The sequence below is a fragment of the Cricetulus griseus genome, assembly GCF_003668045.3.
Source record: "Cricetulus griseus strain 17A/GY chromosome 1 unlocalized genomic scaffold, alternate assembly CriGri-PICRH-1.0 chr1_1, whole genome shotgun sequence".
NCBI lineage: Eukaryota > Metazoa > Chordata > Mammalia > Rodentia > Cricetidae > Cricetulus > Cricetulus griseus.
In genome coordinates, this window is record NW_023276807.1 from 186,807,132 (window position 1) to 186,951,310 (window position 144,179).

Consider the following 144,179-nt stretch of genomic DNA (forward strand, 5'->3'; position numbering starts at 1 on the left):
ACTCTTTGCACACGGCTTTCCTTTCCAAGCGATCGTACAAAAGGAAAGTTTGATTTTGTTCTCAGCAAGGGGTCCCTGAATTTATGTTCGCTTCTCCCTGCAAATGATATGCAGTGGGACCCTTCGCAATTACTTTTAAAATGCATCCGAGGCAGACACTCAGCGGAGAGAGACCGCCCTTCTCTCTGCCTGGGTGAAAATTAAACTCTAAAGTACCGGGTTGAAATTTTCAAGTCAGGGGCGCGGGATTGGATCAAATCACATAAACTGCAAAAAAAGCAAGTCTAATGGCGCATAATTGGTTCTGTAATAGCATTACACCAGGATAATAGCCCGTTACGGCCCCCTGCACTATTAAGTGCTTCCCTGGCGGAAAGCCTTTATGATATTAAAGGGGGAATATAATGATATTTTGGTTATTAAATGCGTGTAATTAATTTATGCACCACTGAAAATAAAGTTGGTATTATGACCCACTCAAGATGCATCAGAAAATGAGAGTCAGACAACTGTTGATAAGTTCTGGTGTCTGTGTTCCGTCTAGACTGCCGATTTTATTTTGGGACGATGGCTTCTTGGACAGACTGCATAAATTGAATATTTTATAAACATTCTAATGCTGCGTTTGAGAGCCTTGGCGAAGCGGTGGGTCGGGTCCCTGCCTGGCCTGGGATCCAGCCTTGATCTTAAAGACACAGAGCTTTGGAAACAAAAGACCTGGCGGGCCCACTCGTGAACAAGCGCCTGGGGCGAGTAGCGCAGAGCTGGAGAACTGAGTGCTGAGGCCCTGGCCGAGCGGTGGACACCCGAGGGAAAAGAGCCTAGAAGAAACGCGGCATTGCTCTGGCCGACGCAAGTAGAACCTATTTCACTGAAGCCGCCCTTTCTCGACTCAGCCGCCCCTGGCCGGAATCGGCCCTGCTGGGAGCAAGGAAAGGCTGGAAATTCCGTCTCGGCTTGGAACGGACAAACCCCGCTGCTCCAGCTCTTCTCCAGGGCCACAGATTCCAAGAGTCCAGGCACCGGGCCCGGTGGAGAGCGCGTGCGAGACGGGTGGGCCCCCGCGGTTGATGGCGCGGTCAGCGGGGCAGTGCACAGCTTCGAGGCTGGGAGCAGACCCTTTCTCCGTCCCAGGCCACTGCTGGCTCGCGGGCGCCGGCTTCCCTCCAGGTCCGGCTCAGAGAGCATCCCTGCTCTGTGCAACCAGTTCCAGGAGCCGAAGGCTCCCTGAGCTCCGGAGTCTGCCGAGAACCCCCTCGGATGTCCTTCTGTCCTGGGCTGCAGCTCCCCGCGGGCGCCTTATGCGCTCTGGGAATCGAGAGCCGGGGAAGCGAGGTGAGGAAGGGTTCCCTGCTAGCTCGGCTCAGCGTGCACTTGCGTTATCCGCGGGAGCCTCGGCCCCAGCAACCTAGCTCCGACTGCTGCGTTGGCCCCCAAAAAACAGTGGCTTCCAAGCTTCGGATTAGCTCCCTGTCGCTGACCCTGAGCCGCGGAAGTTCCGGGAAAGCCCTGACCTGTGCCGGGTCTGAGTAAACTCAGTGTCTGAGTCTACCGAGTGTCTGAGCCTCCCTACGAATCAGCCGACTGATCAGAACCATGGACAGCGGCAAGCTTCTTTTCCTACCTGGCGTTTTTGCCAGTCCCCAACTGGCAAAGAAGACACCAGTCCCTAGGGCCCCTGTGAGGTCCCGTACTGCACCGCATCAAGGCCCACGCAAACAGTTCCAGGAGATCTTAATATTCTCCCGGTCCAAACCTTAGAAAGTTATTTGGGATGCGCACTTAGCGCCGGGAGCAGGAAGAGAACTCCCGACTCTGCAGTCTCAAACGCACCGCTCCTACCGGTGGCTGAGAAACACCCCAAGACCCCTTTGCCTCCTGGCCGGATCCTCCCAGGGCTCCTTGACGCGAGCCTGGCCAAGTCCTTGGCTGGACAACCAACTCAGCTCCAGGAAAGCACCCACCTTGCTAGGGGCTCCAAGCCAGCTCGGGACTCTCAGTCTCAATTCACCCGATGTCCCTTTTCCATAGCTGGGCTCTTTCCTATGGAAAACAGAATAAACAACTAATCAAACAACTGCGGAAACGAAAAAGCTACAGTAAACTTTGATGACGTGAACCCCTTTTCCCCAAATTGCCTCCGATACTCGGGTCCTGGAGAAGGTGACTAATATCCGTTATGGTCTCCCCTCCCCAAAACAGAGGAGGTGGGGCGTTAGCTAGGAAACTCTTATTTTTCCTTAATTCTTGTGCAGCAAAATGTATTTCCCAATTAACCAAATTTGCCGATCTGTCCCGCTTGGACACTTTGATAATTTACAACCTAAAAGTGTACTTTCTTTATCTAAAGACCAAGGTGACTGCTTTTAATTTTCTCTAACCTCTTTACACTTGATGTTCACCAGACTCATAATGTTAATTGGCTTCATATACGGATCATCAGTTTAATGAAGAAATAAATCCTGTGTTGCTTTATGTTTTAACAGTGATTGCTTTAATGAGGAATGTGACGTGTTCCAAAATCAAAGCTGCAGGAGATATTAGATGGGACTTCTATTAGGACAGAAATGCTTATTTAAAGTTGAAACACGGGGTCATATTTCAACAATTTTCTATTAGGGCCCTCCCCCACCCCCACCTACCTGGGTTGCTTCCAGCCTCTACAAGGAGACACTTCTGTGGTCCTGGAAGCTCCTTCTGGTAATATTTAACTTCATCAGCTTCAAGCTTCATTCCCTATAAGAATCATATTCTGGTTATTGCATAGGGCATGCTAGCTTACCTCTTGTCCAGCAGGGCATAGAGAAGCCAGAATAGAGTAGGGAGTTCAACTTTCAAGGTTGTTCACGTTCTTAAATAAAGGAGGAAGAGAGTAACCCACGTGCACGCATGCACACACACACACACACACACACACACACACACACACACACACAATTTGTGCAGATTGTTGCAAAGGCAGCTTCCCCAGTACAAATGTATTCATAGCACTGGAAACCCAATTCTGGGTTCCAAAAGGCAGACAGCTCCCAAATTAGAGGAGTGGGCTCCTGATGACCAGGGCTCCACAGGGGGAGTGCTAGCCCCCCACCCAGATGGTGGGAGCTTTACATCCCCTATCAATTAATAGAAGAGTAAATCTGCTTTCTCTAATGTGTATTTGATTTTTCTAATTTTAAACTGGTTCTACTGAAGGGAAAACTGTCATTTCAAAAACACTGAGAGCAGCAATAACATGCTGGAAATGGGAGCATCCTACATGCAAGCTCTCGATTGTTTGCAGTTATGTTGTGAGTCATTTTAAATTGATTCCTGGAAAGAATCCTATATCCCTAGAAAATGGAGGAGTTTGAGTTTCTGGCTTGAGATCTCTAACATCATACACAACTGTGTTTCTTCACATTTGTCCTGTTGGAGAAAATTTAGGGAAACATTTGGAAGCACTTCTGTGCACATCTTGTGGCCCCTAACCCATGAGTATAGACTGGACATGATAAGTCAACTGTGTTCATGAGGGATATCCCAGCTTCCCTTTTAAATTTTATCTTGAGCAAAACCAATTCCAATAAATACCACTTAGATCCCAACAACAAGGGTAAATAAAATATGTCAATTAACCAGGAGAAGAAGGGAAAATACACTGAACTCCTAACTGCTTATTTTGGGAGAGTCCAAGATATTTGTGTTGCTGTTTGAATGATAATTTAGGAACTGTATTTCAGTGCTATTCTGAGTGAGCATACAGAGCTCCAGAAAGGGAAGGGAAGCTCAGGGTGTGCTTAGTTATGTGTTTAGAGAGAATGTGGCATTCTTTCTACTTACAGGCAAAGGTGGGGTGGATCATTTTGTAGTTTTGAAAATGGCCAATAAAGCTTGGGTTAGCTACCTGTGGTAGCTTTCTAAAAATAGTAGCTAAATGAAATTCTAAATGAACAGTTAGCTTATGAACAGGATGTGTGTATGTAAAGGAAAGGGTTAGTTATACTTTTTATTATCTTAACAATTCTCTTTAACCCACAAGTTTATCTGTCATGTGAAAGTAATAAAAAGCTGTTCACATGCAAACCACTTTCTAATAACCTCCCTTACTGTGGTCCAGGACCACAGGGCCTCAGAGATGTTACATGGATCCCAGGAATCTTGACACTCAGCTTCAGCTCTTGGCCTTGGCCTTGCTGCTGAGCTTAGAGGATAGAGCAAGGACTCCAGTCCTCAAATGGAGGAAAGCAGGTCCACTGCTAGTTCCACTTGCTCTGGTCTTCAGAAGATGGAGGGACTCATTTCCTGCCCTTCGTGTCACATTCTGTGAGCAGGACAGCAGTGCCTACCTCAAGTTCTGATGAGAAGACCAAAAGACTACGCTGGGACATTTTCAGAACCTTCAAATTATTGTGTGTAATTCTGTAGGGCGGAAAAATGTCATTTGACATTTATACAAACCCATAGAATGTCTAGCACTGAGTGTGAACTGTGTTGTAAACACAGTTTACATCCTGCACCTGGATGATAGTGATGTGTCACCATAGGGGCAAATAGATCCTTCTAGTGCTAGGTATCAAGTATAGGAGAAAATATGTATTTGTTAAGGCAGGGGAGCATAAGGGCACTCTCCTTAGCTTCTGTTTAAATTTTCCATCTGTAGAAAATAGCTCTAAAAAATAAAGACTACTTTTTAAAGTTTTGAAAATACAAATTATATGGAACACCCAGCACCCAGCAATCACTCAGTGAACTACATCATCATCATTGTCATTGTCATTTGTCATTGTTATCATCCAACTCCAGTGATGGTGTCTAACTTTCCAGGTTACTAGAGACCATATTTCTAGAAAGAGCTGCATGGCTTTGTGTGGTCATAAAAAATAATTTTAAAAAAAAGATGGCTCCTGAATTTTCTATGGTCTCCAAGAAGATTTTCCGTGGGCCAAGGCAACAGTCTTCCGGAGAGAGTGCCACTGTGGCTTCTCAACCTTTTGCTTGTCTGTCATGCTGGTTCCTACTTTTCACACTTTATTACATTTGTTCAGTTTTACTTGGCACATTTATTTGGCTATAAAATCTGAACAAGGGCCTTTGTGTTAGAGTAAAGGTATCCTATTTGTCAATAGAAGTGTTCTAGAAGTATAGCTCAATGCCTTTGACCCAAGTATGACACCTCTGCTTGGATGCACACTTCACTATTTTGTATGTCTTTGGGATTCTCATGATTTACACATTGGTAGTGACCTCTTGTCAAGTTTTAGGATAGGATTAGATTGTGCTGAGGGAGACCAAGTCTACAGCTTCTGGTGTTTTTAAGATCTATCTGGGAACAGGGGACATCCACCTGAACTCATGGCAGCCTCAGGTTCCAGGCCCTGGAGGATCTGGCTATGAGAAGAGATAAAGAATCAGGAAGAAGGAATCTGCATCTCCAGAAAAGCACCACATCTCCTCATTTTTATCCACTGCATGGGCTGGCCCTCCAGAAGGGCAGCATCAGAAGGCAGCCCACCTCTTCTTCGAGGTCCTCTCATCCTCACATAAGCTTCTGTTGATCTGAATAGAGATCACCCAGTCTTTCTGGGAAGTAATGAGAACTTATCAGAATATCTGCCAGTCTCCTGCCTTCTAGGGACAGTGAAGTTTTTGAGGTTGGGCCTGCATCCTTTTGGGGTATGTCCTAGGACTTCACCTACACCCAAAAGGTCAGTGTTCATGTCCAAACATCTAGGACTTCACTCATTGATCTGCTGGAGTCACTGAATTAGAACAATATCTTTGCATACGCATTTGGTTGACCTGTATCCACTGTTATTAAGACACAGTCAGAAATGCTAGTAAGAAATGAAGTCAATCCAGGGAAATCCCAAATCCAATCCAGCCAAGCATAGGAAACAGCTTACCTTCAGAAACTGGTAACTTGAAGTCAGCTCCTGGAAACAAAGCAGGAACAACCTTGTGAAATGTGGGACTGGAATGGCTTTCAGAGCTGGTGAGGAAAATTAAACCGAGGCTGGAGCTGGCTTTCCCAAGCCAAGGCTCACACTCCCCACCACACCTCTTAAATAAGACATGTTTCTCCTAAAATGTAAGCACAGTCAATTGCCCATGCTAAGTGCTCAATAAACGTGCAGCATTTAATTGAAATGACTATTGAGCAAACGAAGTAAGTTTACTACATGAATGATTAGTAAACACAATGAAGCTTTCCCATTTCTAAGAGACTTGAATTATGTAAGCTGTGGTGGTGGGAGGGGCAGGTTTCTAATCAGGCAGACTTGGGGTCAAATCTGGCTTCTTAAACCTCCTTTATTGGAAATGCTTGCTGTTCAGTGTCTGACTCAGCATTTCCCTCACCACCACCCCCCCAACCTATCTCTCTCTCTTACACTCAGACACACACACAACACACACACACACACACACACACACACACACACCTACCTCTCTAACACATACCTCCTGTCAAACTCCTTTCTCTCCCATACACACACACTCTTTTCTCACTCATGCTTTCTTTCTTCCTTGTCTCTCCTCACATACACATACCTCATCCTTCTCCTGTCACAGGCAGACAGGTAGACAGACAGACACACTCGAACACACACACACACACACACACACACACACACACACACACACACACACGGGTTCTTCATGGCTCCAACTTTTTTGTGGTGCTCAAGAAAACCTAGACTTATAGACCCTCCTTGGTACCTCACTGCACTGCTCCCATCTGTAGTTAGGCAAATCATGAAGATGTAGCCCACTACCCATGCTCCACTGTTCTGCTTCCGCTGAGGATCTCTCTTGACATGACAGAACACATGCTCTTGCCTACCATAGCCATACCACGACAGAACCTCTCAGTGTACTCCAGAGGTGGTTGCCACCTCCCTCCCAACCCAGTGGTCTCATGTGACAGCAGCCTCTGTGGAACACATGTGGATCCAGTAAAAGTACTGAGTGAGACAGGCTAGTATCTGGGCCAGGCTGGGTCAGTCATCTGCCACTCTCGGCCTTCAGCAGTTATCTCACAGTCCCAACAGACCAGGATGGAGAGAAATTAGGAACAACATGGCCATGACCTATAGGGAGCATTCCTTTATATTCATCTTGCTGATTTCAAAGAGCTAGATACCAGCCTGTGGAGCTGCATAGCATCCCAGAGACACTCTGGTGATCTCGTGGGATCCAGGGAGGCTAGAGTACCAGAACATTTTATGATGAAACCCAGATGTCAAGTTGTAGTTGTGGGTTCTGGCGTATGCCCCTGGAGACTGTGACCACACCACCCTCATTCCCCAGCTAACCTGAATGGGGAAGATGAGGTTCATTCTAGAACCCACACATTCTTGCTTACCTTCCCCTTTCTCTTTTCTTCAGCAGATGCATGCCAACAGCCATGTTCATGCCAGCTGCAGTGGCTTAACTGAGAATGGCCTCCATAGGTCCATATGTTTGAATACTTGGTCCCCAGGTAGAACTGTTTAGGAAGGAATAAGAGGTGTGGCCTTGTTAGAGGACATATGTCACTGGGGTTGGGCTTTGAGGTTTCAAAAGACCATTCCCAATGTGCTTTCTCTACTTCCTGCTTGTGGTTCAGGACGTGAGCTCTCAGCTGTTTCTCCAGCCCCCTATCACCATGCTTTCACTCTGCCATCATAGATACTAGCCCTCTGGAACCATACTCCCAATCAAACTCTTTCTTTTATGAGTTGCATTGGCCAAGGTGTCTTATCACAGCAACAGAAAAGGAACTGTTATGGAAGTTGGTGCCAGGGAGTGGGCTATTGCTGTGGCAGGCCTAACCATACTAGTTTTTGATGGACTGCGGAAGACTTTGGGGCCTTCGACTTGAGAAGCAGTTGGACCCTGTAAGAAGAACTCAATGGACCATCCTAGTGGGATCTCAGAAGACAATAGCACTGATAGCTGTGCAGACTGTAGAGGCCTAGCTTAAGAAGCTTGGGAAAAACAGAAGAAGCAACTGGGCTGGAAAACATTCTTGTGATATTTTGGCTAACCATGTAGCTGCCTTCTGCCCAGCTCATAAGAATTTTCCTGAGGTTAAATTGAAAAGTAATGGACTACTTTCTTTAGTGGAGAAGATTTTAAGACAGCCCAACTTTGTCTCTATCACATTGTTATTAGTAATCAGTACTATTCAGGTCTACAATGAAAAAGAGCAAGTGGGGCAAAAGGAAACACAAAATGTACAGTTCAAAGATAAAGAGAGCACCAGGAAATTTAATGTTGGACCCAAGGCATGTGCTGGAAGAGATAAAAAGATTAAGGAGACAGCTGACAGGAAATGGAATAAAGGGAGGGGTGCCCCTTAAGGCAAGACCCTCCCAGCAAAGCTTCCAAATTGTTAAAGGAACAGGCCTAAGAGAGCTTCCACAGCAAAAACAAAGGCTGCTACAAATGCTACTCAAGGGGGCTCCTCTCCATGCCAGGTTGGTAACCAAACTTAGCAGTGTTTTTCATGTGGTTATGGTTTTAGAATGATGAAGGATACGTGCGTAGAGAGGTTATGTAATCTTCCTCTGGGGTCAAGGAGATCTGCTGAAGCCAGGCATGTGGAGGGGAGTTCTTGCAGGGAAACCCTGAAAGGCCATTGCATCAGGCTGTGACAGTGGAACTCAGATTGTGGAGCGCCACAAAATTTTGGAGGTGCAGAGTCATGGGATATCTGCCAAGAAGAACTGCACATAGGGATTGGAAAAACCCAAGAGAGAGTTTGTTGCCTGTTGCTGTCAGCAAAACTGGAAGGGAAGAGCCATCCAAGCCCTTTGACATGGAGCATGGAGTTACAGAATTTGGAGTTTGCCCTGGTGGATTTTGGTCTAGCTTTGGTTTGTTATTTCCTTACTATGCTCCAATTCCTTTTGGAATGGTAATGTATAGTCTGTGCCATTTTATGTTGGAAATATGTTATCTGCTTTTTTTTACTTTATAGGCGCTTACAATTAAGAGATTGCCTTGACTCTCAGAAAAGACTTTGGACTTTCAACTTTTAAACAGTACTGAGACTGAAAAACTGTGGGTACTTTTGAATTTGAACTAAATACATTTTATACTATGATAAGGCCACCAACCTGAGGGTGGGGCAGGAAGGATAATGTTGTTTGAATGAGAATAGACAGCCCCTAAAGGCCCACGTGTTTACATATCAGGTCCTTATTGGTAGTACTGTTCAGGAAGGAGGGGGTGTGTCACAGGTTCAAAGGATTTACATCATTCCCAGTGTACTCTCTGCCTCCTGCTTGTGGATCAAGACGTGACCTTTGGGTTGCTGCTCCAGCCACCAGCTGCTGTGCCTCCCATCTACCATCAACGATGCTAACCCTATGGAACCATAGGTCAAATGAACCCCTATCATTTATAAATTTCCTTGGTTATGGTGTCTTGTCACAGCAACAGAAACTAATACACTAGGTGAACTATGCCAGGTGCAACAGAAATACCCATCCATTTTTTCCCACAATGCTTTTCTACAACACTGTGTGCATGTATGTGCATGTAACATGTACCACATGTGTGTCAATATGTGTATGCAGGTGTGTTCATCCATACACCCATGTGTGGTGGCCGGAAGCCAGGTGTCCTCTTCTATATCACTGTCCACTTAATTTTTGAAGCAGAGTCTCTCAATGTACCTGGAGTTCATCAATTTGACTAGATTAGCTAGCTGGCCAATGAACTTCAGCCATCTGCCTGTCTTCCCGCCCCCCCTAGTGCTAGGGTGAAGCACACCCACACAGAACCGTGTCTGGCTTTTTGTGGGGGTGGGAGACTCAGGCTCTCCAACTTGTGCAGTTGACTGACACCTCACTAACTGAGCCCACTCCCTAGTCTCCTTACAACAATTTTGTGTGGTTTTTCCTTACTATTAGATTTTAAAGGCTGTGAAGGTGGGGAGCATTGCAGCCTGAGCTCATCAGTGCCCACTGTAGCTACTCAGTAGCCAGTAGCTACTCAGTAAAGATATGTAGATAACTCATCTGTGCAAAGATACATAGATTAAGCAGAGAGACTCTATGGCTTCAGGTCACAGCGAATGGGGACATGAACAAAGCATATGGCTGCAAGTGCCTCCCTGCAGTACTGCCTGCGCCCTCCGCTGCTGCTTAGGCCATGGCAGGGCTTTAATATGTTTATGTAATAAAGAAAGACCGTCAGTCAATCATCTCTTTCCTGTACCTGTTGCTAATTGATGCTGAAGGCTTTGGAATAATCACAAGGTGCTGCCTCAAGGTGGCCTAAAGGACACTGAGTTCACAAACAAACAGACACCCTGTGTGGTCCTGCCAGAAAGACAGGGAGTCCTTCCCTCCTCCCATTCCCCCAGCTTTCCCACAAGCCACTCTAGGCGCTCCTTCCCCACCCCACAGCCTTCTGTGGGAAGATGGATCTGGTACCTCAGGGTCAACACCCCCATGGCTGTTTTCCAGCTCTGGGCTCATCTTAACTTCCTGAGAGCCCATCCTTCTCCTCCCCCACTTCCTTTCATGCTCTTCCTATCATTTCCCACCAACTCAGCACAGCTTCCGTCTGGCAGTGCCCGTGCTAAGCCCAGCCATATCTGAGTGACCCATGTCCTCTTCGCTCTGCTGTCCCAGGAACACCTGCCTTGGCCCTCCTGTCTGCACTCTTTTAGTCAGGATATTGCTGCCCCCTCTTCTGTGTAGCAGAGAAGATGGCCCTCTTGTTTGGCTGGATTCAGCTTTGTCTTTGTCTTATACCTGTGTTAGGTCCATGTCTACCGTATGAAACAATTGCACAGCGCACAGCAGGCCACGTCTCACACGCTGCCCCTCTGCATCTTCCCCACCCCCCTCACAGAGCTGATTGCTCTCCGATGTCTGAAAACAACTGAACTTACAATCCTTGAATAGATTTTAAGTGCCAGGTTCATGGTTGACTTTCCTTTTATTGTTCTCCTTTGGAAAGAGTTTCTAAAGTGAAATGAGTCAATCAACGAATTAGCTCATTCACACCTTACTACCCAAAGATAAACATCACTAACATGTTCTGGGGTAACCTGCCAATGTTTCATATGAATTTATCATATGCATCATTTTAAAAGAAGAAATGAGAAGGCGGCAGCATCACGTGTTACTATTGAGCACTTCTACATTTAAGGCCATATTGCAAATATCTTTCCGTGTTATTAACTATCCTTGCACGTGTTCTGAGGGCTTCCACGAATGTGTAGTATATCTATCCAATGGCTGTAACAGAGGCCATAACAATGGCTTAAACACTGCCGTTTATGACTCTCTGAAGTGGATGTCAGAGCAGCATAGCTCTGCTCTGCTCTGCCCTGAGAGAATGTCTGCCTACTCATAACCTTTTCTCTACCCTCCCTGAGGCAGACCCACTATCCATGTGGTCTAAGAACCCACCCCCAATTTGTACTGTAACCTCCACAGAGATGGGAAAAGGGCCCCAAAGGACATGGCCATCCTTTAAGAACACAATCTTTCCAAGCTCTGAAGCTGTTATCTCTGTCTTCATCCCATTAGCCACACCCCATTGGTAGGGAAGCTTAGCAACCGTGTCTTGGCATGCACATGCCCTGATTCAGATAGGCAGACAGACAGATCAGCAGAGGCCAGCAACCTGGATGGGAGCTGCTGAGCCCCCAGATATCCAGAAGGTGACTAGGGAGGGCCAGGGTCAGCAGTTGGCAGTTCAAGGCCAAAGGACTCCTAGTTAGAGCATTAGAAGGCTATGGAGGTAAACAAGGTCAAATGCCACAAGATTTAGGAACCCAAGCCACTTCTCCTCCAGGCAAAGTCAAGATAGCACAAGTTCAGCAAACGGTACACAGCAGACCTCTGAACCCCTCAGTGCCTTTCCTAGGTCCAAGGGGGCTGTTGCCAGCAGATGGGGCTGGCTGCCTACAGTCCTGAAGAAAGCTTCCTCAGTGGTCAGAGTTCCTGGGTAGCTACAAAATGTTAATTTAGAACAGCAACTAGTGCCAAAGTTGCAGCGCACGAGGGGAGTCATCTAGCCAACCCTATGTTGGGAAGCACAGCGGTGGCAGCAGACAGTGATTTCTGCATCCCCAGCATTTTCCAAGCTCCATGTCTCCAGATGGGACAGAGACAAAGGCACGAATCAACCATGCAAAACTCTGGAACAGACGGTGCTGCAGCCCTGAAGTCAAGGAGTCACCCAGCTCAGAATCACGCCCATCTGTTTCATCTGTAAACAACAGCTGCCACTAGATGGCACCAAACTGCAAAAGGGAGCAAGTCCTTTTTCTTGCAGTGGCTACTTCAGGACAAGACAGGAGCTGCTTTATTCAGGTGTTCCTGGCTCCTGTCTTGGTCCTGGCACAGGGTGAGCTCAGACAATGTGCAAATGTCTGTGATCAGAGGTAGGGTCTGGGGTGGGGTGGGGTGAGGTGGGTGGGTGGGTGATTGGATGGATGAATGGATGGATGGATGGGTAAATAGAGTTGATTTTTCTCACTGAGGAAGTTGGACACTACTTCTCCTTTATAGTAGAGACTATAATGAAGCTGTATATGTGCCTAGGCCTTCCTGGATGTCTTATCCCCTCACTTCACATGGGTTCTGAGCTCTGGAAGAGGATCATGGTTGCACAAACTGATGGGACCAGGTCTTCTACCCTTTGTGCCAGCAGATAAAGAACAAGAGAGCACTAGGAATGTCCTCAGACTGCATCCATGTCTCCTGGAGAAACCAGAGTAAAGGCTTCCCTGCAGCCACCCAGCTGGGCATCCCTGTTAAGCACCCTCCCCTCCCCACCCTGTCATTACTCTACTGGAAGATCACCTGTGACTGTCCTTCAAGGCTCTGGCCCTCACTTCATCTCCTTAAGACTTGCTGGACCCCTACATCTCACCCTTCTGTGACCTTCTCCTGCTTTGAGTTCCTTCCTGGGAAGTTTTTTGCATGTTTTGTGGGTACATACTGAGAGCCCTTCTCTAGTAGCGTGCTAGCTGCATGGTGTCCCCTAACATCGACAACAGAACCCTGCATACTGAAATTTGTAATCTAAATGAACCCCCAGCCCCTCTCTGAGAGGGCCATCATTGAGAAGCCTCTGGTCCTCTCAACCATCCTTAACCAAAACTCCGTACCACCAGGTGAGCATTTTGGTTTTTGTTTGTTTGCTTTGAAGAAAGAATTTCTAACTTTATTGAAGCCTGATTGACAAATAAAAAAAATGGCTTATATTGAAGGTGCACAGTGTGTTGCTGCCTGTATATACATTTTGAACTGGTATTTAATTAACATAACTGTCATTTTGCAAGTTCCTTTTTTAAATAAATAAATGGTTAGCATACTTACAATACCCTCACTCCTCAAATAGCAAATGATGTTTTGACCTACGGTCACCATGCTGTGCATTATAGCCCCAGAGCTTGGTGGTTCTGCATATAGAAATGTGCCCCTAGGCTGACCAGCCCCATTTCTCCCAAACCCCAGATGCTGCCAAACCTACAGTGCTATCTGTATTTGAGTGTGTTTTTTGAAATACCAGGAGAAGCAAGCAAGCCTTCACAGCACACAAACACATTCCTGGTGACCCTGACAACCTTGAGTCCTGTAGTCTTCAATCTCATTTGCTTACAGCAGCTAGAATAAACAGGCCAAATATAGTTGTAGTTTCATTTTCCCCACTCAATGAGCCATTATGAAAATAGACAAAAAAGATGTCCTTCAGCAACACCTCCAGGGCCAAGGCCAATGGTGAGGGACCAGGCAGGGTCCCTGGTGATAGGAACCTGAAGATTCAGGTTTCATTAACTGTAATTCTGGCTAACTCTGCCCAGAAATCCCATCATTTATTCATTCTTTTGCCTTTGGCCCTAAGCCTGCCACACTGGCCAGATAGATGCCCTTCTAGAGAGCCACCAGGAGCCCAGGGACAGGGACAATGGAAATTCCCCAAGGGCCAGGTGCCTGGAGCTGTTGGTCATATTCACAGAGTCTATAGACAACTTTTACAGTAAACTCAGAAAGCCCACAAGTCACATAAAGGGCATCCCCCCCCTCTCGTCTTTTTTTTTTTTCTCATTTTTCTAAGTTGAGTCAGTTTATTGTATCTGTAGTCTATAATGTATTTTTTTTTTTGCTTCTTTTTCAGAATAGGGAGTCTTCTCACCTCATTTTCTATGGGAGTTTTCACAATGTGAAAACTCTGTGTAGAGTTTTCTCTACACAGCTCCTCATGTAAACACTACACCATTTATGTAAAGGACTTGAACATCAATAGATTTTTGGCATTTGTGAACTTCTGGAAACCCAACAGGTCCTGAGGGATAAATTCAGGCAAATAAACTACACAGACTGCCCCTGCATGATGGCTTGCCTCACTTGCAGCTTTTTTTTTTTTTTTGAGGCTTCTGCACACTATGGTGGCCTGTTGTTTAGTGAGGGGAGGGTTGGAGGTGGTAGCTCCTTCAGGCATCTGCCATTCACTGAGATTGGTGGAGGCTGTACCAGCTGCAGAAAAGGTGGGTGGACCCTGGAGAAGTGTAGGCTATAGGTGACATTGGGCTCTGAAACATCACTCACAGCTGATCCTAGAGAGCCCAAGTCCCAGAAGAGTCAGCCTCTCTGTATGAGTTTTCTGGCTCAGCCAAAAGCTAGTCTTAAGTTCATGGAAACTTGGAGGAGGCTTCAGCAAGCAGGGAACTACCTGACTCCTAACAACAGTCAAGGGCCTACTGCCCATGCTCCTAGCTATTGAATCAGCAAGCTGTAATCATATGCAGATATGGCAAAGTATCTGCCAGGGCACTTTTGCAGTGGCTGGCAGGGGTCTATGTAGGGCTGCCAAAGAAGCCATCTCCTTTGCGTGCTTGGACATTTACTGTGGAATAGAGAAGTTTCTCTCTGGTTACACTGGTGACTGGGAGCCTAGGGATCTGTAGGCCAAAGCCATTGACTGTCACTAAGCTCCACAGACCTCCAGGCCTCAAAGAGGGGAGGGGAGGGAGGTAAACCATAGAGCAATGAAGGGACACTGCTGGGGAGGGGACCAGACATGCCACCCTACCCCCAACCACCACCACCAACTCCTGGGTATATGCATGGAAATTACTGAGCTGGGGCTGTCAGCTCAGGAATTATACCTTTGGTGGAGCCCTGCAGGACACTGCTGGGGAACTGTGACCGAGAGAGATGGGGGAGCCTAGGGACAAGTGGGAAGACTATGAGCCAAGTTCCTTCTCTATCAGGGTCAATACCAGCACTGCTGCACTTTGGTCTTCCTGCACATGTGACCTGCCCCACCCCACCCTCATCCCACCTGGAAGAACTCTACTCTTCCTAGATCAGCAACTCTCAGTTGCGGTAATTTGGTTGGCCAGCGGACACTTAGCACAGAGTTTGTGATGATTTTGTGTCACACGTGCAGTAGGGAGGCAGAGACTGATACTGGCATCTAGTAGACAGGGACAAGGATGCTGTTAAACAATGCAGAGAGAAACTCCCTCTTCCCAACAGAGTCATCACCCAGCTCCCAGGGCCAATGGGAAACCTGGCTCCAGGGCCAGCATGTCCATTCACTTACTCATCCGTTCACACACATTGCCTGGGTGCCAGGTCTCAGGTTCCCCTCCCTTACCTGCTTCTCCTGCCCCAGATGAACACACGGGATACTTCCTCTCCCTTCTGATAGCCCTATTGTCCCTCCTCGACTTCATTGAGTAGAAGCCCTATCCCAAATGCCAGATCTCTGCCAGGCCTGTCTACAGAGCTTCTGGCCCAGCCCACACCTTCTTCCTTACCACCTCTCCTGGGAGCTGCTGACTCCTTCACTGGAGCTGAGGGTCAATTTCCCTGTGACCACTCAACAGCACCTTGCTCGTCTGGAACCACAGAGAGATGCGCTATCCCACACTCTATATGGGCAATGTGCCTGTCACTCAGAGAGGCAAAGGGATTTCCGAAGATCACACGGCTGGTTGAAAGGGGTACAGTGAGGCTCAAACACAAGACTTTGACCTTGTCCTCAGTGTAAGAGGTCTGAGACATTATTGCCTTCATTTATGGTTTGGGAAGACCTGGGATACAGCCTTCAAATGGCATCTTAGGTTGGTTTGGGTACTAGAAAATTAAGTGGCCTCAAGCGACCTTGAGGAAGAACCTCCATCACTTTTTTTTAAAGGTTTTTCAAGACAAGGTTACTCTGTGTAGCCCTGGCTGTCCTGCAATTCGCTCTGTAAGTCAGACTCCCAGATGTCAACTCCTCCTGTTCCACCATGGCAGTGTTTATCGCATCCACGATCCATTACTGACCTCAGGTTTTTTCTTCCAATTCCTTCCACTGGTCATCAAACACTCATTTTAAATGGCAGATGCTCTATAACAAGATGATAAACTCAGTACCCATTAGTTCATGAGGATAGATACAAAATAAACACAGAGGTGATGTTCCAATGGCAGGGGACACACAGGGCAGTTTCTGAACACCATTTTCCACTGCATCAGGAGCCAGTCCTGCAAAAGCTATACAAATTCAAAATTACCCCAGAAAAAACAACTTAAAACAAGGGTAAAGGGAAGAGGTAAAGGGAAGAGGAGGAGACACAACTCCTTAGAGAGATGAGAGATGACTGATTCCAGCAAAGACAGATAAGTAACAAGGAGCCAATGCCAGGAGGGAAGGTGGCAGCCCAAACCATGGGGGCACATCAAAGGCTGCAAGAGCCAGCTCGGAGAAGCCATAGCCACAATTGGGTCTATCTGAACCTCAAAATAAAAGACAGCACCAATGAATAATCTACCAAAGAACATAGCATACTATGCGTCCATTCTGATGTAAGGACATAAATAATAGAGCCAGCTCCTCCTTCCAGTAAATGCCAATAAATGTGAATGATAGCATCAAAGGGTGCTTTGGCAGGCACACAGTCATAATGGATTTAGGGAAAAGCATCAATGAAGGTTAAAGCAGCGGGTAGAAGTCCACTGAGGGACAAAATACTCATTTATTTTCAAAGAAAATTTCCCCACATGTCACCTACTAAACCCAAAGGGGACAAGAACTGCTGATGGTAAAGGAGCCCACCATACACAGAACTCAACAGGAGCATCAGCAGTCCAGGGACAGATGGGTCCTACACTGAAGGCATCATGTCGGGTCAGTTCACCCTGATGACAAACACTGCCCAGCCTCCTCTGTGATGAGCACAGGGATGAGGACAGTGGGTGCTGTCTTTGCCACAGGTGGCTGCAGATGGGTGACCAAACACAGTGCTGGGCTCTGGGCAGACAGCAGAGCAGCTGCAGAGGATGGAGTCCACATGGCTGGGGAAAGCTGACTGTGGTCCATGTCTCAAATGCTAGGACTGCCTCAGTGTCCTGTGTGCTCACCGGCTAACTGCTGTGGCTGCAGACGTTGTCTTGTTCTTCAGGAAACATCAAGGGTCAAGGAAAACAGTCTGGTATGGAATCTATGACTTATCTCCAAGACTCAGAGGAGCGGGCTGTGGAGAGAGGAAGCAAGGAAAGGAGAAAAACAGCAAAGGGAAAGCAGGAAAGTAGGGGAGAGACCTCTAGAAGCTGAAACATCTGGCTCTTACAAAAAAAAGATTTAGAGGGATATCTTTTATTTTTTTTTTTTTACAATTTCACCCATGTGTGCAATATATCTTGACCGCCTCTGCCTCCATTTTTGCTTCCCCACTTCCCCACGCCCACAAACAGGCCCCCTGCCTTCAAATCTGCTCTCTCCCTTTGCTCCTTGTAGCCTCTTCTTTGTTTTTTTTTTTTTTTTGGATTGAGTAATATTTTCTAATACAATATTTTAATTTCTTTAATGGCTTTTCCACTGTATCTCTGTCATTATTTTCTTAGTGATTGTTCCAGGGCTTAGGACACACAAACACCAGGATCTACTACAAACTTACACTATTTTAACAGCAACAGTGTACAAAAACTTCACTTCCATAAAGACCAACCTCTTCTCCCACTTTATATAATATTATTGGTGTCTATATTATATCTACTAATGTTAAAAGCAACACATTTTGATAATTATTACTTCATCAGTCATCATTTAATCAAACCATTTAATCAGCTTTGCCCGCCCACCTTCTTTGTGAGGTTTTAGCAAACATAATTAAACATGTATTACACTTCTGTGTATCAGAGAACAGCAATGCATTTGATAAACACTAGTTTGAGTAGCTCCCTTTTAGAACAGTTTAGAGAGGAAAAGAGAAATACACAATGTATAGATAGCATTCCCTATCATTTTGTATATTCATTTACAAGAATTCTCTGTATGGCCTTGAATTCATCCTTGCCTTCATCCTGAACAGCTGAATTTAGTTTTTCTTGCTTGATCTATTAAAAAGTCCTGCTTCATTTTGTTTAAGAAGACTGTTTCAATTTTACAGTGGAATACGATCTTCATGGATAAATGCTGGTTTGGTTGTTGTTATTCCTTTGTCTATTGTCATCTGGCCTCCACTGCTGCTTTTCCTGAGAAACAATATACCGTTCCTGTCCTCTTTTCAACTCTGTGTGTAGACATCACTGAGAATTGTTTTATCCAAGACTATACTAGAGTTTCCTTGATCTAAACTTGACTTGTCTCTCTCCCCCAATTCAAAACTAAAGACAGACACACCATTTTCCATGACCACAAACATCAGACCAGGAGAGAAAAGAGGTAACAATCAAGTTCCTGGAGGGTCTCAACCTATTTCTCATTATTCCTCATTTATTATCTCCCCTCTATTCTTCGTTTCTGCTGTGTGTCTGTAACCCCTCCAATCCCTGAGAAAAACTCCCACTTTACCCTCTGGTCACTGAATACTCTTTCTTTCTTACCACTAGCGGTCTCTTGGACTTTGGTTTTCATGTGAAACAAACTTTGTGTGCAGACATGACCCTGATAACACCCTGGTATTCTGTCATCTGTTGTGGGATATTTGTACACTGTATGAAGATATATGGCTATGATTGGTGTAATAAAAAGCTGAACAGCCAATAGCTAGGCAGGAGGTATAGGCAGGATTTCTGGAGAAAGGAAGAGGAGATGAATCTAGGTGGGAGAGAGACGAAGAACAAATTGGACACACAGAATGGGAAAGAAAGGTAAAAAGCCACAGGCAAAGTGTAGATTAATATAAATGGATTGATTTAAGTTATAGAAGCTAGTGGAACAAGTCTAAGCTAAGACTGAGCTTTTGTGTGGTTATTTGGGAGTTGGCAGCCCAATAAAAACACTGAATACAGTCATCCCACCGAGGAGGGTAGAGACAGAAGGGCTGTGCATCAGACTCACTGTTCTTCCTGAGGCTTTGTACATTTGCTTGCATGATACACATATGCTCTAAGGACAATTTCCAAAGACATTATGTGGTTTTGCTTGGGAGGGAGTTATTCTTCCAGTTTCCCCAGTGATGGTTGAATTTGTCTAGTGTATCTGTACATCACCCCACCCCACTTCCAGTTTTAAGAGAAGTTTTAAGAGAAGTTGAAAGATTTGACTTGTGTACTTCATGAAACTAGGAGAGGCTGTCTAGAAGAAAACTGTTGATACAAGCTGAAGAAACAGTGAAGTCCAGCACTGGTTTCAAAATGGGGAAGAATATTCCCCTATCCCAATGTAACCACCTATTAGAAAACATCAGCAACTGTAGGTTTTAAAGCTTCTCTTCGATGGCAGGAAAAAGAGATGTCTAACCAGGATGCCAACTGTGAGTATTTATATTCCTTATCAGAGAGTATATGGATCAGAACAGGTGAAACACAATCATCATTATTATAGCTGATCCGAGTGTTACAGAACAATTTACAGATCATCAGAGAACAAGTTCAGCAAAGCTGCTAGATACATATAACACTAGTTAGCAAAGCCAGCTCACAGAGAACAAGGAGACATGTCTTTGTAAAGGTGAACAGGTGGGTTTCAGGTGTCCTTTACTACGGGGACAAAATCAGGGCTGGGACTAAGTCTAAGTTGTACATGACTCTTAGAAAATATAATATATAATGCAATTATTTCTTTGTAAACAAGTAGTAAAAATAAGTAGTTGTGACTTATTCAGAGAAGCATGGAACTCAGCATCATAAACAATCCTCAACCAGTCTGCACATTCATTGTAATCATGAAATACAAATGTGACAAGATGATCCATATACACAAAACAAAGATCTAAGAGTTGTTCTACAATCTCCGACAGCCAATCAGAAACCCACATGATTAGAAGTGGCTTATTGGTAAAAATGAATGGACACATTCCCATAATTATATGGACATGGGACATAATGGTAGTGGTGGCTTTATAAATTATAAACCAGGAGGGAAGGGATGACCTGTTTTTCAAGTGTTGAGAAAATAACTACCTCTATATAACTGTATTTAATCACTTTCCTCATTGCTGACAAAATATACATATAAAAGAACCTAAGGAGAGAAGGGTTCATTTGGCTCACAGTTGTAGATGACATAGTCCCTCCTGGCAGCCTTCTGGAGGTCCACCGGTGCATTGCATTGGCAGTGAGAAAGGAGCAGAGAGGCAACAGGAAGTGGGGCTGGACTATGATCCCCAAGGCCCACACCCAGACTTTACCTCCAACAAGACTTTACCTTCAGTTTTTTCACAACCTTCCATGAGTGCCACCAGCTGTTCAAATACATGAGACTATGGAGGGGAACTTCATATTCAAACCACATAGGTAACTACAAGGGTACTTATGATATTGTATTTATGACCTTGTTTTCCAAGACACGGTTTCTTTGTGTAGCCCTGGCTGTCATGGAACTCACTCTGTAGACCAGACTGACCTTGAACTCAAGAGATCCACTCACCTGCCTCTACCTCCAGAGTGATGGTATTAAAGGCGTGTGCCACCAGTGCACAGCTAAGTAGCAGCTTCTTAATGAGACAAAACAGAAAAAAACTAAATGTAGACGATTCTAGGAGAAAAGCAACACAAAGTTGATACAACAATGTCCCAATTATCTGGATTTTTATGTGAAAGTAAATGATCCTTAACTTAAACTAAAAGTCTTTAAAACTAACATAAAATGTGCAAAATCCTTATGAGGAATGTTATCCGAGCATACAAAGGACTTAGATAAAATGAGGCCTATCATAATACTAATGGGAAAATTATATTAATTATGAGGAAGTCTATTATCCTCCAATTAATGGATAAACTAATGCAATCCTGGCCAAACAAGCAAAAACGACTTTAGTGGACTTAATAAGCTAATTTTATCATTTGCTTGGAACAGAAAATGCACAAAATGACATAGAAGAGAGAAATAGGAAGACTTTTCCACAGGCAGCAAAACAAAAGGGCAGTGTGTGGAGTGAAGAAAAAAACAGACTTCAGCTCTCTACGAAGCACGATGTGATGAGTCAAAAGGTGTTTTGAACGGGTAGGGAATGGACTATTCCATAAGGACTTTTCATTTTTGCCTATTTCATTTCTGTTTAGAAAACTGTTATGATCTACCTGTCTATATTTTTGTGCCAATACCAAGCTGTTTCAGGACTATAGCTCTGTAATAGAGCTTGAAGTCAGGGATGGTGATGCCTCCAGAAGTTCCTCTATTGTACAGGGTTGTTTTGGCTATCCTAGGTCTTTTGTTTCTCCATATAAAGTTGAGTATTGTTCTTTCAAGGTCAGTGAAGAATTGTTGGGATTTTGATGGGGATTGCATTGAATCTGTAGATTGCTTTTGGCAAGATTGCCATTTTTACTATGTTGATCCTGCCTATCCAAGAGCATGGGAGATCTTTCCATTTTCTGGTATCTTCTTTAATTTCTTTCTTTAGAGACTCAAAATTCTTACGGTACAGGTCTTTAACTTTTTTGGTTAGTGTTACACCAAGGTATTTTATGTTGTTTGTGGCAATTGTAAAGGGTGATGTTTTTCTGATTTCTTTCTCCACCAGTCAATGAAATAGAGTTGAAAACCCTGATATTAACCCACATACCTACGAACACCTGATTTTTGACAAACAATCCAAATATATATGCTGGAACAAAGAGAACATCTTCAACAAATGGTGCTGGCATAACTGGATGCAGACATGTAGAGACTACAGATAAACCCAAGCCTTTCATCCTGCACAAAACTTAAGTCAAAATGGATCAAAGATCTCAACATAAACCCAGCCACACTGAACCTATTAGAAGATAAAGTGGGAAATACCCTTGAATTAATTGGTACAGGAGACCACTTCCTGAACATAACACCAGTAGCACAGACACTGAGATCAACAATTGATAAATGGGACCTCTTGAAACTGAGAAGCTTCTGTAAGGCAAAGAACACAGTCAGCAAGACAAAACGGCAGCCCACAGATTGGGAAAAGATATTCACCAACCCCACATCTGACAGAGGGCTGATCTCCAAAATATACAAAGAATTCAAGAGGCTAGTCTCCAAAACACCAAACAATCCAATTAAAAAGTGGGGTACAGCCCAGCGTTGGTGGAGCACGCCTTCAATCCCAGCACTGGGGAGGCAGATGCAGGCGGATCTCTGTGAGTTAGAGGCCAGCCTGGTCTCCAGAGTGAGTGCCAGGATAGGCTCCAAAGCTACACGAGAAACCCTGTCTCGAAAAACAAAAACAAAAACAAAAAAGTGGGGTACAGAACTAAATAGACAATTCTCAATAGAGGAACCTAAAATGGCTGAAAGACACATAAGAAAGTGTTCAACATTCTTAGCCATCAGGGAAATGCAAATCAAAACAACTCTGAGATACCATCTTACTCCTGTCAAAATGATTAAAATCAAAAACACCAATGACAATTTATGCTGGAGAGGATGCAGAGAAAGAGGAACACTCCTCCACTGCTGGTGGGAGTGCCAACTTGTACAGCCACTTTGGAAATCAGTATGGTGACTCCTCAAGAAAATGGGAGTCTACCACAAGATCCAGCAATTCCACTCCTAGGCATACACCCAAAAGAAGCACATTCATATAACAATGACATCTGTTCAACCATGTGCATAGCAGCATTATTTGCAATAGCCAGAAACTGGAAGCAGCCTAGATGCCCCTCTAACGAAGAATGGATAGAGAAAATATGGTACATTTACACAATGGAGTACTAATCAGCAGAAAAAAAAACAAAAACAAACATAAAAAACAATGAAATCTTGAAATTTGCAGGAAAATGGATGGAACTAGAAGAAACCATTCTGAATGAGGTAACCCAATCACAAAAAGACAAACATGATATGTACTCACTCATATGTGGATTTTAGACATAGAGTAAAGGATTACCAGCCTACAATCCACACTGCCAGAGAAACTAGTAAACAAGGAGGACCCTAAAAGAGACAAACATTGTCCCCTGGAGAAGGGGAAAAGGTCAAGATCCCCTGAGCAAATTGAGAGCATGGGAAGAGGGGTGAGGGAGCCACGAGAATGAGAAGGGAAGAAGAGGAAGGATGCAGAGGTCATGAGGGAGCAGAAAGTTTGAGTCTTTGAGTCAGGTGTAGATTAGAAGAAAGGATATGTGATACATAGGGTTTTAGTTGGGGGGGGCAGGGGGGAGGATGGGAGGGAGAAGGGAACTGGGATTGTCATGTAATTCAATCTTGTTTCTAATTCAAATAAAAATGATTAAAAAAAAGAAAACTTGTATGATCAAGTAAGATAAAGCAAACATCTGCACATAACCAACAAACATGGAAATGTCTAGTGTTAAATAAGTCAGGGAAATTCAGGTTAAAATAAGGTCATTTTTAGTCACAAGAGTGACTTTAAAACATTCTACCAAGATGGAAACTACCTGCCATGGGCAAAGAGCCTGTAATGGGTTTAGAGTTCAGTGAAAGTAGAGTTGTATCATTGGAGTGAAAACGCCTCTATACTGTGAAAGTTAGATGTAACATGAAAATTTTATTCAATGAATATGTGAAGAAAACAAATTAGGTGTTAAAACTATCTCTAAAACAGTGTTAAACAAGTATTCACTTATTTCACTCAAAGACCAACTACTCAAACCTCAACACACACACACTAGGAGCCCCACTGAGGCTCTCAAACATCCCAGCCAGCAAAACAGGGAACTGTGAGGCAAGTGCACAGCACGACTCTTTGTTTAAGCTTCAAGCTGGAAGGCTTCCGTCTCACTGCCTAGAACTGTCATGTAGTCACAATTACCTGCCTGGGAAGCTGAGAAGCAATTAGCTGAGCAGTCATGTGTCCAGGTAAAACTCAGAGAGGAGCAGCCCACACCAGCAACCATGTAAAAGCCTGGACAACTGCATGGGACTCTGGCACAGCAGCAAGACTGTGGGAAGGTGGAGACTTCTTGAAGGCTTTCAACAGTGACAAGACAGTAAAAAGGTGGTATCTTTAAAAATCCTTTATTTATAATTATATAACACGTTTAATACATTTAATCTATTTACACTGTACAAAGTATTTAATGTTCAAAAACTCAGATTGCAGCTTAATTTATAAAGGTGCTTTGTATTATTAAAAACTATTCTAACTTAGAGATGGTCTCTAAGCTTCTCCCAGGTTGGCTGGATGGCCATGTTAACAGAGCACTGCCCTGAGACTCAACCTACCCAACAGGTTGGGCAGGGTAGGGCAGGGCAGGGGCAGAGCTGGAACATGGACTTACCCACAGTTAATTAAAGGCATGTCTATACCTTCTCTAGCTCACTATAACTTAGATCCCAGACATTACAGGCATAATGCATTAATGCTTCACACTAACAAGTCAGGTTAGCACTTCAGCTCAAGAACAAGGGCATTATCACTTCCTGCAGGCTAATGGCCAGAAGGAAAAATAAACAAAGAGCCCTCCCAAAACAAACAAGTGTTGGGACTTCCTTCTGAGCCAGGTATGAATGTTTAGAACTTATTGACCTATTTAACAAGCCTCTTCTACAATCTTTAGATAATGACAAAGAACAGAAAATAAGACCCTTCCTTCCTTCTTGAAGGTAGGTGTGTGTGTGTGTGTGTGTGTGTGTGTGTGTGTGTGTGTGTGTGTGTGTGTGTGTGTGTGTGTGTGTGTGTGTGTGTGTGTGTGTACACAGAACCCAGGTGGAAATTGGTGGTAAAGCACAGGCTTAGCATACACAAGGTACCATTTAAAACAAATGGACAACAAAACCCAAGCCTGCTAATTGAACAGTGCTGCGAAGAATTACTAATAGGTAGTTGATGATTTGACAGATAACAAATCTCTTTCTGATGTGGCCAGCAGGACAGAAACTAAATTTATAGTTCTGAATCAAGGTACTGAGGTGACCAGATATTGATGAGCTGACTTATGGGCAAGGGTGGAATAAACAGAAGACATGTTCCCAGCATCTGTAAGAACCGAGGTTTCTATTCTTAAGTAGTATGTGCTCCCTGACAGTATCTTTTGGGTTAAGAAATATATTTGCTCCAATAAGCAACTATTAGGTCCCTGGTTTTAGGACATAATCCATAGTGCCACCAAAATAAAAAACAAACCAAAAAATTCTCCAAGCAGTTTCTTCTTCAAGTTTTAGTCTTNACACACACACACACACACACACACACACACACACCACACACACACACACACACACACACACACACACACAATCACTAATCACAGGATTGGTGAGTCAAGATTGCCATTTGATGACCACACACACACACACACACACACACACACACAATCACTAATCACAGGATTGGTGAGTCAAGATTGCCATTTGAAAAAGTCCAGGAAGCATCGCTGTTCAGCAGTACTCTGGCTTCAGTTTCCAAATCCCTTCACCACCAGGAGTTCTATGAAAATTGCACAGATTTCTCAGTAGTTCTCGGAAGACGCACGATTGTGCCACCGATAGCTTGGATTCAAATTCCTGTAGAATCTCCTGAGTGCTGGCCTGACCATCCACCTGGGCCTGGAAAGCAATGAAGTTCCTCATCTCCACCAGAAGGTCGTCATGTTCTGTGCTGCAGGGAGGCAAGGCAGCAGCCTCAGCAAGGTGCCCGCTGTCAGTCTCTAAGCGCTCCGGCAGGATGAGGTGGTTTCTTGCTCGCATTCTGGCCAAGAGTGAGGAGGAACTGGGGGCTCCAGACAACGACACTCCATCTTCTTTGCCACTGAAGTGCTCAGGGGCAGGAGCTTTCCCCTCCTTTTTCACATTGTTCTAGAGGAAGAAGACCACACATTAGCAAACTGAACTTCCAGCTTACTCCCCCACCTAGTTCCCCAAAGGCTATGAGGACCCACAGTATAACCCAAATGCCATGTGGTGAGATGTGAGCAAAAGACTGGGACCCCATCTAATGCCAAGGTAAAGGATGCGGACATAAAACTACCCATTTGTGACAGGCGCTTCCTAAAGACATAAGCAGGAAGGAATGAAATGAAGCCATCTCCCAGATGCCAGAATGTGAGAGCAGAGGAGCTGAGGGAGACCCTGCCCTGCAGGCCCGGTGCCTGAGAAGGTCTTCTGAGAGGCCTAGGCCAGCGCCCTATGGCCACCAACTTGTCCAGCTCTTTCTCCCACAGGCACCCTGGCCCCCACCATGGGACAATGAGCAGCTGTCACTCTCTCCACTTTTCAGCGTTCTTCCTCTTTCCCATCCTGCCTCTCCAGTGTTTCATTAAAACACAGATCTGACCTGGGAAGTGCCTCAAGTGCCTGCTGCTAACCCCCGGGAGACTGGAACAAGTCTCTGTTCCTAAGTGTGTTCACAGGGATCTAGAACTAGTTGTAGCCTGGGAGTTTTCAAGTCTGAGAAAGACAGAGAGGTGTTCTCCCACTTTTACCATTGCTGCAGTGTGGTGAAGGATGGGTACTTTGCCAACATTCAAGAAGGTTCTCTGGCCATTCGACTTAGACAGTGGTGCCTCTAGAGCTGACACGTCCCCACCTGGTAGGTGCAGACTAAGTCCAAGCTTTAGCAGAGAATCTGCGAGAGTGGTTTCTAGGAAGCTAGCTGGCCCTTAGACTCAAATGAAAGTACATCACAACCCAGAGCCTACAGTATCAGCTACCACCACATCAGTTACAACCATTTCCTTCACATCTAAATGACCTTCTCTTGGGCATCCAAGCAAATCTCAAACACGAGAGGCAGTCAGGCTCCCCTGTTACCTGATGCTTTTCTGTGAGTGATGAAGAAGAACGCTGCACAGGGAGATTGGAGTTCCTCTTCTTACCGAACCTATTCCTAAATAAGGAAGAGAGTCAGGTCGATAGAGGGTTAGCAGCTGTGACACAGAGAGCAGAGTACTTTCAACAACTGAACTCTTCCTGGGAAAACCACTGCCTTCAGATGCCCACACTCCTGCTCTACCCACTTTGACTGCTATACTCTTGTGAGGTGTGAGGGCTTCCTCTCAGAGTGAGAGCTACTCAGTATCCTCAATACTAGACATGAGAAAGCATCCTGGGTAATTACTACAAAATAATATGCTAATATTATAATTAGCATGATTATTACTGATGGCTATAAACTGGCTAATTGTCTTATTAACATTTAGTCATTATTTGTATTTCTCACTATTTTAAACATCATCTCTCAAGCAAAGCTGATCGCTTCTTCCCCTGAAAAGTTGTCTCAAGAAAGCCAGAAATGAAAGACAAGAAAGACAACGGTACTTTCCCAACTCACTCAAGCCTGACCCACACGAACCTCTCTAAGGGAACTTCTAGTCCTGCAGACAAGCCTGTGCAGCTAGTCTCAACCATCGGGGCTCCTTGCGAGCATGCCAGGGGTGATCTCTTACTTTATTCCTGCTGGTGCACCAGAAATGCCCCTGTGGCCAGTCCAGGTGGGAACGCCAGATGCCGCCCCCAGGCATTGCTGACGAGAGAACTTGAGCGCTTTCAAGGCATCCTGAGCCACTCGGGTGGCTTCAGCCTCCACCAGCACATAATCCGGGTTGGTCCCATCCATGATGGCATCATGCTTCACGACACTGTGCACTCCCACTAACCAGAGTCAGGAAGAAATGACAGTAATAACTTAGTCCACACAGTGTAAAACTAGTCATGGGAGAAAAAAAAATCCATAACACTTTTAGCTGCTATCTTCTGGGTGGCAGTTATAACTTGGGAACGTCACAAATGCTTTCTGTTCACACTCACCACTACCCTTCGAGGGACAGTTATGAATTATCCTTGTTTTAAAATACCTGAAGCAAAATGCTTTTAATCATAATTTTAACATTTCATCGCTTCCTATACTGTGAGAAAACTGAAATATTAATAAACACTTTGGTAGAAAGAAAATATAAACCAGAAATACAGAATTTCAAACAAATTAACATTCAGTGAGAATGCTACATCTCAGAACCACCAAATACACTTAATAGAATAATCAGTAGGGAAGTTCATAATCCTGGGTGTTTGCATCAGTTAAAATGAAACAGCAATGCAAGGTAATGCAGCCTACAATCCCAGCACCTAAGAGGCTACAGCAGAAGGTTCAGAAATCCAAGGCTGAAATTGGATATACCAAGACACTCTCTCAAAAATAAACAATAAAATTAATTTTAAATTAAGTGAGGATAAAAATGAAGTAAATTTCTAAGTAGACATAAATAAAGGAAATAATTATGCTCAAAACTCTCAAGAAAATATAAAACAAAAACACTAAAAAAAAATATAAAATGATGAAGTGGAGAATAGATCAACTATGGATTTATTTATCTGTTAATACATAATAATCCTGGATTATTACAAAAAAATAGCAAAATGGAAATCTAACTTAAAGTTAAAAAAAGAAAAAATTATGTAATGAAATTCAAAGAGAAGTTATCTTTGTAAAAAGGCAAATCTTAAAACTCATTATAGGCATTATTATGTGTACCTGCATGCCAATTTGAAAACCACACAAAATAATCTTCCAGGAAAATAGACAAGTACTGTATATAGAAAAAATAAAGTTACTGACAATAAAGCTACAGACAAATATTATTATGAACATCAGTGAGAAAATACTAGGTACAACATTAAAACACAGGAACTACCAGCTAAAAAGCTGCAGCTTTCTCAGGTGAGAGTCATGGTAGCTCAAGGTGGGTTAAAGTTAAGAAATCCACTATCTAATAAGCTTTCCAATGCTCTTTCCAATGCCACCCATCAATGTTTCTATAGTGAAAATACCTGTGACAAATTTCATTACCTATGCCTGTAAAGCAATCCCCCAAATCAAGAATTTCCTTAATAAAACACATGCCTTACCCTAACTACAGAATCTTACTTAATGAATAAACACTATTTGTTATTTCTACCATAGTGATGTCTAGCACCTCCAACACTTACATAACATTCTGCTAGCATTATTGGCTACTAAACTAATAATAGAAAATCAAAGATGTAACAGTAAGTGAAAAAAGCACAATTTTCCTTTTTAGAGTTAGTTCTTTCCCCACCCCTCCTTCATTTTCTTCTGCCCTCTTTCCCTCCCTCCTCATTTCTTTCTAGGCTAGAGATGGGCCCCAGGACTTCGTGCATGCTAGGCAAGTGTTCTGCCATTGATCAATACACAACTCCAATTCCTCTCTTGTTTGAAGTTTTAATGGATACAAATCTAGAGGACTTTGGATCATCAATAATAAAATCAAAACAGTAAAACCATTCAGGAAAGAAGGAGATATAAAATAAACCTATAACCTTCCAATTAAAAAGCAGGTAAAGGACATAAAGGTGGGGAAACTCCAAATACAATAACAATGGCCATAAAACAATTCACGTAAGAATAAAAAGATATGAATGGATGTATTACTTTTATTCAATTTCACTAATAAATTCAAATTAAACTGAGATGCCACTTAGAGTCAGGACAGAAGGGAAGGGAACTTATGGGAACACAGAAGAGAAGGGGGCCTCCCCACTCCAGATTGACTGTGCTCTCTCCGGCTGAGATGCAAGAGCCCCCAGACAATCCACACTTGCCTTAAAAGCTGCTGACACAATGATTTTTCCTTTGTGGACATCTAATTTATGATACATAACAGATACCCCGGCTTGAGACCTAATGTGCAGGAACTCTCGGTTGGGGTCTTATTCCTATTTCCAAACATCCTGAGCATCTGAGCATCTCAAACAAAATCGTTACCTTTGTTTACAGGAAGACATCTTAACCTTCCTTGTCAGCAACTGTAATCTGACGGCTGCCCTCAGGAACCACCTGGTGGTCTCATCAGGTTTCTTAACAACTCTCTGAAAATAGTAAATTCAAACCCTATCTGAACCTTACGAATCACTATTATTTAAGGAGACAGACAGCTGTGACCACTCAAAGCTCAGCACTCTCATTACCTTGCTGTCTTCTGAGCAACTCCCTTTCTCATAGAACTCCTGCTTAAGCCTCGATTAAAATAGCTTTATTAAACCCTAACCCTCCTTTATATTGGCTAGAACTCAAACTCTTTTGCATTAAAGCCACCAATCTCAGGCTAATCTGTGCCAAGGTCCCTAAAAGATTAGGGGAATTCCTCAGGCTGCTGTAGCTGCCATCTATTTATCGTGATCTGAGACAATCTCTCTGCAGCTCTGGCTGGCCTGGAACTCACAGGGTCCACTAGTCTCTGCCTCTCAAGCGTTGGGATTAACAGCATGTGCCACAGCTCCTGGCTTCATATATTTACACTGTCAAAAAATAAGGATGTATGCCAGGCGTTGGTGGCGCACGCCTTTAATCCCAGCATTCAGGAGGCAGAGGCAGGCGGATCTCCGTGAGTTCAAGACCAGCCTGGTCTACAAGAGCTAGTTCCAGGACAGCCTCCAAAGCCACAGAGAAACCGTGTCTCGAAAAACAAAAAAAAAAAAAAAAAAGGATGCAACACACAGTCCTGACATGGCTATGGAGACTGACTGCTGAGAACAAATTCTAATATAAATCTCCCCACTTTTGGGGTGTATGGGGGGGAGTAGCATCATTTCAAAACCTGTGTATCTTCTGATGTAGTGAGCCTAACAGCAGAACAACACATGGACATAAGGTTATTCATCACAACCCTATGACTGAAAAAAGCTTAGTTAGCCGTCTAAGTGTGAAGAAACTCCGGTATGTCCATGCAACAGCCACAGAAAGGGAGAAGGGTCTTTACAAATTAATATGAAGGGACTATCAGGATATGCAAGGTTTTTGTTTTTTTCCCGAGACAGGGTTTCTCTGTGTAGCTTTGGAGTCTGTCCTGGCACTGACTCTGTAGATCAGGCCTCAAACTCACATAGATCTACCTGCCTCTTCCACCCAAGTGCTGGGATTAAAGGTGTGCCACCACTGTCCCGCATGTAAAAGTTAAAAAGAGAATACACAGTGGATAGCCTTTTGTGTCATAGTAAGAAAATATAAAGTTATACATGTGCCTACGCTGACAAAAAGAAACACAGGAAGGAAACACCAACCATATTTGGGGGGATAAACAAGGGAGGGATGGGAGTAGCTGGTAAGTCTTGACTTTTGTAAATGTATAGTGCTACTGAAGGGACCAGCTTCCTTTTTGGCAGCCATAACGGCCGAACACGTGCTTCTATGACCTTGTCCTAGACACTAGAAAGTCAAATACCTGCCTCGTGACAAGGAACCAATCAGAAGTTAGCTGGTGGCGCTATGCTTTATGACCCTGGGTGTGCTTTACAGACAAGCGCACAGCAATGACGCACAAAGCATAGCAACCACCCTGGGAGGGCCTATGGGCCATAACAACCAGTTGGCCAATCAACACAGGGCAAGCCCTCCAAGCCTGGAGGCACACCAATCGTGAGCCTGTGTGTACCCCTAGACATGCCCCTTATGCCCCTAGGGAGCCCCTAGGAGCTGTCTTTTGCTAGCCATCCGCCATGGCGGGTGGGTGAAAGACCCGAGCTAACATGGGGTTAGCTCGTTAAATTACAATAAAGCCTCATGCAGTTTGCATCAAGCTCTTGAATCCGCCTGGTGATTGGGGTGACAGTGAACGTGGCCTGGGACCCTGGATACCTGAGTTTTCTGGGGGGTCTAACACTACAAACTCAAAAAGTAAAGTACAATAACATCAAGAGGCATAAGAGAAATTCTGAAACAGACACAAATAAATTAATCTAACTGTTCTATGAAAGGGAGAAAAAAATTAAGAAACTTTTGAATAGTGTTTTGACTAAAACTTCAGATTGGAAACAAAATATAAATAAATATTAAACTTTTGTTAGTTTGGCTTTTTTGTTGTGGTGGTGGTATGGGCTATATAGTCTAACACAGTGCATGTATGATGGTACAAATACTTTATCATGAGAAGAATGATGGTCAAGAATTCTCTCCTTCTGCAACCCAATCACAAAAAAGCAAACATTTTATGTACTCATTCATATGTGGATTTTGGACATAGAGTAAGGGACTACCAGCCTACAATCCACACTGCCAGAGAAACTAGTAAACAAGGAGGACCCTAAAAGAGACAAACTTTGTCCCCTGGAGAAGGGGAAAGGGTTACCATCCCCTGAGCAAATTGAGAGCCTGGGAAGAGGGGGTGAGGGAGCCACGAGAATGAGAAGGGAAGAAGAGGAAGGATGCAGAGGTCATGAGGGAGCAGGAAGGTTGAGTCAGGGGAAGAATAGAAGAAAGGATATGTGACAGGTAGGGTTTTAGCTGGGGGGGGTGGTAGTGGAGGAAGGGAGGGAGAAGGAACTGGGATTGTCATGCAATTCAATCTTGTTTGTAATTCAAATAAAAAAAAAAAGAAAATGCAAAAAAAAAAAAATTCTCTCCCTCTGGAAGAAGGCAGTCTAACACATGGACAGGGCTCTACAATGTTGATGAAAACAAGACAAAACAGTATCAGTTCCTTTGTTTAGCTTCATGAGATTTACTGAAGTATATGATATAACATGAAGCACACCTACTTAAAACATACAATATGACAAGTTCTGACATGGATATACCATGGAGCTACTACCAGTCAAGGCAATGATATCATGACTTGCAATGTCCTCTTCATGGCCCATGGGCACATGGGACCTCACTCTCCTACATCCTACCCCACTGTAGATAAGATCATGTGGCTTCTGTCCTTTATTCTACTGAGGTGACTTATTGTCATCTTTGTTTTCAAGGCTCACAACTATGTTTCTTCTAAACTCTTCCCTGCTTCTGGCATTTCACATTTCATTGTTTCTATTTACCATCTGCCTTGGCCACTTTATTATTATTATATATGGTATGTTTTTTCTTTCATTTCCAGGCTTGGGTTTTATTAAGCTTCTTGAGTGTGTGGATATACAGCTTACATCTAATTTGGAATGTTCTTTACCAGCATTTCTTCATATTGACATATTCTCCTCCTCTTTCTTCTTGGTCAGGATCTCAATTATCATTAGAATAGGCTATTGACATCTCCTGGCCTTTTTGTGTTTCTGTGACTTTACTGTGCACCTCTTCATAGCTTCTCTATTCTGTATTCAAGTTCACTACTCTCTTCTGCTGTGTCTAATATGCCTTCATCTCCTACCAGGTATTATTCACATCAGATATTGTATTTTCATATTTTCATTCATTTCCAGTATGTGTGTGCATCTTTCATGCCTCTTTCTGAATATATGGAAGTTATAATTATCTAATGTCTGTGCTAATTTCGCCACCTATGTCAATTCCAAGTTACTTCCTCAATGTGAATCACATTTTCCTGCACCCAATCATTTTTGTATTTGATGCAAACCATCATAAATTTTATCTTGTCCAGTGTTTACTATCTATATAGTCCTATAAGAATTCAAGTGAGATGCCAGGTGGTGGTGGCATACGTCTTTAGTCCCAGCACTAGGGAGGCAGGGGCAGGCTGATCTCTACCAGTTATAGGCCAGCCTGAGCTACAGATCAAGTTCCAGGACAGCCAGGACTGTTACAGAGAGAAACCCTGTCTTGGAAAATCAAAGAAAAACAAAAACAAAATTTATTTGAACAGTGCAATACTATACTTTGTTCTGTAATACAACAGGCTACCTGGTAGGCACAGGCATTGTCCTCTGCTATGGGTGTGCACAGAACTGTTTCCTCTAATCCTTTTGAGGGTCCTTTCTGCAGCCTCAAATAGCTTCCTTGCAGGATGTGATTATGAGCACCCAGCTGAGTTCTAAAGGAGCCCTCTGCAGATGAGAGCAGAATCCTTTCTCTATGAAGCTCTCGCTTATCACTCCTTTACATCAACTCCAGCACTTGGGTCTGTCCAGGATTCCATCTCCTCTCAAATCTCTCAAGGCAACAAGTACATGTTTAGTTCACCTGTTTCCCATCTTGGAGAGATCACCACCCTTCGGTGCCCTTTTGGTACCACTGCTTCACACACAGTGTCAATAATTTAGTGCATCATGGGAGGTAAACATCACTCCATCTTGACTGGAATCTAAGTCCATGGTTCTTATCCACAGAGATAAAGGTAAAAAATGTATGCATATTTATATGTATACATACATACATACATACATACATACATGTATATTTGTTGGCATTGTTTACATACACATGTGAAAAGCAAATGCTGGAAAATGTTAATAGTGGCATAAAGGCTACAGTAGACTCTGTATGCTCTTCATGGTAATTTCTTTGAAAGACTTTCTGAAGCAGTACATAAACCTGCCTTCTCAGACAGCGTGCCTTGACTAGGTCTTTGGTAACTATGGAAATCACACTAAACACAATGCGGCAAAGGATGAAGATTACAACACTTGGGAGATACCAAAGCTGAGCAGGGCCTGTTGATGTCCACTGTTGATTTCTCTAATGCTTCTCTTTCTGCCTGACCCTAGCCACAGCCCTGCCTCTCTCCCATGATCTGTTTCTCTACCCTTCTGTAGTTGGAAAAGCATATAATAAACACAGCATGTAAGGAAACTGCCTATTGACACTCAGGCAGCACATGTCTATTTGTGGTACCTGATCTCATATAAATGGTCATCTGTTAAGCATTATTGTTTCCTAAAGTTTCAAATTCTTTCAAGTCTGCAGAAAGGGAGATAAATACAATTTTCAAATTGTCAGTACCATTAGTAAAAACTACTGTGCTAGGAATGAGTCCCATATCCACTGTTCCTAGCACCCAGGTGAGAGATTCATCAAAAGCATTACCTGATTTTTTGAAGAGCTTTTCCAAAACATAGTCATCACTGCTTCGTTCCTTGGCCTTGCTCTCCTGCTCAGAGTTTTGCTGGTGGTATCGCCTTTTCTTCACCAGGTATGGAACTCGAGTTCCCTCAAACTTGGCATCTCTGCAATGCTTGGAGGTCTTGGCCTTTTGTTTGGGCTGAGGATGTTTCTCTGGGGTCTCTTCCTTTGTCACACCATGTTTCCTTTTTGATTTGTGCTTACAAAAATGACCGTCTGTTTGTTCACTCACGCAAACAGGTTCTGTCTGAACCTGACAGCATTCCCCTTTGTAGGAAGGACCCTGCTTCTCACTGGTGCTTGCCTCACAAGATGGCCCGGATGTTTGGTCGACTGTTGGAACATCTGAATACTTCCCATCTCCACTTATCACTGAGACCTGCTCCAGCTTGGACCCTGTACCTGTCTCTTCTCCAAATGCAACACTGTTAGCTCTGCTCCCACTCGGGTGACAGTCGTCCTTCAAAGGGCCACCTTCTCTAGAAGTTGCACTTCCTGCAGCCCCTGTCGCCTTAGATTCTTCTTCAGTTAGGATGGCACCATTTGCAGATGTGTCAGAAAAGGGGAACTTCTTGCATTTGGGATCTGTTCCGAGGGCTGGTGGAGTCTTTTTTTTAAAATGGCATTTGGGTGTCTGAACATCGGAGCCAGTTCCTGTAACAGGGAAAACATGGCTAATATCACACTGCAGAATTGTTATACTATTGACTAAATTAAATGACTTAGTGTCATACCTGCAAAAATGGCACTTGTTTCAGTGCTCTGGGACGCATCAGGACTACTCAGGGTAAACAGCTCATAAAGGTCATTGGATTTGAAGAAGCGCCTTTGTTTTGGGTCTTTTAGCACTCTGTTTGTCAAAAATTGCTTGAAGATTTGGCTAAAAAGATAAAATTACAAACTGGTATGAAACAATGTTTAGCTGTAATTCAAAATTCCAGTTATAAAACATGAGAGATTGGGCTAGAGAAATGGCTCAGCATCTAGGTTCGATTCCCAGGACACAGGGCAATTCACAACCGCCTATAACTCCTGTCCCAGGGAATGTAATGCCCTCTTCTGGCCTCTGTAGGAACTTCATGAACATTGTGGACAGACATAAATGCATGCAGAAAACCTATACACAAAAATAAAGGTTTTGTTTGTTTGTTTGATTGTTTTGAGATTGGGTTATTCTGTGTGACAGTCCTGGCTGACCTGGAACTCACTTTGTAGAACAGACTGGCCTCAAACTCACTGAGATCTACCTGCCTTTGACTCCCAAGAGCAGGAATTACAGGTGTGTGCTGCCACCACCACCTGGCAGATTTTTTTTTTTTATTATGTGAGAGAGATGCTAACAGCAGACCAATGAATGATTAAAAAGCCCCCAAACTTTCAGCCATGGAAAATTACAACTCAACATATATAATACATAAGGTGGTCTCACAAGTTTCATAAATTTTGAAGTAGAAATGATACCTTATTACTTATGCCTAATGAGTTTTTTGTTTTTAACCTCCAAGACCTACCACATTTCAAACCCACCTTTCACATGTATGTGCCCAACCTCTACAAGCAGGAAGGAGCCAGTCAGCCTCCCTGATTCATGGGCTAGGGCCTGCCTTGCCCTGCCCTGCTTGGTGCCCTCTTGGGCTTTGTATAACCCTCACCTCCCTGCTCCTCAGCCCCCAGCCCCTAGCCCCCAGCCCCCAGCTACTGGTTGTGCTTAAGGTCATACACTGTAGTCCTTCTCCACATAGGCATTACCACACAGCAACACCATTAACGAAAGAGCCTAGTAACCTGTGAGATTAAGATATCCTTTATTAGATAAACGCCAGCCCAACGCAAGCCAAAGGGTGACAAGGGCAGCAAGCCGGGGAGGCCAGAGAGAAGGGGCTCCCATGTGCCTTATCTGTCCCTTTAAACCCTATCTCAAGTCAACCTGACCTCACCTTGACCACGCCCACTAGGGCGTGGTTAGGCATACCTGTAGCCAGCTTCTAGCAGGCTTGACTTACACTGTCCCCTACACACCATTCCCTCCTATCCAATTGTGTTTCAGGCTAAAGCTTTTTTCCCCCAAGACTCATATCACCTCCAGGGCCTACAATAAGCCCCTAACAACACAAAATGTTTTGGGAAGAACCCAGTGTTGGTGCTGGCTCTGGGATATGGGACAAGAATGAAGTCTGAGGGGCACAGGAGAAGCTGACCATCTCTGGACTCTCCCTGTAGTTACCACTGCCTCAAGCTGTCTAGTTACAAGAGAAGAGGAAGGGACGATGCTGCCAACCTCTCCAAAGGTTATCTGAATGTGTCAGCTTCACTTTTGTCATTTCTCAGTTTTTCTAAAAGTGGCACACTATAAGAAGTTGGAATGTCTCCATCAGAAAACAATATCAAATTTACATATAACAAGTCCCTGATTTAGATCAAGGTACAATAATTTTAAAAAACAGTAAGGTTGTCTGGCTGTGGTAGCCCATGTCTTTAATCCCAGCACCCAGAAAACAAAGGCAAATGGATCTCGGAGTTTGAGGCCAGCTTAGTCTACATTGTGAGTTATAGGCCAGCCAGGGGGGACATACTAAGATCCTGTTTCAAAAAAAACGAAACAAAAAAAAAAAAACAAATAAAAAAAGAGTAAAGGATTAATTATATTTTAATGGCAAAGAAAAAATAAAAACACAAAACAGTCGTGATACACCTTAAGTTATAGTGATCATTCCTTTAAGATGAAAGAATCTTTTAAACCAACACTTGGAAATAATAACAACCCTTCTTGGTTAGGGGGTTGAGGCTCTTCAGCCGTCTGTACTGACCGGTGGTAGATCTTTTCCTCAATGGTGCCAGCTGTCAGAAGCCTGTAGACAGTTACCTGCTTCTTCTGACCTATCCTCCATGCTCGTTCCCGGGCCTGAGGCAAAGAGAAGTGCATTAACAAGGGCTCTTCCAGAGCCAGGGCCAGTCAGAGAAAACCGGAACTGATCACTGCCTAGTCAGAATTCTGTGAGAGAAGAATGTACACTTGAGGCCTATGCAAGTGGATGAACAGTCAGGAGACAGAAAGAAAACCAAGACAGCTTGACTGAAAAAACTATCTGACTTTTTGTGAGCACTTTTTACACCACGGCTTGCAATGGATGCTGTGGATAAACAGCTGAGGACTCTCCCAGTCTGTACAACTGACTACGTTCCTTCGTGCAAGAGTTCAGGATGTGACCATGCAGACTGTACTTGAAGGCAGGAATAACATTAGAGATACTGATGAAAACTACTAACAACAAGCTGTCTTTCTGCAGGAAATGACAGACCTGTGTGTCAGTGCTTGGGTTCCAGTCAGGGTCGTAGATGATGACTCTATTGGCCCCGGTCAGGTTCACTCCTATGCCACCCACTCGTGTGGTCAGAAGAAAGACAAAGATGGACGTGTCCTGCAGGAAAGACCCAGGACAAGTTGGGCACAGCTAAGAGCACTCCCCAACACAGGTCCTCCCACAGGCTCTGCTGGTCACCAACACACCCAAACCTCATGTCCCAGAGTGCTCTGTGAAGCAAGTTCACATCTCAGAGCTGCTACTTGACAGCTTTTAATGACTGTGTCAAGTACAGACACTCTCACTGGCCATGCTTCACTAGACTCTTAGTTTTCTCCTCAAATCTCAGCATTTCCTTTCTAAATCTTGTAATGCCCACTTCTCAAACCCTAATGTGCACAGTCAAAGGCAAATTCACCAGGTGTGGTGGCACATACCTTCAATCCCAACACTTGGAAGGCAGAGGCAGGTGGATCTCTGTGAGTTTGAGGCCAGCCTGCTCTACATAGTAAGTTCCACACCAGCCAGGGTTACACAGTGAGATCCTGTCTCAAAGAAAACTAACAAACAAAACAAAACCCCCAAAAGGATAATGTCCCTCTTCACCTGCTAGCCAGACATAAAGACCTTTCAGGGGGCTGTGAGAGCAGGCATGCACACGCCTCTCTCTCCACACACTGTCACCCCTTCTGCTTCCTTGTCACAGCCCTTGTTACCTCATTATATTTTGTAATCAGTGGCTGTCTTGATGCTATGGTAGTGGTCCCATCCATTTTGAGGTAGGAATACTTGTGGGCTCTCAGGAACACTTCTAGTATGTGCAGCATCTGTTGAGGGATGAGGGGAAACAGTCTGTAAACCAAAGCACTTCAAGCAAGTGCTTCTCCTAGGTAAGTGTACCTTCCCCAGGGGGCCTACATTGAAAGCGTTTCTTGCTTTGAGGAAGAGAAATAATACTGCTACAAAAGAATTTTTGCTAATTCCTCATGAAGTTAGTATTCCAGGATACCAGAACCCCACTGTGAGGTTTGTTAAAAAAAAAAAAAAAAGCTGACTCCTATGGCCAAACTCACACACAGTCCTGGAAGTAACCCCTGGGCTGCCACCTCAGCAGTGTGACAGATCTCACTTCAGGTGACATCACGAGTCCTAAGAAACAACTTGTTTGAGTTTGAGCACACACCTGCCTCGACTGGGAGAACAGCAGCACTCGCTGACCCTGCTTATGCCATATTTTCAGCAAAGACTCAACAACGATCATTTTCCCGGAACGTTTCCAGTAACCAAACTGATCTTCTTCTAGTTCGTCTTCTGGAAGACCACTGAGATTCTTGGGACCACCAGAAAAGAGATCAGGGTGGTTGCAAATCTTCCTCAGAGCTACAAGTCCAGAGAAAATCTGTGAGTAAAACAACAATGACACATATGAGCTCAGATTACCCTATGTAAACAAAAGGAAAGGAGGGAGACATGTTCCGTGGATTACAGACATTTTTACTAGCTTGATTTCTTCTCTAATGTCAACACACTCAGATGTACCTTCAATGGTGCAGAGTGAAGACCATGGTTGCAACACTCAGCATGCATATAAGGGCATGCAAGAATGCACCTGCTAGGGAGAAGGCACAATAACCAAATGCACAAAACTGCTAAGGCTTGTTTTGAAAGCCCCCAGAGAAACATCTCTACTTGGATAAATAGCAAGAAGAACTTGTCTACTTGACCCTAGGAAAGTTCCATGTCAAGTCAGAGAACTATAAAGGTATAAGTGTATTTGCAACTTTAATCTATAATAAACCTACCATAAACACTCATGGAATAGGCGCATACTCATGCAGAATGCTGACAATGCCACTACAGAGATGTGTGAAAACATCCTCTTCAGTATGCCCCATACTACAGTGATCTGGGTTTCCCCTACGCTCTGTATGGGATTCCTAGTTGTGTATGTTACATCACTGCAGGGCCCATTCCCAGTATTCTTTTCCTATCTAGACCACAATGCTGGATTCAAGTGCACCAGGCCTACAGTCCAGTAGAGGTGAGCAATGTCCCTCTGGTGTAAGGAGCTAGCTCTCTCACTTCTGGAAGGGCTGCAGATTCAGTTAAAGTTCTCCCAAAATGGCTTCACAAAGGTCACAGAATACACCTGACCCAGTGGCAGCATGTTCCAGCTAAGTAGAATTCAGACACCTAGCTTCCGGCACTCATGACTCAACTGGTCCATGATGTTCCCACCACTGTGAAGTCCCAGCATTACATTCTCATGCCAAGTGCTTGGGGACACACCACAATGACAAGGTTCTAGAAAGCCAAACTCCGTATCTGTGTGAGTTACACAATGGAATTTTCTGAGAAGACACTGTCTAGTAGCTTCTGAATTCTGGATGCTATTAGGAAGTGCTTTCACAGTACTGAAGGGTAAAATGAATAAATGAATTCCTTTCATGCACTGGAGACAGTAAGAGTTAGAGCCTGAGAAATCCATGCGGAATTCTGTCTGGTTTCTAAGATGACAGTGCTCTGCAGCGTTTATTGACCACAGACTCCCTGTGAAGCTGTACAATTTACAAATCTTTGTAACCATGCCCTGGAAATGTCATTTTGGTCAGCGAAGTGCTGCACACCACCCCCTGCCAGGCTAAGAGCCTTAGGTGGCAGGACTCATGGTCACATCCCCACCTTGGGTCCAGCTTCCTAGATCAGGGCTCCACCCTCATACTAGTGATCTTGCTCTCACACCACACATGTCCCCAGCTGTGGCTATGACTCTGTAGCCACCACAGATGGCAGGTGAGTGAACAAAGATGGCATGACAGAGAGAACAAAGGTGGCATGATACAAGAAGCCTGGCACATGCTACACACCAGCTTCCTTTCCTGCCCCACCCTTCTTGGTAACAGCTTATTTCTCTGTCATCTGCTCAGTGGCTGACCTGATTCTCTCCATTGAGAATCCTGTAAACTTCTTTGGAATCAATGAAATTCTGGTAGACTTTATGCTGCTCATCAGTTAGACGGCAAAATAAGACCTTCAAGGGAAAAGAAAATAGTTTTAAAAATACATTAATAATCGGTAAGATTCCCTAAAAAACTAGTACAATGTATACAATTTTAACTACAATAATACATCTCTCAGCTAAAGAGATCTCTCCCTTTTTCATATCCATCTACCTCCTAGTTCTAGCCTATCACCCAGCAGTCCCTCCAGACTGGCTTCCTGCTCATAGGCAGCCTCAGGACCCAAGTGCACAGCCATGTTTCATTTCAGCTCAATGTGATGAGAGACTCTCCCCCAGGCCTCTCACCTATACTCTGTTTGGCTAACTTTGCAGGAAAATTTACCTCACCTGGAACCAAGGTTACCAGACCCTCACAGCACCCCATACCCTCCCAGCCCACTGGGTTTAATTATTCTATCACATTGCCCACTTCCTGTGAAAGACCCCTTGGAGGCTCAGGCCCCCAGGATTTCAGCCCAGGACCACGGCCACCCCAATCACCAAGCAGAGTCGAAAACTTGATGCAAACAGCAGGAGGTTTTGTTGTAGTTGTTTAACAAGCTAACCCCATGTTAGCTCGGGCCTTTCATCCATCCACGATGGCAGATGGCTGGGAAAGATGCTGGGAAGCCATGGCATAGAGCGTAAGGGGCGTGTCTAGGGGTACGCACAGGCTCAGGATTGGTGTGCCTCCAGGCTTGGAGGGTTTGCCCTGTGTTGATTTGTCAACTGGTTGTTATGGCCCAGAGGCCCTCCCAGGGTGATTGCTATGCTCTGTGCGTCATTGCTGTGCACTTGTCCATAAAGCACACTCAGAGCTGTAAAGCATAGCACCACCAGCTAACTTCTGATTGGTTCCTTGCCATGAGGCAGGCATCTGACCTCCTAGTGACCAAGGCAACGTCAGGCAAGCATGTGTTACTGTCATGGCTGCTGAAATGGGGAGCTGGTCCCTTCACCTGCCTTTCAGTCCCTTCTCTCTAAGTCTACCCCCTCCACCTCAAGGCTTGACTTTCTTCATAGCCCATCAGATTCTCATGGGATGCTTTTAAACTACCATTGTTCCACCCATGTATACCATCATTCCCACCTGCCCCACAAGCTTCCAGAGCCAATCAAGTCACCCACCCACCCTGACTGCCATATAGCCAGTGCCTAGCAGCACCCCAATCCTGCAGCAGCCTACCACTGTCTGCCCCAAGAAGCACCTCCCCACACACCCTATCTAGCACCATTTAAAAGCCCAAATAGCTTTATGCCCTGGGGCTTCCTAAGTCACTCATCTACCAGCCATCTTTGTCTCAACATCTACACACACACACACACACACACACACAATCAGACAAATAAAAAACAAAACCAAATTTGGAGCTACCAGGATCTGTATCCCTAGGGGTTTGGTTCCCATCCCTAAAATGGCTCTATCTTTGTATCAATCTCATCAAAGTGAATAAGACAGTCCAGTGCATGACCAATCCTTCAACCTCAGCACTGGATCTGAACACCCACCTGTCTTTCTCAGAACCTCTACCCATAAGGCTCTCTACAGGAAAAGGGAACATCCTGAGAAACCATGGGACAGCCTCACCTGTCAGCTGCTGCCCACATTAGCACCTGGTCCAAGTCACCGATGCCACTGAAAATGTTCCAAAGCATCAGAATTGACTTCAGAACTGCCATGTGCATCAGGCTCTTGCCAGTTCAGCTGCTTGCCCTCCACTCCGCCAGCTCCAGCCCTGCCTCCTCCCAGCTCACTTCAGCCTGTCTACCTGGCCTCTCCAATCTTCTCAACTAGTTCCTCTTTTTCTGCCCTCTCCTCTGATGCTGCTGAGGAGAGCAGCTACTTCTCCTCTGGGTCGGTCTCTACATGCTCTTTGGGCAAACCAACCCCTGCTCAGCACTGTAATACCTTAACAGCTCACTGTTAGCTGTGACCAGCCTAGAACCCTCTCCCATCTCTCAACTTCTTAGGTGTGTAGATGTTGTCAAAGTACTTCAGCATATCCTAAATTAAACTCATCAACTGGTTGGCCTCTGGAAGTCTCTATCACAGAAGACCCATCCCAGTATCTAAGGGCTTTGAGAGGACAACTAGATACAATAAGATGGGATGTGGAGGAAAAAAAGAAGCAGGGATATAAAGGTGGCCTTGGTGACAGATGTCTGAGATCCTTCAACATAAAAATCTACAATATGTTTAACTTGAAGGCCCTGAGAAGATGCAATCATCTGTTAAGATTATAGAACACCAGGATGGATTCAGCGGCATCCTAGTAACACCAACTCAAATGCCATCAACCCCTCCCACAGTGTATTCTCAGGGATATAGTCACAAAGAGTAAAACTGGTCCTTCTTATGATCAGCAGAACCCCAAATCTGACCTCTAGGTGGTCACCTCCCAGACTGACAGACCTGTTCATTTTTATCTGGCAAAGAAAGGCTCATCTTGACATCTGATTTCATTCTCCGCAGCAGGTATGGGTTAATGGTGTCTCTTAAGACACATGCACACTTATAGGCAGTTTTAACCTTTAGTAAAAGAAAAAACGAGACGTTAGCTTAAGGAATACATTTGTTTTTCTAGATTGATTTCAAGTCTTCAAAATTAAAGAATGATTAACCGGTATATAAATTAAACTTAGAAAAAGTCAAGTTACATTCTACATGCTCCAGGGATGACATCTCTGAAAATATCAGAAAAAAAAAATTTACCCTACTAACCAAAACAACATGAAAGAAAACCTGTTTAACCATGCTTTATCTCCTCTTTTATACTTGTTTTAATTATTACTGTACTATTTAGTTAGGCCCAAAAATAGAGATTTATTTGGTTACTGACCACCCTCTAGGGGAAAAACTAGTTTCAAGCAAATCCCTATTATAATCTTGTATTCTCCAAAAGCTACAAAGGAACTGGCCTCGAAGGGCAGAGATCAAAAGCTAAGTGTGGGGAGAGCTGGAGCAGTGGGAGCCACCAGCTAATAAGGGGAGATTAGGCTTCAGGGAATAAGTTCAAGAGGAGTCCTATGATCCCAGAAATGAAAGGTCACTCTGGCCTAAAATGGAGCATATGGCTCCATAATGGACATGGCCACATGAGAGAGTATTAACTGTACATAGAAAAACAAAGACCCACAGCCCAGGAAGCCACACCCTCTGCAATTCACTTACGGACAAGCAAAGGCTTCAATTAATTATTGATACTTTAAAACATTCTAAATAGGTTTAACAATTTAGTAAATTAACATTTCATAGAACAAAAAAAATGTAAAATTTAAAGGTAAGAAATTTAGCTTTAAGAGAAACTTGAGCATAATAAACACAGAGAAGTTCAAATTAAACACATTAACATGTTAAAAAGAAAATATTTGGAAAGAACCCAGCACTCCGCACTCATGTCTGCATCATGTGTGCACACCTATCTTCATGCAGGTGCTGTGTGAAAGGACATGAAGAAAACCCAGGCAGTACCTGAAAGACAAACAGGCTAACTGATAACTTCTAGTCTCAGGGCTGGAAGTAACCTCTCCTGTAGTTCCAGCCCTCATTGTCTTGTTCTAGATGTCCTTACTACAGTCCCCTTGCTTTTTGCCACTGGATTTCTGGGGAGGCTTCTACTCTCCAGCCACCTCCCATCATATCTGGCACATAACTACCTGTGGGCAGACTATCCTCACAGGATGCAACCGCATATGGAGAACATGGCCTTAAGCAAAACGAACAAATAAAAGCAATGCCCCTTTCATAAGACCTTGCTGAGCAAATTCCTCTTAATCCAGTTTTGCTTTCTGTGAAACTAAATGCTACCCAAAAAATATTCCAACGGACAATTACAGAAGGAAACAGTTCATTAGTTTTAAATTGTGTGCTGTTTATATAGTTTAATAAAATCTTGTGCAGCCCTGCTCTCGTCCATCCAAGACACAAATCACTCTTCTGCCCAGTGTATCCCACTGTGTATGACACCCATTAGTCACCAGAAAGGGGTATAGTTATCAGACAGCCTATCCTGTAGCATGGGGCTTGCAGAGAGCGAGTGACAGTCTCCATAATTCCAGGCATTCCAGGAGATACATTTGAAGGCATGTAGCTCCTATATTCAAGGAAGTACTACTGCACACAAACCCCTCAGACAAGGATTTCAAGAAACACACTATATATATTAAACTCAGTATATCTTCCCACAAATGACCTGTTAATTCCCAAGCAGAAATAATAAATCCAGAGTTTAGAAATCTGGTCCAGACAGCTTTACCAAGCTGTCCTCAGTAACAGGACAAAGCAACAGATTGTACATACTGAGAAAAAGATGCTCCTGCCACAAATGTGTAGCTTAAACACAACATGGAAGCCATGGTAGACAAACCCAAGAGGAAGAAATAGTTCACAAGTAACAGGCCTATAGTCTCCAAAACTATCAAGGTCACAACAGGCAAGGATGTTTAGAACTGTTCCTCAATAAGAGAGGATAAAGAGGCAGAGATACTGGACACCACTGGCAGAATGTGAAGAACAAGGTAGAAAGGCTAGAAACAGAACACTGACCTGCCTCCTGATGGGTGTTGTTATTGTGGGCAAGTAAGTGGCCGCCATTGCTTTTAAAAGGCTTGCTGAAGGGCTGGAGAGATGGCTTCACACCTAATAGAGCACTGGCTGCCCTTCCACAGGATCCAGGTTTAAATCCCAGCACCCACACCATGGCTCCCAACTGCCTATAGCTCTGGTCCCAGGGGATTCAATGCCCTCTTCCAGCCCCTTTTAGCACTGCACACATATGAAACAAAGACATTCATGCAGGCAAACACTCATAAAATTAAAATCTCAAAAAAAAAAAAAAACAAAAACGAACCCCAAAACCAAAAAACAGATCCACCCCAAAACCCACACTGAAGGAGTTGGAGAATAGGTATCATGCTTGAACTTATTCTTAAATGATCCAATTCTAAAAAGAAATTCTTTGTACACTATTGTGTGTGTGTGATGAGTGGGTAGATATGAGAGGGGTGGTAAGAGAAATGCCCTGAAATATTAGTGAAATGCTACATCTGGGTGAAGTGCATGGAGAAACTCTATATTACAGTTCTTTTAACTTTATCTTCAGTTTGAAATGATTCTAAAATGGAAAGTTAAAATTATAACAACAACATAAACAAAGGACACAGCAAAGATTCAGAGAAGGGGAGTACTTATAAGTTCATTAATAACCATTAGTGACAAAAGATAAAGTGATTATTGGTTTAGACAAGCCTCTTGTTTTAAAGGTATGAAATTGCTTTTGTAATTAAATATTCTAAAACACAAGTTCACGTATCTTTGGAGGAGAACGTTATTCTTGGCCCAACCAGGACCCATAAAGTGCATTTGAACAGGCATGCACAGATACCCTACTTCACTCCAAGGCTGGAGCCTGCTCCCATAGGTCACAGACTGCCCTCAGGAGAGTGTCACCCCCTGAAAGTCTATAATAACCCCAAACTATCTGTGACCTAGGCATAAAGCCTCAGTCAGGTACAGCAAGCCCAATCCTATTTCCTTTATTCCATCAGCATCTACGTCTTGCTTACCCTGCCTGAAATGTCACCAGGTTCTCCTATCCCTTACTGTGTTATTCTCAGACCACCACCTAACTCCTCACTTCCCCCTCCAAAGTTCCAAGTCCTCTAATGCCAGCCTCCTCAAGACTACTTGCAGCCCAAGCAACTCCAAGAACTCCCATCTTCTATCTGCCAGCCCAAATATCTTCCTGCTGTCCCTTAGCAACCGCCAATTCCCTTCCCAGGCCCCAAGTTCCAGCTTTCCCATACCCACTCTAAGGAGACGAAGAAAAAAAAATTTCTAGCACAGTCCAGCAGGCTCTTCAGCTGGCCTAGCCATAGAGCATCGCTGTGCTCACACACAGTCCTGACCCAGAATGCTGGCGTTCTCTCCTAGCTTTCAGTCCACCCCTCCTCACTGTGAAAGGCACATTATTATCTGGTTGGTACTACAATGTACACTGTCCAGATCTGCTCAATCTTTTACATGACTTCACATTGCTCTTATGCTCACTTCCAAAACTATTTTTAAATGTCTCATCTGAGAGATACTTCCCAGGAAAAGCCAAGAGGAAAACATTTCATTCCTACTGTGAAAAGAGAAGTTTTAGTCTAGAGCTTTCCTTAAGTAAATGGTATACGTCATTTTTTTTAAACTTTATCTGCAAAAATACAATAACTGAGTAAAGATATTTCTGATTTTTATTAGACACCAATTTATAAGCCTGGCCATTTCCCTTACATTGTCAATAACTTAGCTACAAAGTATAATATTTGGGGAAATGCCAAAGAGTTGTCATTGGCTGCCACATTACCTGTACTGGGGAAGCATTAGAGTAGCCCCCCATAGTGATGGGGACAGAGAACTGCTCCATAAACACAGGCAATGTGCCTAGTTTTCCTGGGAAGATGAAGTCGAAGAGCGACCATAGCTCTCGGAGATTATTCTGCATCGGTGAGCCAGACAAGATGATCCGATGAGGTGTGCGGAACTAGTTGGAAAATGAGACATCTTTTTATGAAATTGACTTTGTAACAGATGAATACCATCCAACCCCAAATACTCCCAATAATAGTTACTTAACACATTTAGTCATCACTTTTGTCCATTATTTTGGTCCTCCCAAAGTGTGGATATTTTGTCCAATTTTCTAACTGCATATGGATGAAAACACTGGAAGAATTCTGCCTTAATTGTTCAAGATGAACACCACCTATTAGAGGTGGGTGTGGTTACATTCTAACAGCTGGGCTTTATAAAAGACCTGAACAATGAAAATCTAAAAGACAGGCATAAAGAATTTTCTACATTAAGACAGAATTCAGTAAATGTATTCATAAAGCAAATAGCCTATTCTAAAATTAAATACCACTGCCCATCAGAAATTTCCCTCACTGAAAGCAGCCATACCTGTTTGCAAGCAAGGGTGACTGCAGCATTTGGATTTCGAATTTTGTGTCCTTCATCTAAGATCACATAGTGCCAGTCATGTCTGCTAATGTCATCTTGCATAAGTCGGATGTAGGAATAAGAAGTTATCAAAACTCCATGACAATGAACAATATCTCTGACCAACCTCTCCTATAATGACACAGAAGGGCAGATATAAGTAAGAAGCAAAGAAAAACAAACAAAAAAAACAAGCATGACCTAAAATGACAATCTGAAGATTAGATTATTGTGAGACCACCTAAAGCACACTATGAGAATATATAAACACATACAATCTAATAACACACACCATTGCTTTGCATTTGGTTAACCTACAAAATAGTAAGCACATTTAAGTGGCGCCCTCAAAGAAAGTAGTTTATAATAATGTAATTTATCATTTACTCAATTGTTACTCTTCTAAATCACCCTTTGTGTCTGTCCCTGTTACATTTTAAAAACAAGGTTGACAAAGAATGATTATCTTACAAGAAAAGCATGAAAATGAAAGAAAACGCCAAAGACATTAAGACACAATGTTGTATGAGGGTGAGGGCAAAAAAGATGTAAAGGCAATGACTTAAAGAATAATAGAAAAAAAAATCTCACACAACCAGGAAAACTGAGTGTGTAGAGAAAAACATCTCCAAATGTCAAAGCAAAAACATGAAAAGGTCTTATTCCAGATACATCCACCTTGATGACCGGATCCTAAAAGTAAAGAACAACGGAGAAAATGTCTAGGCATGAGAACATAAAGAAAAGGTTTCCTTCTGAGGAAATGGTCCACATCAAGCATCTTTTCTGAGATCCAATAATATCAGAAAGTGAAAGGAAATACATAATTCTTAACAGGGAAAGGTCAAAACCTGGGAACCTGCTTGATCCAGGCTTCAGTCAGGCAAGGGTAAAAAAAAAAAATAAGCCACCCAGAAGCTGGCTAGGTATACTGGTAAGTGAGGTAGGCTCTCAGAAAGCTACTGGGGAAGCCCAGGGTAGGGCTCCCTACAGAGAGTATGCACATACCAACTCCTAGAGCAAGGACAGAGTGACCCCCATGAACCCCCCTTCTACAAATGGAAACTATGGCTTGGATCTGGTCCTGCAGCTGGTGTGTGGTGGAAAGACATCCCACTCCATAGCTACAATCACCCAGAATCAGATGGCACTGCTTTTCACCAATTTAGAAAGAAATCTTAAGAGTAAAAATTCTGTACTACGTGCATACTATTTCTTAAAAAACAAAAAAACAGAAAACAGGAATACATGAAGAATAGTATGGAAAACTTTTAAATAATGAAAAGGGATGTATTTTAAGTATTACTGTAATTCCACTTTAATTAATAAAACCTGGGAATAAATACAAAAGTGGAGCCAACCCTCCACCCTCTCCAGACACACATTTTTACATGCACGCGGAGGCCAGAAGACAACCTCCAGTGCTGTTCTTCAGTCACTGTCCACCTTTTCTTTAAAAACAAGGTCTTGGGCTAAGGAGGCAACTCTGTGAGTAAAGGTGCTTGCCAACAGCCCTGGTGACTTGAGTGTGACCTGTACCCACCACCCTACCCTGCACCAGAGCTGATCCTGACATGTTATTCTCTGACCTCCATGTGCCTCTCACCATGAGCATGAGGAAGGACAACAAAAACATAGCCTTGAGTTTAAAGGACATCTAAACCAGATAACATGGGACATTGACCTGGGAATTAGTGAAGATATACCAAGAAATGAAAATAAGAGGACAGAACTTGCAATAAAATAATATCATATTTACTTTATCTCTTAAAAGGGAATGATATATATATAAAGAAAACCACAAAACTTTACCTACATAAAACACTGTAACATGAACAAAGCCCCCAAAGCAACCAGGACAGCTCCTGGCAGACCTGGTGCAGGCCCTTCTCACAGATAAGGAATAGGCCAAGCAACACAAGCATCAAACTGAGGACATGGAACCTGAGCGTGCTGTCAAGCTCCTTATCATATCTAGCGCTAGGCTCAGACATACACATGCACACTCTCAGAAAGCACAAACCCAGATGCACAGGCAACTCAATGGGCAAGGGTGGAAGAATGACAGAAGAAGAGACAAAACCAGTGAATCTTAGAGAAAGTACCTGCAAGAACAGACAGAGCAAGGCTAGATGTGATGGCACACACCTCTATCCCAATGCTCAGAATGCAGAGGGTTTACATAGGAAGTCCCAGGCCAGGCAGGGCTACAGAATCAGACCCTGTCTCAACAAAAGCCAAAGTAAGAGTGGACAGCACAAACAAATAAGTAACTCTTTGATAAGAACAGACTCAGTGTGGATGGAGTCTTAAAAAATGTCACTTGTGGAGAAAATGGAATACCACTAGCACAGCATACCAGAAAACCTCAAAATGAGTCACAAAAATTAATTATTCAAAAGAGAATGGGCACAAGAAAAATTAGACTAAGTGGGGGAGCAGAAGGACTGGAGAAGGGTGTCATTTTCTTCCCACTCAAGTTAGCTGGCACAGGTGTTCTGAGTGCCAAGGGAACAGCTCTTCAAACTGCTCCAACTAGTGCTATAGGCTAGCACAACCCAGCTCTCCAAACTGACAACTGCACATATACCCCAAGCTACTTTATAGATGAAAGGTAAGCAATATGCCAACTTCATATGGTTTCTCACAGGGATGCAAAAAAGCTAAATATGAGAAAATCTAGTTAATACTCATACCTTGCTTATAATTCAAAAATCTTCAAAAAGAGGTAATTTTATTAATGTCATCTTAAGGAACTGGGGGTTTAAAATTTCTTAGGCCAGACATGGTGGTACACATCTGTAACCTCAATTCTTAGAAAGTTGAAGCAGGATGCTTACAGGTTCAAGTCCAGCCTGCACTATATAGCAAAACCCTAGCTCAAAGAAAGGGAGAATGGCTCAGTGGGTAAAGGCACTTGCTGCTAAGACTGACAACCTGAGTTCAATCCCCCAAATCCCACAAGTTGTTCTCACCGCCACACACAGTACCATGGCACACACACAAGCTCACTCTCTCACACACACATACAAACAAAAAAAATTACATCAGGTGGGCAAGTAGCTCAGCAGGTGGGTGCTTGCCTAACATACACAAAGCCCTGGGTTCAATTCCCAGAACCAAATAAACTGGCCTTGGTTGGTGCACACCAGTAATCCCAGCAGTAGGGGATGGAGGCTGGAGAACCAGTTCAAGTCTGTCCTCAGCTGTACAGTGAGACCCGGTCTCAAACAAGGTATGTAGACAATACATGTAATACATGTATGTGTATTCTCTCTCTCTCTCTCTCTCTCTCTCTCTCTCTCTCTCTCTCTCTCTCTCTCTCTCTGTGTGTGTGTGTGTGTGTGTGTGTGTTCAGTACAGTGTAAAGAGAAACTGAAGTGGGAAATTATCTGCTCATGTGCATAACACACAAGGCATTCAAGGAGCTAAGAAAAATTGCTGTTTAACTACAAACCAAAGACAGAGGAAAGGCCCAAGAGTGTGACCTTTAGTATTATCGTGACTACTCTTTTGCCACATTGAAAAGTTCAATGTCTAACGCTACATAATACCACACCAAAGGCTGCATCTACTTTATTGAACCAGTTCCTTAGTTTGATATTCAGATGAATGAGTCAATTATTGTGGTAGACAGCCTTGTAAACATGGGCAGAGAACTCACCCCGATCCCCCCTCCTTGACAAGAGTGCCACTCCTTCAGCTGCTAGTGGACAGTGCAGAAAAGAGCCGCAGAAGGAGCAGACGCCACTCCCCAGCCTCACCTTGAACCCCGTGTAACTCTGAGATGTTAGAGCTAATTCCCTCAGTTCCTCCACATCCACATTTCCTACCAAGACCCTGGGCAGGCAGCACTCCCGATTTATCCGTTCTCCCTCTAGGAGAACAGGGCAACCCAAAGCCATGAGAGTAGGAAGAGCATGAAGTGACAGCAATGGAATACTCCATGACTGACTGCTGTCCAGGTGTCAGCCATATGCACATGGGGGTGGGGGGGGGACGACACAACAATTACAGTTGCCTGGGGCTTTAAATAAGAGAAGTTAAACCACCACTCACATTTATAAAACATTCATTGACTGTGTTTAACTAGATCCTACAAATGCAGGCTCACTTGTTCACGGACCCTGGGGCTTCCAACTGTTGCACAGGCTCACCATATAGTCACCCCATTCACCCCAAAGTGTGCCTAACCCCAAAATGAGTCTTGGAATCATTTGATGTAGCTAGAAGTTTTATCACAGGTAAGCTAACGAGACATTGAGCCTGCTAAATGTATGCCACTGGAGCAATGTGCAGCTTCTTGTGATTGCTTAAGAACTTACGGGGGGCACTCTACATGTTAGCTAGAACCACAGAATTCCTATCTCTACAGTGTTCACAAAGATGTATAATAATTATAAAGAATTAAGAAGATGCTTTACAGAAAGAACAAGAAGTTGTACAAAATGTTCACAATGAAAACACAATCTCCACTGGGTAACATCCATGACTATGGATGTTCACCTGATTCAATTTCAGAATTCTGCAACTGCCTGGACTGGAGTTTCAGTAATGGTGAATTGTTGAATATTATGGACGTCTCAATCCAAACACTTAAGACAAATCATCTCGGGCGGTTTCAAATTAAAAGCTTGTAAAATATGTAACCTCTCCTACTTTTTGCAATTAATAGGGTACATCTGCAATTAGCCTGACTTACTGAATGTAGTGCTGTTGTCATTAAAAGATGTCTGAGGAAGTGCTGCTGTTATTATAGAGGCTCAGGAGACCAATCCCTCCTAGAGGGCAAACAGTGGACTGGTAGAAAACAACAGCCATAAATCACACTGTCAGGCAGCGGGGAGAACAGTGAAGCACAGGCACATGAAGGCCATTCACAGTAAACACGGCGAGGCAGCTTCCCAGGCAGGATTTACTGCACCTGTAATTAATTAAAATTTCCTTCAAGCTAAATCTTTAATAAACAAGGATTTGTGCTGACAATGGAGAAAAAAGGCCCCAGCAACGTAATTTTACAGTATACCTCACACAACAAACGGAGCATCTCTGGCTTCCTCTATCAGGTGCATATAGGAACTCTAAGTTAATAGGAAACACACTGTGCTGTACAGTCCTGTGCTTGGAAGGGGTCTGAAATGTTCAGGATGCTTGACGGGGCACGTGGTCACCCTTTTCATTCTCGTTTTTTTTTTTTTTTTTTTTTTTTTTTCCCTCTCCCTTTGCACGGTTAGTATTTTTGAGTGTGTGCTTCTCTGTCTGTCGATTTTCTCCTGCCACCTTGTGAGATCCAGGGACAGAACGCTAATCATTAATCCTATGTGGGAGGACTTCTACCCACTGAACTCTCAGCAGCCCTCCCATTCTACTTTTTAAAAAGTCAAGAGCCTGGCTCCTGTTGCAGAACGCAGGTCTTTTTAAAGAACACAAGTCGGCAGTTTCATCTGATGGCCAAGCACTGTTGAGATTTACTTTTGAACCATTCCTGACCTTGTACTTTCCAAAAATAACTAACATTCTAATTTACTCTTTCCCCTTAGGACATGAGAAAAACATGTAGACAATGGCCATGCACATTTCTGACAAGGAAGGTATTAATTTTTCTATCTAGAATGTGTACTGAATGGTTGGCAAGGCCACCTTTCTCAACTACTTAAGATCAAAGCCTGTGATACGCTGTTACTATCAAGAAGTAACTGAGTAACTTATCAGAGAACACACAATGTTCTTCATGCATGGACATCAATCCAATAAACCTTCATAAGATTATCAAAACTCCCACTCAACAGACCGTCACCAGGCTCAGTGATGCTTCCATGATGGCAGGTGTGCAGTTCAAACCCTGCAGTAGTAAACAGAAACTTTAGGAGATGGTTGTTTGTTTTTTGTTTTGTTTTGTTTTACTCTAGTAACTTGAGTTGATCAAAATGAGACAAAACTGGATTATCTAAAATGTCCACAAAATGACTAGACCCTACCTGTCAGAAAAAGGTGGGAGACAGTGACAGTTGTTTCAGAATACAAGCAATCTCTCATTACACTTCTTCTAGCAAACTGAAAAGAGGCTCCTTAATTGTTAACTAAGCTTTTCAGCACAGTGCTAATGAAGCCACCACCCACTGTGAGTTGTGGGATAAGTACCACAGACTGCCTTCTTTCCTTATCTTTCATGGATGTACTTTCCCCAAGAAAAGAGTTAGCTTTTCAAGGTTAATTAAAAACATCATATCCTCTTTTTCTCTGAGCCCTAACAATATGAAACACCTGGAAAACAACATTTATAGTTGTTCCACAAATAAATATTTATCAACTCATACACTATTTTTTTTTCTGTTAGAAAAAAAGAACCATAAACTGTAATGAAAAGCAATGAAAAAAAAGGAAAAAAACAGTCATGGGCATTCCCAGGAGGGTAGGTAGAACTTCCTTATCAGGGAAAACCTCAGCATGAAGGAAGGAAGGCAGGAAGGTCACAAGTTCAAGGACACCCAAGACTCTAGCTCAAAAAACAACACACCGCCACAAATGAAAGCAGCAAAGAAGCTGCAACTACCATACCCCAAAGGGAATATTATCCCTTAGGTTTTGCCCACCAGACAGGTAATGGTCCCAAGTTTTTCCAATAGGCTCACTATCAATTATGTTTCCCAATTATGGGCAAAGACAGTTGGCTGTTATAAGCGAGACTCCAACTCACCTTATCTGAGAAACTACATCATAGTTATATCTTCTATCAAAAATTCTGCTTAGCCAAAATCATGAATGCATGAGAATTGGCAGGAAAAAGAAGAACACAGCAAAATTACACAGGCACAGTGATTCGGTGGCTGCAGAATGCCTCTCAGTGAGGAGAAAACTCCTTGGCCCTCACAGTCAGCACTGCATGGTAGTGCAGGGGAGCTCACTCAGGAAATAATGAACCCGAGACACCGTGGAACACACTGCCACCTGACAGTGCTACAGTCTGTAAGCACACAGGAAGACTGAGGCTATTATTTATTCTATTTCTCAAGCAAATATTTGTTGTGCTTAAGATAAGCAGTATCTACTCCACAGTCTAGACATTAAGACAGATGGGGAGAAAAAAGCAGCCTAGCACAACACATCTACAGAATTTAGAAGCAAAGGTAAGCCTGCTTTCTGAAAAATCTACCTGTAGCCAGGTGTGGGGGCACACAACTTTAACCCTAGCACTCAGGAAGCAGAGGCAGATGATCTCTGTGAGTTTGAGGCCACCCTGCTCTACAGAGCAAGTTCCAAGACAGCCAGAACTATGTAGAGACCCTGTCTCAAAAGAAAATAAAAACAGAAAGAAAAAAGATAGTCAAAAAAAGAAAGAAAGAAAGAAAGAAAGAAAGAAAGAAAGAAAGAAAGAAAGAAAGAAAGAAAGGTATATGTTACCAAATCTGCAAGCAAGGGAGGAACTACAATGTCCAACATACATACTGTGATCCAGGAGGACAAAACAAGAAAACTAAACTATCTGTATCTGGGAAATTCTCAAAGTTGCAACTTGCCTCTCCTGCATCAGAAACATATTTGAAAAATATAATTACAGATGCATTTATCAATCAACGTTAAATATTTCTTATTCAGGATGCATTGAAACCAGTGGTATGTCAGATTTTGGAGTATTTGCATGTATGTGCTAAGGTGCCTTGGAGACAGAACCTAGCCTAAACATAAACTCATCACGTCTCATACAGATCTTCTACAGGTTGCCTGCTGGCCGTTTGTAATAATACAATACTTTTGGTGTACCTTTATTTTCAAAGTGGCCTGTCACAAGTCAGGTATGGACTTTTTCAGTAGTATCATTGCCCAAAGTTTCCAGTTTTGGAGCATTGCAGATTTCTGATTAGAGATGCTCAATCTGTATGTTACTTTTCAAACCCACTTTTCTAAAATTATTTATGACTTCTAATGACAAAGTCCCCCCAGTCAATTGCCATGTCACAGACCACCTGATCTGTGAGCCAATGCAAACAGTCTTGTGGTTCCTGCCTGTGCCCAGCTATATTTTGTTGGACATCAAAATACCACACCACTACTAGACTACTCGAACATAAAAGCCTTTGTTCATATCTGTGTGCTGATATGGAGCTTCAAGTCAATAACTAAATAAATTAAGATGAAAAAAAATATACATAGACATATTTAAGAAATGCATGGTTAAAAAAAAAAAAAAACAAGTCTGTAGAGTAGGAGCCAAACAAAAGCAGTCAAGTACTGTAATATTACCTTTTTGTGGGCATAGGAGCCTGTTTCATGCAGAATTGCCACTCTGAATGGAGGCCACCACATGTGGAATTCTTTTACCCACTGATGCATCACTGTCGTTGGGCAGACAATTATAGTGGGGCCCAGTCCCTCGAACCTGCACCCAAAAGTCCAAGAAAACACAACCATGAGAGACAGTGGAGAAAGTGACCAACAGTCAAAACCAAAAACCCTGTGTGGTTCAAAAGAGAAAATAATCTATGGAGATTTACTGATTCTTTCTATGAGGAGAAAGCTGCTGAGGCTCAGGGTCACCGGAGCCTGAATGAACCCACTCATCACTTAGTGGGTGCAGGGATTAACAACAGCAAATGGCACATTCAGAAGTCAATATTTACAGTAAATATTTACAGTAAAAGGAAAAACAATACACAGCAAAACATTTTCTCCCTCTGTTAGATATTAAGACAACTAACATCTGTGAAACACTTACAACAGTGTCATTTAGTAAATACTAAAAGGGTTTATTAAATAAGACAAGAGTATCAGATAACCATTAAAATAGTTTTTGAAAATTATTTAATAGCCTTAGAAAATGCGTATAATAAAGTTTCAAAAAAAAAACCTTACAGATCACTGCAATTTCCTAATACTCAGGCAGTGGGAGGCGGGAGGAGGTGCTGGTCACCATGGTCTTCTTGTCTCCTGCCTTGCTTCCGTTAGCACCACCAGAAGCAGAAAGATGTAACTCTGACTCGCAAGAAAGATTTTATGGGGTCCTAAGCATTGGTATGCCTTGAAGTGGGGATCCCATATATCCACAGCCCAACAGCACAGCATGACCTGAAAAGCCTGCAGGAGAACTGCCTGACTCAGGAAGAAAGATAGCACACTTGAGGTTAAAGAAGTCATTTTTCTTGTTCTATCCTATGTGTGTATGGATGTTATTTGGTGCTTAAGATGAAGCACACATCAAAAATCAATAGTGACATCTCCATGTGCCACCCTTTCCTCACAGCTCTCCAATAGAAAGAACAGAACTGTCATCCATTCTTCAGGGTACCAAACTAGGTGTCCCTTTTGTTCTTTGATCAATCCTCTTGCTTCCCACCATAAGATACCTATACAAATTCACAACCCTTTTACCTCCTAAGCCTCTCCACAAGTCACCATCTCCTCCCCTGTACAGTGTCAGCATTCCAGTTACAGCAACTATGATCTCATCTATGTTCTGGCATCTTCTGGCACTTTCTGAAAGTAAAATCTCGATGTCCCAGGCCCTCCCCTCAAGGCCTCCAATGGCTGCACCCTGCTCTTGGGATGGCATCTACAACCTTGGCCTGGCCATGAGGCCATGCAGATCTGGCTCCTGCCTGGCCTCTCTTACTGCTAACACTGTTAGCACCTGACCCTGAACCCTGACAGCTTGCACTGCCCTCTGCCCTATGTAGCACACACTGTCTTCTAGACCTTGCCCTCTTCTTCCTCTTCCTACATTATCCTTGCTAGAGCTGCCTTTCTCTCCAGACAGATACATGAGCCTTCCTTGACACACCCACACTAACACCGCTATAACGTACAGCAATCCTCTCCAGCTCTTTACAAGTCTGGACGATCTCTTTATGGAATAACCTCAGGGCCTAGACCACAGCATATAAAGGATGAACATGACAACATGTATTTAAAGGCTGGAAAGAAATGTAAAAGTGTGAAAGAGATTATTTTTAAGTTAGAAAGACATGCATAATTTTTACTTTCTTGTTACAGCTTAGGAAATAATTCCTAAACTTAAAATGTTTAAAATTTCAATGTGAGCCACACAGAATTTGAAATTTTAAAAATCATCTACATAGCTAAAAAATTAATTGTTCTAACAGAAAAGTAAGATACTGAGCCAACTCTAACTACAAGCTTTTTTTTTTTCTTCATGGTTTTTCTAGATAGGGTTTCTCTGTGAAACAGTCCTAGCTGTCCTGGAACTCACTCTGTAGACAAGGCAGGCCTTGAACTCACAGAGATCAGCCCACCTCTGTCTGCCTCCTGAGCGCTGGGATTAAACATATACACCACCACCACCACCCGGCTCTAACTTCCGGCTTTATCCCAGCACTCCATCCAATATGATGCAATGCTTAGGAACCATAATGAATGCTTATGTCCACTCATGAACCCTTCACTTCCTGTTGTATGTGGTCATTGTCCCCTGGCCCTCAAGGTTGGAACAGAGAATCCAGAGGTCATAACAAACTCAACCCTTCCCACAGAATTTCCAAGCCATGTTGAAACCAAAGGCAGGGGGCCAGACAGGTGTCTCTCACTCTCCCTGGGTAGAGCAGGACTCTGCCCTGGCCCCTGGCTCCCTGGTCCCTTCCACAACAGCATTCCTTCTTAAAAAGACTAAATGTGCCTGCCACCTTCTTTATATCCTCCACTGAGACTAAAAGGGAGTCGTCATCAATATGCACTTGGCAGGGATTAGGAAACAGCCAATCAAAAGCTGTCTAAAGTAGCCTAAAACAAGCTCACCTTCAAGTAAGTCTGAATGCCTTTTCAGGCTCTATGCACTTTTCTCTCCTTTATAATATACCTTGTATAAAATGCCAGGTTGATGACATACTTCCTCACTTAAGGCCACTATTTAACCCCAGATGAACTGCTACCTGGCATTACTTTGTTCTTTACTTTCTAATTCCCCCTCTGTTAGAATAATAGGGAGGTTTTCATGCTGAGTTGAAATCCCACAGCCAAGGCAGGCTATTCCTGGACCACAGAGGGAGCAATCAAAACCATTAACAGGCAAGTGAACCACTTTCCCAGCCTCAATACCAGTGAGATGATACGAAATGGCTAAATGTACTGGAGTGATTAGCATCAATTACCAAACATACTATAGTTCCTTTCATCTTTGATTATCATTGATTACTTAATGAATTTAGGACAAGTCAATAGCTCTATGGTCAAATACTTCAACTTATGAGTGGGAAGCCTACTAGTTATGGCCTAGAACTTATGGGGCATCACAAATTATGTTTTACCTTCCAAAGTTTGTTTGTAGAAATTAATTAAATGACAACCAAGCCAAGTATTAACTGAAATGTGAGAGGTAAATCATTTACATCTTCTCCATTATAAAATTCAGAGGGCCCATCCCTATAAGAACAGTCAAGTAAAAAGTTAGTGTATCCACTGGGAACTGCGAACATCATTGCCAATAATCATTCAGGTAATATGCTTCTTCCTCTTCTAAAAGCAGTTGTGCAACGTCCCTCAAAACATAAATGAATACGATAAACTGCTTTTACCACAAGTTTCTTGGTATCACAGAGACTTGCAGTTTCACAGTGTTCACAGACCTTAAAATTAGGTTCCTACCTCTAACTTGCAAGAATTATTAAAAAAAAAAAAAAAAAAAGGTACACAGCCAACAATGCAATCCCAGCTTACACAGATGTCCCTGCTGCTTTAAGGGCCATTTTTCTTTAAGATATAAGTTCACCTAGTACAGGAGGACATGTTATACAATCATTCCTTATGGAGCTCCTCAACACACCCCTCCTCAGTCAGCCCTATAGTTTGGCTGATACAATGCCACATTCTCAGAAGCCAGTTCTACCAATACTATTTTAATAAAGACATCTGGGCGCCAGTCCAATATGCCACACTATTTCATTATGGAAAGAGAATATGAGCATTGATAGTTAATTGATTGCAGCTGATGCTCATTACAAGCCCTAACTTCACTCCTCGTAGGACTGCTACTACTCAAGAGAACATGTTTTAATTTTTAGATCAAAACTACACTGCAGGGATAAAAGAGGTCTCCTATGCCCAGAGTGTTAAGACTCCACACAAGGGTCATGATAATAGGACGGAAAGAGAAGAAAGAAATGGAGAAATGTGAAAACTGCAGAAATTGCTTAAGGAGAGAAAGCCCTAGAAACACCTGGGACAGTCAGGACATTCTAGGCACCAGAAACCTCAAGATCTGCGGAGACCAAGCCCATCCGGAACAGAAAAAGTCCTTGCTAAATGTTAAATGACAGTCACAGATAGGAAAATCTTAGATGCCCATTTTCAGTTGACTTTTTTCTTGGGCTGGAATGTTTTCCTGCTTCCAGGTAAAAATCTACCCTACATCTAAGTATTCTGATAGCTACAGAAGATCTTCTGCTTCAATACAACTGCCCTATAACAACAGCATGATGTTTGGTTTTTAAAATTCTTTTTAACATATTTCCTCCTCCTACAGAGGCTTTCAAAAATATCTAGGGGTGAAAGATGGCTCATTGGTTAAAAGCACACACTGTTTTTACAGAGGACCTCAGTTCAGTTCCTAGCACCCACTCGAAAGGCTCACAACCTACGGACTCCAGCTCCAGGAGATGCAACACCCTCTGCTGGACTTCATAGACACCTGCACTCATATGCACACACCTCCAACACATACACACAGGCACATGTATGTATACACAAACACACCAAAAATAAATATTTTTAAAAATCTGAATATTTGAAACACTACTCGCAAGAAGTGTTGACTTGATAACCAAGCAAAATAGTACAACATTAAAAAAAAAAGTAACAAATAAAAGCAAATCAGGATGCCTGGGAGACTCAATAATAGTCTTTAGGCAGGAGTTTACGGTCTATATAAGCTTTCTACTGTACATTTCTGTGCCAGTTCCTTGGAATGTGGGCAATAACGTTCTGCAGCTGTGGACTTTGAACACATCAACACTGTTTCAAAGATATCTCCCAACCATATACAATGAGTGTCTCAAGTCAAAGAACACAGATATACTTGGTAATTCCATCACACTGCTACTTCTTAGATAAACCTACTGAAAAGTAGGGAGCTCTTAGTTTATCTGTTTTCAAGATGAAATAGATTTCCATGAAGCTAATTTACAACTTAAACAAAGCTATTCACAGCTCTTTATTGCAAAAACAAACATATCAATGTTACCTCCAAACAGATTAAACATTTATTCTTTCAAAATACTAACGCTTTAACAGTGTATTAGAATACAAGCAGAAAAAAACTAAATTACTTTCATTCAGGAAGTCATGTAGGTGTTGACCATGGGAGAGGAGTCTAAACATATGGAGAAGATTAAGAAACTTCAGTCCAAAAGAGTGAGCATGCCTCTAAATGCTATCATGCACACAGATTCTAAAGGAAACCATAGAGAATGGCTTCTTCAAAGATCCAACTTTGCCCATGAGCAGACTTGTACTTACTGTAATGCTTACCTGGTCTTCTGCCAGAACAAATATTTTAATGTAAAATTTAATAAATGGGGCTAAAGGTATTATGTCTAATTTAAAATTCCATATTGTGTAAACTATTGATATTAACATAATTGAGTTTGTAAACAATCCATTTGCAAGAGCTAACCTTAGACATCGTATTGACCCAAAATATCTAGTGGGGCCCATCTGCAAAATGAAGCATCAACGCCTGGAATTCATTACAAGTGTTACATGTTTAATTTCTCCTGCCCTACAGCTCCATTGTCTCGTAAAATTTTTCCTTTGATGTCCCCCACTAAAAGAATTAAAGGAATATTGTAATTGAAATGTCATCAATAATTCACAAGACCCTCCTCCACAGCAATACATCTGATGAAATATTAATTGAGCTCCACAGACTGACAGTCTGCAGAGGAGCACTTGCCTGTAATTTGAACCGCGAGTCCTGATCTTGCTGTAGCTCAGACCTGCCAAGAAGGCAATTATCTGGATGGTCTTGCCCAATCCCATTTCGTCTCCCAGAATTCCTCCTGCCTGCTGGCAGTGCAATTCCCACAGCCACCTAACACCTGTCTGCTGATACCTACAACAACAAACACCAACAAGAAAAGAGAAAATGGCAAATGGTGGGTGATACAGATTGTAACAGAAAGTACTCATGAATTAATCATTTGGTTAGGTTCTAGTACCAGTCAGAGAAAAGTGCCGGATGCGTGTTTTATATGATTATTATATTTATAAGGTCATACATTTTTGATCACTTAGACATAAAAAATCGTAATTTTTTGTTATAGAATGTTAACATTTCTAATTAAACTGATAGATGGAGTAATTAAGGACTATTTTATTTCTTTTTCAACATTAGATATAGCTTGATAAACAAGCATAAACTTACAAGCTTTAATTCACTTTCCGGAAAATAAGAATTTCAAATAGTCTAAGTATATAAAGTTCCCCAAGTTTTTCTACAAAAAAGAAGTGACACTTCTTAATCTAAATAGCATCAAAAAATCAGGGCAGAGAATACCACAATTTATAGCTTACACAGTTGTAAAGTCACTTTGTAGTCATATTATCTTTTTATAGGGAAAATTAAATTAAATTTTAAAGCCATAAACAAGTATGAGTAATGGGGCTGTTCTTAAAATTAGTGTATAACAGATGATACTATTGTATGATTAACAGATATAAAAATGAACTGTTTACAGAGGCCATACAGCATAAGTATTTTAAAGCACAAACTGATTCAAGGATTTTATCAAAGATACAAGATGGAGCTATTAAAATTTTAAATAGGAAATGAAAAAATATCTCCCTCACCTCACTCTAAGAAAAAGAAAGAAAGAAAAATATTCAGCTGGTATTTTCCTTTCTTCACCAATCACACATTCAACTCTATCAATCTCTAAGGTTTTTTATTTGTTAGTTAAGTAATAAAGCAAAAATATTTTCAGGAATGAATAACAGCCTGGTATCATGGAATGTCATGAAGATTATATGCCAATGTAAATGACTTAAAGCAAAACCCACTTATGATAAAAGGCAAAGGACAACCCCACCCAAAGAAAACACCATGGCCACAGTGCTACCCCTAAGAGACGAAGGTTTACTATTCCTGATTTACTGCCCCAGAATTCATCAATCATATCTGCTCTGTGTACTTAAAATCTTCTTCTGAGCCAAGTATAGTTGCACCTATCTATAATCTCAACACTTGGGAGGCTAAAGCAGGAGAATTCCAGAAGTTCCAGGTCTGTCTTGAAAGAAAGAAGAAGTGAGGGGATGGAGACAGGTGACAGACACACAAACAGACAAATAAGTCATCTCACTGTGGACCTCGGTTTCTGGTGCTATTATTTAACCTCCTTTCAGTAGATGTGCCATCAACTTCTCTCAGTATTCTGTACGTCAACTTTAACAGTATGACTCTAGGTGGTAACGTCATAGCTCATAGTATAAGAAAAACTTTGGGATGTTTCCTGCTTATTAGTTTGGCTAATTATAATAAATGCAATGAATATGCACCTTGGAGAAAAGGATTAAAAATCAAAACCCAATGTAGTATGAAAATAAGATTGACTAATTTGAGGAGAAAGACGAGCTCCATAAATGCATGGCATGTCCTGGAGGACAATGGCTCCCACTCAAGAACCCATTTGCAGTGAGGCTCTGGACCAGTAGTCTGAAGAGGGCCTCACAATCAACCTGTACAATGGGGTTAGTGGCATATTTGATAGACAGGAAGCAAAGGCTCAGGAGAGACAGGGACAGGAGAGGAGAGAAGAGGAGGTGAGGAGAGGGGACAGAAGAGGGGAAGAGAGGGAGTGACACACACAAACAAAAACACAAGACACAAGCAAGCAAAATAGAAATCCAGAACTGTATGACTCCAAAATGATCCCACTTCGAAATAATCCAGCAAAGCAGCCCTGAACCAGGGATAATTTGTTCCCTTGAGGCATTTGGCAATGTCTACAGATGCGCTTTTTTTTTTTTTTTTTCAAGTGGAAAAGAACAATTAGGGCCTAATGGGCAAAAGCCAGAGAAGCTATTCATTCTCTAATGCTGTGGTCAGTCCCTACAGAAAATTATTTGGCCCAAAATGTCAAATGTGCCAAGGCTGAGGCAGCCCCGATATAGGAGAAACCTAGTCCTGAACTGGCTCTGCACACCTATTAATTCCAACACACAGAGGGCTAAGGCTTTCAAGCTTGAGGCCACCCTAAGCTACATGATGATACCTGTTTCAAAAGAACCAGAATTAAAAACAAAACAAGATAGATGAGATTTGCACTCAAGTTCCAGAATGTCTGGATTCTAGCCATCGGCCTTCTACCAAAGCACAGACGCCATGGGAGCAGCTCCAAGCAGGCACTGGACCACCTCGTGACCACCCTAAAATCAATCCACCCAACACAGGGCCAACACTCTGCTTCTCTAGGGCCCAAATTTAATTAAAATGAGAAGATTTTGGAATCAGCAGCTAGGGGATTATGAAAGGAATACAATCAGTTTGGTGTCTCTCAGAAGAAATCTGGAAGTGAACTGGACACTGCATTCCATGTGACCCTGGAGAATTAGCAACAGTGGGCTAGGTGCTTTGACATTTCCTACCCTAAAACTCCAAGGGTTTTCACAGGGTACAGAATAATATGAGTGAGAAGTACTACAGAACTAACTCAAGGAGAAATACATATGGGGCAGCCTAGGAACTGCATCTCAACAGCCAAAGATTATACAATGACTGGGTAAGGTACCACACCATAAACAGACCCTCAGACTTCAGCTGAAAAATATTCACTGATAAAGGAATCTGGTCAGCTGGGGTGTGTGATGAGCAAGGAATGAAAGGCCTGGGCTCTGGCTCCCTCAGAACTAGTAAATGCCCTCATTCTAAATATAAATACTATAAAATAACTACAGAGTTAAAATGAAAGCAGGTATAGAATCTAGTTTTCAAAATCTTTGAGAAACATATAAAATTTAATGCTTAGAAAGTTAAGTGATCTTTTAAGTTACTACAACAATAAAGAAATTACTAAAAACTTACCCCATGGGACCAAAGCATCAGAAAATAACCACAGATAATTGTTGAATCTTGGCATTGTCACACTAACCCAAGAGTGCATTTACTAGTTTGGTAGAAGGTAAGGTCAAAACAAATTGAAGTTTGTCATGAGGCTGTTAAATTATACAGATGAATACATTTGCTGGGCAAACTTTCAAAACTGAAATTCAGAAGTTAAACATTATCTTGCAGAAAATAGCACTTAAATGGAAAACTGTGCCTCCTGACTCCCTGGGGTGCAACTATACCCCATTAATTCAGTTCCACTGAGTGTAGTAAATAGAATAAAAATATATCCACAACTTAAAAGTAAACTGACCTGGCTAAAACTTAATCATAAAAAAGGTAGAGATCGGGGGCTAAAGAGCTGGCTCAGCAGTTAGGAGCACTTGCTGCTCTTGCAGAGGACTTGGATTTGGTTTCCAACACCTACACAGAAGCTCACAACTGGCTCTAATTCCATTTCCAGGGCACCTGGCGCCCTCCTCTGGCCTCTGTGGGCACTACATGCACATGATATACATACATGTAGGCAAAATACCCATACACATAAAATAAACTTTTTAAAAACAGGGAGTCTCTTCGTCCTCCTCTTTCTTTTAATAGAAGACGTGAAATCTAGTAACATTTATAAATTATTTTAAATTATTTTTGTGGATATAAAACAGAATACTTTACAGAAAGATATAATTAAGACAAATTTAAATCACTAGCAAGCATGTATTTGTATTAACTAAAATACAATTAATAGCCAATACAATGACTTTTACATCCACTCAGTAAAGTAGAACTTGATTCTGCTACCTGTGATACCTCTGTGCTAGAAAATCTGACACACAAAACTGCTCCCCACCCTGACTGCCAGGGACATTTTTGCTCAATCACTCACTAATTAGGCAGAAGATGCCCGTCCTTGTAAAGTCAGCTTAACCCATGATTTGGGTGTTTCTTTTTGCTAGTACAACATGGACACTAATTTACTTTTTACTTAATAAACAACTACTTCAGAGAAAATGTAGTCTTCATTTATCTTTCTACAGTTAATTTTCATCAGGGAGCAGAAATAAACGAGCTATTGGCCTTCCTGGACTATGAACTGACTTCTCTGCAGAAGTGATCAGAGATGTAGATTTTATCTATTAATCTGGTCAGGCCACCCAGCATGTCAGTTCAGCTAGGACCTGGTTTTACTATGTGTTTAATGGAATAAAATAACTCCCCCAACCCCAAATGTCTCCATGCAGAGAAAAATTAAACTTATAACATAAAACTATAATATGGAGGAGGCTGAGTGGTAGAGCGCTCACCTACCATAAGCAAACCCCAGATTCCATCCTCCTGGCACAATAATTGAGTAAATAAATATTATTTGTAGGTCTTGATCTTGCCTGGTGATGTCACTCAGTAGTACAGTGCTTGTCATGTACATACACTCCCCATGCACACAGAATAAAAGCTCCTTGAGAGGAAGGAGGAAGAACATGCTATTTTAAGTGGATATCATTCCTGAGTCAAGGGCATGACTGACAGTTGAATGTATGAAGGACATTAAACTTCATCATCTCACAGAGAGAAGTTTGCATCCTGCTCTATGAACTGAGGATGCAAACAGGAAAGAGGCTTTCTGGTGGCTTAACTCCCTCTACACCTCTAAGGAAGCCTTCCTAAAGCATCTTGTTAAGTAAATCCACAGTGAGGAGACAGGAAATGTCCCTTGGCGTTTCCATCCATCACGGGAGAACTGCCAGCCATACAGACCGCTAAGCATGCATCTATCATGCAGCACCTGGTCGGTGGTCACGGCACTCAGCCATGTACACACAGAACTAACGTCAGCTTCCAACAGCAACTTAAAACTCGAGGTGTTGTCTATGTCTTATCAGTTGACATTATGCAAAAAGACATCCACATAAAATATTTAGATGCACATTTGGTCAGCCCAAAAATATTATACCCTTAGGTATGACATAAGAGCCTCAGAAAACAATCAACGATTTTTATTTCCACACAGAAGTAAAACAAAAAGCAAAAATCCTCCCCAAGGTTTGATTTTAATATATATAACCCCTCTTAGTGATTTTAATATGCACGTCTTCTTAAATAAATTAATCCAATTTTTAAAATGAGAGGTTTGGTGCCTTAGAATTACTAAGAACAAAATCATAATTTGATGCAGAGGCTTTTAAATGTGTTGTTTTTAGTCTGCTGAGACAAGTCCATACAGATTCATCAGTTTACAAACATACCCAATGCGCACCTTAGTCAATTTATTATCATCTAATTTTAATGAACAGCATGTGGCTAAAATTTCATTTGACAGTGTCTGGATTTGCAATAAATTGCTGCAAGTACCTTAAGGGCCCACAGGTAACTACTGTGTAATTTCTAAGTGTTAATTTGTACACAATGGCTTGATGACAAACATAAAGGACAGAACAAATGGCACATACTTAAAGAGCTTTTTGAACAGAAAACCTGGCACTTTGAAACCTTCATCAAATTCGGCATCACTTTCCTCAGAATCATCTTCAAGCTTCAGGCGTTTCTCTTTGTCCTGCAGCCTCAGTTTATTCCACCTCCTACAGTGAAAAAGAAATCATATTTCCATTATCTTCATTATAAACTAGATTAAAATAGACAGCTCTGGATTATGCACTGGGAAGAAACGGGCAAATCAGAATGGCCTTTCTGGCCTCTGCTGCCATCACTACCCAGCACTGACAGTCTAGGAAAACCAAGTTCCTCCTGCCCCCTCAAGTCAATTCTTACTTGAATTATTACAACTCCTCGAGAAAGATTCCTGTATCTCTCATTTCATTATCAAAACCACTTACTCCTCTTCAGCACACCCTAAGGGGAGACTTCTCTACTAGCTTCTAAGATACATGACCTTCATCCTAGAACAGACTCGGGAAATTTTCAATATAACTGAGCATTTCCAAATGGTAATACAGTTTAACAAGAGCATATTTTATTTAGAACTGGTGTTTCTCTGCTGAAAATAATTGTCACTAGATAAAAAAACATAATATTTTGAAAAGAAAGTGAATTTTTGTTCAAAATTGCTGTATCCAGTATTTTTTCTAATTATTCAACTGAAGAAGATCAAAGATGAGATTGTACTGATAATCACACCACCCAGAATATGTTAATCAGATAAACAAATTTTTAAAAAGAGGAACATCTGTATTTCAGAAGAATGATGTCATGCTTGTTCTGTGCAAGCTATAAAGGTCCTGCAACACACCTCAGCTGTGCAGAGGGTGCAACCACTATGAAGGTCCTGAAACACACCACACCGTGCAGAAGATGCAGCCACTATGAAGGTCCTGAAACACATCACAGCTGTGCAGAGAGAGGGTGCAGCCACTATGAAGGACCTGAAACACATCACAGCTGTGCATAGGGTGCAGCCATTTTCACATTTACATTTTTACATTCCCACAGCTATAATGAACTCTGATGTTTTAAGCAAAAAGAAAAGCAATTACAAAATAAATAACCTTGGATGCCATTAATTTTTTTAAAAAAAAGTATTTCATTAGCATTCATACAACTGACATCCTAAATATTACAACATGGTAGAAAAGGAATAAAGCATGGACTAATAAATGCTGGAACTACAAGCTCATAGGAAGACGGCAACACACACAGTCTTTTAACTTCCACTGACTATGCAAGAGTAGCAGAGACTGTCTGAGGGAAGGCAAAGAAAATATGAGAGGCTAAGAGGGACACAGTGCTGGCTGGAGAACCAATCACAAAAGCTTCAGGGCCAAGCCGGAGTGATGGGCAACCCACTCCGAAAGCTGCTAGCAGGTGGTAAAGCACATCCTTCAAAAATTCAGCTCTTCAAAGTAACTCACACTTATGCTCAGTAAGAAAGCACTAGATGGGGATGTGAAACTTTTCAAGTCCTATCAGGAGTTTCCAGAGATGAACAGCAAACAGCAGAGGCGCTATCCAGCCAAGCCTAGAGGAATAAATAGCTGTCACATACTATGGTACTTCTTTACAGAAAACACTCCCAAAGGCCACCTCTTCTTCCCCTTTGTTATGACCTCCATGCAACGACCAAGTGAGTTCTCTAGGTGGCCACACAGTCTGCTGTCCTTCAGTTTTCGTGTCATTTACAATTTTAGTTTTGTGCAATGGTGTCCTGCAGTGGTTCCCAACAGGGACAGCTGTGCCCCTCATCCCCACCCAGTGCAATCTGGCAATGCCTAGACACATACCTGGCCATTATTGAGGCCTCCTGTGGGGGGTGGGGTCCAAAGTTTCTGGACATGCTACCACATGACCTCCGCAGGAGTACACTGGCTATTCCCTGCCTATCATGAAGGTGCCTGAGATTCAAGTCTCAGATGAGGAGACTACAGACAAGTTAAGCCATGATGGCAGACTTAGGACAGGTCAATCCTCCAGTAAAAATGTTACATAACTACCTCACATATCAAAAATGTCAAGAAAGCCTCGTGTGCAGGAATGTTCAGAGAATGCACTGGAAAGGCATAGTCATTCTCCTGATGCATATCCACAGTTTCAGGTAATGAGATAATCCTTGGTACCCAAACCCTGAACTAAGCATCAAATATCTATAAAGATGCCTCTACTCAGCAAATCCTGTCGGTAAGGTGACACTCCGAGAATCACAAAAGCTACCACAAAAGCTGACATTCCTCTTCAGTAATCTGGCAAGGAGGCAAATAGAAATTGCAGAAGGTACTGGCTTTAGTAGTTAGCACATCAAGGTAAACAACGGCTTTTCCATATCACACAGTACATTCCACTCAATACATGACAGCTATTTCCTTAAACTCTACCACTCAATGTTTGTGGCTGTTAAATTTCCCACCACACCATCCTGCATTGACAAGATTGCATCTTCTCCTCTTGCCTTCTACTCTCTGTCCTAAAATATGCAGGCATCATGTTGCCACAGAACTCAGCACCTAGGAAACCACATAAGCCACCACAGAAATGATTACATCCCAGAGCCTTCCGCTTCATAAAGAAAGATGAAAGCCCTTAAACGTTCATTCAGTTTGGCCAAAGAATGAGTGAAGGTGGTGGGGATAAATCACTATGGTCAACAAGCACCTGAACCACTGTGAAGACAAATCACCCAAGAGCAATCTAAGAGACAGAAAATATGTCTGGCTCAGGCTATAGACGGCAGTATTTCCTTGTGTGGCTTGGGGATCACCATCAAGGAGTGCCCACAAGAAGGACATGGTACAACCTGGAAAGGCAGGAGCGCTGAAGCCGCCCAGATACAGAGAGAAAGATGTTGCGTAGTGACAGGTGCTTGTCTGACATGGGAGTGCAAGGCTTGGTTCTACACCAGTTCTTCAAGGCAAAGAGAAAGCAGAGCAGAACAACGGTGGCTTCTCCATCTGAGGTACTGCCAAGAGCCTTTCTGTTCTTGTTGTTAATTATCCCGTGTGCACACCTAGAAGTGTAGATGCACACGCGCTGTGGTGTGCAAGTGGAGGTCAGACAACTTTCACTAGTGGGTTCTCTCCTTCCACATAGATAGGATCAAACATAGATGGTCAGGCTGCTACAAGCAGTTGTACCTTCTAGGCCATCATACCAGCCCAAGAATCATCTGGAGGGCCCTTCTTATCATGACCTCTAGAATCGAGCTTGTCCTGCAGCTGGACAGGCTAAGCAATCTGTCTGGCCAGCAGGTGCAAAGGGGCTAACTGTGCTATGAATATCCTGCATAGAGAGACAGAAGCCCAGGCCCCCACACAGTCTGAGTACAGACGGCTAGAATCAAACCCTGTTGCGTTTATTAGTGATGTTCGTCACCTTTCTGTCACAAAGGAAAAATAAAAACTAAGAAAAATCAACTTAAAAGAGATTTATTTTGATTCATGGCTTCAGAGTACACGTTCCGGTCACGTGACTCTGATGTTTCTGGCAAAGGCATAGTGGCAAAGAGCATGAGGTGGGGCAAGGTTGCTCGTCTCATGGTGAAGGTAGCCAGGAAGCAGAGAAAAGGCAGGAAGGAAGCAGGAACAAGGCATAGTCCCCTCAACTAGGTCCCTCCTCCTAGGTTCCCATCAATAACCTCTCAATAACCCATCAAATTATGACTGACAATCAACAGATGAAAGTATGAATGAGGCCAGAGCCACTTCTCCAAAACACTACCTCTGAGCATTGCTATACGGTATCAAGCTTCTACATACATGAATCTCTGGAGAACATTCCAGATCCAACCATGACAGGCACCCTTAACCCTCAACAAGAAACTTAACCTTGCCAACTAAGTGTCCCAAACAGCCTTGAAAAGTTGAACAGTGATGCCTACTTCACTGGGCTATATGAAGGACTGACTGAGGGTGCCACATGCAAAGACATCCACACAAGAGTGACAACCTAAGTGCTTAACTAAAACACAATCATACAGATCACGTATGCTTGTTGAAATCATCACGCTCACTCTGTAACGGGAACTACCACTAGCTTAAGAGAAGAAGCAGAGACAATATGCATTTCCATATAATCTATATGCAGTAATACAATGGCCCTCAAGGTTTCACAGAACTACAAGAAGGAATGTACATCAGTGAAAACTATGACAGCTGATTAAAAACATGTACAGCAAATTATTATCAATGATTTGACCAAACAAGGACACCTACCCTTCAGAAGATACCTGCTGGAGACTTTTTTTTTCCCCATGGACTAGGGATATAGTTAAGTGGCAGAGTACATTCTTAGAATGCACAAGGCTCTGGATTCACTCTCCAGCACCAAAAACAGAAATAAAAATTTGACCAAACATTTGAATACTGTCTGAAATTTGGCTGACTTTTATATAACAGTAACAAAAGGCGCACGCAAAATTACTAATTGGCTGGTGGCAATAAATGGTCCAACATCTACGTTTTTCAGAGAAGAATAACTTTTTCATGTTCTCTATCCTCTCATTTTAAAAAATCCACACATGTAATAGTCACAGCTGCAGCCACATAAAGCAAAAGTGCCTGGTGTTCCCTGGCAGAGCTTCTAACTCCTCATACAACTGCCATGTTCAGCCTGCTGCTGACTCCACTGGCAGCCACTTAGAGGGGAAGCCAGTGAGAAACATAAACTTAAATTCTCATCAGATGCAGGCACAGAAAACACTCCTTGGCTTCCCTACATGCCTGCAGGAATGAGACCCTGGCCCAGGCTCTGGGGCCTAGGGCTGATGCTGCAATAATGTCTGTCAGAAGCAACCCAAATCCAGAATAACTGGCTGAACTACACCAAGGCTCACATAAACTATTGGGGTGCTTTGTCAATGGAAACCTAAGAATATACGTTCAAGCTAAGTGTCACCATTTACTGTTAGTTTTGGAACTTCTAGTATTCCAAGGACAGTCAAATTATCTAAGAGAAAAAGTACAGCGGGCTGCACTCTGCCATGTCTTATATGTGGCCTGATTCTCTTCAACTGCATATCCAGTGCCCAGCTGCTGTCCACCAACATGCACAGCTTCACACTCGGCAGACCCTTCAGATGCCGTGCTTCTTTCCCTGTCCTGACCAACTAGTTAGGCATCCTGTCTACCAAACGCCATCCTAATCATTACTACAACCTCCCTGGCTCACCAGGAGTCTCCTCCACGGTGCTCAAAGTGCCAGCATATAGTGAAATCCTTATCTGTCTCCCAATTCGAGTGGGAAACATCAGAGGACAGAAAACAGCGTGATGCCCTAGAGCTCACAGCAGCCTCTCAATAAATGCTGAGCAATGAATGATGTTCAGGATTGGGCTCCAGATAAGGAAGACAGAGGCTGAGAAGCCTGATATGAAAATTATCTAAATGGGTCATCCAGCAATGTTTCTAGAAACTTCCTGTTCTACCACCTCATTGAGAGACTATCTCTTGCTTGCTTCCTTAATCCCACCAACCTCACCCCAAGGCCCCATCCCTTACTTTGCCTACTAGACAAGCATGATTACAGTCTGGGACAAAGGCTGGCCCATGAAGAGGGCAGCTAGCTACAATATGAGAGACATTCGTAACTTAGAATCTTAGGATAATAATAATAATTTAAAAAGAGGTAAGGGAAGTTCATTACTTTCAGCAATTAAAAGCAAAATACATAAGACAAAATTTCTTATTTTCTAAACTGAGTTCCATTTTCAGATTCACCAATGGATCCACTTGGTAACAAACCTGGTTTCTGTACCCCAGTCAGTAGGAAGAATCAGGGACCCCAATTTTGATTCCAAGCTTTTCCAGGACCAATTGAAAAGTATGGGTGGGTAAAATATTCCTCTACTTCAAAAAGAATTCTTGGGATAGGAATGGAGTTGTTAGCTCTGGCCCATGTTTTTTTTTTTTTTTTTTTTTTTGGAGACTATCCTGGAACTAGCTCTTGTAGACAAGGCTGGTCTCGAGCTCACAGAGATCCACCTGCCTCTGCCTCCCAAGTGCTGGGATTAAAGGCGTGCACCACCAACACCTGGCTGCTCTGGCCCATGTTTATATGACTCTATAGGAAAGGAATAATGCTGTTGATGAACTCATCCTCATGTTTTCCTTTATGTCACTCTTGTAACAGGTGCTGCTGCAAGCAAACTGAACCATGAGGGTATTGTATTCTCTTGGGGTGGTCCTACTTCCTGTAACCCCCATCAGATTCCAGTGGTGGCCACTAGAGTAGAACCAACAGAGAAAAACACTGAGAAGAGAAAGCTAGATATAGACAGCAAGCTGTTTTCAGGGCCTTTAACTGGGAAGGGGAGGCCCGCACTCCAGAAAATTCCCCACTGCTGCACCGATGTCCTTGACCAATGAGCCAAATAATGGTCAATTATAAAGTCAAAATGATAGGATTATGTACAAAAAATATCAAAGAAACCACACATGTAGTAGATGACATCTGACAAGTTTATGTAATCTTTACAAAAGATACAAAATCAAGGTCTAGAGAGATGTTGGCAGTTCAGAGCACTTCTTGCTCTTGCAGGAGATCTGGGTTCAGTTCCCAGTACCCACAGATGGATCACAATCATCTGTAACTCCAGCTCCAAGTGACAGCGCCCTCTCCTGACCTCCATGGGTACCAGGCACATACATGGTGCATATACATTATTCAGCCAAACAAAACAAATCTTTTTTAAGTTTTAAATTTAATTTCTTTGTTTTTGTTTTTTTCTGTTCTTGTTGTTCTTTTGTTTGTTTTGTTTTGGTTTTTATTTTTGTTTGTTTTTCCGAGACATGGTTTCTCTGGATAACAGCTCTGGTGTCCTGGAACTTGCTTTGTAGACCAGGCTGGCCTCAAACTCACAGAGATCTTCCTGCCTCTGCCTCCCAAGTGCTAGGATTACAAGCATGTGCTGCCACCACCCGGCTTTAATTTTCTGAACCTTCGTTTATTAATCTTTATTTTTATTTTATTTTCTGTGTATGGGTGTTTGCCTACAATATCTGTCTGTGCACCACTGGCACATCCCATGCCCGCAGAGGCCACAAGAGGATGTCCTGCTTGCTGGGAACAGAATCCAGGTCCTCTGGAGGATCAGCTTCTCTCTTCTGCTAAGCCATCTCTCCAGCTCATTAAAAAACAAAACACACACACACAGTAAAATCAAGAAACATTAGTTAAGTATAGTTTAAACATGAACAAATAAATATCAAAACACCTATTGCGCCGGGCGTTGGTGGCACTCGGGAGGCAGAGGCAGGTGGATCTTTGTGAGTTCGAGACCAGCCTGGTCTACAAGAGCTAGTTCCAGGACAGCCTCCAAAGCCACAGAGAAACCCTGTCTTGAAAAAACAAAACAAAACAAAACAAAACAAAAAAACCTATTGCAGCTGGGTTCACAATACAGGACCCTAGCCCCAGGAGTTTAACTCAAATACACAGTTTGGGGCCAGTCTGATTTACCTGAGCCTGTCTCAAAACAATAAATGAAAAGAAACAAAGAGAAGAGAAAAGAAAAGAAAATTAAAGAACAAGTAAACAACAAAAACTATGTAATGCAAGTCTGGGCCTGTGGGATTTGAACCAGGTCCCCAAGAATTGAACACTGCTTTGCTACTCCACTCCATCACAGCCTGTGAAATGGGCAGGACATTGTAGGCATGCCATCCTACATCAAAGATAGCAACGGATCTGAAAATCAAGCCACAGAAGACCACAACAGGGTATTCCTTAGAAGAACTGTGGGGACTCACAATACAACCTTGACCTACCTGGGCAGGGGTCTGGTGCCCCCTACTGTATGCAAAGGAGAAACAACCACAGATAACGAGAATGGTGCCCACGTTCATGATCATTAACAAAAAAGTATGGAAGATACAAAAGCATAACAGCAATGAAGCTAAATTTGTAACAGCTAATACTTACCCATACATACTTGTAAATTGGTAAGCTGCTTCTACTTGAGAACAGTCACCTCAAAACTTCAAATGCAGTGTCTGAGAACAGTCACCTCAATGCACAGTGTCTGAGAACAGTCACCTCAATGCACAGTGTCTGAAAACAGTCACCTCGATGCACTGTGTCTGCAATGTCTTTCAGATTCTCTCAGAACCTCTTTTCAAGGTTCTTCCTAGTTTGAAAGAACCTTTGCCTTCAGTTTTGGCTTGTGGCATGAGAACTCAATGACAGCCAACAATTACAAGCTCCTACTTGTAGTCTTGTCTGCTGTAGTCTTGAACCTATGGACAGGGTACTACTTGGATCGGTTTTACAGATGAAACTCAATCTCATGGCTCCCAGTTGTGAGTCTGACACCCTGACTTCATGGCCTATGATTTCCAACTCAGATGTGGCAGCTGGCTAGCCCTGGACAAGGTTTCTGTTGGTAGTGGTAGAGTTGTTTTGTTTTGGGCTTTTTCTCTTGGGGGCATATAGACAACTTTCAGGAGCTGGTTTCTCCATCCACCTTGTTGAGGACTTGCTTGTGGTTTCTGCCACTGTGCAGATACCCCATACTACCCAGCCTGTGAGCTCCCAGCAGATTCTGTCTCTAGCTTCCATTTCAGGAGTGCTAGATCACAGATGTGTAGAATCACACCCAGCTTTTCACTTCAGGGAACTAAATTCAGGCCATCAGGTTTGTGTGACAAGAGCTTTTACCCCATGAACCATCTCTCCAGACCCCTGGACAAAATTTGAGATTGCACATACATTTTATAAAAGACATATTTTTAAAAATATTCCTACACTTTACAATTTATTTAGTAAAGACAAGGAGTAATGACTGAGATGACTGATGTCCAGGCACTAACCTAAGGAATTCACATTTATTAACTCCTTTAATCCAACAGAATAGTTATTTTACTTTTCCCCAGAGAGAGACAACTGGGGGAAATCAAGGTGTACATTGGAGATGGGGATGCCAGCCCAGTCACATAGGCTCTCCAGTCAGTCTGCTGCTTCTTAGTTATTACATCACAGCATCTCTGAATGGGCGTTTTCCAAACTCCCAGACAGGGTCAGTGATGACCTTTGTAATGAGGGTAAACCAAAGCTCACACCTCCAGCATCTGTCCTAGCATCAGCAGTGCTCAGTGACCTAGGGTACAGTTAGCTGTACAGCCTTTGGGGCTGGTTAATCTCTGTGTGTGAACTGTTTACAAGATTTTATAATAAAGCCTATTGTTTAAAAAAGATTAGCAATACTACAGATTGCTTCTGTGCAGAACGACTCGGCCCCCACTTACTAAGGCACAGGGAAAGTCACAACCCACTGTCACCTGACACCTACAGACTCTTCAAAGTAACAAAAGCTGCCTGGCAGTTCTGACTACAGATGATCTGAGCTGAACCATCCCACGAGACACACTTAACACCAGACAAATCGATGGACACAACTGCCCACACCAACCCACTAACAGGACAAAGTACGCCTATTAACGGGAACTGGCAAACATGAGGAGCCTCGAGTTGTCCAGTCAAAACATGAGCATGCCCCTCCCAAACTCCACTGTCCTCACTGCCCTGGTCTCTACACTCTTTTTACGGCACAAGGATCACTGGGCCCAGCACCATTTTAAGACCAGAAAGGGGGAGGGGGGAACACAGTCAAGTCACTATTAATTCTGTGAAATTTCAAACTCAAGATCATTCTCAACTTATTGCAATTTCTGTGAAGGAAATTCTACAACAGCAGCACAATTGGGTAAGATCTGATTTTTGAAGGTATATCCAGACACCAAGCTGGGTATTAAATACAGCTTGCATTTGTGTACTGTGATGGGTTTTCCATTTCAGACAGCTAAGACTCCCTTGCAGATTAGCCTCATTTGCAAATTGAGGGACTCAGTGTTTTACTTTCCTTATCTTCCTTTTTACGGTCTATCTGGGTGGACTTAATTGGTACATCTGAGAAGATGAAATGCCCTCAGTTAGGAGTCCAGACCTCACGGGGTAAATTAAGACTGATGCAGACAATTATGCCCTGAGCTGAGAATGAAGGTGTGCACAAAGCAGAAAGCGGAATTAGTCTTCATTTGTGTCTTGGTTTTGTCATTTCAAAGCCAGCATGCTCTCTAAGAAAACATGTGTGTAGGGGGGAGGGGGGGGAGACACATGTTCTTTTCTCTTCAAAATTTAGATTCCTATGAAGAAAGTTAAAAACAAAAGCTTATTTCTTTGACAACTGAGCTCCTGGAAACATGCGAAGAACAATCTTTAAATTGTTATATTTAGGTGTCTAGAACAAATCTAGATTAAACTTTAACCTTAGATTTTCAGAAATTAAACTTACTTGCACCTTTCTGCAAGGAAAACAATTTGGCTTTTGCTTAAGTATATACAGTCTAAAACTGTGGAATGCCCACCATGTCCAAGCAAGGAGCCAACTGAGGAAGAGACAGAGACAATCCAATGCAAACTGAAAGTAGGCAGAAGGGGAGGAAGAGGACCCACATCACCAAGAACTTCTGAGAGCACCTGTCTTCAACAGGAACTGGACCCCAGACAGGGCGGAGCTGAGCCCCCCCCCCACACACACACACACCTGTGAGGAGAAAATCCTCTTGCAGACAATATCGTGAGTCCTCTGCAGCAGCCCCAGATGCGGCTGGATTCCACACAACCTTCCCCTTCCCAGGGCCCCCAGGGCTGTGGCGATGAGGTGGTGCAGCTACTCAGGCTGTTCTTATCGCATCAGATGCTATTCTTCCGCAAACCATAGAGGACTCTTAACCTTCCCAATAAGACACCTCAAAGTTCATCCCAGCTTACCTGAACCCTTTCAGGATCTGACCCTTAGCAGCACAAGGGACCACCTGTTCCTCCCCAAAGATGTCCATGTCACTGTCGAATCTCCACACTAGGATCCAACTTACCGACCCGACAGAAGCCCAGGCAGTGCCCAGTGAAGGGCAGTAGGGAACATTAGCTTCCCGTATGATAAAACCTGAGACAACTAGAAGACATTTTGTTACATTTACACAATGAATGGAGCTTTTATCAGCATTTTCAACACTAGTTTAGTCACATAAAATAAAAATAGGACATAAGAAGATAAAAATTTTAAATTAAAAGATCGCACTAAGGTGAGTTGAATCAGTTTCTGCGCCACCATCTCTCATATCTGCCTCTGAAATGTACCACCTCTGTTGTTCTTTAGAGGTAAGAGCTCTTTCCTTCACTGACAGTGAGCAAAGCTTAAGAAGCCATCTCCCTAAACCATCTCCAATTCCCAGATTCCAGGTTTCTGGTTTGCTCTCTTGGCCATCAAAGAGGCTGCTATGTGCTGCTTCTTGGCACCACCTTGTGGTCACATGTTGACACTGCACTTTCCACCAACCCCACAAAGGAAGGAAACATACAGTGCCCAGCTTCCAACCTCAGCTTAGCAATAAGACTATGGGCAAGTTGATTATAACATATTTGTGAGGGCCACTATGACTGTAACAAGGAAGAAACATGTATGTGCAAGCTCAAAGACTGGAATAACAGAGAAAAATATGTAAAGATTTCCCCATCTTAATACTGCTGTGTATTTACAATTAAAAATAAGTGGAACAAGACAGAAAGCCAGTAAGCCCAGCAGGGGATCAACTAGAACCAACTTCAGGCTGCAGCCCAGTGTACCAGATGAATTGAGGAGACCAGCACTTAAAACAGTATGCTTCTGGCCTCCCCTGTGTTGGACCGACTGGAGGTGAGGGCTGGAGGATTATCTCAAAAGCAATACCATGTTACTTTAAGGTTGAATAGAGAAAGCCTTGCACCTCAAACCCCAAAGTCCTTACCAATTTTTTCCAATGGCCTCAAAAGCAGAGACTCTTCTCTACCCTCTTCTTGTGCCCTCTCTTACATATGCACAATTATCAAGGCACACAAGGAAAGATTTTAGGAAAACCAAATCGGCCAAAAGCTATGGCCTCAGGAGGGAAACAGTAACCAACATACACATCTTAACAGTTTCCAGCTCAGGCAGTGCCACCCACAGCATGCCTGGACACACTTTGGGATAGAATTCTCATGCTAGACCTGCACAGTCATCTCTGGGAGAAGAGCTCCCAAAGGTTTTGCAAATCCAGCCTGGGTGCTGCAAAGCTCTGCTCCGGTGCCTGCTCCTTACTAAGGATGCACAGGCAGTTCACTAAGCAACTTAAATCACAGCTGGCCAGACCAGAACTAAGAGCTTCTGGGTGTGAATCAGAGCTAAATGATATATGCTAACCCTACTTCCACCGGCAGAAACCAACAACAAAAAGTCTTTGGAAGTTCATGCTCTCTCCCCTATCTGAGCAGTGCTGACTACTGCTGGGGAAGGAGGCCAGAGCCAGGAACAGTTCTGTTTTACCATCTCAAGGTTAAAGAGCTGGTAGGAACGCTGCTGATGTCCCTTACCCACCCAGGGGAGCCAGGATGGACATCACTGAGGGACAATGGTATTCTTTCCCAGCCCCTGAGAAAGCCTGGATCTCCTGGAAAAGAGACAACCACTCCCAGAAGCTGGAGCTGGCAGGTCCAGGGGATGCTGAGTTTCTGTCCTGATGGGAAGGGCTTGGATATCAGTACTCTCCACAGATCACCACCATCACCCCATCTCTAAGGCAACACAAATCAGACACTGAGGAACTGTTGGCCTCCAAAGCACAAAGTGAGACAGAATAAAAAGAAAACAAACTATAGGGACATGGGAAAGGAAAGAAGCCCCTCAGGCTGGGATCTCAGTTGTCCTTCTTGCTGGTTGACAGTCAAGAAACATAAAGAATACTACAGAGGAAAACTCTACATTTCCTAAAGATGCTGATGGGATGTTAAAACAACAAATAAGCCATGCTTCCTTGAGGCTAGAGTATCTTAACTTTGACTTAACAGTATCAGCACTCTTTTCTCCTCCTTAAACACAAGCAGCGCACCTCTTACTACAGTACAACTTCATATACAAATGGGAATTCTTTATGTAAATAAGTAAACCAATTCTCATATATATATATATATATATATATATATATATATATCACTTGCTCTGGAGACCAGGCTGGCTTCGCGCTCACAGAGATCCGCCTGCCTCTGCCTCCTGAGTGCTGGGATTAAAGGCATGCACCACCAATGCCCGGCAATTCACATATTTTTAAAGGCTATCCTTTGAATAATATAATTTAGAAAGCCACAAAATCACATATATAAAAACTGTAAAGACACCTAAGGGCTCATCTCTCTATTGAGGAGCCCAAACCCATGTCTCGGGGACATACTAAACATCTCTGTCCATCATGCTGAAAGTGTGTACTACCCTGTATCTTCACTCTAAGCATGCTGACTTGGGTTCACTGACTTGTCCTCGGATGTTTTTCTATGGTGTAACCAAGAGTTTGGCTTAACTGAGTGAGATCCCTGAAGGGTAGCTGTGTTGAGCTGCATCTCCTTACTGTCACTGTCATGAAGTATCTCCCTTTCAGTGACACATCTGAGACTCAGGCTAATTTACCACATGCCACAAAGACCACGCCAACATGTTTGAGCTAGTGAATAGAAAAGGCCCTCCCTGCACTGCAATGTACTTCCTCCAGCAAGTCTCCTCTGCACCTGATCTGAGTTCACTGCTCCCTTCATACTTAGGTTATGTATCGGTTCATGTCCACTATCAAAAAGCCTACGAATTCCCCGCCAGAAATCCTCAAAGCCAGTCCCAAGATACAGACATGCATTTGCATGTGGAAGCAAAGACCAAGCAACGGAGCTGACTTCACCTCACAACTGAGAAATGAGTACACAACACCCAGGTAGCAAGTGTCAGGCACAGGTACAGCTGACTTGACCACCGTGCTGGGAAAGGTTACTCATGGGTCCCAGCTTCCAGGCTTGACTAGACATGCGGATCTGCATCTTGCCAGGACACAGATAATTAGACTATGGACTGTATATCAGCTCCAGAATGTCTATTTAGCTCGGAGATCTCTGAAGCACCAGCATTATGTTAAGAAAGATAACCCTAATGGATACCTGCACATATCCAACATGAGTAAGAGCCAACAAACATCGACTTCAAAGCATAGCTCCTGCTTAGGAATATTCAGAAATTTGATCTACAGCAGCCCTGGGACCCACCTGAGGATCTCAGTGCATAAAGGAATAAGACATGGGAAGGGACAGTGTAGGTAGTTTACAAATGGTGAGAACATCTCAGACTGACCTGAGAGCTTGGGCCTAATCAGAGAAAGGAAGACTGTAACTGCTATTGTCCAGTCTAGTGGTCACACTGCAGAAATGGCCTAAGAGATTCCTACAGGGCATCTAACTAAACCAACGACTTTCAACCTGTGGGTCAAGACCCCTTTGGGGGTCCAACAACCCTCACAGGGGTCACATATCAGATATTTTGCATATCAGATATTTACATTATGATTCACAATAGTAGCGAATTACAGTTATGAAGTAATAACAAAATAATTTTATGTTTGGAGGTCATCACAACATGAAGAACTGTGTTAAAGGGTCCCAACATTAGGAAGGTTGAGAACTAAACAAAGATGGCTTGAAAAGATAAGCCTGGAACTAGTGAGAAGGCTGTGACTCTCAAGCTGAGAAAACCTATGGCCTGAGATGTTCATTCTAAGGGTTTCCCACCCTCACACCCAAGAGTGTAACAGCATTGTAAGCAGCAGAGTTTCCCACCCTCACACCCAAGAGTGTAACAGCATTGTAAGGAGCAGGCTAGAATCAGTATGCACTTACTAAGTTCTACATAAAGTTCTTAGCCTGGTTACATATGCTTAGATTTTAACCACTTTAAAAAAAAATGTTTTCTATACTGGAAACTATGGATTTATTGAGATTGTTCTAGCATTCTATGATTAGCAACACTGAAGTTCTTTTTCAGTCCAAGGACTACTACTACAATTCAATCTGTCTAAAAAGATCAACAACACATAACAGAATTCAGTGACTGGCAAATTTCAAACATTAATATGCTTCTCAATACTCAGCATTTTATTTTCTTTTAACATCCCCCAATCGAAAGCGCACCAAAGGAGATATAATATAAACATTTCAATGTGTATATCTGCAGCTTAACAGCCTTAATAACAAGCTATAAAATTTTAAGAGCTATCGTATTTTGGTGGCAATTAAGAGTTATTGATATTTCTAAAATTCATCTGAGATTTTACTGTAACTTTAGCAAAAAAAATAGATATGATATGGCTTTGGAAATAATAAATTGTTTTACAATTTTAACATTATTAAGAAAAACTTATTGCCATGAAATTAAACTATATCCATATTTAAAATTCAATCAAAATAAATTGCTGTTTAAAATACATTTAATATTGACCCAGTTTAATGAGAAGACTATATATTGCTCCACTTATAATCAATATGTTATGATTAACACTTTTATTAATTTTCTGCAGTAAAGAGTGACACTATTCACTATTTGAAAGTATTGAGCAGTATTCCTCAAACATTACAGCTATTAGGCATGCACACTAACTAATGTCATAGTGGGAAATGACAAACATCATTTCCCATCAATGTACTACCATACAAGGAGTTACTAGAATGGCAGTGTCACTGGGCCTCGAGTTATTTTTAAGAAACTGGGCATGGTGGCACACGCCTTTAATCCCAGCAATGGGAAGGCAGAGGCAGGTCAATCTCTGTGAGTTTGAGGCCAGGCTGGTGTACAGAGCTCTGAGTTCTAGGACAGCCAGGGCTACACAGAGAAACTCTGTTCTTGCAGAAAAAAAGAAACTCTGAAAAGGTTATGCAGTGTATGTGGAGCGTGGACTAGAATTACGGCAGTTCTGAACTGACGAAAACCAGGAGGTCAACTTTCACCCAGGATGGCCAACGGAAATCTACTGGAAACACTGTCAATTACGTCTTCTCTTGCTGAAAATAAAAGCACTGCTGACTGGCCAAAGCCATCCCAATAGTAACTATTTTAAAAGTACTGGGTTCCTTTCTCCTCTGACCTCTGCAGACTTCCTACAGAGCTCACCTAGAAACCTTGTGCTATCGTGCTGAATGCTTTTCCTAGCTCACAGAAAGTACCCAGAAATGGCAGCTGTAACTCCATGCAGACACTCAACTTCCCTCTTCTCTCACACCAAGTGCTGACAAAGTCTGAAGGTGAAAGTCAACTCAGTCTTAACAATGCCATATGGTAGTAAGGGAGGGACATGTACTGTGCACGTAGTGTTTTTATCTTCAGCATTATGGTGATCTATAATTCTGTACACAACTACTTCTTCAAAATCAAGGAAGTGGGGGATTTGAGAGAGAGCATGTTCGCCCATGCCACAGCACAAGCTTCAGCTTTTTCTGAAGGGAATTTCTCTAAAATGAGTAGCCTACCTCATAAGGAAAACACCAAAGGCACGGCAGCACCTTTTCCTTTCCGACACCGCCTGCAGGGTGACTACTCTGAGTAAAGACCACGCAGCTCCTGTCAGTCCTCTCAGCTCTTGCCCAGCCTAACCCTCTGCTCATCGCAGACTTGCCTCTGAGATAGAATAAAGACTCTGAAGTCTTTGGGGCCAGCTCCACTAAGCAGTCCACGTCCAGGTTCTCATGGCTAAGGCAGCAAGTCCAGCTTCTGCACATATGGGTGTCTAGTGCAATATGTATCTAGAATATTAAGGTCTTCAAAAGGCTGCCTCCTAATCCAGCAAGTGTCACAAGCCCCAGCACACTAACCTTAACCGCTGCTTATAATAAGCTTCATCGCCGTCATCGGGGCATCTCGCTACCTTGCGACCTCCTCCTCTTCCTTCCATAGCTTCATCTTCTTCCCCAGAACTTGGGAAAAAGTCATCATCCACGTCCTGCACTGGGACTTTCTTCTGGTATTTCCGGCCCTTCCGCAGAGGCCTCAGTTCATAGGTGACGTCATCGGAAGACAGGTTGGCCACCCCTTCCTCCTCCTTTTCCTCCTCTTGTTCTTCCTCCTCCTCCTCCCCAGACACCTCCCCTTCAGTATCTCCCTCTGCCTCTGGCCTCACCTCAGGCTCCAGAGGTTTCTTCCCCCGGGACAGTCCCACTTTCCCCTGGAACTGCAGCGCCCTCTTCTGGAGCTTCCTAATATGCTTCTTCAAGCGCTTATCTGCTTGGGAGAGGCCTTGGCTTCTCTGGCCTGGTTTGGTCTCATTTGGTTCTGCGCATGACTCAGAAACAACCACGGCTTTTTTAGCTGCTCTTTTGTTAGCAGTTCGTTTCTTCCTTTCAAAAGACAGTTGTGCTTGGTCAGCCAAGTATTTTTCAAAGCCTGATACTTCATTGAGCATTATTTTTCTAGGCTTTTTCTCCTGTTTCTGAGGGGCTGGGGTACCAAATGGTGTCATCTGGCCAGTGCGGATAAGCTCTTCCCAGGTGGCCTCCTGGGCAGGCATGAGCATACTGCCAAGACATGATGGCCCTGGCTCTGAAAGGGAAACAACAATGAAGACTCGAGTAAACTCTCAAAGACCACAAAGGAAACAGTAACTCATTCAGACAGTAAGAACTTTCAATAACTCACAAAATAAATCAGTGGACTGAAGCACAGAGAAAGTTTATTATGACATTTACATCCCACATGTAATATATTCCTTTTTAAAAAGGTAATTTCTCAGTAACTTGTCCCCAAAATATGACACTGTATGACAATGGTACAGGTATACAACGGAACACTATGCATTTTTTTCAAAAGATGAAATTATTATACCTATGACAACACAAAATTGGAGACTATGCGAAATGAAGCAAGTCAGGCATAGAAAGACAAGTCCTGTGTTCTCTCCCGCATACGTGGAATCTAAAAGAGCTGGCCTCACGGAAGCTGAAAGTAGGATGGTGCCTATCAAGGGCTGAGAAGAACACTGGGGAGAAAAGACAAGGCTGATCCATGGTACTAAATCCCAGTCAAACAGAAGCACAAGTCTATAGTGCTATTTCACAGTAGGAGCAGTGCAGAGACAACAACTACTGTGTGTTTCAATAGCTGGAATAAGGGTTCTAGATGTTTTCACCATAGAAAAAATGATCAATGTTTGGGAAGACAGCTATTTTTTAACCTAATTTACACACTGCACAATACATATGCACTGAAATATCCCAACACCTCATAAATACACTAAATGTTTACCTGACTATACACTAATTCTTTTGTCTAACTTTGAATTCGAATAAAAAATGTACATTATAGTCATATTCTCTGTACAAAGGCAGGCTCACCTATACATTATTGGTTATAGACAAACTTAGCTGTTTCCTTATCAGTTAAGAAGTAGTCCATGAGAACAATCCCCCACGTTTCCATATCATTGCTTTGGCTAACATTCAGATGGATCTCAGTTCATGGAATCAGCAAGCCTAGCTAACAGAGACATAAAGTACTAACTTGGCACTGCCTACAAGTCACTGCCAGTCACTTGTATCAGACTGTCTAACCTTTTGACATTGCCACAAGGCACTGGCATCTACAAATGTGTTGGGCTGGATTCATAGCTATCCTGGGACACATATGGCCCACAGGACACAGATGGCACATGCCTGGCCCACTTCCAGTATGGGAAAACTGAATTCCACAGTTGCAATACAGTGAGTGCTCAATAGCTATATTGACCAATGGCCAGCACACTGACCAACAAAAAGAGATTCCCCTCTGCAGAAAGGTCCATCAGAAGCTGGGAAGATGGCATACTATGAAAACATGAGGTTGTAAGTTTAACTACTCAGTACCCATGGGAAGCCAGGCATGGTCACAAGTGCTATAACCCCAGCATTAGAGCAGAGGCAAGTGGATCCTGCAGGTTCACTGCCTGGCCAGCCTAGCTGCAACAGCAAGCCCCAGGTTCAATGAGAAACTGTCTCAAGAAATAAGGTAGAGAGAAACCCTGTTTTGAAAAACCAAAAAAAAAAAAAAAAAAAAAGAAAAGAAAAGAAAAGAAATAAGGTAGAGAATGACAGGGGGAAAGTCCTGATATCTTCTCTGGTCTCCATACACACACACACACACACACACACACACACCCTCCCTCCCTCCTCTGGTCTCCACATATGTACACACATGTACACACAGAGAGATCTACTGGATGCTACCATGCTAGCCTTGTGATGTGAATAACATGAAAAGATGAACTAAACATGAAGATATGCCAAGTACAGTCACCCAGAAACACCCCTCTCACTAACTGAAGCTCACCTGCAGCAAAATACTTTATCAAGTAATCAAATAAATAAATATTTAAGAAGACCTATCAGGCCAATGTCACCAGTCAATTTTTCACTAATCTTGCACTGAAATATACATCAGAATACACAAATCATAATCTCCACAAATATCCACAGAAAAACAAGATCTGTAATTATATATCAGCATCCAGATCAAGTAGTAGAAATTACTATTATTCCTGGAGCACCCTCCATGCCACCGTCAACCTCCAGCCTCCTGAGATACTGTCAGGCCTGACTCATGCCAGGCTTTGTTCATGTCTGCCAGCTTTGCCTGGCATTCTCATATGAGATCCACACTGATTTGTTAAATTGAGTTGAACTTACTGTTACCACTATTCTGTGATTATACTACAATTTTCTCTTTCTACTATTAATGCAGTTTGGGTGGTCTCCAGGTTTGGGCTGCTAGATTTTAGAACAAGGCTGCCATGAATACTCTGGTATACATCCTTAGGTAATAAAGTACATCTAATTCTTTCGTATGTTAAGCTTTAGTAGACACTGTTGAATAGATTTGCAAAGTGGCACTAGCTTAAATTTCAAGTGTTGAAGAGTTCCAACTGGTCCATGCTCTTGCCAGTCCATCATTTCACTGATTCCCACTGAAGACAGAAGGCCTTTCAGATTCACTGACCTTATGGACAACAGCTTTCATTGAATCTTGAACCCTCTGTTCTTAGTCTCTTGTCTTTAACTTTTTTACTAGATTTTTTTTAAATGCATTATAAATTCAAGCCCTTTGCATATTCTACAAATATATTCCCCACCTATTCTGCAGCTCCCAGTCTAAACACTATCTGGACAAGCAGAAGCTCTTGACTGTTATTAGAATCCATTTAACAAACCGCTTTCTTCCACGTGTACGTTTTTGGTCTTGCTTCAGTCTTTGCCTCCCCTAACCTCAGGATTGTGATAATGTTTTCCTGTGTTATGTTCTCAAAGCTTTGTATCATTATATTCAGATCTATGATCTACTTGAGATATATTTTTATATACAATGTAATGGATCAAGATTCATTTTATTTTCATGTAGATTAGTATTACTGATCAACAGACCTTTCACCATAGCACTGCTTATGTGCTTCTTTGTCATAATTAAGTGATTATACATAGGTGGGCCTGTTTCCTGAATCTTCTACTCCATCCATCGGCCTGTCTGAGTAACCTTGTGCCACTACCACACAGTCTTAATCACTATGGTTTTATAATAGAGCTTGGCATTGTGTTCTTTCTCTTTTCTTGGGCAAGGAAGGGTAAGATAAGGTCTTACTTTGTAGGCTAGGCTGGCCTCAAATTCACAGCAATCCTCCTGATTCAGCCGCCCAAGAGGTGGGATTGTAGTTTTTAGCATCAGCTTGTTAATGACCTCTACCTTCAGCCTACACGTCTGTTTTTTGTTTCAGCCTACATGTCTTATACATGCCATTTGCCATTAAAAAAAAAAAAAAAGGCTTAGATCTATATTGGGGTAGCATTAAAACTACAACTGGCTAGAAATGGCATCTTTATAATACTGTATCAACCATAGAATATCTTCCCATTTACTTAGGTTTTTATTTGTTGGTAACATTTTATAGGTTTTAGATGTTTAAGACATTGCAGAACTACCTTTTTTGCCAAGATGTATTTCTAGGTATTTGGATGACAACTGGCACCTTTATTAAGTTTTATCTTTTATTTTTCCTGGCATACAAAAATGACTAACTTTTACATACCATGTATTCAATGCTATTACTAAAAGTCATGGGGTGATTCCACATCAAATCTTTTGACTCTTCTCTATAAACCATCATACAGCTATGAATACTGATGGGTTCTTTCTCTCCCACCTTCCTCTCTTCTATTCCTACAGTACCCAGGATGCTGCTAAACAAGAGAAAGTGAACAAGCATGCCTGCTGCCCTCCAGATCACACTGACAAAGCCAGGTCACTGTTTATAATCTCACTTACATCCAGGAAAGGACTGCTTCATAACCCTCATAGTCACCATGTGGAAAGGCCTCAGGGAAGCATGTGGGCAGCACACTTCCCTGACCCCTGATGGGCTGAGAGAGGTCTACACCCAGCAATTCAGAGCTGGGTCCCCAAAGCCTGGCCACTCTGGCATTCAGCTCTATGGTCTCTGCAGACAGGGCAAGGACAAAGAGAGGAACCAGTCTGCAGTGATGGCTAGTGGTCAGTTGGAAAAGTATCCTGGGAACCACAAGTTCAGGGAAAAAAGGGGCTACAGATTTGTAAGACATCAGATCCTAGGTGGCTGCAAAATTCATGGGAAATGGATGAGCTAGCCAGGGAGAGGAAACAGAACAGGAGAACTAAACAAGTCCTAAGCAGTATCAGAATTTAAGATAATGCTGAATAAGCTAACCAAAATAACTAACCAGAACTAATCAGAGGGCAGAAAAGAAGCCAGGAGACAGGGGTCTGACACTCTCTCAAGGCACAGGCAGTACCTGTTGCTGTCAACAGGCTGAACTCAGCAGAGGGGAAAAGAGGCTTCAGGATGGGGAGCAACCTATGAACTCTGCACCAAACTTTACTAAAGCATCAAGAGAACTAATTAACAGCCTGCTTTAGACAAACAACGGAATAGATTTCCTTTACTAGTGGGAAAGCTGGTGCCCAAGTGGCAGAAAGCACATACAAGACTAATGGATAAAAGCAGATCTAAAGCCATGAGTGAGGACATACACACAATGCAGGAAGATCACAATTTTGAGGCTAGCCTGGGCTACACAGTGAGATCTTGTTAAGAGAGAGAGATGGGGGAGGAAAGCACATTTATCATTTTTCTTTCTGTTGTCCATCATAACATTCTTCAAGCCGATCCTGTTGTCTACATGAAGAAAACATTCCAGGAGACAACAGAGAATGTTTGCTTCAGCAACTAAAGTCTAAGAAGCTTCAGTTTTTCACATTTCAAGCAGGCACTGGCCAACATCAGCCAATAGTATGTAAATATAGACACAAAGAAAACTATTTAGTCCAGAGCTTATACATTTTCCCAAGAGATTTTCCAAAGCATAACTACCCTAAAGAGTACTTTAAAGGAATCCTGGCCATGGTCTAACCTGAAAGTCTTTCCTTAACAGAATGAATACTTGGAAAGCCCACCATGCACCTTAAAGATAAGTGAGAGCAACTCTACAAAGGCTGACTGACGATGCCGGACAATGAGAGCAGACAGAGGCTGACTGACGAGGCTGGGATTACAAAATGGACTCAATCACAATGCTACCTCTCTTTATCAAGTTACACGCATAAAAATATTTCCAATTTGTTAACCCTAACACTAAATTTGCATCAGAAACTGACAGAGAACCCAAGCTAACATTTTATTTCAGTCTCTAACAAGCTTGTCTCACTTAAGAGCTCTGGTTCTGAAGGAGGACAAGATATCTCCAGGCCCATCTAATAATAAGGAAAGCAATGTGTTACTCTCAAAACTCAGAAAAAGATTCACACAACACCTGCCCTGAACACAGGCACCAAGCATCAATTGAGAGCATGGCAAGCCATCCCCAGCATCCTCACCTGCGTCTTCCTCCTCCAGGTTGGCATGATCCAGTTCTATTTGGACCTCGGCCCCTCCAAGGATGGCCTGGAGACGTCTCTGTTTTGCAGTTATCTTCTTTAGCTGTTGTTCCTTGAATTGTAAACCCCAAGCACAAGATATAAACTACAGTGATTTATTGTCAAATACGAAAGATTGTATCACAAAATTTTAAAACTTTAATCAAGAGTAAGATAAACACGAAATGGAAACTATACACAGTAACATCACTGTAGAGCCATATCTGAGCAATCCCACTGTTATGCAGAATGCCAGCCTTGAGTGTTCCTGGGCAGCCAGCCACGTCCACAGGCCGCCCTCACTTTTGGGCCTGAGCACTGAGATCACATGACTGACATGGGAGGTGGAAATGGTTTCTGCTTTATACTCTAGGAACATCACTAAACTCTATTTCTGACCCTGGCAGCCAAAAGGCTATGGCAGGCAACAGCCTAGCATGATAAGAAATAAAATACAAACTCTTAAACAGTTGAAAAAGTGATGCCCACTGAGAACTGGTCACAAATGGCATCCTTTACAGTACTCTACCCCATCAAAAACTTTGAAAGACATGGTGCTATGCCTTTTGTTCCCTATGTACCTCAGACTCCTTGTTTGTCTCCTTTGACATCAGAACTCAGAACTTAAGCCTCTCAATTAACCAGACCTTAAGTGTTTCGACTGTCTTCATGGAGAAAAGAGTTCTTGCCTAGCATACACAAGGCCCTGGGTTTGATCTTTAGCATTGGGGCGGGGGCAAAGGGAAACAACGGTGAACATAAGCAACAGTATGCTACCATGACTTGCAATCTGTTGTTTTCTCAGTCTTCCTCTCAGCAAGAATAGCCTACTTAAAAAAACATTTCCCCTGAAAATCCCAAATACCAAAGTCTTGCTAAAGAAAGATGCAGAAATTTAACTAGACCTCGTCACCTAAAGTTTGGTCTTCTCCACCCTTAAAATCCCAACCCACAAGAAGCCAAATGTCCCCTTATTGATTTATGAAGACTCCCTCTGCACTGAACTTCTGCCAGCTCTGATGTCTAGGTGGAATAATGGACTAGGACATGGAAAATAAAAGGAAAGCCACATGAACTGAGTCTACACAGCCTTTACATGGAACTTAAGAGCACAAGTATGTCATGTGCTGCAATGAGTCAAATGCACGCACAAGAGCCGAAACCATCAACACCAGTCACTCCAATACTGCCGTGAATTTTCACAAGGAGGTATACAAATCCCAAAATATGTCTCAACCTTCACAAAGATATTTCTAAGTCCTACTCTTCAAAGTTTCATGCCTCAGAAAAAGCAGGACTGAAGGTAAGAGAACCTTTCTACCCTTAAGTTCTCTGCCTCTAAAAGCAGCCCCAATGTGGCTGTGCTGACTATACCCAAAGGAGATAGAGATGGAGCCTGTGAGGGATGATGGCTGCATCCACAGGAAACAAAGGGAAGACTCTCGGTGAGCAAGACCTAAGCAGGACAGCGAAGTCCAGACAAAACAAAGGGACTGAGTGAGAGGCCAGATCCCAATCAGAGGCTGGAATGGCAAGGTAAAATAGTGACAGGGAAAACCATGAAAGAGCGCAGAATTGAGGAAGCATGCAAAACCACAAAAGAACTACTCACAGTAATACAGATGGATAGGTACATGCATGTATATACACAGATGTGTGTCTGTATGTATGCGTTATTTAAAATACTACATACCAGAGCTGTCAGATCACACATATAAAAGGCACCCCAAATTTTTCTATTGTGGAGTAGAAATGGCTCTAGGGTTAAGAGCAATTACTACTCTTACAGATGACCTGGGTTCAGTTCCCAGCACGCATGTGCCGGCTCACAACCATCTGTAACTCAAAGTTACAAGGGATCTAATGCCCTCTTCTAACTTCTGCAGGCACCAGGCACACACATGGTACACATATATAAATGCAGGCAAAACACACATATACTTAAAATAAAAATAAATCTTTTTTTAAAAATGTTTTTCTAGTGGGCTGGGGAGATGGCTCAGCGGTTAAGGGCACTGACTGCTCTTCCAGAGGACCCTGGTTCAATTCCCAGCACCCACATGACAGCTCAAAGCTGTCTGTAACTCCAGTTCCTGGGGACTCCGACACCCATGGCAAAACACCAATACACACAAAATAAAAATTAATAAAAAAAAGAAATGTTTTTTAAAAAATGTTTTTCTAGTCAGGCTTTGGTGGCACACGCCTTTAATCCCAGCACTCGGGAGGCAGAGGCAGGTGGATCTCTGTGAGTTCAAGGCCAGTCTGGTCTACAGAGCTAGTTCCAGGACAACCTCCAAAGCAGTACAGAGAAACCCTGTCTGGAAAAACCAAAAGAAAAAAAAAGTTTTTCTATTATAAGTATTGTTTCACATAACAAATGTACTCTCCAGAATACTTCCTAACCTGTTAAATGATCTAGACTGCAACCTTTTTTAAATGTAGTACTTAGTAGTCATTTAGCATCACCTTGTTACACTTCTGCCGTTTTACAGAATCTAGTTTCCTGTTGATATCTCTGTTGGTGGCAGCTTGAGGGCTAAGTTGCTCTATAATTTTATTGATTTGCCTCAGGGATGTTGTACATGACCTGAAAAATAAGAAGAATTACTTGTTTTTCTCCATGGTAACGTTTTCATAGCATAAAGTAGAAAAAAACGGTAAAAATGTATCTATTTCTTATGATCTGGAACATAAACAACCTAAAGCAGAATGCATTCTTCATAGCCACAAATAGATTAGAAGCATAAGATAAGTCCTAGTGCTGTTCTCTATAACATAAATGAAGTCTCCACGGGACTGAATCTTTCTTTAGAGCCAAAAATAGGACAAAGGAAATGAAGGGAAGGGAGTTTATTCTCAATATCTTTATACAGAAAAATTGCCAAAAGAATAAACATTAAGTTTGGGAACAGCAAATTACAAACTATAGGAGAGAAAGGTGATGATGGGTGACAAGTGTTCCTAGTATCCAAGATGAAACTCCCATGTAGATCTCCTAAGAGCATTCTGCAAGTGCTTTCAGGGTAGCCTTTCTCTTCAAGACCCTAGGCCAGGACAGGCTTCACTAGCTGATCTGAGCCCCTAACTACAGGTAATGTTCCTAAAGAGAGGAGCAGGAGCTCAAAAGGCAGATCGACGACTGTCCTAACCAACTCTGTTTCCCAAATGAAATCCCAGCTTTCTATTACCTGAAGTTTCCTGTCATATTTCAACACAAACTCTGAAAACAGAAGGCCCACACTCACATGAGGTCATCCAGGACTGACTGATACTCCTTCTCCGCATCAGCAAACTGGGCCACACGGCTGGCCTCATGCATCGCACTGTCCACCTGCTGAAGCACACCTTGCTCCAGGACAGCCTGGTCATAGACGTCCACACCCAGGCCCTGCAGCTCCAGGGCCTGAGCGCTGGGCTCCACTGCGGGGATCTGATGCCGATCAATGTGTAGCAGGCTTGGCCCTCGCCTTGTGGCTGCCAATACACAAGCTTCAGCAGATGTGGATGGCCCATACTCAAAGGAAGTAGAGATGCACTCCCCAGTCTCTGAGTCCCCACCACTCTCCTGCCCAACTGGCATGTCTTCATTAGCACTGACATGCTGACTTGGTGAACAGTCTTGGTCCTGAGGTTGCGGTGAATTGGGGATTTCCTCATAGGGCATCCTCTACAAACTATCTAAAAGGAAAAGAAAAACACTAATGAGCCTTTTGGCTATATAGAATTGATCAGTATAAAATTTCTTAAATATGTTAAATGCAAGATTTCTCAAAACATTAATAACTTTCCAATTAAGTAAATTCAAGTTTCTAAGTGTTAACTTCTTTAAAGAGTACAAATGATGATAAACAAGAAAAGCTAACTAAAATAAATACAGTAACAGCCGGGCGTTGGTGGCGCACGCCTTTAATCCTAGCACTCGGGAGGTAGAGGCAGGTGGATCTCTGTGAGTTCGAGACCAGCATGGTTGGCAGTTACAACAGACACTATTAAAAGCAAGAAGAATCATTTCACATGCTGTTAATGGGAATATAAATTAGTATAGGTCTTTTCAGAGACTATTTATTAGGCAAAAGTTAAATGTACCTAACCTTTCCCAGCAATTCCAGTACTAGACATTTATTCCAAATAAACACAAAATGCTATTTTCAGTTTGTTTCAGCTGGCTTCAGTTGTTCATCCCTGGATCATGTGACTGACTGGGAACTGCAGTTCACTGCCACTGCCCAGCATCATTAAGGGAGAACTGGACCACATCCCATTAGCTTGCGAAGTATCAAATTCAAAGTGCAGTTTCATCTGAACATCAAGGGTATGTAAGTTATGAGACAGAGACTGTCTCTACTCACACACAGGTACAAAGTGCCTAGTGTAATATATTCACTGCATTGCTGTTATACCACCAGATAAATATATTTAAAAAAACAACCAAGAGCCAGTTGTGCCTTCTATTGAGATGAAGAAAGAGTAATAAACTTTCTTTAGGTACTGAAGCTTTATTTCTAAGAAATGATCATAAATTCTATCCCCACAAGCACAGCAACCCTCATTCCTCATGGAATAAAATACCCCTGCAACCAAACACTAGGATATCAAAATGCCAACAGCTGAGCAGCCTCTGCCTTTGGTGGCTCACTTTCTACTGGAGAAGCCAATCAGAACAAGTCAGTTGGTGGGAGTATGAGCTCAGGGACAGGAACCATGCACCTTCTCTAAGACAAGAATACCAGAGATAAATTCATCTCTGATATTGAATCTCTGGCCATGGGTTAATGTGAGGAGCACTCAACATTTGCTGAAAGGAAGGCAGGTTTAGAGAAGGGCCCAAAATAAAAGTGGCCTAGGTGACCGAGTCATAAGTGAATTCAATCACAAGAAGACTCAGAAAGGAAGCAGACAGGAAGCTGAAGGGGGTGGGGTGGGGGTGGCTGAGTCTGCTGCAAGTCATAACAGTGAGGTCTGAATGCAAATCCCAGTTCACGGGAAGGCGGAAAGGCTGGGTAGATGTGGACACAGTTCTAAGAGCAAGCAGCCCCAGAAGCTCCAAAGCTCTGACAGGTGCCAGAGATCATCATTTAGGAGGGTAAGAAGAACTAACACTAAACACTGAATGGTAAAAGTTAGCATCAAAGAGAATATTCCTGGGGACTTTCTGACTATATTCAGAGGAAAAGTCACCCTCACACAGAAGGGTGAAACTCTGGTTCAGAGCCTTGTAAGAGCTGGAATTCAAAATACACATACTCGGAAATTAAAATACATCAAGTAAACCAAAATTATCAATAGTGTTCTTATAATCAAAGATAAGTCAACAAACAACATTTTGAGAAAACGTAGATTTTTGTTTTGTTTTGTTGTTTGGTTTTTGAGACAGGGTTTCTCTGTGTAGCTTTGGAACCTGTCCTGGAGCTCGCTCTGTAGACCAGGCTGGCCTTGAACTCACAGAGATCCACCTGCCTCTTCATCCTGAGTGCTGCGATTAAAGGTGTGTGCCACCACCATCCAGTGAGGAAATGTGATTTTTAAACAGAATAAAGTAATGATTAAGAGAAATGAATTAAGTAGATTATATAAGGAAAGAAGGATTCAGTAGATTAGGACACTGGCAGCTCAATGGGCATACCAGTAAAAGAAGTTTCTAGTTCGGCATGGTGGCACACACTGTAATCCCAGCAAACACTTAAGAAGTTGAAGCAGGAGGACAGTGAGTTCAGGGCCAGCCTGTGTGTGTGTGTGTGTGTGTGTGTGTGTGTGTGTGTGTGTGTATGACATATATATGTATATATATCTTGTTAGTGGGAATATACATATATATACACTCCCATTTGAAAACCATGATTATATACATATAGTCATACACACAGAGAGAGAGAGAGAGAGAGAGAGAGAGAGAGAGAGAGAGAGACTTTGAAAACAAACAACAAGCACAAAGGGGGAAAAATGAATGAACAAATCAGTGAAGCAACAGACACAAAAACTAAAAACCAGGCTGTCAGCAGGCAACAGGCAAAGGAGGACACAGGGAGGCAACCTACCCTTTAAGGACCTTGGCTACATAAAGGATCAAGATATAGTGATAAAATAATGCATGGTTTTGTTGGAAAGTGAAGAGAAAAAATTATGGGAAGAAAACAAAATAATATGATGGGTGGAGAGAACATAAGAAAATGACTTGAACAGAAAACTGTGCAGCAATCAGGGATGGTCCCGAATAGAAGTGATCAGAACACACAGCACGTGTTTATCTGCCTCTGGCTGGAGAGCGATTCTCGGTGCAACTAAGTCTACAGATGTAAAGGGAAGCTGAAGAGGACTACAAAGAAAACAACTCCATAGAGAAGCCTGGATGTTTCCTGGGTCACAGTTGGGACAGGGTGAGAGAAGAATGAGAGTCTGGAACAAGTGCCTGAAGGACAGCGGGAGAACTGAATACTGCAGGTATGTGCAAAATTATAGGTGGCCAATGCTTCCAGCAGCGTGCAGTTCCCTCCTCCTGTATGAGCAGGCTTTGGGGAAATGTCAGTTCTTGGGATGGTGGGAGTAGGAGTGGTAAACAAAGGAATAAAAATTGAAGAAGCCAAGAAGAGCAACTGAAGTAACAGCTCAGAGTTCACAGTGGGTGGAGTTTTTCTTTTCTTTTCTTTTCTTTTTAGTCAGAAAGGGACTGGAAGAGGACAAAAAGTCATTTAGCTTCTAGCTATAGGCAGAAAAGCGGGGGTGGGGGGTGGTATGCAGGTAAACTTGAAGGCTTTGATGGAAGTGTTAAAGTTTCAGAGGTGAAATAAATCACACACAAACTGCTATTGACTCAATTACACAAGGCTTTAGGCACACTAGTTCTCTGTGCACAAAGCTTAGTCTCTTAGGAGGCCAGGCATTAAAAAAAAAAAAATGACATTAGTATAGATATATACAAGTGCAATTGTGGTGATGGCTATAAAAAAAAGAACAGGACTCTACAGTAAAAGAGACCCAAGTAAAACTATGAAGGTAGATGTGAGGTAGTGGTGGCCTTTCTGACAAAGTAACATTCAAAAGAATGAATGGGATTTAATCAAGAGTTAATTGCAGAGTTAATAACTTGCAATGAGATACTGGAGAGAGGCTGGAACACAGTGAGAACTTACTTGTAAACAAATTAGATAGCTGACTATAGTCTCACTGTTTAAATCTTACAGAATCGATTCAGACACACAGAAGACTTACAAGGCTGGGAATAAAGGCTTGTTTTGGGATTTCTGTGGCCACACTCGAGCTGGATTAGGGTCTGGAGAATTAATTGTAAGTAAGTACGGTTTTGAGAACAGGCAGGCAAGAAGGGCCAAGTCACACAGGTCTGGAAAAAGCGAGCTGGAGAAAAGAGCACTGAAATAGCTCTCCGAGAGTTCTAAGATGAGTGACAACGGCAGGACCCAATTAATACTCGTAAAAGACGAGTTGGGCCACTGTACTGGAGAAAGAGCAAGGGAGTGCTAATAGAAGGTGGTCTAGCAAAAGAATAGGAACTGGTCAGGAGAAAAACGACGCGCGCTTGGAAGAGGGAGACAGCAGTGAAGATGACACACGAGGGAATCCAGGTCACATCATTCACATCTCAGTCCTTCCCACTCAACTTTGCATCGGTGCGGAAGGAGCCGGGCATGCACCACTCCGACTCTCAAGGGACGCCATTATCTAATCCAGACCTAACAGTGCCCTGCTGGCCCTGCACGCGGAGCCCCTTTCACAAACCCAGAGGCTGGCCCGGCGCCGCCACAGCCCCCAACCCGCCCGTCTCGCAGGTGAGAGCGTGAGCCACGCGTCACTTCCGGCTGCAGGTGAGCCCGCCGGAAGACAACCGGCCCGAGGGCTGGAGAAACCATCGGTGGCTCCGATGGGCTCCACGGCAGGAGACAAGCCCACGGCGCGGGGCCACGGCCGCTTAGGGAGCCCGAGACGTAGACACCCCTACCTGCCCTTCAGTCCAGCTCCCGAACACTCACCCAGGACCACGCGGCCGCCCAGACGAAAGCTTAGTCGCCACAGCCACTGCGGAGCGTTAGTGGAGACTTTAGCGCACGCGCCCTAGGCCTGTAATAAGCTCCTCCCCCCGAGGGCGGCAAGGCCAATGGCGCATGCGCCTCGACTTGCCGTTTGTTTGTAAGCAAGGGTGTGCCACGTGCATCGACCAAAGAGAGAAAGCCGAACGCGCGGCCTTTGTACCCTGGGCTAGGTTGGACTATGTGGTCGACCTGTGGCCTTTTGAGTGACTTGAATTACTCTCCGTAAACATCACCTCGTCAATGAATTTAAAGATTTTTAAAGACTGGGGAGTGGAGGGGGATGGCTAGGGGCAGGTGGGATGTTGGGGGGGGAGGGGAGGGAGAGGGAGAAGCGATTGACATGTGAAACAAGCTTGTTCCTAATTTGAACTAATAAAAAAAAGCACTCATAAAAATATATAATATTATATTTCTATTCTTCTGTTATGATTTGCTGCAAAATTGGAATAAGTATTTAAAATATAAAAGATTTTTAAAGAAAGAGAAAGGGGCTCTTTGATGTCCTCACCACTTGCGTCATCTGGCACATCTTTGAACAGAATTAAAAGAACCCTTTCTACTGCTCACCATCACCACCCCAACACACTACACACACACCTACCTGGGCAGGGCTTCTGGGCGCATGCATTTCGGGCACAGCGGATCCACATAGATAACTTGATTGCATTACGTTTAATATTTATCCCAATACTTGGTAGTAGAGAGAGTTCTTGACGCAACCAAGAATTCTACCTTGGAGAATTTACAAAAAAAGTCTTCCCATAAGTAGCTGTGCTAAACTGGGAACTTCTCAGCCCAGGAATGCCAACAATGGAGAAGGTGGAATTGTCGGGATCCAAGGCACAAAATCCTCTGAATGGACATGATTGAGGGAGGAATGTTTGGGACTGGGTAGTGTCAGCAGTGAGAGACTCCATGCTGCCATCCTCAGCAGCCCAAGGCACCTAGACTCAGGATAACCAGGATTCTTGCCTTCAGCGCTGAATGGAATTTCAAAACTAGCCAGTTTATGAAGCAGAGTTGAAAGAGCTTATTAAAGATATTTCAGTAAGGGGCTGGAGAGACAGTTCAGCGGTTAAGAGCACTGACTGCTCTTCCAGAGGTCCTGGGTTCAATTCCCAGCACCCACGTGACAGCTCAAAACTGTAACTCCAAGATCTGACACCCTCACACAGACATACATACAGGCAGAACACAAATGTACATAATAAGAAATAAATTTAAAAATATATATTTCCTTAAGGGCTTAAGCTCAAAGCTTAAGAAAAGGAGAGCCTCGGCCGGGAGTTGGTGGCGCTGGCCTTTAATCCCAGCACTCGGGAGGCAGAGGCAGGTGGATCTCTGTGAGTTCGAGGCCAGCCTAGTCTCCAGAGCAAGTGCCAGGATAGGCTCCAAAGCTACACAGAGAAACCCTGTCTCGAAAACCCAAAAAAATAAATAAATAAATAAAAGGAAAGGAAAAGAAAAGAAAGAAAGAAAGAAAGAAAGAAAGAAAGAAAGAAAGAAAGAAAAGGAGAGCCTCTCAGAAGAAAGACATACATGAGGGCACGAGTGGACTTCTCGAAGAGCCACAATTGTCTTCGTATTGGCCATGTAAATATTACATCTCAAAAGATAGCTACGAATTCTCTCTCCTCTCCCCTCTCCCTTTTCTCTTTCTCTTAGTAAATAAGATTATAGGGTAACTCCAGAGATGTCTTGAATAGAATCTTAAAATAAAAATGGAGGCTGAGCTGGCCAGGAGGCTAAAGGGGTAAAGAATCTTGCCACAAAGCCTTAGGACCTGATTTCTGTTTCCAAGACCCGCATAGTAAAAGGAGAGAACCCACTCCCACAACTTGTCCTCTGACCTCTACGCATTAAAATGATCTTTGTTCTCCTCCTGTTCTCTGCCTAGGGTTTGTAATGTTAAGCTATATAAACCCCTGCCTGCTCCTAGAGAGATGGAATCGTTTTTTCTTGCTCAGCTGGCTCCAATTCCACTTCTTACATTTCTCTTGTTGGTACTCCTTGTGTCTTTACCAGGCAGCAGTCAAGGACTTCCTTTCCTAACTGCACCAGGATATTAACACAAATGGAACCACTGCTACACTTGTGAGGTTCCTTAGATAGGTCTGATGGAGGGGATCACCTGATAACCCTACCCAACATTAATAATCGGGATCTGAGCCAGGCGGTGGTGGCACACAGCTTTAATCCCAGCACTTGGGAGGGAGAGGCAGGTGGATCTCTGTGAGTTCAAGACCAGCCTGGTCTACAGAGTGAGTTCCAAGACAGCCAGAGCTACACATAAAAACATGTCTAAAAAAAAGAAAGGAAGGAAGGAGAAGAAAAAGAAGAGGAGGAGGAGGAGGAGAAAAAGAAGGAGAAGGGTAGTTTATGGTAAGAGGGTGACTCCTGTGCCCACCTGAGTACTGAGAGCCTCGGCTAAAAGTCAGAAGTCAGAAACACCCTTGGCCTGTCAGTAGCTTCATCCTTGTCATAGGCCAAAGATGCCACAATTGTTTAAGCTAAAATATCTCTGCTCTGCCTGGCCAGAAGTCAGAGATGTAAGAAGGGAGGTTCTCAGCCTTCCAAATGCTGCAACTCTTTAATACCACTCCCCATGTTGTGATGACCCCCCCAACCATAAAACTATTTTCCTTGCTACTTCATAACTGTAATTTTGCTACTGTTACAAATTGTAATGTAAATATCTAACAGTCAGGATATCTGATATACTGCCCCCCTATGAAAGGGACCCACAGCTTTAGAACCACTGGCCTAGATCAATCCTGATCCAGCAGAGTCCATCTCTAGTGTCCTCCAAGCTTACATCTAACCTGCTGCCTAACAATACCGTATTATTACTTCTGTTCCCTGCTACCATACATCTGTGTGTGATCATCCCATGTGAAAATGTAATGCATTTTAAAAGGAAGTAACAATTCTAATCTCTTCGATAAAATGAGAGAATGTGATGATGAATGAGCACAGCACAACTTTAAATCCCTGTCTTTGCTTATTGGCTTTTGTAAGTGACAGGTAGTACAAACCAAGTTCTGGTTACAAAGACAGGTGTCTCTAGTACAGGGGGTCCAGGGGTCATCCAGTCTGACTTCTCATTACTTATGGGATCTTACTGTTACTCTCAGGCTAGACAGGGCAGCAGAAACAGGGCTTAGAGTAAGTAAGCATGTATATATTTTAGTGGATGTAAATCCATTTTAAAAGCTTTACTGAATTAAGCCAGGAGTTGGTGGTGCACGTCTTTAATCCCAGCACTCAGGAGGCAGAGGCAGGCAGATCTCTGTGAGTTTGAGGCCAGCCTGGTCTACAGAGCTAGTTCCAGGACAGCCAATGCTGTTACACAGAAAAACCCTGTCTCAGGAAAAAACAAAATAACAACAACAACAAAAAAGCTTTACTGAATTAACCGTGACTCTGTTATCCTGCTTTTTCTGAAGTACAATACATCTGTATGGGGAAAGCCTATGTGGGAGACACAGAGTAAAGATGGCTGTCCACAAGCCATGGAGAGAGGCATCTGGAGAGAGTAAACCTACCAACAGCCTAAACTCAAGACTTCAGCCTCCAGAACCACGTGAAAGTAGATTTCCTTTGTTTGAGCCAGTCAGTCAGTACTTCAGTAGCCCTAGCAAGTAAGCTGGAAAGGGCCATGAGGGCACAGTTGGAAAGGAAGGACAGAATGCAGACATTCTCTTGAAGTAAATGCACTGACCTCCATTTCCTCCACAGTTCATTTGCTCTGCCTCTCATTGTCAAAACCAACTCAGAGCCCTCACCTGTTGATACATGAAGAATTAAGTTGGCCTCTAGAACTGGGGTGGGTAGGGAGATATGGGAAAAGCTGGGGGCCCAAAACAGAAAATACACATTCAGTAAAAAAAAAAAAATGCATGCCTACTCCAAGCCCTGTTTCTGCTCCCCTGTCTGTAGGTAACAGTAAAGTCCCATAAGTAATCAGAGTCATATTGGATGACCCCTGTGCCCACCTGAGTACTAGAGACACCTGTCTTTGTAACCAGAACTTGGTTTGTGCTACCTGTCACTTACAAAAGCCAATAAGCAAAGGTGGGAATTTAATCTTTATTTGTTTTTGTTTTTTGAGACTGGGTTTCTCTGTATAACAATCCTGGCTATCCTGGAACTCACTCTGTAGACCAGACTGGCCTCGAACTCAGAGACTGACCTGACTCTGCCTCCCAAGTGCTGGGATTAAAGGTGGGCGCTACCACCACCCAGAAGGAATCTAATCCTAAAGTTATGCTTTGTTCAGAGAGCCAGCAATATGAGAAGATAGTAAGTAGCATCATATAGATCCAGCTTCCATGACTCTCCAGCCTGCAGATTGTATGGGGAAGGGGAGGGGGTGGAACAAAGACAGTTGATGATTCCGGATTCAGGCTTGCCCCTCTGGCCAGGTGGTGAGCCATGTTTTTGAGACTTGTGATGTCTGTGCTTCTCTTGTTAGCATCCCTGGCACTCTTCCCTCCCTCTGGATGCTTAGGCTCAATAACTTCTTGAAATGCTGAGTCAAGTTGGCTATTGTTGGTATCAACCTTGAATTCCCCCAGGGCCCTCTGGCTGAGAGGCAGTTAACTCAGAACAAACCATTAATAGTATATTATGTACTGACTTTGAGCACTACGGTATACAAGTGTGTCTTTATAGCAGAATATGAAAGCATCCTATCTGTCCCTCCTAACTGCTAATATCTTCACTCATGGCCTCACTGTCAATCTCACGTGTCACACTCAGGCCTCCTTTAGCATCACCTGTCACTCTAGCATGCTTTAGTAGGCATGCACAATCTTTTGGCACTGTGGCATGACATTGTTATTTACAAAGTTCATATGAAAAAATTTTTTAAAAAGTTCATATGAAAGAACTTTGTGATCAAGTTACCAAAAGAGTCACAAAAAATGTATGTTTTATGTAAGTTTATGATTTTGTGTCTGGCCACATTCATAACTAGATTTATGCAGGATAAAAGCTTCAGGCTGGACACACCTGTGAGAGCCACATCTGCTCCTATTGCCTGTCACTTAGTGGGAGTCCCAAAAACCCTGCCACACCCACCCCAGTTGGCATTCTCTGTGGTCCTCATTGACCCCTACTGTTTATTTGTTGTTGTTTTTTTGTCATTGGTTTTGTTTTGTTTTTGTTTTTCGAGGCAGGTTTCTCTGTGGCTTTGGAGGCTGTCCTGGAACTAGCTCTTGTAGACCAGGCTGGTCTCAAACTCACAGAGATCTGTCTGCCTCTACCTCCCAAGTGCTGGGATTAAAGGCATGTGCCACCAACAGCTGGCTGACCCCTACTGTTTTTATTGCCTGAGTTCATAGCACTTCTGCTTGAATCCTCAGTCCACAGATATATGCCCATCTCTAGCTTCATACACACACAAAAAAAAAAAATGTGTTGCCCACAGGAAAGATCTACAGGGCAGACATCATTGTCAGTTTCCCCCACAGGCACACGACATGTATATACACCATATAACATGATTGTTCACTTCAGTGGCAGTTCTTCTGGAGCTCACCAATGACACTGTGGGATCTGAGACCAGGACTTGTTTTTCAGACACGTCTGATTTCCAATTTAAACCCAGCCTAGGAATCCTGCATGGTTTGACACTAGCTATACTCACTTTGAATCATTTGTTCTCTCTTCAGACTATTTACCACCTGTATACATAGCTATGTGCTTCACTCCCGTACACTGAACTGCCTGGACAGTTTAGGGAAATCCATTGCCCTTGTCAGTTCTGCACACGGACTGAGAAAAGTTCATGATTCAGGACCAGGGTGCTCAAAGTACCTGTGACTCCTAGTGCTGAGCCTGTGGAACCAAAATGGGATAGGCCAGCGAATGTCCAGAGCTCTGCTATTCTTCCACAGCTCCTAAATATGCATTTCTCAGTGGCTTTATGTGTAAACAGATTTTTCTTTGAGCCACCAGCTCACAAAAAATGACACAGACACTTATTAATTATGAAAACTCGGCCTTAGCTCAGGCTTGTTTTTAACTAGTTCTTTTTTTTTTTTTTTTTTTGGTTTTTCAAGATAAGGTTTTTCTGTATTGCCTTGGAGGTTGTCCTGGAACTCGCTCTGTAGACCAGGCTGGCCTCGAACTCACAGAGATCCAACTGCTTCTGCCTCCCAAGTGCTGGGATTAAAGGCATGTGTCACCAACACCCAGCCCTAACTAGTTCTTATAAGTTAAATTTACCCATCCTGCTTCCTCTCTGACTGGCTGCTGACTCTGCCTTCTGCTTCCTAGCATCCTCTCTGCCTGGAAATCCTGTCTAGCTATTGGCCGTTTAGCTCTTTATTAAACCAATCAGTGTGGCACATCTTTACAGTGTACAAAGAGATTATTCCACAACATTGATAGACATTTATTTCTCAAATTTCTGAAGGCTGAGAAGTCAAAGTTAAGAAATGCAATGAGATAGGACCACAGTGACTAGCTAACTTTTAGCAGATACCTTGGTTTGTACTGATATAACAGAATATCTGAGCCTAGATCATTTATAAATAATACCAGTTTCTTTCGAGGGGCTCTAGAGGAGATCCAGCATCACAGCACTCACATCTGGTGAGGGCCTTCCTGATGTGTTGCTCCATGGCAGAAGGCAGAAGGGCAAGAAAGCAGGACAAAGATGAACTTGCCTTTGTAAGAAACTCATGCCTTGGGAAACATTAATCTATTCATCTCTTAATTCATCCTGATCATCTCTCCAAGACCCTGCCTGTCAACATGGTTGCCCTGGGATTAATGTCCCAGCCCATGAACTTGAGGGGAACATTCACACCACTACAGTGAGTATGAATGGCCTTTAAATGGAGACACTTCAGCAATTTGAGTAACAGGAATTCCTCAAGACAGCTATGAGAAGGTTGAATGGAAAAAGACTCTCAACAGGATGCAGCAATGCAAAGAAGCTAGGTAAGTACAAGTTGGCATATTTATATTTAATATATATGGCATATAGGCATATATATATACAAGTTGGCATATCAAGGCCTCTGACTTAAGCCAGGATAGGGAAAGACCAGAAACTAAAATTCTGTAAGCTGGACATGAAATTTAGATTTATTTATTAAGTAAAGAAGAGATGTGATTAAGTTTACATTTAGAAAAGAGTATTCTGGTATAAGAATAGTCATATAGAACAATAAAATAGAACTCATACATCCATTTTCAATTGGGTTTCAGCAAAGGTACCAAACCCATTCATTCAATGGGGAAATAATAGTCTCTTTAACAATAATAGACTATTAACTAAGAGAATGGATGGTCATTTGCAAAGTAATTGAAAATGGAAGAGAGGATAAAGGGGAGTGAAAATATTCAAAACAGAATTAACTTGGGAACCTATCTTACACTACAAAAAAATTTCAAGATGAAAAAAAGAGCTAAGTATGAATACTAACACAATAAGATCTTTAAAGAAAACTTGGGAGTTAGCGATTATGGCCTTGGACTTGACCATGGATCCTTATATATGACCCCAAAGCATGCACAGCAGAAGAAAGCCAGAACAGTTGCAGGGCTTTCTCACGTGATGGGCTCCATGTGAACGAGCCAAGTCACCTCTATGACCCGAGTGGGACCAGATCAACTCAGGATGTGTTCATAACCACATTTACATATGGCTGGATTAAAACTTCCCCATTCAGCCTGTTTCATTCTCATTCATTTTCCTTTCCCTAATGTCTGGAGCTAGCACTTTGCCTGTACCTCAGAGAATGAAGGGACAAATGCTTGAGTCCTTGCTCACTTTCTTCCAGACAAGTTGTCAGTCTAGGATGCTCTTCGAGTCCTCCATGGTTCAGCCCCTCATGGCTCACCTCTTGGAATCTTTCCAACACCTTCAGGCTGTCTGGAGTCTTCCTGGTTTTCTGTCCAGAACCGCACTGTAGCTCTTCCCTGTGCTGCCAAGGAGACCCTCCACAGCCTCCCCCACCCCCTCATTCCTGTAAGGTCTGTGGTTAGAGACCCACAGATTCCTCCAGGTACTTTTTAAGGCTTCCTGCTCTGTACTGGCAAATTGTTAATCAGTTTGTGGCAGCATAAATAAAATTAGAGGCTTTAATTAAAACTAATGAACGAGTGAGTGGAGACCAACCTGGCTGCTCTGCTCTCTGAGCCTCAGAGCATTAAATAATAAAAATGTCACACATCAAGTGATGTGTTTTAGCAAAGTGTAAGGGCAGCAGAAAGGAGGCCACAGAGCACTCCTCCTCCTGGGTGTAATTTGCAAGCTAGTAAAATCCCCATTTTGATGTTTCTTAGTAACTAATTCTGCAGGAACTATTCCATTTTCCTGGTTGGTCTTTGTTTTGTGTTGCTATAACAGAATACCACAAGTGGGGTAATTTTTAACAAACAGACATTTGTTTTCTAGAGTTGTGGAGTCTGGGACATCCAATGCAAAATCAGGGTCTGGCATCTGGCAATGGCTTCCTGTTGCCAAACTCACATTTATAATAAACCTACTTTGGCTGTAACTAACCCAGTCATGCAACCACAGCATCAGTCCATGCACAAGAGTCTTCTCCTATGACCCATTCAGCTTATCCAAGAACTCTCCTCTCCACAGCATTGCACTGGGCATTCACTTCGTAATGCAACTACATCATGAACAGAGGTGATCTGGAAGTCAGGAAGAATGTTTTGTTTTGAGGCAGTGTCTTAAGTGGCCCAGACTGGCCTGGCACTTGCAACTCTCCTACCTCAACCTCCAAGAGTTAGGGTTACAAGCATGCAACACCGCTGGTATCATTTTAAAACCACGTCTGCAGTGGTAGCATCCCTTCTAGTGTCTACAGCTCCTCACTTCTATCAGTCTGCACTGGGGCTTAGCAACCTCACTATGACTCTACACACAGGCACATGCAACTTGCTACTCATTTTGTCATTGAATGTAGGCCTTTACGAGCATTTATGTGTTGAAATTAATAGTCTTTATTGTAAGTTGCTTCCCTCGTATTTTCTTCAACCAACTTGTCATACTGATTTTGTTCTCTTGCTCTCTCTCTCTCTCTCTCTCTCTCTCTCTCTCTCTCTGTGTGTGTGTGTGTGTGTGTGTGTGCGCAGACAGACAGACAGACAGACAGACAGACAGACAGACAGACAGACATTTAAAGAACTTCTGGCTCTTGCCACCAAATCTAGTTAGCATTTTGTCAATGAGGCAGAAAAGCAGAATTGGCACAGTTTATGTATGTTATTAGCCCTGACAGTTAATAGCTAACCATTTCTGCTGACTCCAATAAATAGATAGATTTGTCAGTTTAATATTACTGAAGTGCAATACTGTGGCAACAGAGGAAACAGCTTGGAGGATGAAGGGCCCTGCATCTGCCACTTCCTGTGAGGGCTACATGGCAGTGGAAGGAGCACGTGTCAGAACAAGCGGTTCCACCTTCAGTGAGAACATAGATGAGGGCAGCTGGGGTTCCACAGTGCCTTTAAGACAATGCTTCTGTGACTAGGAACCTCCTGAGGGCCTCCACATCTCCCAATAGCAGCACTATGGGAAAAAACAAGAGACAAAAACAAAACTTCCACGAGGACATTTTCAGGCCAGTCAAACTATAGGCAAACCATAGCAACAGTATGGGCTCAGAGATGCTAGTTGACAGCTCTAGAACAACCAGGTGCCATTATTGTCTAGTAGAGCCATATATCTGGGGAAATGGCATTAATCTATGTAGAATTTACAATAATACAGAACAGTCTCATCTATTCTCCAGATCCTTCCATTTTCTTTACTTCAGATGGGGGTCTTTCAATGCCCATCCTATCCTGGAGCTCACAATCACCCTGCCTCATCTTCTAGAATGCTGAGATTGGGGACATGTGCCATCATACCCAAATGGCTTCTTTTGACTTTTTTCTAGGTCAATTTGATGAGATCCATGGGAATGTGAGAGCCATCATTACCTCTGTTTCTCTTCAATATTATATAATGTCACCAATCTCTAAAGTTCTTCCAATGGTATAGTATTGCTTCCAGTTTATTATCTTTTTAATATACATTAACACTGTGTATTCAATAGAAGCATTCCTTTTCATTTTTATTTAGCAGACAACATAACAGACTTTCTTATGGCATTCTCATACATAGTTCTGGTTGATCCTCTCCACCACTCAGCTCCTCCCCTGCCTCCCTGTCCCCTGTCTCCACTGTACCCTTCTGTATTCCCCCTTCTACTTTCTTATCACACACATTCTATTACTCTCCTTACTCCCTTCTTACATCTCAAGGGTCCTTTCTAGTTCTGTAACCTCTAACAACACTTACTCCCACCTAAATATACAAACATAGCAATTAGAAAGATCCATATATGAGAGAGAACAAGTACTATTTGCCTTTCTGAGTCTATGTTATCTCACTTAATATAATATTTGCCTTTTCCTGTAAATTCCACCTTTCTTTACTACTGAATAAAATTTGTCTATATGCACAATATTTTCATTATCTATCTGCTGATAGATGTCTGGGCTGATTTCATTGCCTTACTATTGTGAAAAGAGAAGCAATAAACGTAAATGTGCTAGTGTCTCTGTGGGAGAACATAGAGTCCTCTTGGTGCATGGTATACCAGCTTACACCAGCTTACTATTGAAGAGACTGGTCAACAAGCCTGTCCTAATGATCTTCATCTCATGAGCCAGAGGAGCTCTGTGGGAATTTTCATGTGTTCTGCATATATGTTGTAATTATCCATGCAAGAACTGGGGAATGTTAAGGTTGGTGTCTGTGGATTCACCAGGCCCACTGTGAGTCAGACTTGGGCTCAAATTCCACCTCCCAATTACCATCAGCCCTCACTCTGACTGGTGGGTCACTTGGTATCTTAGGTCCCCAGGAATCAGAGTCAACTCAGAATTAATGTGTAATAACCTCAGAAAGACCTAGAAATGTCTTCTTTTCAAAGAAGAATTGGCCACTGCCACAGATCTCTTTGGAGCAGGGAATACCGACCACATGCGTATTCCTGCTGCCCCTTACAGTAAAGGTCTCTTGGCTGCTACTGCTCTGGGCTCGAATTTGAAAATGGAGTGCTCATTGCAGTATTAACATCTCTATAGATATAGCTGACCTACAAAGAGAATGAACACACAGCTGATCGGGAGGGCAAGTGTCGTGTTCACTAAGGCATTTATCAATGCCCTTGTGTAGGACATGTCTGCTGGGGTCTTCACTGGGAACATTAGTGGGGCAGATATTACAGTTTGCACGTGATAAATCTTAGCTCCCGGGCTTTTGCATTCCCATCTTTACATCATGCTAGGGAAGCTGTAGGACTCCATCGCCATTAAATGCAGAGTAGTACTTACTGTGTCCATTTGTGACATTTCAGTCAACCAAAGAGAAAAACTGTGAGAAAGACTCTCAGGTAAGCATCACTTCCATTGATATGCACCTGTATCCATGGATTAGAGTTGATGCTATGTCACCCACTTGGATCTAGCATCCTTAGGATCCACTGGCCTCTGATATTCACCAAAATCTTGAAATTCTTTTAGTGTGTAAGCTATTGGGGGTGAGAGTGTAAATATGAATGTGAAATGCCCCCCACAGGCTCACATATTTAAACGCCTGGCTCTCAGTTGGTGGTGCCGTTTTGAGAGGTTGTGGGACCTTTGGGTAGAGGAATGTTACTAGAGGTGGGCTCTTGAGGATAAAAACCTGACCCTACAGCCAGTTCTGTCTCTGCTTCCTGGTTTGGCAAGGTATGGAAAAAGGTTCCGACTAATCCTATCACACAACAAGCTTCTTTGGCTTATCTTTCCTGCCATTATGGACTTCCCTCCCAGAAACCAGGAAACAAAATAAATCCATCTGCATCTAAGTTTCTTCCATCGGAGCTGCTGTTACAATGATGTGAAAAGTATCTCAGGACAGTAGGCATAGCTGGAACACGATGCGATTTAAAGCCAGCTCTGGGTCCAGTGGCAACAGCAGGTGGCTTCGGTTTTGAGAAGGGTAGAACTGCCTTTTCAGGCATCTGCCTCAAGTAAGGATAGCCCCAGAGTTTCCGGCAAAAGCAGGCTGGTGTTTTCAGGTAGCAGAACCATTTGGAGGTTCAAGCTCGACAGTAGCTTCTGGGTCTGACCAAGTGTTCCCATTCACCGAATTAATTAATTAATTAATTAATTAATTAATTTTGTGTTTAACTTTTATTGTTATCAGTTCAGCTACAAAAACAAACAAGAAAAAAAAAAAAAACTGGGGCAGGGGCAGGGGGTGGAACTCTCTGGTTTCCAGGTAGAGCAGAACTATACTTCCCATTTTCTCTTGGTAAATGCTCATCCGCCAAAGAATGGACAAAGAGGGGCAGGAGAGATGGCTCAATAGTTAAGAGCACTGGCTGCTCTTCCAAAGGACCAGGGTTCAATTCCCAGCATCCATGCTGCAACTCACAACCATCTATAACTGCATTTCCAGGAGATCTGACACTCTCTTCTGATCTCCATGGGCACTAGGCATTCATGTAGTGCACAGACATGCATGCAGATAAAACTCATAAACACACACGGGCTGGAGAGGTGGCTCAGAGGTTAAGAACAGTGGCTGCTCTTCCAGAGTTCAATTCCCAGCAACCACATGGTAGTTCATTACCATCCATAATGAGATCTGGTGCCCTCTTCTGGCCTGCAGGCATACATGCAGGCAGGACCCTATATACATAATAAATAAATATATCTTTAAAAAACTCATAAACACATAAAATAATAAAAAGTTTTAAAAGAATTGATTAAAAAGACATGGTTTAGTTTTTTGGGGGGAGGAGTCTACCTGTGAACTACACGGAAACAAAGACTATTGGAAAAGCAACACCCAGAAAGCTTATCTTATCTGTTAGTACAAGAAAAATTAAGCACAATGCAGCTGATTGACACAGCTTAATCTGAAAAAGAAACACCTCAGTGATTCAGGTTTTATCACCATGAGCAGCATTGCCAGCCTGAAAGCCAGCTTACTGGATGTTATGGCGGAAGCTTCATGTCAGCCTCCCACATCCATATACCAAAAGAGTCTAGACTGTTACGGTGGAAGTTCCACCCAAGTCCTCCTCCCCTATCTCCCTCCAAATTCTGCTGCATCTCAGAAAGCCCACCAAATGATGACCCCCGCCAGATGCTCAAGACCACTCCCACAGGGTATTTAAACTGCCCCCCCACCCCCGAAAATAGATGTGTGGTTTTCTGGTCTCTTTCCCGTCTTCTCCCTGGGAGGCTGGAAGACCATCTGGGAGTAATGTATCCATTAAACATGGGCTATTTCTAATTCACTTTGATTTGGTCTGATTTGGATTGTTGCATTAGCAGAGAGGCTTATTGGGGGTACAGAAAATTTTCAATGAATAAAAGACAAGGTTGAATTACAGAGCAGCAACCCAGCTTCTAGCTGAGAAGAAGCATCCAAAATACAATAAGGAACTTGAAGCGCCGTGTGAGATGCTGCAGGCCACCTTGGATGGTTGTCCAAAATGAAAGTGGAAAAGCCATTCTCAACCAAGGGAATTTGTGAACTAGAACATTAGCGTTACTGGGAAGAAAGTAACAGTCCTTGTTCCACATGTGGCTCACAGCCTTCTTTTTATGAGGTCTCTCACCTGCTCTGGCAGAGCTGGCACACACTAGATTGCAACCTTACCCTGCCCATGGCTGTACCAGGTCTACCTAGAGTCACATCAAGCTGCAGCTGGAGAGCATGCTGCTTGAAATAGGGCACTGGGCTGTGATCCCCCAGGCACCTTGTTGTAAGCCACTGGCTATAGAGTCACTTGGGTAGGGCCTGTTGTCCCCCAAGGCCAGACCCATTTAGGGTTCTGGAATCACTGCCCTGGCCCCTTCAGCTTCTCCAGATACTGCTCTGGCTGTCCTCTCTATCTGCCTTGCCCCACTGGCAGAGAAGTTGCCCCTTAAGAGCACTCCCGAGTGAAATAAATTCGGCTCTGGGAGGGATGGCTCAGGGTCTCGTTTTGTAAACCAAGAGCACTTTACAGCATTGACCTTTTTTGTTTTGTTTTATTTTGGTTTGGTTTGGTTTGGTTTTGTGGTGCTGGGACGCAAACCCAGGCTTTTACACAAGCTAAGTACTCAGCCACTGGGCCACATCTCCAACCCTGTGCTTCAATTCTGAAGAGAGTGTATCAGTTCTGCAATTATAAGTAAAATTCTACAAAAATTAGAAACTTACAGCAAATAGGAACTGTAGAGATACTTAGCAATAGCACACATATGCACAAACACACACACACACACAAATGGTAAATCTTTTTAAAAGATTTTTTTGAAAGAAAAGAAACTGTGGTTTGTACACACAGTGTAATTCTTTTTCGGTCATGAAGGGTATGCTGTTTGAAGGAAAATGGATTCAACTGGGGATAATAATTTTAAATGAAGTCAGTTTCAGGAAGGCAAATATGCATGAGCTGGCTTTTTGGAGCCCATTCTCCATGGGAGGAACACCTTGCTCAGTCTTGATACAGGGGGGAGGAGCTTGGTCCTGCCTCAACTTAATACCTTTGTTGACCCACAATGGGAGGTCTCACCCTTACTGAGGAGTGGATGGGGGATGGGTAGGGGAAAGGTGGAGGAGAGAATGAGGAGGTGGAACTGTGGTTGGTATGTAAAATGAAAAAAAAAAACTTGTAAATAAATAAAAAAGAAAGGCAATTCATTTTTATTATTTGCAAGTTATATACAAGCTATCATGTATGTATATTTGACATCAAAGTAGAAGCAAGACTGTCTTGGGAAGCAAAAGGGACTAGTGGGGAAGGGAGAAATGCTCAAAGAATATTCTATACTATTCTATATCTGCATAAAATGTCCTTTGAAACCCAGGACCATGTACAATGAACATATACTAATCAAAAATATTTTTAAAATAAAAATTCAGAAAAAAGATACTAAGCAAGATGACCAAAAATGTATTTTATGAGAATTTTTAAAAAGAAAAGAAATGATGGAACAAGACATGGTCACTGGGATTGCCAATCTATGTACCTCTTTCGGGATTTGCCCATGAGACATGTCTTCAGATCCTGCCACAGTGCAGTCTCTATAACACTGTTCCAGTATTTCTAAATGCACTTGACCGCAGTATGGTTTTTACAGCTAGCATCTATTACTTTCTCAGGGATGTGCCTATCATACAGTGCACAGTTTGAAAGATATGCTTTAGAATAAAGAAATTGGAAAACACAAGCACTTTCGTGTCACAGCAGAGAATGTCGGATTACAAATTTCCTGATGGAGGGCACTGGGCATTTCATCTCTGTTCCTTGTCTTTAAAATCAGCACAATGCCTTGATTTCTTGATATAGGCAAGAATATGAAGGAGATGTGAGCCAACATATGGTAAGGTCTTTAGAAATGGAAAATAAGGGAAAACTTCTTGTTTTTTTTAAAGGACCATCTTATACCACAGTTATTCCAGTCATCACTGTTGCCATAACAGATCAGAAAAGGAGACACTTAGACTCCCGAGAGCTTGCTTCTGTAGACACATCACTGTTGACCATAGTCCACTAGCCTGCCACAAGTACTAAATCCTAATGGGGTTGCATCAGAAAAACCATCACAAATAGAAAACATCATAGGTTGAACATGCTTGGTACAGTTCATATACTGAACAGATAACCTAGCTTCGCACATAGAGCACTGTATAGTATCAGAGGTTTACTCCCTCGATGATGTGGCCGACTGGCAGCTGTAACTCCTAGAGAGTATAGAAAAAACAGTACCGTGCATTATTAGCTCCAGAAAGATGAACATTCAAAAACTGATGTATAAGTTATTGCTTGCACTAGTGTAAAACTGAAAATCATTAAGTCAGGGACCTCCTCCATGTAAAGTCTTAGGATGATGACTGGTACAAAACTGTTATAAAATATCAGTCATTATTACTGCTACGATCAAGTACAAATTCCCAGGCCCCTCGGGCCACAAGAACCAGAATCCCTAGGGTTGCCAAGGTAAAGGCCTTGCTCCCCAGTTCTCTGGATAGCTGGGGCACTGAGAGGTGGCCCTCAGAATCCAGCCCAGGCAGCATGGTACCTGGCTATGTCTTCTAGCGCCTCTTCCTTGCTCGTCCACACAGTGGCTTCTCTGGTGTGTCCAAAGTTTCCCTACATTCTCTGCACTTCCTCTATTACTCTCTTGGCCTGTCTTATTCTTCAGAATAGTTGTTGTCCAGACGTGGTAGTTTTTTGTTTTTTTGTTTTTCCTCAGAAGCCTTTGACATTTCTCACTGGAGAAATATAACATTTGTATTTGCAACTGGCAATGGCACAGGTCAGAAGCAGGACTCAGGGTGCAGAAATCAGCAAATATCCCAGGGAAAGCCCCAACTGCATCAACAAAATCTTCTTGAACACCAGGGATCCCATCTTTAACTAAAATATTTAAAACAGTGGTTCTCAGGCTGTGGGTCACGACCCCTTTATGGTCGCCTATCAGATATCTTGCCATCAGATATTTACATTATGATTCATAACAGTAGCAAAATTACAGTTATGAAGTAGCAATGAAATAATTTTATGGTGGGGGTCAGCACAACATGAGAACGGTTTTAAAGGGTCACAGCATTAGGAAGGTTGGGAACCATTGATTTAAAGACTATGGGAGGGTGTGAATCGGGAATCACAACCTGGGTGTTAAGTGTTGTTTTCTGACTGATAAAGGTACTGAGGCTTTTGGTCCAGCAGAGAAAATGCCAGCCTCAGCAAGTTTTCAGAGTGGGAGCAATTTGGAAGTGATTTGGAAGACTTCAATTCCCTGCCCAAAAGGTCTAAACAAACCAAAACTAAAGCTTTTCATACAAATAGTTAGAAATGGAAGCAAAAAAAAAAAATTCATCAAAGTAAAGGTGTGTGTGCAACATATCGGCCCCTCGGTGTCATTTGAAGTAAATTAATGTGGAGGACCAAAGAAATGGAGTCGGCAGTATGCAACGCTCCGGGGACCTGCCTGTGATTTTGTTCCTAGTGTAGCAGAAATGAATGCTCCCAGCAAGCCTTCAGGGAGAAAGACGTGCATAAGTAAGATTAATCAGTAAAGCTAGCATCTACCTAATGAGTTATCTTTGACATCACAAAGCTAGAAAAATACAGGGCTGTGGCCTGGAGGATATGTGTACTCTCAGATGACATAAAGCAGGAGCCACCCATGTGCATGGGTGTGATTGGCTCCTGAGCATACTGTCTCAGCAAAGAGGAGGTGATAGTGACTGTCTCCTGGGTGCTATTGACCACTGTGGGGCGGTGGGGGGGGCATCATGTCCCCAAAGCAGCCCTCCTGTACTTCAGAGAAGTTTTAGAGGACTTGTTTCCATAAGCAAGGGCAAGTGTCTAAATCAGGAATGGTATTACACACCTGTAATCCTAGCACTCAGGATACTGAGGCAGGAAGACTACAAGCTTGAACTAGTGTGGGAGATATACAAAGAGAGCGTACAAGTCTCTAAAAAAGAAAGGAAAGAAGGAGGAAAGGAGGGAGGGTGGAAGGAAGGAAGGAGGGAAGGAAGGAAGGAAGGAAGGAAGGAAGGAAGGAAGGAAGGAAGGAAGGAAGGAAGGAAGGATGGAAGGAAAGAAGGAAGAAAGGAAGGAAAGAAGAAGGAAGGAAGCAAATCTCCAACTCTAGGAACCCTAAGATTCCAGAGCAAATGGGACCACAGCTTTCTGAACTATACATTTCCAGTTGTTTCTCAGTTTTTGAACTGTTGCAATGGACACTCCCTCTATTCACCACAACAGTATGGCCCTGTCTTAGTTGGGGTTTTTATAGCTGTGAAGAGATACCATGACCACAAAAACCCTTATAAGAAAAACATTTAATTGAGGGGACTTGCTTACAGTTGCAGAGGTTCAGTCCATTATGATCATAAGGGGAGCATTGAGGCAGGCAGATGTGGTGCTGGAGCTGAGAGCCCTGCATCTGTCTTGCAGCAAGAGGAAGTAGACTGATAGCCACACTAAAGGAAGCTTGAGCAAAAGAGACCTCAAAGCCTGCCCCCACAGTGACACACCTCCTCCAACAAGGCTACACCTCCTAATAGTGCCACTCTCTTTGGGAGATACTTTCTTTCAAACCACCACAGGCCCCAAGAGCCCTAACCTAGTTCTCCATGGTTGGAAGCCAGGTTCCAAAGTTCCCTTGCACAGATTCTATGGTGTAGTGTCCCCTACAGAGAGCATCACCTGTCCTCAGTCCAGTATACCCCTGTCCATGATTTAATTAATTGGCAGCCTAGCTTACTTCCAACTGCAGCATCCAGTATGTTGGCATGTGGTCCCGTGGTTTACCCTGACCGTCCCTGACACGAATATCACATTGTGCTTTCTTTCTCAGGTCATTTGTACACAAATGGAACTCTTCCTCTGTGATGGTCATTGGGTGGTCAAAAGAGCAGGAGGTTTGGAACGGATTTGGCAATACACTCAGGTTGGTGTTCTGGGACAGGTGCCAGTGTGCAGCCTACTGGTGAGCTAACAGCACTAAGCCACTGTTTCCTCATTCTGGTGCTGTCCCATGACTGTTGTGATTGCTATGCCCCTGCTGAGGACACAATAGCAAGTCACAACAATACAACCTCTCTGCTCTGTCATGAAAATAAATGTAACCAGGCCAGACAGTGACAAATGCCTAGATGACAGAGGGATCATAGCTAGTCAGATGAGAGGGGACATGGATAGCATGGAAAAAGAAAATTACTGACAGGTGAGTTTTCAAGTGAGGCTTGATCACCAAGAGGAAGTCAATTGGGGAAGCTCTAGTGAGGCATGGGCAGAGAGGATTAGAGATCCTGCCCCGAATCTGTAGGAATGTGTTCCAACACTCTAGTGGATGCCTGAAACAGAGTCTGTATCCTGCTATACTTTCCCTATGATAGCTTAATTCAGAATCTAGTCACAGCAAGGGATTAACAATGCAACCAATGATAAAATATAGTGAAAATAATAAAGTGTAAGTTATATGGATATACCATCTCTCTAAATATCTTAATGTATTGTACTTTTGTTTTCTTTCTTTCTTTTTTGTTTTTTGAGACAGGGTTTCTCTGTGCAGCTTTGGAGCCTGTCCTGGAACTTGCTCTGTAGACCAGGCTGGCCTCGAACTCACAGAAATCCGCCCGCCTCTGCTCCTGAGTGCTGGGATTAGTGGTGTGAGCCATCACTGCCCAGCCTTTATTGTACATTGTAACAATGGTAAAATGTGATTATTTTTCTTTCCTTACTAAATTAAGAACTTGTAACCTTTTCTTTACAGCAAGCACTTCATGGGGCTTTTTCTCTGACATATTTGAATTATCAGCAGCAGTGTTCTTGGGCTTTTGGGGCTATACCAACCATAACAATTGATCTGATCACCAAGATGGCTGCTAAATGACTGATGAATGGGTAGTGTGTACAGCTCACATAAACTGTACAAAGGGATGACTTATGTCCGAATGAAGCAGAGTAGTATGATGTAAGATTTCATTATGCTACTCAGAATGGCTGCAACCTAAGAATTACCAATTGTTATTTTTAGACTTTTCTACTTAATATTTTAAGGCATGGATGATAGTGAGTAATAAATTGCAGGAAGTAAAACCATGGATAAGGGAGGGCACTGAGTTCAATAAACAGAGGGAAGCAGTGGGGTGAGGAAGGGGGATGGGAAAAATGAATTGGAGACATGGGATCACATAGAGTTTGTCCTGGTTGTGTTTACTATTACTGTGATGAAACACCATGACCGAGGCAACTTGTGAGGGAGGATTTATTTGGCTTGTATTTCCATGTCACTATTCATCATCAAAGGAAGTCAGTCCAGGAACTCAAGCAGGACAGGAACCTGGAGGCAGGAGTTGATGCAAAGACCATGGAGGGTGCTCCTTATTGGCTTATTCCTCAGGGTGTGCTCAGCCTGCTTTCTTATAGAACCCATGAGCCCAGGGATGACACCTCCCACAATGGGCTGGGCCCTTCTCCCACTAATCAATAATTAAGAAAATGCTCTATAGGCTTGCCTATAGCCCAACCTGATGGAGGCATTTTCTCATTTGAGGTTCCCTCCTCTCAGATGACTATAGCTTGTGTCAAGTTGACATAAATCTAGCAAGCATAGCTACAGAGTCCTCCTCTGTAGTGAATTTTCTTCTAGATTTGATAGAAAACCATTGGATGGTTTTAGTAAGAGGGATATTAGATTTTGGTTTGGAACTTCAGCCCCCTGCCTGCCTGCCTGCCTGCCATGGGATGAGTGGGTGGTGGGGAACAGGGGAAGTGAAGCCAGATGTTTTCGAAGCTACCTGGAAGCACTGTGAGCCACTCCCTAATAGCCAAGAGCTTTACAGAAGGCAAAGTACCGGATCCCTCATAAAGCCCAGTGGGAGCACTGGTGGGCACCAGGCAATAAAAGGCAGCCAGTGGAGTAGGCCAGGATGGATCAAATAAGAGAGAAAATTGGAAAGGGGGTAGACAACTAACAAATGTCCTTCCATTAGCCAGGATTTTCACCAAGGATGGAGAGATCAACTTTTGTCAAAGGGAGAGTGGACCAAAAGCTCAGGAGGATGCCAGGAGCATGCTTTACCTAGGTAAGTCCTGTCTCCACAGTGGTTGCCATACAAGGTATCTCAGCACAGACTTCTGAGCAATGCTTCAGTCGCTGGCCATTTATAAAGGAGGAAGCAGGATGACATTATTTTTAAAACAGCTCCGTCACTTCGAAGGGTTTCTACCACATCTCCTATTTTTAACAAACCACAATAATTAAACACACACACACACACACACACACACACACACACACACACACACACACACTTGTAATCATGAATTTTAAGTACTTAACTCTGTGGGGTGTGTGTGTGTGTGTGTGTGTGTGTGTGTGTGGTGTGTGTTGTGTGTGTGTCTGAGAGAGAGACAGAGAGAGAGAGAGAGAGAGAGAGAGAGAGAGAGAGAGAGAGAGAGAGCGCACATGCACAGTAGAGCTAGAGACAGCTAGATAATTAAATCAGGTGATAAATTAACTTTTCAAATCAAGTTCTCTGTGACATAATACTCATCATATCTCTCTCCCCTCCAGTCTCTATTTTACTCTCCTCTCACACCCACTTCTCCCTCAAAGCTCTACTGACATTTAAAGTTTAACATTAAACAAAACTCTGCCTGGCTAGATAAGATTCCATATTATATTCTCCAAAGTTAGAGAAACCAGTAAATTCAAATACATTACACACATTGCTTTGAATTCTCAGAAACTCCAAAGTTGGTCTAATGTCTGAGCTCTGTGACCATTCAAGCCCACAGTCAAGAACCCACAGTGGTGTCTGAGGAGCAGGTCTTAAGATTTCAGAGTCAACCCAGTACATTGGCTATTCTGGGAACTGACGATGGATGTCATAGCCCAGTTCCCTTTGTGTTGTTTCTGCAGTGACATAATGGAGCTGCTGGCTCAGCCTCATGCCCATTCCAGCTCTCTGCCTCTCTTGGTTTAGCATCCACTGCCACTCTGTCTGGACTCCAGCCAGTGCAGGTTGCTCCAGCCTCTCCCTTGTCTTTGTGCTGGGCATGTTCCTCAATCACTCTCTACATTATATATTTGGGCAGGGACTCTCACTTGAACCCAGAAATTACTGGTGCAACTAGTACAGCTAGCCAGATTGCTCACTGGGCCATAGCCTCTGCCTTTTGAGTGCTAGAATCACGGACAGGCCATCTCACACTTGGCTTGTACCTATGTGGGTGCTGGATTCTGGACTCTGGTCCTCACACTTGTGCAGCAATCACTTTGCCAGCTGAGCCCTCCCCTACCCCATTCGTGTTTAATGTGTGTATTCGTGGTGTATGTTTGCCTCTGAGCACTGTTTTTGTGCACCCTGTAAGCTTTGGTACACTGTGTTGATGCTTTTGTTATTCTGTGTTTTCTAGTTTCTCTATGATCCAGGCATTTCTCAGTTAAGTGCATGTTTTTTTTTCATTCACATGTTATTTGTGACATTCATGGTTTCCCCTTCTCCTGTTTCCACTTTCACTGAAATGCAGTCAGGAATGATACTTGGTAAGTCTTCAAACTTTTAAAACTTACTGTGACTTGCTTCCTTACCCAAAATATGATCTGTTCCAGAAAACACTACAGATCTACTTGAGAAGAATATACATCCTACAATAAAATGTCCTCCTTTGTGTGTTGCTGTACATGTTTATAATTATCTTTCCTTGGCTAATTGACCTTCTTTCTTATTATATAATGATTCTCTCTGTGACACCTTGTACCTGAACTGTTTCTCTTTCTTTCTTTCCTTCTTTCTCTTTCTCTTTCTTTCTTTCTTTCTTTCTTTCTCTCTCTCTTTCTTTCTTTTCTCTTTTCTTTTCTTTTCTTTTTTCTTTTCTTTTCTTTTCTTTTCTCTCTTTGTTTGTTCCAGACAGGGTTTCTCTGTGCAATCCTGGCTGTCCTGGAACTCACTCTGTAGACCAAGCTGTCCTCAAACTCAGAGATCCACCTACCTCTCAAGTGCTGGGATTAAAGGCATGCAACACCCCTGCCTGGCATGAAAGCTGTTTGGTTTCGTTTTGTTTTTCTAATACTGGTGCAACAAGTCTGGTTGTATTTGGAGAGTTTTGTTTTGAATGGAATTGTTTTAATTGTTAAGGAAAGCCAGACTTAAAGAAAAAGAAAGAAAAAAAAGAAAAGAAGGAAAAAAGAAAAATACTCTTGGTGTGCAAGAGGGGGACAAAAGCAGTTATTTCTCTCATCATAGCATCTATAAAGAAAAGGGCGAGAGGGGACCAAGGGAGGAGAATCCAGGAAGCTGAGATCAGCAAAGAGAATCAAGATTCCAAAGTCAGGAGGTACTGAAGCTGCATCGACCTCTTCTTAGAGAACACTCAAGGATGTGTCATAGCTAGGCGTTGGTGACACACGCCTTTAATCCCAGCACTTGGGAGGCAGAGAGAGGCAGATTTCCATGAGTTCGAGGCCACCCTGGTCTACAGAGCGAATGCCAGGATAGGCTCCAAAGCTACACAGAGAAACCCTGTCTCAAAAAATGAGAGCGAGAGAGAGACAGAGACAGAGACAGAGAGAGAGAGTTGGTGGTATATTATTTATGATTTAATAAAGCTTGCCTGAAGGATCAGAATGCAAAGCTAGCCACAGCCATAGAAGCTGAGCAATGGTGGCACACACCTTTAATCCTTGGACTCAGGAGACAGAAGCAGATGGATCTGAGTTCAAGGCTACCCAGGGCTACACGAGAGAGTGAATCAGTCTAAAAGATTAACAGAGCTCATGCCTTTAATCCCAGCACTAGAGAGTATAAAAGGAGCTCAGTGCAGTCTCAGAAAGACACCACCCTGAGGCCTGGTGGAGAGCCATGCAGTCTGCAGATGCAGTCTGAAGATTGCACCTTTGGTCTGAGCATTGGTAGAGGTGAGAACTCTCTAGTGCATGTCTGTTTTGCTTATCTGATCTTCAGCAAGAACCCTAATATCTGTCTCTGGGTTTTTATTATTTATGATGCATAAAGTCTCCTTCAAGAGGCCTCAGAACACAGACAGGTACCAAGGCCAATCCTCTAAAAGATGCTCCAGTGTGCCATCTACATCACCTTCAACACTGGGTACTAAAAGACAAACCCAGTGCTTCTCAGGATTTGCTCCCTTAAAAGAATAAAAGTGCTGAAGTTTTAAACAAGTTTGGAAAGAACAGACAAAACTTCAGAGATGTACTAAGGTAAAAAAACACAGCACAAGTTCTGAGCAAGTCTTTCAGTCTGCTCAATGTGGCCCCCGCCCCTGACCCTGATTTCAAGCTTTGTCAGTGTCTGACATAGAGGCAGGAAGCCCCAGAGAAGACACACCAAAAAGTAATGCACCCGTCACATAAATTAAAGGGCTTGGAAGCTCAAAGGTAAGTGACCCAAAGTCAAATTTCAACTTTTATAGCTTGGCACTCAGAGCTACCACTTCCCCAAGGGGTATAAAGATGCTTGTACAGAGAGCTCTGGGGAAAGCGCCTTTGCTGTGGTTTGAAACTTGATTCTCCATGCAACAGTATTAAAAGTTGTACCTGTAAGGGATGATGAGGCTAGAAGAGTTCTGCCCTCACTAATAAAATTAGCTGACTTTTACTAAAAGAGCTGGAAAAAAAAACAGGTCAACCCTCTTTTACATGCCTTCCAACGTACAATGGCATAATTCTGGAAGCAGGGCCTTTACCAGACACCATATCTACCATGGACCATTCCAGCTTCTAACATTAAATAAATTTCTGAGAAAATAAGTGTGTGTTTATAAAAAGACCTAGTCTTGGGCATTTTGTATAACAGCACAAATAGTGCTGTTACAGAATAGTGCTAAGTTTATCTGGGAAATGACTCCCCTATTGTACACAGATGCCTGCTAAGCCTTCTCCCTGTCCTTCCTTGGGGCACATCAAGACCTGGGAATCTTCTCAAATATTCTGCAAACCTGCTGTGATAGAGGAGGAGATACATCATCTGTGAAATCTCATTCCTACAGTCCTTGCTCTGCTCTTGTGCCAATTAGAATGAGTTCTGTAAAGACGTAGACTCCAATTTTGAAATTCTGCTTTCTCGCTCTTTTGTTATATGTATTCTCAAACAATATGGGGCAAGGGAAGAAGAAGAGGTGGGGCTAAGGACATACTTCAGCTTCATGACAGTCACTGTAAACCCACAAATTTTTCCCTAGGGGAAGAGGTTGGAACATTTCCCAAGGGTTATTAAAGCTTGGTTCAATTGTCCAGGAAAGGCTGCAGGCAAAACTCCTTTGTTTCCCTACACAATTGGCAAGCAAGTCCTACAGTCCATAGACCAGAGCCATATGGCTCTTCTGTACTCTACCTGTGCTTGATGATGGCACCAGGATGTTGCAGGGTCCTGCACTCACCTGCATAAAAAAAGAGGAAAACCTTCCAATGGCACTCAATCTCTGTGGCTACATTTCAGTGAAAACACAGCACAGGCTACCTCAGAAGGCAGACACAGCCCAGGTTTCTGAGGCCCCAAGCCTCTTCTATAACCAGGGGTTAAAGCAGGTGGAGACTCATTTCTTTTTCAAGAAAACCAGGAAATCACTGGAGCTCACATAGCAAGTGGCAGATCCTGAATTCAAATACAGGGTTCATAGTTCTTAGATTCTGATTTTGACCAAATTACCTGGAGGGGAAAGAAGAGATGTTAGAAATAATTAACACCAATTACAATGAATGCAACAACAAGAGGTAATAATGAGGGATAAATACAAGCAAAGCACATACGAAAATGTAACACTGAAGACCCCTCCCCCCCCTTTTTTTTTTTTTTTTAGTTTTTGGAGACAGGGTTTCTCTGTCCTTGGGTGTCCTGGAACTCACTCTGTAGACCATGCTAGCCTCAAATTCACAGAGATCTACCTGCCTCTACCTCCTGAATTCTGGGATTAAAGGCATACTCCAAACAGCCCAGCATTAAAACCCCTTATTTTGAATGCTAATTTTAAAAGCATAGATTCAACTTTAATTGCTAGAATTGGATAATCATACATAAAGAAAACTCAGAGGCTGAAGTTGTATGACGATATGAAGCCTATGGATAAATCAAATATTCACTGGGGAATATACAAAGAAGAGAATTTACTTGTTATGAAATACAGATTAAAATGAAACTGGGTGATTTTTGATTATTAATCAAAGGAAAAGCCTGTCATTCTCCACTGTAACCACACGGTGGCAATAAAGACTAGCAGTGGTGCTGTCCTGCTGCCTTTGCACAAATCAAGCTCCCCAGCACTGGCAGGGAAGTCAGAAATCCAAGTCTGAAACCCAGGTACTCCCCCAGAATCAGCAAGCACTATCTTCAGAATTGATTATGAATGTATTTATCAATAGTCTCTGCCCAGCCATGAAACTGCTTAGTTGTGAAAGAAAAACAATGCAGGCAGCCTTCTGAGAATCTGCCTGTCACGCTGAACCTCATCTGCAGCAAGGCTAGAGACAGGCAAGGATGGAGCCCTGAGACCTTCTACCTGGGTGATGCGGCCACTCCCCTCCAGTCTACACCCCTTTCTGCCTTCGCACCTGATTACCTGATGGTGGACTTTTCATTCTATCTTGGGTAGGAATCTGGCTCTGTATTTTTGTGTCTTGGCTCCTTCTGAAGATTACCCTCAGTGGAGTTCTCTCTTTCCATAGTATCCAACTAATAGATTACAGCAGAAGTCTAGGCCTGGCCCTCATATACAACCATCTCTTCCTTGATTCCTCCTCAAATGTCTGGTGGCTCCCAGTGCCCCCCATTCCCATCCCCTCCTCACCCCACCACTTGCCTAAAGTGGGTTGTCTACCCATGCTGGCAGGAGATTGGTTGACAGTATTACCAGGAGAGGGCAGAGCATTGCTCTGAGGAAAGCAGACCTACCCTAGTTTTAGCCCTGCTACTTAGGGCAGAGTTTGCCCAAATCACCAAACCTCAGCTGTAAAATGGAAACGAAGCCATGTTCTTGCTTTTCATTAGCTGATCTGGCATCATTTGTAGGTTCCTGAGATGTCTCCCCTTCTCTCAGGAAGCAGGGTGTTCCCATGCCTGGCAGTCTAGGGACTGAGATGTCCATTTGGTCAGACCTTGTGAAGCTAGGATGACAGGTGTGAGTGTCTGCAGGGTATAGGACATACACAAAAACCAGTACAGTAGCTGGCTGGACCTATGGGACACAGGATTCTGCCTTCCCTTCTAAATGAAGTATTACTTGGACTTTAGGATAAGAGCCTAAGTTTTCAGAGTCCCAAATGATTAAGCTCGGCCACCTGTCACACTCCACCAGCCAAAGAGAAGAGTAGTATGTAAAAGGGAGTCTCAATCAGTGTGGGCACAATGGGAATAAGGAGTTCCAGTGTTCCAAGCCATCTTTGGGGTAATGACATTAACTTCGGCTTAAGTGGAGGAATAATTGGGGCAGGGAGCAGCAGTATGCCCAATGACTCTATCTTGGTCAAGAACTATAGTTTGGTTGAGCATTAAGCTTCAGTTGTGCAAAGTAACACCAAGGCTTGAGAAGATGTGCCTGTTCCTGTAAGATGATTGCTTCCGCTTAAAAAGTGATTCTTCTGCTAGGATCTGCTGCTCCTGACATTCAAGGTCTAGGACAATTACTGAAAACCTGCAGGTGGCTTTGGGAATTATGGAGCAGGGCACAGAGAAAGCTTCTAGGATGCCTCCAGGAGTAGGACAAGGTGAAAGTTAGTAAGATGCCTCTGAGGATGCCATGCTGAGAAGTTCTGTTCTCTAAAACCATAGATGGCTAGAGAGGGCTGTTTGGAAGGCATTTTGAGGACTTGAGCCTGTAGTCACCAAGGCTCAGAGAAGCGTTTTCATTTCCAAATCAGCTGTAGAGGCCTGGGTAAAGCCTTGGACCCAGCGTGGCAGATGGATCATAACTGTGCCTTTGGAGACAGGAACCAAACTGCCTCTCTAGTGCAACTCTTTTTCTAAAGTCCTGCTCATATCAGTCTTCTCTGTGCTCTATCCAGCCCTGCAGGAGCTCCATCTCTCCCTTGTAGGAAGCCATAGGTCCCAAGTGTGCCTCCTATCTTTCTGCTCCAGTAAAGGGAGAAAGCTGACTTTGCTGGGCTCTAAGGACACGTGTCTGGAATCTTTACTGGATAATTTGATCACTGATGGTCAGCAGGACAGACTCACTCTGGGGTCTCAAAGCCCTCTTAGAAGACGGGTAAAGTAGATTTGATGGGCTTCTATTTCCATGACAGGAGGAAGGGATCTGAGGACAGTTCCATTGTGTCCCAGCTCTGCCTGCTTTGCGCAATTGTTCTTCATTCCATTCCATTTTCAGATCCTCAGTGTGGGGACAGCACAGACCAGCAATTCTTTAGCTGCAATGTCAACCTTAAGAGGCACCGAAAGCCAAGAGACTTCTTGTGACTCATATGGCTCCCAACACTGTCTGGACTTACATCATTTGGTGGCAAAACCTGACCTGAAATGACATGAGTCTATTTATGCACTACTGATCTTCCAAAAGGGGAATATGTGTCCACTTTTCTGCATAAACACCAACTATCTGATTATAGGTAAATTACCCCAAATCTTGCGGAGGAAGTATGGAAAGTGTACTATATGTTGTACATGCACATCTTATTTCCCTAAAACATTTAAGATGCTCCATTCCAAAATCAATGAAGACCCAGAGTCTCTGAGAGGGATTTGTGGATCCTTGAGGTTCCCACACAGGGTGGTCAGGATCACATATGAGGGTGAGTTGTGCTCCTTCCAGGAGAGGCATGAGGCACGATGCTGCTGGTGCTACTGGTGCTGCTGCTGTTGCTGGCATGGTCCTGCCCTGGAACATGTGATAAGCAGCACACCCTTCCCCGTGGCTCCAAATCACCCTCTCCTCCCTGATCTTCAAAGCACCCTCCTGGCATCACTAGTCATGCACAGTGCCCGTGGGATGACAGGTTTCTAAAACTGTCTTGTTAGGTAATCTGATGCTCCCTTGCCCTGGCACATCCTCAAATGATGTCCTTCATTCCACACCAGCTACCAGCTGGCCCAGGCCACCATGCCCTCCTCGTTCCTCCTTCCTACACTCAGGAAGCAAGGCAAGCTTACTTGTTGCAGCACTTGAACCTTTCTTGACACTGAAGGAAGGGACCCTGTTGGCCCCTTACCCTGAAGGGGGGGGTAATGCCCAATTGTGGCCTTCTTCCTGGTTGCTGGGGCAGGAACATGGAAGCTTTGCAGGAGCTCCCGAATTCTGGAGTCTCCAGGCCTCCTAAATGCACCATTTGGATACCCATTTTAGCTAGGTGTAGAGGATAAACCTAGAGAGGGAAGCCAGGCCCATTGGCTCCCTTCCAGAAAGCTAGGGGTGGCTGCCTAAGTAGCCCCTGATTTTGATTTGCTAAAAGAGCTCACATTGGCAGCTTCCAACTTCCCTGAGGCCAGGCCTTATCCAAGAGGGTGGTAGCTCTAAGCCCCCAGGGAAAAGGAGCAGGGGACAGTACCAAAGAGCCACTCTGTTGAGACCATAAACAATCTAAAATGAGGACTGGAAGAACTTAAGAAAGAGTTTTCTTCCTCAACTCTCTTTGCATAAATGCCCTCAGTTCAGGACCAGAGAGTCCTCCGCATCTCTCCTACAGGGGTCTCACAGAGAGGAAGGACAGCTTGGGCCAGCCTTTCCTGGCATGACCATAGAGGCATTTCCTGGGAACCTTCCATGTCCGGTACAGCCTGGGTCCCTCTTAAGCTCTGGACACTCTCAATAATCCTGTCCCTTCTCTGAGGGTGACTTAAAAGGGTCAATCCCACAGGGGCATGGCCCTTCTGCTGTCTGTCCAGTCACTCAGAGGATGTCAGGACCAATCAGCCACCATGCAGACCGAATGCTCCACAAGGGAGTCTGGAACTGACTTAATGTCTGGGGTCAATGACAATGTTCCAGGTCATGAGCTCTGCTACCAGATGGCATCTGAGAAACTTAAATGAGGAAATAGCACCTGTCATTTGCACATCCACGGACAGTTTGCTCTGAGAGGCTGCCTGGAAGGGCATGGAGCCAACCAATGGTCAAACACATCTCACTGGACCACACGCTTGGTGCTTGGGAGACAGGCACTCTCTTTTGGGATGGATGAATGGATGATGGATGGATGGATATGTCATGATTAGACACTAACTTTAAATGAAACTTAATCAATTGCATCATAATTACTAGGAAACAATTGTTCTGGTTACTCTTCTTGACACTCTAAGCACACTTTTTCATGAATCCGAGTGCCTCGGTGGCCCCTGAAGCCACCTCTCTATGCTGCCTGATCCCCACATACCTGTGGAAGGAAGGCTATGCCTGCATTCCTGTCTCCAAGGACAAAATCTGAGTCCCTGCCCACATCACCACTCTAAGCTCTAGCACCATTCCAGAGAATTCCTTTCTTCTGTCCAGCCACCATGGGTCAAGTCTAGCAGTAGAACTTGATACTTGTGTCCAATCTGGGACAGTCAAGGTCAACGTCCATCAGTATTGTTCTGCACCACACTCTCATTTCATTTAGATATGGGCATTTTCACATACTTGCAAGAGTTTAGAAGATAGACCTCCCTACACTATTAGTTCATGAGCCTCGCAGAGACCTCTTGCCATGTGGGCACAGTGTAACACTAAGATTCTTTGGGTAAGTTTAATGACTTACATCCTCAACAAGAAAGAATCAGAATCCTCCTTGTGTGAGCCTCTACATCGTGCCAGATGCCAGAGACACAGTGAAACAGTATCAAGCATTAAGCAGTATTCATCTGGCCCTGATATGATGCTCCCTGATGGTATGATCTGGATCCTCTTTGCATCTCAGATAAGATGGGGAGAATAACAGTTCAACATGATGGAGGCGCTGTGAGGAGAGGTTGGTCAACAACCATTTATCTGTTTTAAAACCAAATTAGAAACCTAGGTGTGGTAGCGTGAGCCTGTAACCCACATGCTGAAGGGTAGAGACAGGCTGATGTAGGAGTATGTGTGGAAGGTTCACTAGCCGGCCAGACTACATCATACCAGCTCTAGGGTTAGTGAAAGGCCCTGCCTCAAAATGTCAACTTTAAGAGGCATGCCTTCAATCTTAGCACTTGGAAGGCAGAGGAAGCCGGGTCTCTAGGAGTTTGGGGCCAGCTTAATCTATATAATGAGTTTCAGAACAGCCAGGGTTTCATAGTGAGACCCTGTCACAAAAATAAATTCAAAGTAGAACAGGATGGGGCTGGAGAGATATCTCAGAGGTTAAGAGCACTGTCTGCTCTTCCAGAGGTCCTGAGTTTAATTCCCAGTAACCACATGGTGGCTCACAACCATCCGTTATGAGATCTGGTGCCCTCTTCTGGTGTGCAGATATACATGGAAGAAGCAGAATGTTGTATACATAATAAATAAATAAAAACTTAAAGAAAAAAAAAGAAAAGCCTTGGTTTTTTTTTTTTAATAGAACAGGACACCTGAAGTTGACTTCTGATCTCCCCATGTCTGTGTGTGCACACATAAACATACACACACACACACACACACACACACACACACACACACACACACGAGTACACCTGCACATCCCCACATTCCCCACATACACATCTTCACCATCATACACAAACAAATTAGTGAGTTTTAACACCTCACTTTAGAGAGGCCAACACATATGTCTATATGTGCATATTCAAAGCATTCCAGATATCTTTTAGCCGGGGGCCCATGGTGGGCCTGAGAGATGCCAACTGAATTTAACATGGCCAAGAAGCCTTCCTAATGATACTGGGTCAATGTGCCCCTTGTTGGGTGTCACCTCTCTTTCTGGAAAAGTGGGGAAGAGAACACAGTAGGTTATGGGGTCAGGATATCAGGACCCAGCTTCCCTGGGCAGGCAAGCCTGTGATGGGCATAAGTACAAGGAGGAGGTGACAGAGGAAGAGCAGGCCACACACAGAGGGCCTCAAATGCCTTTTACAGAGCTGATGAACTTGACCTCTGAAGCTGAGCCTGCCCTTTTGTGCCTAGGGCAAGATCCCCAACAACCAGTAGTGATGGCCACACGGATCCTGCACTAATGAAGAGGATATGAATATCTATTTTGTACTCCTATGAATGCACCTAATAAAATCAAATTATTGTTCTATGTTATGTTAATCTAATGAAAATCTTTCCCCAGAAACTACAGGATTTTGCAGAAGTAGAATGAATTAAGGTTTCACTTAAGTGCTGATTTCTGCCTATTTGTTAAAGTCCCTACCCCTTATCTTGGGAAGGCATATACCAGGAAGAAATTTCATTAAGGGGTGATTCCCATAGCTATCTATTCCCATAGTTATACTGTAGATCTTATTTGTTAAGAAAGAAATTGTTTTTATTACTACCTACAAATGTTTGTGTGTTTTTTGTTGCTACCTGCAAAACATTTACCTGTAACTGTTTGATCCTGCTTTTGCTGTTACTACAAACATGTCAAATCCCTTTTGGAGGGCACAGGACTCAGACACCACCCTCAGGTGGCCACACTGTTATTTGATCTCTAAAAGCTGTAAGAAATTATGAGATGCTATGGATCTTTCCAAAGCATTAGCTTGGAGTCTCAACCTGCATGCAAATAGAATTCTTTCCCTCTGGTTGCATGGTTTTCTTTCCTGGTTGGAACTCCCATAATGTAATTTGGAGGCCCCAGAAAGATTCCAGTCACACCAGCCCTTTGTACTGAGGAAACATCTCAGCCAGGCCAGAGTGAAGGATTTCAAGTGAAGGTGCGAAACACTACCTGGCATTCCTTGGAGCAATACTCTGATTCAGTACTTGACTCTCCAGACAGTTGACCTCCCTGACTAGACTCACTGTAGAGAGAGAGGGACAAAGTTGACAGGAAGAATTTGCAGGATAAGGTAAGGCACAGAAGCCCTGAGTCCTAGTCAGGTCCATTCTTGGGTAGAAGAGGGCCCTGATCACATCATAAAGATGTCATTATAGGGTCATCAGGTCAGGATCCTCCCAAAGGGGCAAGAGAACATGATCACCTCTGAATGAGCGTGTGGCTTATTGGCTTGTACTTCAGGTTCAAGTTTGTAGCTCCATGGCTGGGTGCCCTTAAAGGACCCGGTAAGGCTATGGATTTTCATGAGGGCTTGTTTGAAATACCATGGTGAATGCATACAGTCTAAAGGTGGCACCAGATTAAAGTCTGGTTGCACATCATGAAAAACTGAGTCCACTATAGCCAGTGTCAGCAAAGTGCCATAAAGAGACATGGACAGACGAGTAACTGAATGGTTTCCTCTCTGGAGGAGACTCCTCATCCTTGTCTGTCTGTCTCAAATCATCGACACAGGAAGGGAACACTGAGAAATCTGTAAGGTAGAATCTACAGAGACCTCTCAGCCCTTAGCACTTGGGAAATTTTTCTTTGAGCAAATCAGTCTCCTGTCTGGTCAGACCTGGGTCACTCTTACCTGCAGGTTCACTGTTATCCCTGAAGCCTGCCTCCTCTGCACTCCAGGACTGAGCTCCTGGCTTGTAGATCTCTTTTTCTTTGACACAAAAGAACCACTTGACATTCTGGCCTTTTTCCTTCTGGGCTCCCCAAGGTCCTGCTCAGAATGAGGAGGAACCTCTGGTTTACTTGCCACTACTTCACCTTTTACCATCGTAATCCTTCATTAGGTTCTCAGGTCCCCAAGGAAGTTTTATCATGGGTCCTTTAGCCTACCTCTCTGTCTGAGAAGCCTGCCACTGTGTGTGAGAATGGCCTGGAAGATTCTAGAGGGGCCCCGAGGCAGGGCAGCTGCTAACTGAGGTACCTGTAATCCAGTAATTTACAAGATTAAAATTAATATGGTTTCTCATGGCTTGAAACAAATACAGTTTTTATCCCAGTGTACTATTTTAAGTCTTGAGACAATAAAGTTTTGTCTTTGAGAAATTCTGTATTATATATAACAAAAAAGCATCTCTTCCCCATGTAAGGACTAAAAGGGAGAATGTTTTCCCCTTGCCTTCCAAGGTCGGGTAGGTCCCAGGGGACTGTGGGGCAGTTCTGGACAAGTTCTGTAACTGCGGGGACTCTCCTCTTCTCCTGGGAGGGAGGCCCCATCTAGTAAACTCTAACCAGTGTCCAGTCTACAAAGATCAGGGTCAATGCAGAGGACTAATTTGCTCAATACTTCCTAGGGAAGCCATGATCCAGCAAGGCCTTTGATGTTCTGTCACATAGCTGGAACAACTGGACAGAAGAAGCCAGACAACTGGTCAGAAGACCCAGAAGGGACAAGTGACCCTGAAGGCCAGACAACAAAAATAAGTGATTACATTTGGACATCTACACTGTTTTAGACCCCCAACAGGAAAGTATAGGCAAAGGTTAAATGCTAGGTATGGTCCTTTAATTGGATATTATTCTCAACCACATGAGATTATATAAATAATCATTTTCTTCTCTAAGAGAAAATTTCTGCCCTGCTGTAGGACATCATGATCTCGGCTCAATTTAACACAGCAATGTCTACCTGCAGGCAGGAAAGGCAGGCCCTCATATGGGAATTTTGGTTGCTCTCACTTCTGTTACAGTTGCAGGTGTTACCCTGTGGATCTGCCATTCATGGGTTACATGGTGGAGGAAAAAGAGACCTGGACTTCAAGAGCCCAACCCAGACCAACCTCTCCCAGTCACCATCCCAAAACAATGAGTAGCCACCTGTCTTAGTCACACCTAGAGGTTGGATGGTTTGTACAGGGCAGCCCTGCTCCTGTGACAAACCTGCAGGCTAACAGGTCTATGCTCAGTGGCAGCCTGAGGAATTTGACTTGGTTATTCAGTAATGGGGGTCTTGATGTCACCTTGCTCCACTGGGAGTTATAGTGATATTGGCCACTTTGCTTTCTGTAGGATTGGTTACCATGACTCACTGAGACTGGAGCCTGGCACAGAGAATAATTCTATCCATGCTTTATATAGAACTAGCAAGTTTGCTAAGAGGAATGACTTGCTTTCTCTGTTGATGTCTTGTTATACACCCAAGTAGCAGGTCTTTCGAGGACTTCTCACACCCACATTGTGACTGGTAGCCTTAAATCCCAAGTAAAGCAGATTTTTAAAACTCTTGGGCCAGTCAGAGTCCTAAGCTGTGCAGGGCTTGTTCAGGTTTTACATAGCAGGGTCACAGTCTCGTTGACATGTTTGTTACTTAGCAGACCCACTACATTAAAAACTCAAGTGACATTGTCCCCTGTGAGAATTTCTGTTGTAAGAAGAAAATGTTACATTCCAGCCAACAGTCAGAAGGCATATGTTGCCCTGTTGAAGGGTGCTTTTGCTGTCTGACATCCAAGTGTTACTCATACACACAGGATATTTGTACTCCCTAGCCCTAGCAAGGTGATAGACAGCCATATAGGGCTTCCAGATGCCACTTTCCATCACCCAGGCTTGTCAAATCCTAGCCTAGCAGGTACTAGTGACTTTTTCTGCCTCTTGGGATGCCCCAGCTGATCACCATGCCAGGAGAAGCACATGGAAGCATTAGAAGAGCTGTCTAAGTTATATATTTGTTGCTGGATCTGGAAATAGCACTGGAAATAGGGACTGGTGTTGGTGGACTAGCATCTTCTGGGATCCAATATAAACAACGGGTTACAAAGGTGATGCAAGACATGGAACAGGCAGCCCAGTCGCTAGGGACAATAAGAGACCAGGTAGCCTCTATTGCAGAAGTAGACCCCAGACTAGAAGAGGCTTAATTTTGCTGACTACGAAGAAGGACTCTGTACTTTAAAATGAGGAATAGTGTTACTGCACAAACAGATCCGGAATAATAAGAGGTCAGGCAACTGAGAGAAAGAACAAAAAGAAGGGATCAATCCTGTTGGCTAAGGAAACAATTATTTAAATTGTTACCTACAAATGCTTTCAAGGTTTTTATTGCTACCTACAAAACACCTACATGAAAACATTTGTTCCTGCATTTGCTGTTCCTGTAAGCATATCTAACTATGACAGTAATTTATTTAAGTAGACATGAGATGCAGAGGTCACTCTCAGGAGGCCAAACTATTACCTGGCCTCTGGATGCTATGAGAAATTATGGGATGTTGTCGGACTTTTCCAAAACAAGAGCTTGGCTCCCAGCCTATGTACAAATTAAATAAATAAAGTTTTCTAGTCTCTCTGGCTGTGTGGTTGAGTCTTTGCTGGCTGGAACTTCCATAACACTGCCTACAGGGGACCAGGAGGACATCAAGGGAAGCCCACAGAGGAATCCCATGAAATCCAAAGGCATTGAAGACACAGGACCAAGCAGTTGAGCAACAGAGGGCAAGTCAGACCGTCTGTGGCTTTGGCACATCACTCCACAGTTGTGCTGCTGATCTGAACTTGATCAAACGGACTTTGGAGGACTAACCTCCCAAAGGGTGACTCAACAGAAAGCTAGTAAGGAAAAAGTCTCTTTCTCGGTGGACTTGCCTGGACAAAGCACAGCCAGAAGCCTTTGGAAGGCCATTCAGAAAAACAGACTCATTGAAAAATTGCCTCCTCTGGATTCTGTTCCCAGCTCATAGACTGCAGTGAAGCTGATGGGCACGAGGCGCAGGCTTTGCAAAGCACAGTCTTGCCACTAGAGGGGGCTTTCTCCTTATGTCTCCACTGACTATACTCACACAGAGGAGCGGGATTTCAGAGTATCCAGACAATCTTGCACTATGCCCTCATTAACGGGACATATCTGGTAGATGGCCATTATCTACCTGTTCAGAATATTAGCTAGCCCACTGTGCCACATTGTGCTTGTGGTATTTACACACTTGTAGACATGGATGGGCTCATGGCCCTGTTCTCCAGAGTCCCTGCCACAAATCCACACTTTTCAAGACTAAAAATGAAAGCAATGGTGCCTAATCAGACCTCTTTTCCAATCCCAGCAGGCCTTGGAATCTAGGAGAGATGGCTGGCCGCCTCTATCTTCTGTTTCCCCTCAAAGGTAACTCTAGACTGTAAAATGCAGTTTCCTGTTGATATCTTAGCTTTCTCAAACAGTCCATCTATGGAGATGTTTCCTGCTTCTTCTCACCATATATAAAGGGTTTTTTTTTTTTTTTCAGGGATATGTCATCTTCTCCTTAAGTGTCCCCCCAGTCTATTCCAGGCTCCATGGCACTTTGGCAAAATGAGAAATCCCTAATTCTTTTTGAAATAGGCAAGTTCCACAGTTGTCTGTTGAGGATGCTCTGCACCAGCCACAGAACCAGGTTAAGCTACCTTAGATCCCACTACAAGGGTGACAGCCTATTAGAGTAGATGGCATGCATTGATGTGGCATAATGTGACCCCCAAAGTGATAGGCACACGGCCACAACACAAAGTTTTACTCAGAGGCTGACTTGACATAAACATTGAGTATAAGCCAACAAGGAAGGCAGGAGTGACGGACAGCATCTGTGAGCTCAGTGCATCTATAGCAGACTCTGTGAGCACCGTCAATGCACCCATTGCATAAGCAGTATGTAAGGTTTGGTGAGCTTGAGTAAGCTGTGGAAGGTCAGAGGTTTAGACACACACAAAGAAGGAACTGCTTGTGAAAAGAAGGAGCAACTCTAAGGTTTTTAAAACTACATATGCTAAACCCAGAGCATTTAAGCAAGTTTTTTCCAGAGAGACAGAAGGTGATAGAATCAGTAATTGAATCTGGGCGCTGCATTAGAGCTGGGCGGTGGGTGGATCAGATAGTGGACCTTTTACATCAAACTAAGGACCTTGAAGTGTCTCCTGTCAAAGAGGCTCTTAGGGCTCTAACTGAGGCAAGCAGCGTCGCATTCCCTCTAACTTACCCTGCTCAAAAATGTATAAACGGTCAAATCTAGAGCGAAGGCTTAGTAATAATTGTCATCTACAATGGGCATGTCCAGGGCAAAGACGGCTCATTTAAAAATACTTATGATTCAGGAAGAAAAGGACAACCTAAAAGAAAAATAGGGAAATGAAACAACAGGTGATTCACACACACACACACACACACACACACACACACACACACACACACACACACAGAGAGAGAGAGAGAGAGAGAGAGAGAGAGAGAGAGAGAGAGATGAAAAAGGAATGCAAATGGCCTACAAACATATGAAAGGGTTCTCAGCTAATTAAGCATTTAATGATTGAAATGACAGTGCATACTGTCTCTCACCAGACTGACAAAAGGAAAAGACTGCTAAGAACAAGCACTGGCACTTACGTGGGCTTGGGGGTGAAGGTTTATGCAACAATTTGGAAGGCAATTTGGAAATTTCTTTTGAAGTATAAAATGTGCTTGGTGTGAGGCAGCATTCAGGAGGTCTAGGCAGGAATAATCTTCCCTGAGTTCAAGGCCATCTTGGACTAAAGAATGAATTCCAAGCCAGCCTAACCTACACAAGAGACTTGTCTTAAGAAGTAAAACAAGGAGCTGGAAAGATGGGTCAGAGGTTAAGAGTCCTGAGTTCAATTCCCAGCAACCACATGGTGGCTCACAACCATCTGTAATGAGATCTGGTGCCCTCTTCTGGCCTGCAAGCATTTTAAATAAATAATTTTTTTAAAAAAGAAATAAAATGAAATAATGTGCATAGATTGCTGGGTTAGGCATGATAATCTCAGTTATTTGTTTCTCAGTGAGAGAAACATCTCCACAAGAGGAGGAAAACATTCATTGCAACACTGTAACATCAGCAAACCAGGAAAAACTCAGGTGCATCTATAGGTAGGACATCAGTTGGAAATTAATAATGCTTTTTACAAGAAAAAAATCACATAATATAATACTAAGAAAATGGAGCTCGCCGGGCATTGGCGGTGCATGCCTTTAATCCCAGCACTCGGGAGGCAGAGGCAGAGGCAGGCAGATCTCTGTGAGTTCAAAGCTGACTGGTCTACAGAGCTAGTTCCAGGACAGGCTCCAAAGCAATACAGAGAAACCCTGTCTCAAAAAACAAAACAAAAAAGAGAGAAAGAAAGAAAGAAAGAAAGAAGGGAGGGAGGGAGGGAGGGAGGGAGGGAGGGAGGGAGGGAGGGAGGGAGGGTGAGAGAATGGAGTTCAGGACTGGAGAGATGGTTGAACAGTTGAGAGCACTTACTATTCCTGCAGAGGACCAGAGTTCAGTTCCAGCACCCACAAGGCAATTCACAACCATTTGTAAGTCCATTTCCAGGGAATCTGGCTCCCTCTCTTGACCTCCATGAGCTCAAGTCATGCATGCGGTGAACAGACATACAGGCAGGCAAAACACTCACATATATAAAAATAAATAAACCTTTAAAGGAAGGGAGAAAGTGAAACCCCCTTTGTATAAGCTAAATTGGACTTAAGTAGAAAATGAGAGAGTCCCAGAATGACACATATATAACAACACACATTAAAATATACTTAACTAAACACAATGTTGCTTGTTAAATTTTATATGAGCTCATATCTATGCATTGAGACGTTTAGAAGGGGCTCAGAAATCCACATAAAATAGTAGTGGCAATGGGGGAGCTAAATATCTATAACACTATGACTTCCATCAGCAGAATGTATCCCCCTATTATTTGTATGGTTTATTTTCATTTCAATAAATGCAGAGGTGAATTTGAAATGCACCAACACACCAGCTCCCATGCAAAGCTCTGTGGCCAATGCTGTACAGAATCCCTAACAAGCAGAGCCCATCTCTGAAGAGCTCTCAGGCTGATGTAAGGGAAGCTCCAAGGGCTGTGATGGCATACTCCCAACATGCCAGCACTTGGGAAGTGAGGCAGGATCATTTTGAGAGTTCCAGGATCTCAACAACAACAAACTTGCTGGCTCACCAGCAGGTGGGTATGAGCTGCTGGGGCTGATTAGGGAAGGTCCAAGAACTGGAAGGCTGGAAGGCCAATATGCCAGGAGAAGAAGCTAGGCCTAGGTAGCAGATGGTGTGGGGTCTCTGGTGACAAGCTGGGAATTTGCCTAAAGTTTGAGAGAGTAAATAAATTTGGTTTTGTGCAAGTATGCCTTGGCCAGATGAGGAGGGAAGGGGCCCCTTGGAGAGCTGTTGAATATTCCAGTCTTGGGTAAGATGGAGCGTCTAGAGCAGTGATTCTCAACCTTCCTAATGCTTCGACCCTTTAATACAGTTCTTCATGTTGTGGTGACCCTCCAACCATAAAATTATTTTTGTTGCTACTTCATAACTGTAATTTTGCTACTGTTATAAGTCATAAATTAAATATCTGTGTTTTCCCATGTTCTTAAGTGAACCCTGTGAAAGGGTCATTCAACTTTCAAAGGGGTCGAGACTCACAAGCTGAGAACTGCTGTTTAGGGCAAGTTTTAGAAGAGGGAAATGAACCTGAGGGACTCATTGAATTGAAATACAAAGTAAACATGAGGGCTAAAACCAAAGCGATTTGAGGCCAGGCTCCCTATTAGAATGCATGAGAGGTATACATAAGTCAAGGAGCCATAATTGGTCAAGTCCTTCCTCTGGGAGCTGTAGAGAGCAGATCTGGGTCTACTCATAGTGAAGGAGACATTGTCCTTTTCTCTACTGTTCCCACTATATTGTCCAGGTCTGGGCCCTCAAGATGGGCTGGCCAAGGGCAGCCAGGCAGACACATAGTCCTCTGGCTTCCAGCCACCAGACTCACAGGTTTCCGGGAAAGGCTGACACGGGCCACTCTGTTCTCTTGAATCGGAGAATATGTGGCTGTGGAAGCCTAAATTAATTAAGTAATGCTGAAGCCCTGAGGCCCTCCCAAGGCTGCAGCACACAGGGGAGGGGTTAGTGAGGCCTAAGAACACTCTACCCACCCCCACCCTCAGTGCTGGAATCCAGAGACTCATGAGCGTCATTGGAACTAAGCCTGCACTTAAGTGCTTCCACAGAGACAAAGAAATAATAAATCAGGAATAGGCACCCCACCCACACACTGTCAACTACCACATCAACCTGCTTCTCCACAGATATCCAAGCAGTCCCCATCTCTAGGATGAATTTCTCCAGGAAGCAACGAATGCTAAAGGTCTGGAATTGATGTGGACCCTTCGGCCATCTCAGAAATGAAGCTAACACAGGCTGATCCATTCCTCCACAGTAGCTCCTTCAGACCCATGACCTCAAGAGCTCACTGCTGCAGCATGACTCTCCAGACTCTCTCTCCAGACTCCCCCACACCAGAACTCCCCACTCTCCACCAATCTCCCCTTAGCACCGATCCAGAACGGAACAGATTTTGTTCTTTCAAACTAAGATCACAGCTGTGTCCACTGAATAAAGTGACAAGAAAAGTTGTCATCCAAAGCCCACCAAGCCATCTGAAGCTATTCAAGGTAATAATGAAGCTCCCGCTGAGGATTAAGCATTGATCCCTGAGACCATGTGGTGAGTCCCGTGTGCTGCCTACCCTGCTGCAGCAGGATGGCACTGTGACTAGGAGATGAACATGGGAGTTGGGTCTGACCTGGATGAATTACTTCACTGCAGTGTCCCTGACTATAGAAAGGCAATATGAATGTTAGTGACATGATTAAATGACTTAGTACATGCTTAGTACACTGCCTGGCACACTGCTAGCTTGTTTTTACAGATTTAATAAATTCCTTCCTCCACTCAGTCAACTTACACTGTATTCTACATTTTGAGAAAGGAGGGGAGGGGAATGCTTGTATTTTTCCCTCCAGGATGAATAGGAAATTTCCTCTTGTCTATAAGTTATGCTCAAATACAAGAGACTCATGAAAGGAGTTTGCCAAGCACTGGGGTGAGGAAAAAAGCCGCAGGCACAGAAACACAGCAGGGATGGGGCCCTTGGAGGCCGCAGCCAGGCAGCAAGCTGGTCAGCACCACGGACAGTTCCAGCGGTTCCTCCTAGGCCTGGACAGGACTTTGTTCACAGGTCCTGACACATCCGCGCAAGAGAGGGCTTTTTGCTGAAGGGGATCATTCCCTACCTGTAACTCCTGTACCCCAGTCCACATGGAAAGGCTCTTGCCTTCTTAACTGGAAGCTAAGGAATGACATTAAGGATCCTCTTGCCAAGGTGGGCCATGTTGCAAATGGAGTGACATAGGAATAGTGAAACACAAGGAATAGAGAGGCAGCACGAGGACCAGGAAACAGGTCTCAACAGCCAGAAAGCTCAGGCAAGTGATTAACTTCTTTCTCCATGCCTGGTTTCCTATGGGGGCAGGGATAGCATTTTCACTGTACCAGTATTAAAGGGAGAATGAAGGAAGAGGATACACACATGGCCCTGACACAGAACCAGTGAGTCTGTATTCTACCATACAGGAATGGAGAAGCAGAGAGTCGGTTGTGAGTCCTGAAATGATTTGGCTTCATTCTCGAGAACAGCTATGGATTATTATGTGGGCTGGAGAGCTGGGAGACAAGGTCTGCTGCTTGCTAGCACTGGGAAGTTTCTTTTCTGGAAGATTCCATTGTCCGTTAACCACTAAAAAGAAATCGTCTGCCTCCAGTCTCATCCTGCCTCCTGATTTTATTCAGACATAGCAACAATATCTGAATAAGCAATCACTACCGTGAAGGTTGGGGGATATCTCTTTAAAAGCCATGAAGCTTTTGTAAGAAAGTCAGAAGAACTCAGGGTTCCTAAACTCAAGCCTCTGGAAGGCCAGGCAGGTGATAAAAGTTAATGAAGCAAGCTGAGGGAAAACTAGTCTCTGGAGAGTGTGCAATGAATAAAGGGTGCAGGATAATATTTAAAGTAGTTTTCCTACAATTTCTGCAATATGTATTCTGCGATATGTATATAACCTCTTAATGAACAGAGGCCAGGAGAACCACAGAGGGGCTGTGACTTGCCCAGTGCCATCCACAGCCATGGCTGCCCCCATATTCAGGCTCCTTCCCCATTTAAAGGGATCCATCACAGAGCATGTGCTGGCAGCACCCTAAACAGTTGAGTTTCTCCTCCTCTCATGGGTCCCTGTGTGTGGGTTGGGAGGTTGAGCACTAGACCACAAGACTGCTGCCTCTCATCCTGACATTCTGGTCTCCATCACCTCATCTTGCAGCTGGCTTAAGAATAGAAGCCAACTTTCCAGTTCTTTCTGTATCTTTCACCAGCCCAGACAGAGCCCAGGTTCACAATGCCTATCATATCTGGGGGATAAGCCAGAGAGTCAGGGGGCTCCTGGCATCTATCTGCTCTTCACAAGACCCTCCACTACGACATGAACGTAAGGCAGCACATGTTCTGACAATAACAGCAAATACTGATGTTACAAGTAAAGATGTCTCCTTATGTGTGTACCACACCTTAAGCTGTGGGTACTCCTGTTCCATTTTACAGATAAATAAAGGGACAGTGGAGCAGAAGGAGGAAACAATAGCTCAGAAGGAGGAAACAATAGCTCCCGTGGCACTTTTATCTAGTAAGTGGCAGAGCTGGGAGCCATCCTGTCTGACTCTGGAGCTCAGATATGATGCCTCCTTCCCGATGGGAAGCTGGATCCCATGCTAGCTTGGAATCTAAAGGCTAGAAGTATCTGAAGGCTCCTGTGACTCCAGAAGACAAAGTGAAATCTCAACATCAGTCGTCGTCGTCCTCCCGTCCCCACCATCTCAGCTGACTGGAACCCTCTCTCTTGCCAGTCTGTAGACTGGAACACCGGCCTCACGTGCCATCTAGGGTCAAAGTTCGTCTGAGGACACCCGGGGCCGAGGGCAAAGCCTGATCTGCTTCAGCTTGTAGGCTGCAAACCACGAGTCTGAGCCTGTGTAGCCAGCCCTCCCGGAAGGTGAGCCTTCCTGAATCTCTACTGACAGCAAAGCTGTGGAGGCCCTGCCGCGTGAGTCCCAAAGGCTTCCACGCAGGGTTTCTTAACATCGCCACACCACTTGTGCGCCCACTCAGAGCTTGGAGGCGGCTGGGGGTATATGCAGAAAAGTGGGTGGAGGCTCGCAAGAGCCGAGGGAGGGCTTGGTCTGGAGAGAGGACCTGGGAGGAGAAGAAAGGAAGAGAAAAGAGGCAGGGCTGGGGGGTGGGGTGGGGAGACCCGCGACTCGGAAAGCGGAAAGGGAGAATCCAGGCAGGGGGAGGTCAAAAAGGGTTAGCGCTGACGTCCAGGACTCTGGGTGCAGGGAACGACTCCTCCCTTCAGTCCTCACACGCGCACAATCGGGAATTCTCGGCCAAAACATTCCGCCCAAGGGCAGGTGGGTCGAAATCAGACCCTGAAGTCTCTGTACCTTCCCCCTCCCTTCCCGGAGGAATGAATGAGAGGGGCTGGGGCGGGGTTGAAGAAGGGGGATGAGCGCGCTGTCCCCCGGGGTCCCGGCTGCGCGTTCCAGCTGTGAGAACAGATGGAGGCAGCACGGCTCACCTCGGGGGCTCCGTGCCCGCTGTGCGCCGAGGTCCAGGCTGAGGAGGAGGACTAGAGCCCCCGGCTGTCCCGTCTCCCACCAGGCTGCGGAGAACCAGCTGCCTCACCCCTCCTACCAAGTAGGGGAAGAACGGAGCCTCACTCCTGTGGGTCCCAGAATTGGGGAGGGGGGGGCAGAGAACCGGTTCTTTCCACGGCGCAACCATCCCTAGGGGCTTGTCTAGGACTCTTGCTCCCAAAGACCCCTTCCCCTGGCTTCCAGCCTAGGCGCATCTGGGAAAGCGGACCCCTACCCGGCGCCCCGCCCCCGGCCCCCGCCCCGACGACGTCGCATTAGCATGAGCGACGCCAGTGGCCGGGGCACCACTCGGGGGCCGAGACTCACCGCGTCATAGCCCCAAGTGGAGGGAGAAAAAAAAAGAGGCGGCGGAGGAAGAGGAAAGAGCGGACGCGCAGGGAGGGGAGCACGGCGGCGGGGCTGGAGAGACGGCGGGCGGTGGCAGCATGCCCCTGGGCGGGCTCACACGGCCTCTCTGCGCTGCAGGGGCTGTTCTTGCGTCCTCTGGGCACCGCGCGTCCAGTCTCCCGCCTCAACCCCTCTGCTTGCCCGCCTCCGCGGTTGCACCTGAAACAGCGGCAACTGGTCCCTGGAGCAGCTAAGAGCAGCGGCGCCGCGCGGGACAGTCCTTGCTTTTCTCTGAGCTCGGGGATATGAGTCCCACAGCCACCTGAAGCACAGGGGGCGCTACGCGGCTAGGACCGCGCCCCCCGAAGTCCCATACCCTAGCCTCTGCACTGCGGGACGCCTGCACCCGACTCCGGCAGAGGCATCTTCGGAAGAACATCGGGTGGGGGCATGGAACCCACAGCACCAACCAGTCAGGCCCGGGCGGCGGCCACCAAGCTGTCGGAAGCGGTGGGAGCCGCGTTACAAGAGCCCCAGAGGCAGCGGCGCCTGGTGCTGGTCATCGTGTGCGTTGCACTGTTACTGGACAACATGTTGTACATGGTCCTCGTTCCCATTGTTCCTGATTATATCGCCCACATGCGAGGGGGCAGCGAGAGCCCTACCCTGGCCTCTGAGGTGTGGGAACCCACTCTGCCGCCGCCCACTCTGGCTAATGCCAGTGCCTACTTGACCAACACCTCGGCGTCCCCAACGGTTGCCGGGTCTGGCCGGTCAATCCTGCGGCCTCGCTACCCTACAGAAAGTGAAGATGTGAAGATAGGGTTGTTGTTTGCTTCCAAGGCCATCCTGCAGCTTCTGGTGAACCCTCTGAGCGGGCCTTTCATTGATCGCATGAGCTACGACGTGCCGCTGCTTATTGGCCTGGGCGTCATGTTTGCCTCTACAGTCATGTTTGCCTTTGCAGAGGACTATGCCACGCTCTTCGCTGCGCGCAGTCTGCAAGGCCTGGGCTCAGCCTTCGCGGACACGTCTGGCATTGCCATGATCGCCGACAAGTATCCCGAGGAGCCTGAGCGCAGTCGTGCCCTAGGCGTGGCGCTGGCATTCATCAGCTTTGGAAGTCTGGTGGCGCCACCCTTTGGAGGCATCCTCTACGAGTTCGCCGGTAAACGTGTGCCCTTTCTAGTGCTCGCTGCCGTGTCGCTCTTCGACGCGCTGCTGTTG

At 43.6% G+C, this 144,179-nt stretch overlaps 2 protein-coding genes and 1 pseudogene across 5 annotated transcripts in view; 2 read left to right on the plus strand and 1 right to left on the minus strand.

Moving 5' to 3' along the window:
• Nucleotides 1-25,487: 25,487 nt before the first annotated feature.
• Ercc6 (ERCC excision repair 6, chromatin remodeling factor) lies at nucleotides 25,488-98,689 on the minus strand. Of its 4 annotated transcripts, XM_027389493.2 has the most exons (22): nucleotides 98,590-98,689; nucleotides 93,853-94,285; nucleotides 93,074-93,194; nucleotides 90,566-90,677; nucleotides 84,514-85,237; nucleotides 67,836-67,964; nucleotides 62,242-62,400; nucleotides 56,586-56,721; nucleotides 48,306-48,476; nucleotides 47,710-47,886; nucleotides 43,773-43,889; nucleotides 41,294-41,389; nucleotides 39,542-39,757; nucleotides 39,075-39,185; nucleotides 38,356-38,475; nucleotides 37,864-37,958; nucleotides 35,791-35,936; nucleotides 35,021-35,710; nucleotides 27,699-27,903; nucleotides 27,064-27,139; nucleotides 25,666-26,109; nucleotides 25,492-25,588 (listed from the first exon to the last, which is right to left on the minus strand). In XM_027389493.2, the coding sequence occupies exons 2-21, from the start codon at nucleotides 94,269-94,271 to the stop codon at nucleotides 25,693-25,695; spliced, it is 4,437 nt and encodes a 1,478-aa protein (XP_027245294.1). In that variant the 5' UTR covers nucleotides 94,272-94,285; nucleotides 98,590-98,689; the 3' UTR covers nucleotides 25,492-25,588; nucleotides 25,666-25,692. The 4 variants fall into 4 exon arrangements, with proteins under 4 accessions (XP_027245292.1, XP_027245293.1, XP_035308424.1 ...); XM_027389491.2 differs by having other exon boundaries at nucleotides 25,488-26,109; XM_027389492.2 differs by having other exon boundaries at nucleotides 25,488-26,109; nucleotides 93,853-94,281; nucleotides 98,590-98,687.
• LOC113832562 lies at nucleotides 96,993-112,465 on the plus strand (annotated as a pseudogene).
• A 30,937-nt stretch (nucleotides 112,466-143,402) lies between these two features.
• The window catches only part of Slc18a3 (solute carrier family 18 member A3), a 1,605-nt gene continuing 828 nt past the window's right edge, over nucleotides 143,403-144,179 (plus strand). The window contains exon 1 of the mRNA XM_027389339.2: nucleotides 143,403-144,179. This exon is cut by the window's right edge and continues 828 nt beyond it. Within this exon, the coding sequence (XP_027245140.1) occupies nucleotides 143,403-144,179 (777 nt within the window).

Coding starts and splice junctions, on each gene's coding strand:
- Ercc6 (XM_027389491.2), bottom strand. CDS start 94,271: ATGCCCTATGAGGAAATCCCCAATTCACCGCAACCTCAGGACCAAGAC. Junction 39,758..41,293: donor TTCTCAATGGAGAGAATCAG/GTCAGCCACTGA, acceptor TTTTACTCACAG/ATTTTCTCTGGACTTGTAGC. Junction 37,959..38,355: donor ACCCAAGCACTGACACACAG/GTCTGTCATTTC, acceptor TCTTTGCCTCAG/GCCCGGGAACGAGCATGGAG.